The 144179-nt window shown below is 40.6% G+C and overlaps 1 protein-coding gene and 1 long non-coding RNA gene across 2 annotated transcripts in view; one reads left to right on the top strand and one right to left on the bottom strand.

Annotated features, from left to right (window-relative positions):
• Nucleotides 1-31849, top strand: part of LOC126215126 (corticotropin-releasing factor-binding protein) — a 1136034-nt gene extending 1104185 nt beyond the window's left edge. The window contains exons 7-9 of the mRNA XM_049941787.1: nucleotides 1674-1782; nucleotides 16449-16661; nucleotides 31195-31849. Coding sequence (XP_049797744.1) covers nucleotides 1674-1782; nucleotides 16449-16591 — 252 coding nt within the window. The 3' untranslated portion in view covers nucleotides 16592-16661; nucleotides 31195-31849. The remainder of the gene's footprint in view (nucleotides 1-1673; nucleotides 1783-16448; nucleotides 16662-31194) is intronic.
• A 7965-nt stretch (nucleotides 31850-39814) lies between these two features.
• Nucleotides 39815-122098, bottom strand: LOC126215216 (uncharacterized). Its single transcript, XR_007542105.1, has 3 exons — nucleotides 121901-122098; nucleotides 120760-120903; nucleotides 39815-40154 (listed from the first exon to the last, which is right to left on the bottom strand). It is a non-coding gene; the product is annotated as an uncharacterized LOC126215216 (long non-coding RNA).
• Nucleotides 122099-144179: the final 22081 nt, after the last annotated feature.

Genomic DNA, 144179 nt, shown 5'->3' with positions numbered 1-144179 from the left:
ACCGAGTAAAACTGAAGTGATATCAGGTGTTCCCCAGGGAAGCGTCGTGGGACCTCTGCCGTTCCTGATCTATATAAATGACCTGGGTGACAATCTGAGCAGTTCTCTTAGGTTGTTCGCAGATGATGCTGTAATTTACCGTCTAGTAAGGTCATCCGAAGACCAGTATCAGTTGCAAAGCGATTTAGAAAAGATTGCTGTATGGTGTGGCAGGTGGCAATTGACGCTAAATAACGAAAAGTGTGAGGTGATCCACATGAGTTCCAAAAGAAATCCGCTGGAATTCGATTACTCGATAAATAGTAAAATTCTCAAGGCTGTCAATTCAACTAAGTACCTGGGTGTTAAAATTACGAACAACTTCAGTTGGAAAGACCACATAGATAATATTGTGGGGAAGGCGAGCCGAAGGTTGCGTTTCATTGGCAGGACACTTAGAAGATGCAACAAGTCCACTAAAGAGACAGCTTACACTACACTCGTTCGTCCTCTGTTAGAATATTGCTGCGCGGTGTGGGATCCTTACCAGGTGGGATTGACGGAGGACATCGAAAGGGTGCAAAAAAGGGCAGCTCGTTTTGTATTATCACGTAATAGCGGAGAGAGTGTGACAGATATGATACGCGTGTTGGGATGGAAGTCATTAAAGCAAAGACGTTTTTCGTCGCGGCGAGATCTACTTGAAACGTCCCCTTAGAAAAATTAATGAATGACTGTGCTTAAACTGACACACAGTATTTTTAGCGCAACGCAATCTGACTTTCAATAATCCCTACAAAAGAATGGCCCTGACTAACATTAACCTATACCTCACAAAAATCTTCGTTACTCGAACTACTGCAATACAGCGAGCGCCACTACTGCCAGCTAAATAAAAGATTCAAACTACGGAAAGCACTAACTACTGATAGGCATAGTTAGCAAATGAAAGATTTTAATAGAGAACAAACAATGTATTTACCTTAATAGTGTTGAAAAATCATAATATACATAGCAGTTCATGACATCCAGTCTTACAAATTTCAAAACTCCGCCATTTCTCTCCCCACATCCACCACTGCTGGCGGCTCACCTCCAACTGCGCAACGCTACGCGCTGTTAACAGCCGACAGCCCAACACTACAATAGCGAATATTACAACAATGCCACCCAGCCACAGACTGCACACAGCATAGCCAGTGATTTTCATACAGAGCGCTACGTGGCGTTACCAATATAAAAGCCTAAACAGCGTACTTACATACTTACGAAATTTCAGTCACCAACTTTCTCTTCCGAATGCGAAAATATTTTGTTGAGCCCAACCTACATAGGTAGGAATGGTCATCAAAATAAAATAAGAGAAATCAGAGCTCGAACAGAAAGGTTTTGGTGTTCGTTTTTCCCGCGCGGTGTTCGGGAGTGGAATGGTAGAGAGATAGTATGATTGTGGTTCGATGAACCCTCTGCCAAGCACTTAAATGTGAATTGCGGAGTAATCATGTAGATGGAGATGTTGCAAGAACATCGACACTCTGCAGTAACTTATGTGACTCACTAAATGACAGCAGGAATAATTTAAGTCTGCGGTTCAAATCGCGTCCTACAGAGCAGTCGAGAGATGGCCTAGGATATCAGTTGGCTGTCCTGGGAGCGTGGTGTAATGTGTAACACGGCGATGTGTCGTGTTTCAGTGTGAGAACCGCGGCATGCCGGACTACGTGCAGTTGGGCGGCTCAGAGGGACTGGACACGGCCGCCCTCAACGTGGCCGACTCCATCTGCGGAATGGACTCCAAGCCAGGTACGTGGCGTACACGTTCTGCCATAGACACGCTGCGTGGATGAGGGCGCTAGCGCACAGTAGAGAGCCTGTATAGAGGCCGATACGGCGGCCATTTTTCTGCCAAACTGCGGGCGGGACGTTTGAATGGCCAGTAGTGGAGTACACACTCACCGAATCAAAAGTACAAGACAATATGGCGAAATCATTCGTTAAATGCCTTTCTTTACAGCTATAATATACTCATAGCAGCCTACTACGTATAGCACAGGAAAATTTGATACGGTGGCTGTAAAAATTATTCGTTACTTGCATTTATCTCCTTTAAAGTTCGTTTACTATACATATTGCAATGAAAGTAACATAAATAAAAAAATATAGTGTATAGTACTTGTTTTGTATCGGAAGTGCATAACGCTAAAGATTTAACGTACCTATATTACGTCAGATGAATGAAAGTCGTAAGCAGTTGTTTACTTGTGGCATGCAAAAAGTGTAAGACGTATTAGTACTTCTTGTCACGTCTTCAAACTTTTTGCGTGTCACAAGTAAACAACTGCTTAAGACTTCCTTTCAGACCCCTACCCAAACTTGAAATGAAAATTTTGAAATAAATGCATTTTTGCAACTAAAAAATTATAGAATCGTGTACCAATTGCTTAGAAAATTTTATTTTTTAATTTTGATACAAATTTTGAACCCACACAGTCGTGTGGGTCGGGATTATCTTACATATTTATGTCATTTCTTGCAGTGATATTCACGAAAGCAATTATTGTCTTTTGAGGAGGAGGAGGAGGAGGAGATTACTGTTTAACGTCCCGTCGACAACGTGGTCATTAGAGACGGAGCACAAGCTCGGATTACGGAAGGATGGGGAAGGAAATCGGCCGTGCCCTTTTTAAGGAACCATCCCGGCATTTGCCTGAAGCGATTTAGGGAAATCACGGAAAACCTAAATCAGGACGGCCGGACGCGGGATTGAACCGTCGTCCTCCCGAATGCGAGTCCAGTGTGCTAACCACTGCGCCACCTCGCTCGGTATTGTCTTTTTACAAACACAAATAAATATTACACTTCAGACATCTTGTTCTGTCCTCTTCTCGTCCTCTTCTTGCAATTTTTTTGCCTGCAGCAACGAGCTGAAGGATCAACAGTTCTCCAGTGATGATATTCGTCTAGCTGCTTCTCATCACATGGTGTGTGTGCTGGTTTGTACATTTTATTTGGTGGCTCTTAGTCGGATTCACTTTCATGTTCCTGTCCTGAAGAAGAAGAAATTAGCGTTTCCCCAATTACTTGTCGGAATCCAAGAAGATCTAAAGTGTTTTTATTTTAACTTTATTGGCTTCGCATTCAACTTTGTATTGTAACCAGGAATTGACGCAAGCCAAATCAGGTAAATGAATCAAAACTTTGAAAGTCCACTTTTTTGTCTTCAAGAAAGTCCTGTAGGTCTCCATCATTTGATCGCAGAGGTCCACTCCTCCCATACACATGTTGTACTTCACTACGACTGCAGGACATGGCACTAAGATGTACTTCTTTTCTGGTTTACTCCGTCTGTCAACATTGCTTACAGGTTCACATCCTCTACAAGTAGAGGCAAGGGTCACAGCTTTTGAATCTTTCCACTGGACAATGACTATTTTATCATCGTCCCTGCAGAATTCTTCCATATCTCCTCTCCTCAGTCTTTTTTCTTCTGTCAGGTGAACTGGTTTCACTCTGTTTTTCATTATGGTTCCTGTTCCTTCCAGCCCTAGGTCAAGTAACTGTTGCAATAATGGCAAAGCTGTAAAATATCTGTCAAAATATAGTCTTGCACCTTGAGGTAATGTTTGAGCAGGGCGAAGTATTACAGATGGCCCAAGACCAAGGCCAACATCTGGCAGAGGAGCTCATTTACCTTGATAAAATTCAAAATCTAGTACTAAATCTTTCGTTGTTGCCAAAACAAAGATTTTAATTCCCAAAGGGCGCGGTTTGTTTGGAACATACTGAGACAATGTGCAGCGTCCAGTAAATGGTACCATTTGCTCATCAATGGAATAATCATTTTCAGAGGGGCGTGGAAGTCTCAAACAAACACTGCGTATAACATTAATTGCAGGTTGTACTTTCCACAATCTATTAGTTTCTGATCCACGTGGAATGTAGTTAGTGTCCACAACATGCAGTGCTGTTCTGAGAGTGAAGAACCTGTCTCCAGGCATACAATCTGCAATAGTTGGCATACGCAATGACTTCTGCCAGTACATACGTGTACGAGGATATCTAATGCATCCCATAAGTACATGCATGCCATACAGCTTTTTTATCTCTTGAGGATTTGTATGAAGCAACTTCCCTTTCTTCGAAAAGTAGTAACTGTTAGTGCAGTCAGATGCTAACTGAAAAAAATCTTCTGGGTAGTACTCGCTGAGATAGCTCATTGGAGTTTTAATTTCCTGTCCTACCTCACTCTCTGAGTGCGCAAAAATTTTGGAGGTGAATGGTCTTTTTCTCCAAGTGGACAAACGGCAATGTGTGTTTCCACTGGTTTTTTAGAATTCTTTCGACTGTGTTGACTGGGAAAATTGTCCTGAACTTCTGGAGCAACTGGTAGCATTGTTGCAGAAGCATTGTTACAATTTTCCTCCTCGTCAGAGAAGATTCAGAGCTTTCTCCAAGTCTAGGTTTGATCGTTGGAAGAGTCCAAGTTGTATCTAATAATTCGTCATCACTACTGCAGACTTCCACTTCATAGTCATCTAATATGGCTGGAATTTCCTCGTCAGTAAGCCCTAAAACAAAACAAACAAAGGAACTGTGAAAATAATGCGTAAATACAATAGTAAAATGACTTATCTATTCCGTAATCTGTTCCGAATCGTAACCACAAACATCGACCGAAAACGACTTTATGCCGGTAAAATAGTCCCAACACGCACAATTGTGCGTGTGGATGTTACAGTCATTGTAGCTATGAAAGTATTCAAATAATTGTGGCGGACATATTTTTATTTACTTTTGTACACCTTTCGGAATCTCAAACACATTTTTCCAAATGTCAAAACGCAATAAACAAAGCACAATAAACGTTTACCTCGACAGACATGTTTCCGACCAGGCATCTTGAAAATTACCAAAGGTTAAGACACAATATCTCGCGTCTGTAACGAGATATCGATATAAATCGTGATGTATACGAAACAGCGATTCCTGTACATCGTGTGACTTGGGACTCAACTGCATAGCGGAATAATATGATGCTCAACGCAAATAAACCGCACCCACACAATTGTGCATGTCGGGTCTGAAAGGTATATATATATATATATATATATATATATATATATATATATATATATATATATATATATATATATATATATATATAACGTAGGTTTGTGTTAAAAAACGTACTTCTGTGCATTTTTGTATGGTTTGTATTAAACAGTTACACTAGCCCCTCTCCTCACGTTCGGTCTGTGGAATCGGTTTACGAAATATATCCATCGTTAACGTTAGGTGACTCACCATATATATATATATATGTGGTGAGTCACCTAACGTTAACGATGGATATATTTCGTAAACCGATTCCACAGACCGAACGTGAGGAGAGGGGCTAGTGTAACTGTTTAATACAAACCATACAAAAATGCACAGAAGTACGTTTTTTAACACAAACCTACGTTTTTTTTAAAGAGAACCACGTAAGTTTTGTTACCACATCTGAACATATAAGCAAATACGTAATCAGTGCCGTTTGTTCCATTGTAAAATGTTAATTACATCCGGAGGTATTGTAACCTAAAGTTGACGCTTGAAACCTCCGACGTTCAGTTGCGTGTTGTAACAAACACAGGCCACGGTCGGTGAGCAGCATCTGCAGGGACATGTTTACGATGACGACCGTGTTTACGAGTGTGGCTGTAGTGCACTGTTGTGGTTTGGTCTAGCTGTCGCAGTGTCCGCATGTAGCGCTTGCTGCTATTGTTATTCTGCATTCGTCTCCGCACGCAGACGTCTGTGATGGTGTAGTGTTGTAGGAACTGTGACCATGGTGTATTCGAACTCTGAAAAGGCGGAGATGATACTCATCTATGGCGAGTGTCGACGAAATGCAGTTGAAGCCTGCAGGGTGTATGCAGAACGGTACCCGGACAGAGAGCATCCAACGTGCCGCACATTGCAAAACATCTACCGCCAACTGTATGCAACAGGTATGGTCGTAGCGCGCAAACGGGTTCGTAACAGGCATGTCACAGGAGAAGCGGGTGCAGTTGGTGTGTTAGCTGCTGTTGCCATGAACGCACACATGAGTACACGGGACATTGCGAGAGCCGGTGGACTGAGTCAAAGTAGTGTCATGCGCATACTGCATCGTCACCGCTTTCACCCGTTTCATGTGTCGCTACATCATCAATTACATGGTGATGACTTTAATCATCGAGTGCAATTCTGTCAATGGGCATTAACAGAGAATGCGTTGCAGTTATACCTGTTTACCGATGAAGCGGGTTTCACAAACCACAGGGCAGTGAATCTACGGAACATGCATTACTGGTCCGTGGACAATCCTCGCTGGCTCAGACAGGTAGAGCGACAGTGACCGTGGACTGTAAATGTATGGTGCGGAATCATTGGCGACCACCTCATTGGTCCTCACTTCATTGCAGGGGCCCAGACAGCTGCAACATACGTCGCGTTTCTACAGAATGCCCCACTGGAAACGCGTCGACGTATGTGGTATCAGCATGATGGTGCACCTGCACATTCCGCAATTAACACTAGGCTGACCCTTGACAGGTTGTTCGACGGGCGTTTCATAGGACGTGGAGGACGCATAAATTGGCCAGCCCGTTCTCCTGATCTTACACCTCTGGACTTCTTTCTGTGGGGTACGTTAAAGGAGAATGTGTACCGTGATGTGCCTACAACCCCAGAGGATATGAAACAACGTATTGTGGCAGCCTGCGGCGACATTACACCAGATGTACTGCGGCGTGTACGACATTCATTACGCCAGAGATTGCAATTGTGGGCAGCAAATGATGGCCACCACATTGAACATCTATTGGCCTGACATGTCGGGACACACTCTATTCCACTCCGTAATTGAAAACGGAAACCACGTGTGTACGTGTACCTCACCCCTCATGGTAATGTACATGTGCGTCAGTGAAAAAGACCAATAAAAAGGTGTTAGCATGTGGACGTAATGTGCTGTTCCAGTCTCTTCTGTACCTAAGGTCCATCACCGTTCCCTTTGGATCCCTACGTAATTCGGTGCTCTCCGATACACACGATCGAACAGCGGAGGAGTGGTACTCAAGCGTCAACTTTAGGTTACAATATCTCCGGATGTAATTAACATTTTACAATGCAACAAACGGCACTGATTACGTATTTGTTTATATGTTCAGATGTGCTAACAAAACTAACGAGGTTCCATTTAAAAAAAACGTAGGTTTGTGTTAAAAAACATACTTCCGTGCATTTTTTATGGTTTGTATTAACCAATTACACTAGCCCCTCTCCTCACGTTCGGTCTGTGGAATCGATTCGTCAGTATTTGATGTGGTTTACGAAATACATCCGGCGGCAATGTTAGGTGACTCACCCTGTATACTGAATATCTCTCGTAGATAACAAACAAAAAAGATTACAAAAATCAGGTAAAGTTAAATGTAGGCTACTGTAATAACGAACAAATATAACAATAAAACTACAGTATCCCTTCTACCCCACAGTAAGTAGGCCTATTAAAAACTGTCTTCAAGAGTACCTACAATTCTTTACTACGAATAATGTTTCAGCAACCACGACAACTGCGGAAAACGTGCTTACAACTTGCCTGCGTTAACAGTCGGGCAATAATATTGAAACCAAAATAATGCCTAGTGTTCTGATTCGGAACAAAATAAAGTTTGACGCTATAAAGTCGAATGAGCAAGGCACAACAATTACAGGAACTTTCCGTTTCCAGCAAGGACTGTCAGAAAGCTTGTGATGCTACCAGTATGCACGAACTGTTAAAGAAATAAGAGCTTTAAAAACGATATACAATTAAATCGAACATGCATGCACAACGCATAACAAGTCTCTCAATAATTCAAATACCTTTTAATCGTTTCCAAAAGTCCTCTGAACTTCAATTCAACTCAAAAGCAGGCGTACATAGGATGCGCGAAAGACGTTTGGCAGAAAAATGGCGCCAAAGCTAGTCAACCAATCACGGACAACTTCACCTATGGCCACTCTCTCTGTATACAGGCTTTCTAGCGTACAGTAGCGCCGCTTTGCACTTACCCTTCGGTCAAAGTGTCACCGATATCGGTGGATTCCGCCGACGACCGACATCGTCCGAAGAAGGCCGTTCTTTTCAAATCAGTACGCCACGACGTGCAAAGTCACAATGTAGCGATCTCATCAGCCGAACGTACAGATTTCGGACGACAGTCGGTGAAATTAAAAACAAGTTTGTATAATTTTTTGTCATGATGGCCGACAAGAAACGAAACGTGGACTGTGGGAAATTGATGAGCTTAGTCACAGGAGTAGTTTGTGGCATCCTGAGGATTAAAAATATCATAATCGGGATATAGTTCGGACTCTGTAGACTGAAATCCCAGGTTTATTGGAAACCACAAGCAAGTAAAATATTTATTGTAAATTTTAGGTGCAGATTATAACCTCGAAAATAATTTGTTCAGGTGACAAGGATGATGTATCTTACGATTAAAGTCACGGTAGTGGATCTTCTGGTAGATGGGCGTTAGCTGTCTACAAATTACTGTTCGTGCTTACTAACGTTTTTATGCCAGTAGTCTGGTTGTTCCATTCCATGATATAGTTCACATACGTTTTTCCACTTCACAGTGTTTTATGTTCTCAGAGTATCTTAGTCTGGGCTTTGTGTTTGTCTTCACATGTCCGCTGAATTACAGTCACTCGAGGTTAACTGATGTACTTCTGCACAACTTCAAATAAATTGATTTCTAGTGCTTGCCTTGAGGTGTGACTTGAGCTGTATTAAAACATCCGATGCTGTCATTAAAGATGCAATTCTGGCTCAAGTAAAACTAGAAGTCACACATTGATATTTGACAGCTGGCAATTACGTATTTCCAATGATTAGGCCTATACCGCATTCTGAAAATACAGTTTCAAAGTTTTTGTGTAATACGTTGGATGTTATTTACGATGCCCTGAATACTAATTTAAAAGCAAATATTTTCACTCTTGCACCACAAGTACAACGAAGTTTGTAATTTATTCTACCTCGAATTTTGGAGCTATGCTTCATGCAAATGCCCTAAATGACACTGTAATATAAACTTATTTCCTTTATTAAAAGCTATACTCAATCTGAAGTAGTACTGCCACCAGATTTTGTTATGTTCTTTTTCAAATCCATTGGCCAAGTGTTCAAACAGCAGCAAAGTTTCCAGTACTATAATCTGATTATCTCACTATATCTACTGCCAGGATTGCACTTAGAGGACATTGTATGTCCTATGCCGTCAATGCTAAACTATCGAATTTTGTGGCCAATTATCTTGGAAACTGTTTAAAACACCAACTTACAGTTCCCATAATTAGTGAATGCACCTTTGCAGATACACTGAACTACAATTATTACTAAAATTGTATTGTTGGGCGTGTTATCTTTTTTTCACTCAATTTTTGACAGAATTTTGTAAATAAATAAATGTAGAAACAAAACAACTCAGGATATTTTAATTATTCTAGTTCCATATGTGCTGAATCTCTCATCTCTCTACCATCAGTACTTTTTTAGAAACGGGTCATTTATTGTAAAAAATGTAGTTCAGAGATATTGAGGTATAAAACTTTATTACAAATTCTTATACAGACTTAGATTTCTGCATCTTCTATGCACTAGAATTCCCCTGACCCATAGTCGGTTTTTTTATTATTTTTTTATTTATTTTATTATCCATCTTTAGGCATTAAAAATGCAATTGATGTCATTTGTGTACATATACAGTTTACATAACTAACAGAAATGGTGTAATATATTGTAGATCATTATTGTCTAATAAGATACAAAAATTTGTCCTTGATGCTGCACAAGGTATTTGCATTATATTTACATGTATAAGTTTAATCTAAGTGAAACTATATTAGTACTGGTACTTAAGATCATCTTTAGTACACATTATATAAACTCTTCTATTGTATAGAAAGCTTTTTCTCTAAGCCATTTCTTTGTGACACTTTTAAACTCATTCAGTGACACATTATGTGCCTCTATTGGCGACATGTTAAATAGTTTTACTCCCATGTACCTGCAACTATCTTGAGTTTTTTTAGTCTAGCAACTGGGATGTCAATTTGCTGTTTTATACGTGTGTCATTGTGATGGATAGATTGTCGTAGTTTGTGACTGTGTTGGTTTTCTTTTGTGTGTATCAGACAACTTAGTATAAAGAGGGCTGCAGCTGTTAGTATTTTTACATTTTTGAAATATGGTCTACAAGACTCGTTACTTCTGACTCCATGGCTGCATCTGACTGCCTTCTTTTGCCAAATGAAAACTTGTTTTGCTCTAGGTGAGTTTCCCCACAACAAAGTGGCATATGTTAAATGGGTGTGGAAAAAGGCATAGTATGCATTGAGTAATAACTTACCACTAACACATGACCTTAGTTTACCTAACAAATATGTCACACGTGCTAACTTAGAACAAATATAATCGGTATGACTCTTCCACGTTAATTTTGAGTCAAGATGGATCCCAAGCAGTTTAGCTGGGACACAATCAATCTTATTACTCTTAACACACAAGCTAAAGAGAATATTTACAGTTTCATCATGATTTATATGCAAGTCATTGAGTTGGAACCACTTGATGGCTGCTCTGAGATGAGCCTCACTTTCCTCGTTTAATTTTCCTAAATCTTTCCCTGCTGTAACAAAAGTTGTATCATCTGCATAGAGTGTGGATTTACATATCATGGTGCCGGGCAAGTCATTTACATATATTATAAAAAGTAAAGGTCCAAACACAGAGCCTTGTGGTACACCCTGCACCCTGTGTCTTCTTCAGTGTCACAACAGCCCAGTGCTTGCCTCCTCCTTTTCTTTCTTGCTTCTTTCTTGCTTCTTTTGTCATTTGCTGAGCAGATAACTCTGCTTTACATACGCAAAGCTCATCCAGTTCCCGCAGTCCTTTAGCTGTGTTCTGTCCAAACCATACGCCTAACTTCTCCAGAACCTTACGTCTTTCATAGTTTCCACCATTAAAAGATATTACAGCATCAGACACTGCTAACTTTAGAGTCATAAGGCCAACAAATACATTTTTGGGCATATGGCACCACACAACATTATTGAAGGACTCATTCACAAAAAATGGTTCAAATGGCTCTAAGCACTATGGGACTTAACATCTGAGGTTATCAGTCCCCTAGACTTAGAACTATTTTAAGCTAACTAACCTAAGGACATCACACACATCCATGCCCGAGGCAGGATTCGAACCTGCGACTGTAGCAGCATCTCGGTTTCGGACTGAAGCGCCTAGAACCGCTCGGCCACAACGGCCGACTGACTCATTCACGTTCTGGGTCTTCCCATGTAAACACTTCTTTAGTAATTCAGAATTGACCAAATCTCTGTAAATAAGTTTGATTGCCTCCATTACTGCCAAAGGAAGGGAATGATCATGCGTAAATTCATGCAGGGTTCCAGAAAATTCAGCTTGCCTGTATTTACACCAAGTGTTTGGTAGAGGTGCACACAAAGCATGACATGGCTTTTCGTCAGTTGGTATTCGATGAAAGAAAGTGCTCCACACAGTTATCTCTAATGACCTATAGTTAGTCATTTTATTTACATATAAAAAGAAACGTAAGTTAGCTTACTACAAAAGTAGCCGATGATCACACTACTTTCAACGAAAACTAGTATCGGAAACAAAGGACTGGTTTGTTTATTCGTAATACCAACTTCTGAGACGTAGCAGTAGATACAAAACAAAGCAATTCACAGCCTTCCAGACTGTGTAGTTCTCTAGATATGACTGCTCAACACTGGCAGTATATGCGTAGCCGCGAAATTTGACAGTCACATGTCAACATTCAAAATATTATTTGAAGGTCTCACAATTGTCTGATTTCAATGTTCAGGAAAGCCCAAAGTACATTATGGAGTAGAAAACAGACAATGTCAAATTTCAACAAATTTCACGTATAATGTCTCCTTAATATATACCATTTTTAGAACAAAGAGAGGTGCTGTGAAACCACAAATCTACTTTCCATTAAGTAAATAATACTTGCTTACTCACTTGAGTAAGAATTATGTAATTCATGAAAGCTAGATTTTTAGTTTCACAGCAGCTCATTTTATCCCAAAAACAGTGAATATTAATGCAATGCTGGCAGAAGGTATATCATATAATAAGATTCTAGTACTGGAAACTTTGCTGATCTTTGAACACTTGGCCAATGAATTTGGAAAAGAATGTAACAAAAATTGTGGTGGCACATTGAATGTAGCGTTAAATAAAGAAAATCAGCTACATTACAGTGTGTTTTAGTGCACTTGCACCAAGCATTGCTCTAAAATTGGATACAGAATAAATTAAAAATTTGGGATGCAAGAGAGAAAATGTTAACTTTTGAATTAGTATTCAGGGCATCGTAAATAGTATCCAACGTATTACACACAAACTTTGAAACTGTATTTTCAGAATGTGGTAGAGGCCCAATTATTGGAAAGATGTAAATGCCAGATGCCAAATATCAGTGTGTCACTTTTAGTTTTACTTGAAGCAGAATTGCATCTTTACTGAGTACTGGAGTTTTTAATAGACCTCGAATTAACCTCTACAAGTAGGAGCCTACTCGAAAGTAGTGCAGACACGTCACTTAACCTTCAATGAATTTCAGTCAGCATGCGTGTGAAAGACAAAACAATATCTGGTGTAAGATACTCTGAACACCTAAAGCACTGTAAAGTGGAAAGACACACATGCACAACATTTGCAAAACCACTTCATGTAACATAATCACCGGCCTACTGGAATAAAAACGCCGGTAAGCGAAATAAGAACATGTAGACAGCTGATGTCCATCTACCACAACCCAAAAAGATCCAGTACAGTAACTTTAAACATAAAATACATATGCCTTGTCGCTTGAACAAATTATTTTTGAAGGTTACAATCTATGCCTAAAATTTCCGATAAAGATTTTCCGTGATTGTAGTTTATAGTAAACCTGTGATTTTCGTCCATGTTTGTTTTTGTTGTTGTTGTTGTTTTGTTGTTGTGGTTTTCAGTCCTGAGACTGGTTTGATGCAGCTCTCCATGCTACTCTATCCTGTGCAAGCTTCTTCATCTCCCAGTACCTACTGCAACCTACATCCTTCTGAATCTGCTTAGTGTATTCATCTCTTGGTCTCCCCCTACGATTTTTACCCTCCACGCTGCCCTCCAATGCTAAATTTGTGATCCCTTGATGCCTCAAAACATGTCCTACCAACCGATCCCTTCTTCTAGTCAAGTTGTGCCACAAACTCCTATTCTGCCCAGTTCTGTTCAATACATCATTAGTTATGTGATCTACCCATCTAATCTTCAGCATTCTTCTGTAGCACCACATTTCAAAAGCTTCTATTCTCTTCTTGTCTAACCTTTTTATCGTCCATGTTTCACTTCCATACATGGCTACACTCCATACCAATACTTTCAGAAACGACTTCCTGACACTTAAATCTATACTCGATGTTAACAAATTTCTCTTCTTCAGAAACGCTTTCCTTGCCATTGCCAGTCTACATTTTATATCCTCTCTGCTTCGACCATCATCAGTTATTTTGCTCCCCAAATAGCAAAACTCCTTTACTACTTTAGGTGTCTCATTTCCCAATCTAATTCCCTCAGCATCACCCAACTTAATTCGACTACATTCCATTATCCTCGTTTTGCTTTTGTTGATGTTCATATTATATCCTCCTTTCAAGACACTATCCATTCCGTTCAACTGTTCTTCCAAGTCCTTTGCTGTCTCTGACAGAATTACAATGTCATCGGCGAACGTCAAAGTTTTTACTTCTTCTCCATGAATTTTAATACCTACTCCGAATTTTTCTTTTGTTTCCTTCACTGCTTGCTCAATATACAGATTGAATAACATCGGGGAAAGCCTACAACCCTGTCTCACTCCATTCCCAACCACTGCTTCCCTTTCATGCCCCTTGTCTCTTATAACTGCTATCTGTACAAATTGTAAATAGCCTTTCGCTCCCTGTATTTTACCCCTGCCACCTTCAGAATTTGATGGAGTGTATTCCAGTCAACATTGTCAAAAGCTTGTCTAAAAATGCTAGAAACATAGGTTTGCCTTTCCTTAATCTTTCTTTTAAGATAAGTTGTAGGGTCAGTATTGCCTCACGCGTTCCAACATTTCTACAGAATCCAAACTGATCTTCCACGAGGTCGGCTTCTACTAGTTTTTCCATTCGTCTGTAAAGAAATCGCATCAGTATTTTGCAGCTGTGACTTATTAAACCGATAGTTCGGTAATTTTCACATCTGTCAACACCTGCTTTCTTTGGGATTGGAATTATTATATTCTTCTTGAAGTCTGAAGTTATGTCGCCTGTCCCATACATCTTGCTCACCAGATGGTAGAGTTTTGTCAGGAATGGCTCTCCCAAGGCTGTCAGTAGTTCTAATGGAATGTTGTCTACTCCCGGGGCCTTATTTCGACTCTGGTCTTTCAGTGCTCTGTCAAACTCTTCACGCAGAATCATATCTCCCATTTCATCTTCATCTACATCCTCTTCCATTTCCATAATATTGTCCTCAAGTACATCACCATTGTATAGACCCTCTATATACTCCTTCCACCTTTCTGCTTTCCCTTCTTTGCTTAGAACTAGGTTTCCATCTGAGCTTTTGATATTCATGCAAGTTGTTCTCTTTCCTCCAAAGATCTCTTTAATTTTCCTGTAGGCAGTCTATCTTACCGCTAGTGGGATAAGCCTCTACATCCTTACATTTGTGTCTACCCATCCCTGCTTAGCCTTTTTACATTTCCTGTCGATCCCATTTTTGAGACGTTTGTATTCCTTTTTGCCTGCTTCATTTACCGCATTTTTATATTTTCTCCTTTCATCAATTAAATTCAGTGTTTCTTCTGTTACCCAAGGATTTCTACTACCCCTAGTCTTTTTACCTACTTGATCCTCTGCTGCCTTCATTACTTCATCCCTCAGAGCTACCCATTCTTCTTCTACTGTATTTCTTTCCCCATTCCTGTCAATTGTTCCCTTATGCTCTCCTTGAAACTCTGTACAACCTCTGGTTTAGTCAGTTTATCCAGGTACCATCTCCTTAAATTCCCACCTTTTTGCAATTTCTTCAGTTTTAGTCTACAGTTCAGAACCAATAGATTGTGGTCAGAGTCCCCATCTGCCCCTGGAAATGTCTTACAATTTAAAACCTGGTTCCTAAATCTCTGTCTTACCATTATATAATCTATCTGAAACCTTCTAGTACCTCCAGGGTTCTTCCATGTATACAGCCTTCTTTCATGATTCTTGAACCAAGTGTTACCTATGATTAAGTTATGCTCTGTGCAAAATTCTACCAGGTGGCTTCCTCTTTCATTTCTTAGCCCCAATCCATATTCACCTACCACGTTTCCCTCCCTCCCTCCCTCCCTCCCTCCCTTTTCCTACTCCTACTATCAAATTCCAGTCACCAATGACTATCAAATTTTCATCTCCCTTCACTACCTGAATAATTTCTTTTATCTCATCGTACATTTCATCAGTTTCTTCATCATCTGCAGAACTAGTTGGCATATAAACTTGTACTACTGTAGTAGGTGTGGGCTTCGTGTTTATCTTGGCCACAATAATGCGTTCACTGTGCTGTTTGTAGTAGCTTACCCGCACTCCTATTTTTTTATTCATTATTAAACCTACTCCTGCATTACCCCTATTTGATTTTGTATTTATAACCCTGTATTCGCCTGACCAAAAGTCTTGTTCCTCCTGCCACCGAAATTCACTAATTCCCACTATATCTAACTTTAACCTATCAATTTCCCTTTTTAAATTTTCTAACCTAACCTACCTGCCCGATTAAGGGATCTGACATTCCACGCTCCGATCCGTAGAACGCCAGTTTGCTTTCTCCTGATAACGACGCCCTCCTGAGTTGTCCCCGCCCGGAGATCCGAATGGGGGACTATTTTACCTCCGGAATATTTTACCTAAGAGGACGTCATCATGATTTATCCGTACAGTAAAGCTGCATGCCCTCGGGAAAAATTACGGCTGTAGTTTCCCACTTGCTTTCAGCCGTTCACAGTACCAGAAAAGCAAGGCTGTTTTTGTTAGTGTTACAAGGCCAGGTCAGTCAATCATCCAGACTGTTGCCCCTGCAACTACTGAAAAGGCTGCTGCCCCTCTTCAGGAACCACGTTTGTCTGGCCTCTCAACAGATACCCCTCCGTTGTGGTTGCATCTACGGTACGGTCATCTGTATTGTTGAGGCACGCAAGCCTCCCCACCAATGGCAAGGTCCATGGTTCATTTAGTTTATAACGTGAAAATGTGTGTGTTCTATGTATCATTTATTGATGGACTTAGAACTACACCTTTCTATGCAACCCAGGCCACCAGCATTGCACACTGTATTTATGTCTGTACAGGAAGCACTGAGGAGACAATCTTTTGTGGCGTGACAGCAGTGCGCCTCGTGTCGAGTGGTGACTTTGACAATGCAGTGACAGTGTCGGTGCGCCAGGCGGCAGAGGACGATATCCCGGCCGCAACACTAGTGTGTGGCCTGTAGAGAGCGACCGCCCCTTTTGCAACCCCTGCACGACCCCGCAACTCCAGCCTCCGCAGCTGCACGACTGCTGGTAAGCTGGTCTACCTTCTTCAACAACATTGTCTCTGATGCTGTATTACCTTTAAATGTCACTTCCCTGCTAAAATTAGTAATTTCATATTGGTGATTGAGCAGGTGCAGGTTATTCTCTGTAAAGATGATCCATTAAGTTGCAGACAGGTAGAAGTTAAATACTGTTGCTTACAAGCATTTGAGTAAAGCCTTCTTCAGGCATTTGACTTGTTTCCAGCTGCTCCTGCCTGAGTGACAGGAGATAATGGTTGCGCGCGCGCGCGTGTGTGTGTGTGTGTGTGTGTGTGTGTGTGTGTGTGTGACCTACGCTTGCTTCTGTGAATGTGTGTGGTTTTTCTTTTCTGATGAAGGCTTTGGCTGAAAGCTTGTATTTTGTCGTGCCTGTCTCCAACTCAATGTGCCATCTTTATGGTGAGTAGCAATCTGTCCTTTTCATAATACTGTTGATATTCTGACCAGGACTTTCCATTGCTAAACATTGATGAATGGAAGTTTAGTTGTGGTAATGCTAGTTCCAGTCTTAATAACAGGATTTGATGGTCCGGATTTTAATAGTAAATAATTTTATACATCTGGTAAATACCATTTTATTAAACACACTCAAGACAAAAACATGGTCTGATCATCTACAGAATACAGCTCCAAACAGACATAGGGTGGCCAAGTGGTCTCCATAGCATATTATTATACAAGTTTATAACAATCGAATTCCAGTTCCTAACTATAAAATCTGTCAATTAATTTCGTAAGACTGGAGTGTTCGTACAGTCTTTCATATAATAAATTAGTCACTGCTTCCATTTATAGTCTGTAATATTACAATCTTATATGAAATTCATATTCTCATGACAAATATTTGGTTTGTTATATGTACTCCTGCATATATTGGGCTTTAACAGTTACCATATTTGTACATTATTTATTGAACAATTTTTATCTATATACAGCTTAGATTTGCTAAAGAAAGGCCCACTTTTTATTAACAATAGACTTATATCATAAAACGATGAACTATACAATACCAGAGTAATATTGTTACTGACCATGTGTGGCACAGAAAGCGTTTTGGATTTTTAAAAAAAATTACTCTCATTTGTATCGACATTCATGAAAAACCTACCAAATTAATACCCTGAGCTGCAGAATCATCCCTTAGTCTAGAAAAACAATGTTTTTAATCTCACACATGGGTGTCAACCAACACATTTTGTGTTGGTATTGGGCTGTTCATTGATTAAGAACTGCATTCCCTATCATGTCACATTCAAGAAAGTGAACTGTGGATCATGCCAGAGTATGAACTTACTTAATGTTAATAGGTACAGCCATTTCCCAGACCAAAGTAGTGTTGCTATGTCATAATGTAGGTGTGGAGAGAGATTGTACAAAATGACTTTCCAAGCAGCTGCTACAGTTTGCTGCAAATGTAAATAAATTTACTAATTATAATGAGAAAGGAGTGATAGTGCAGACAGAAAAGTTGACAGGCTATACAGGCAAAACATTAAACTGTGTAAGTCAACAGTGTGAAAATTATGGGGGGGGGGGGGGGGGGGGAGAGAGGAGGAGGGGGCAGGCAAAGTGATATTAGAGTACCTACCACAGAGAAGAAAACAAATTCCCATCCTTAATATTCAACTGATGATGTGGATAAATGTCTTATTAGGCAGCAGTTTCTTCAGCTTTGTGAACAATACAGTGAAATATTAACTTTGTCTGAGCAGCACAGGCTTTGTGTACAGAATTGCACCGCAAGGCTAGCAAAGGAAAAGTTGTCTTTTGGATTTGTCTGCAGAATTTGCCAAAACAGATGCTAGCCATCATACAAATGAGAAATTAGTTTTAAAAAAAAAGACATAACATTAGTTTTGTGAAAAATTAAGTACCAGAATCTATATGTACATGTATACTCCGCAAGCCCTACCACAGTGTGTTGTGGAGGGTACGTAGTTTACCGGGGTATTTTCCTTTTCCAGTTGCGCACGGTTTTGCGGGAAGAACAATTGCCCTAGGTGTGGGCTCAAATCTCTGTAAATCAATCTTCATGTTCTTTTCACAAGGTATATGCAGGAGGAAGCAACATCTTGATTGACTCTTCTAGGAATGTATGGTCTCAGAACTTTCAATAGCAGACCGTAATGTTACGAACTCTTTACAGTGTCTGCCACTGCAGGTGCTTGAACACCTTTGTGCTGGTTTCACATTTACTAAATGAACCTGTATTTACAAGCACCGCTCGTCTTTGGATCTTCCCAATTTTGTCTGTCGGTCCTCTGGTACAGATCCCATACTGATGAGTGATATCAAAGTGTTGGTCATACAAGAATTCTTTTTAAGCTACTACATTTCCTGAGGATTCTTCCAATCCATCTGTCTTACTCATAATTAATTTTATACGATCATTCTGCTTCGAGTCATTGCATGTGCTTTACTCCCTATTGGCTACTTTCAGAACCTGTGTCGATTCTGACAAAATGTTTTAATATTTCCAAAGTGTCACAATACATGAGCATAATTCTACACGAAGCTGAAATGGCCACTGTTGTCTCCAGGCACTTAGGCTAACTGGCAAATGGATGAAATACTTTGTTATGTACTCGTGTCACATTGCCAAGGAATGCTCAGTTGGGAGAAATGTAGACAACTAATACAGAGCCGACATCTGCATCCCCTGCTCAACAAACTTCACTCCTAAAAACTCCCGCGCAAAGCTGAGAACATTGTGGGAACATTATCTGGCACAAAGCATTAGAAATCTCCATTCTGTAGAAACTTATCAATGGTTCTCATTTTGATGTGTCCCTAAACACAGAATCATCACTGCAAAATTTACTCACAACATAAACATTTGTTTTGCAAGCTCAATTTGCAATGAAGGGCAAGATTCAAGCTAGAAAAAAAATGCTAACGTAGTTTGAAACTTCCTTTTTTGTGCTCAAATTGTCATTCACATCCATTATGAATAACACAGGACCTTATCCAAAGTTTATACTTCCTTTGTGAGGTTAAATATTGCTGATACTGAAATTGGTCTTCTACACGGTCCTAAATATTTTAATAAAATTGGAGCTATGCTTTCGATAAAAAAACAAAACAAAACGTTTCTGGAAATAAAATTAAGAACAGCAATCTCTCACCTATTGCTGATTAATATTTTTTTTATGTGCCAGTCATCGAAGTATCATGAGAAATAAAGTTGCTACACACCATATAGCTGAGATGCCGAGTCATGATAAGCACAACAAAAGACACACACACACACACACACACACAGTCTCAGAGAACTGAAACCACACTGCGAGCAGCAGCACTAGTGCACGATGGGAGTGGCGAATGGGGCAGGGAAGGGGGACGGATAGTATGATGGAAGTGGCAGACAGTTAAGTGTTGTACTTTAGACGGAGGCAAGAGAGAAGGTGCGGAGGGGGCAGGGGTAAGGAGCAGAAAGGAGAGAAATAAAAAGAAATCAAAAGACTGGGTGTGGCAGTGAAATGACGGCTGGGGGGCTGGCTGGATGGGTGAGGACAGCGACTAACAAAGGTTGAGGCCCGGAGGGTTACGGGAACGTGGGATGTATTGCAGGGAAAGTTCCCACCTGCGCAATTCAGGAAAGCTGGTGTTGGTGGGAAGGATCCATATGGCACAGACTGAAGCAGTCATTGAGATGAGGGATATCATGTTTGGCAGCATGTTCAGCAACAGGGTGGTACACTTGTCTTTTAGCCACAGTTTGTCGATGGGCATACCTGCGGACAGACAGCTTGTTGGTTGTCATGCCTACATAGAATGCAGCACAGTGGTTGCAGCTTAGCTTGTAAATCACATGACTGGTTTCACAGGTAGCCCTTCCTTTGATGGGATACGTGATGTTAGTGACTGGACTGGAGTAGGTGGTGGTAGAAGGATGTATGGGACATGTCTTGCATCTAGGTTTATTACAAGGGTATGAGCAATGAGGTAGAGGATTGGGAGCAGGGGTTGTGTAAGGATGGACGAGTATATTATGTACGTTTGGTGGATGGCGGAATACCACAGTAAAGGACATTTCTCATTTCAGGGCATGGCAAGATGTAACTGAAACCATGGCAGAGAATGTAATTCAGCTGCAGGGTTTCAACTACCTCTCGTCCTGCCCACTATCCTTACTACCCCTCACAGCAGTATTCTGCCGTCCACTGAACCTACACAATATACTACTCGTCCATCCCTACATAACCACTGCTCCCAACCCCTTACTTCATGGCTCATACCCCTGTAATAGTCCTAGATGCAAGACCCGTCCCATACATCCTCCTACCACCACCCTTTCCTTCAGTCCAGTCACTAACATCACCTATCCCGCCAAAGGCAGGAATACCTCTGAAACCAGTCGTGATCTGAAAGCTCAGCTGCAACCACCGTGCTGCATTCTCTATGGACATGACAACCAGCAAGCTGTCTGTCCCCATGAACGGCCACTGACAAACTGTGGCCAAAAATAAAGCGGACCACCCTGTTGCTGAACACACTGCCAAACATGATATCCTTCATCTCAATGACTGCTTCACAGCCAGTGCCATATGGATCCTTCCAACCAACACCAGTGTTTCTGAATTGTACAGGTGCAAACATCCCCTGCAATATATCCTATGCTCCTGTAACCCTCCCCACCTCAACCTTTCTTAGTCACCCATCTCTCCAGACCCTCCCTGTTCCCATTCCAGCACTACACAGCTATCATTTATCTGCCATACCCCCTCATTTAATTTCTTTTTCTTTCTCTCCTTTCCCTCTCCACAGCGTCTCTCCTGTCTCTCCTGTCCTCCATGTAACTGCAACACTGCACTGCCTGCCACTCCCATCATGCACTGGTGAGGCTGCAGTTCTGAGACTGCAGATGTGTGTGCAAGGTGTCTACTACTGACAAAGGCCTCACTGTCCAAAATTTATGTGTGTGAATCTTTTTTGTACCTAAAATGACTCAGGCTATATGATGAGTAGCAACTTTCCTTTTCTGATATTGTTACATTCCATACGGAGTAAGTGAAATTGTCTTGTATGTAGACATGGGGGGGGGTTTCAAGTTTGTTTTCTCCACAGGGAGAGTGGAGGAAATGACAGGGATGGCCTGGACAGTGATTATGGGGACAGATCTGGTAGGAAAGAGTAGGGGTAAACAGAACATGCACTTGTGTGTGTACTTTTAATGTTATAGTAAGTGGCCAATCAGTTTAAAGGGTGTGTGGTTTACCCAGTTGATCTGATCATTTATAAGTTGTTTCTTTTCTGGTGTGGTTCTTTTATTGTAAGGTGAGTAGTTTTTTGTTGTTTACCCTTATGATTTCCATGTCTGTGTCGTTGGTTGTAATTTAATGTTGGTGTTGGTGTAAGTGCTCTGCAAAAATTGAATGATTTGTCCTATGCTTCCATGTTCTTTGTATCTGGTGTCAAATGTCCTGCTGGTTTGACCTGTGTATCTTCCCTCACATGTATTGCATTTCAGTTGGTATGATGCAGATCAGTTTTTTCTATTTTTTGGAAGTATTCCTGAATTGAGTTGTTGGTTTGGTGTGCTATTTTTATGCCTCTTTTTTTTTGAAAAAGTGTGTGTGTGTGTGTGTGTGTGTGTGTGTGTGTGTGTGTGTGTGTGTGTGTGTGTGTGTGTGTGTGTGTGTGTTTTACTTTCTTTCACACTTTGTGCTGCATATATTCTTGTATTTTGTGTATGATTTAGACCTTGTGTTGGTGACAGTTCGGTGTTTGTCCTTTTCTGTTTCTTGTTAAGCTTTATTACTAAGTTATTTTTGTATCCATTGTTTGTATCTATTTGTATTATAGTAGTAATTTCTTTTTTGTAATTGTATCTAATGGTACTCTATTTAGTCTGTGGAGCATGTATCTAAGTGCTGCCTGCTTTTTAGAATTGGGGTGTTGTGATGTCTCATGTATAATTGTTCGTTTTTGGTATATGGCAAATTTGTGTTTTGAATCTTAATGGTGATGTCCAAGAAATTTAACTGTTTTGCTTATTCTCTATTACAAAATGTATCTTATCATGAACAGAATTATGTCTGTGTGTAACTGGTCAATTTTATTGTTTGGTTCATCTGCACAAGATATCATCCATATATCTAATCTAGTATAGGATGTTGTACCTATTTGGCACTATTTTGTTAAATATAATCTGTTCTACATGGTTCATAAATATGTTTGCTATGGTTCCAGACAGTGGGGATCCTATTGGAAATCCTTTACTTTGTAAATATAATTAATTATTAAACTGACAATTCTGGTCTGTTGTTAGCTCTAGAAGCCTGATTGTTTCTTTGATGTATTCATGTGGAAGTGTACTGTGTGTCCTAAGATTTTGTTCTATAATGTTTGTTTCAGTTATTGGTATACATATACATCAAATGACTGGAGGGTTTCCATGTCTGGAATTTGTATGTCTTTTATGTACTGAATCAATTGTGTGGTGTTTCTTATAGTCCTGTCTCCTTGTAATTTGTAGTTTTCTGATAAGATTTTCAACATGTATCTTGCAAGTGGGTAAGTGGGAGCATTTCTATAATTCACAATATCTCAGACTGGGAGATCTTTTTTGTGTAACTTTGGTTGGCATTGTAGGGAAGGTGCACCTGTATTTGCTTGTATCAGTTTTCCTTTTGCGCTGTTTTCAGTTTTATGTTCAACATCTTTTAGTGTATCTCAGCTTCATTTGGAATCTGTCTGCCTTTGATTTTAATTGTATAATTTTATTTTTGTGATGGACTCTTGTGTCTTACTGATGTATTGCTCTTTATCCATGAGAACCACTGTGTGTCCTTTATCTGCCTTCATGATGATAGGGTTGTCTTGCTGTAGTTTCTAAGTTTTGTCAGTGTTTTAGAATCTGTATTGCTACTGTTTCTTCTGATTTCTTTCATCTGTGTTATGTTTTTGATTTCATTACTGACTAGCTATCTAGTCAGACCAATTTTTTACCTCACTTATTTTGTTTCTGTTTTCCTGTGTGAGAATGCTTTCTGATTCAACTATGAGATTTTTCTATGTAACAAAATCAAAAACGTAACACAGATGAAAGAAAGCAGAAGAAACTGAAGCAATACAGATTCTATAACACTGACAAAACTTAGAAACTACAGCAAGACAACCCCATCATCACGAAGGCAGATAAAGGACACACAGTGGTTCTCATGGATAAAGAGCGATACATCAGTAAGACACAAGAGTCCATCACAAAAATAAAACTATACAATTAAAATCAAAGGCAGACAGATTCCAAATGAAGCTGAGATACACTAAAAGATGTTGAACATAAAACTGAAAACAGCGCAAAAGGAAAACTGATACAAGCAAATACAGGTGCACCTTCCCTACAATGCCAACCAAAGTTACACAAAAAAGATCTCCCAGTCTGAGATATTGTGAATTATAGAAATGCTCCCACTTACCCACTTGCAAGATACATGTTGAAAATCTTATCAGAAAACTACAAATTACAAGGAGACATGACTATAAGAAACACCACACAATTGATTCAGTACATAAAAGACATACAAATTCCAGACATGGAAACCCTCCAGTCATTTGATGTATATGTATACCAATAACTGAAACAAACATTATAGAACAAAATCTTAGGACACACAGTACACTTCCACATGAATACATCAAAGAAACAATCAGGCTTCTAGAGCTAACAACAGACCAGAATTGTCAGTTTAATAATTAATTATATTTACAAAGTAAAGGATTTCCAATAGGATCCCCACTGTCTGGAACCATAGCAAACATATTTATGAACCATGTAGAACAGATTATATTTAACAAAATAGTGCCAAATAGGTACAACATCCTATACTAGATTAGATATATGGATGATATCTTGTGCAGATGAACCAAACAATAAAATTGACCAGTTACACACAGACATAATTCTGTTCATGATAAGATACATTTTGTAATAGAGAATAAGCAAAACAGTTAAATTTCTTGGACATCACCATTAAGATTCAAAACACAAATTTGCCATATACCAAAAACGAACAATTATACATGAGACATCACAACACCCCAATTCTAAAAAGCAGGCAGCACTTAGATACATGCTCCACAGATTAAATAGAGTACCATTAGATACAATTACAAAAAAGAAATTACTACTATAATACAAATAGCTACAAACAATGGATACAAAAATAACTTAGTAACAAAGCTTAACAAGAAACAGAAAAGGACAAACACCAAACTGTCACCAACACAAGGTCAAAATCATACACAAAATACAAGAATATATGCAGCACAAAGTGTGAAAGAAAGTAAAAAAAAACACACACACACACACACACACACACACACACACACACACACACACACACACACACACACACACACACACTTTAAAAAAAAAAAAAAAAAAGAGGCATAAAAATAGCACACCAAACCAACAACTCAATTCAGGAATACTTCCAAAAAATAGAAAAACTGATCTGCATCATACCAACTGAAATGCAATACATGTGAGGGAAGATACACAGGTCAAACCGGCAGGACATTTGACACCAGATACAAAGAACATGGAAGCATAGGACAAATCATTCAATTTTTGCAGAGCACTTACACCAACACCAACATTAAATTACAACCAACGACACAGACATGGAAATCATAAGGGTAAACAACAAAAAACTACTCACCTTACAAGAAAACTACCACATCTAAAAAACCATAACAGAAAAGAAACAACTCATAAATGATCAGATTAACTTGGTAAACCACACACTCTTTAAACTGATTGGCCACTTAATATAACAAAAGTACACACACAAGTGCATGTTCTATTTGCCACTACCATTTCCTCACCGCTCTGTCCCCGTAATCACTGTCCAGGCTATTCCTGTCATTCAGGAGAGAGTGGTGTTCATGAATAAAAAAGGGTAGCCAATCTCGGAACCCCCAAGAGAACAGTGTGTGGAGGATGCCTGTCCTCCAACGGTACCGTATACTTCCTCCCAATCAAAAAATATTGCTACAGTTTGTCGTTTCCTGAGAAAATTGTTCATGATATAAGTGGAGAGAGCAACAAGATGGTCAACTGCAGAACAATGCTTTTGGAAACCGCATTGGGCAGGTGCTAAAAGGCTTTGGGACTCCAGCCATCAGGCTAAACAGCAATTCACCATACGCTCCAAAACCTTACATGCACTACTCGTGAGAGAAATGGGGTGACAGCTAGAGGGGAGATGTTTGTCCTTTCCAGATTTTGGAACAGGAATAATGATAGCTCCCCGCCATCATCTGGGAAAGGTACTGTCGCTCCAAATTCGGTTACAAAGGCAAAGGAGGTAACGCACACTACGGTATGCAACAACATTTGGACGAGGGTGCTATTGGGTCCTGGGGCAGAAGAGCAAGAGGATGAAAGTGTGTGTTGGAGTTTCCACATAGAGAGAACACTGTTATAGCTTTTGTGATTTTGAGAGGAGAAAGCAAGAGGTCACACTTCAACTGCTCGTTTCTTTGTGAGAAAGGCTGGTTGGTAATTTGAAGAGCTCAAAATCACAGCAAAGTGTTGACCCAATGAGTTAGAAATGGCAACTGGGTCCACTAAGGTACCCAGAGATCGGGGAGAAACTATCAGTGCCGGATAAGTGTTGAATTTGACTCCAAACTACAGATGGAGGGAGTGAAGGTGTTAAAGGAGATGGTAAAGAAGTCCCAGCTTGCATTCTGGCTATCATGGATGGTAACATCATTGCGCATGTAATTACTTATAACAGACACAGTTGGCCAATGTAGGGGGAAATGGGAAGTACGAGGTATTGTACATTCTGTGGCTGTAAGAATAACTTCCGTAACGCGAGTGTCCTGATCGTCAATGCTAGGAAATTGACGGTCATCAAATGTGATTAGAGGGGACAAAAAAGGGTCCAATCAGCTTGGGAAAACTTCCAGCGTCTTGGGCGCATAGATGGCAGTTGTGGCTGTAATCAAATGACACACGGAAAATGGTCACTCAAGTGTGTATCACCAAGAACAAACCATTCAAAACGCCAAGCTAGATGAACAGTACAGAGCAAAAGGTCCAAATGAGAGAAGTTTGACATGGAGGCAGACAAAAATGTGTGTTGAGGAAAACAAGATCCGCTTGGTGGGAGAGGTCAATCAATAAAGAGCCTTACGGGCAAGGACGTAGAGATCCCACAAAGCGGGTAGTGGGCATTAGAGGAGATTGGCTGTTGCAATTGGTGTGGATGATGGAATGTATATGGTACAAAGAGAGAAGGTGAATCTAGAAAGAGAAAGATGTACAGCAACAGCTTCAAAGGAACTGTTGATGGGGACTGGGTGACAATGGACTGTATCAGGGAGAAGAACTGAAAGTCACCTGGAGTGCTATCAACAGAGGGGAGATCAAACCTGACTGATTGGAAATGGGGGCAAAACAAAGCGATCGTGGGTACATAGCTTTGTTTCCTGAAGACATAGGATGACCGGGGAGTAGAATCATAAGAGCCTCAACAACTCATCCCAATTGGAGTCAATTCCGTGGAGGTTGCAATGGATAATTGACATAGGGTGGACAGAAAATGGAAAATCTCGCCATGGTTGCTGTCAAATCAACAACCTCCGAGAGCTGGCAGCTGATGGCGTGGTACGGCATTCAACCGAAGGCAGAAGATCCTGATCCATAGGTCGCACACGAGGCAGCTCCTGCCGCCAGTGATCGGCTGGTTGATAGGCCGCCAGCGGTGCATCTCAGCGACACAGAAGACAGACAAGTTCGGCTACCGTTAGGTGGTGCTGTGGATGAGACATGCTGTGGCAGAGAAGGAGAGTAACTGTTTCTTTTGAGCCTTCTTGGAAGCAGGACGTTGAGAGGGAGGAATTGACGGTTGGCAGGACAGTGCACGTAAAAAATCTTTGCAAGTAGGCTCTTTGTTTTTTGAAATCTGGGTGTCCGATTTTGGGGCCCATGATTTAGCAAGATCTGATGAAGGGTGAGCCTTAGAGTGGAGAGGTTGAACGGGTGATCTTTTGGCTAGCCAACCTGATGACTGTGGCGCTAAAGGTAAGATCACAAGTCTGTGTGGCAACCTGCTTAGTAGGCCAAGGAGATGAAAGGACAGTGCTATATTTATCCACTGAGATGACAATGGGCTTTCTAGTGACGAACAACTTACGAGCAGCAAATGTAGACACCTTTTCCTTCACTCTAATTTCCTATATAATTTGTTCATCTTTGAAAATAGGGCAATCTCTGGAGGAAGCAGCGTGGTCACCCATACAGTTGGTGCATCGAGGGGATGGAGGTGGACAAGCACCCTCATGGGCACCCCTGCCACATGTAATGTATTTGGCCGGATTGGAACAAGTCTGGCTGGTGTGATTAAACTGCTGACACTGATAGCAATGTGTAGGGTTGGAGATGTAAGGGCGAACTGAAATGATCTCACATCCCACTTTAATGTTCGATGTAAATTTAACTCTGTCAAATGTCAAGAAGATAGTATAGGTCGGTCTCAAGCCCCTGTCAATCCTTTTCATGACTATGTACGGCCATTATGCCCAGTCCAGACAGATAATTTTGAATGTCCTCATTGGATAACCCATCATGGGAGTGGGTATAAACCACCCTGTGTTATGAATTTAAAGCACAGGGTGCTTCCACCTGGACTTGGAAGTTGTGTAGCAGTGAAGTTCACAGCAATTTTTGTGCCTGGAGAGCACTGACTGTTTCTGACAACAAGGTGCAAATTTTTTAATCGGGAACAAGACTTTACAGAACCTGCAATTGCATCGACACCTTTCTGATTAATGAAAGGGTTGACTAGAGAAGTCTTGACCTTCATACCTTCATCGGACCAAGAACCAACTAGGAACTGTGACACTGATGGAAGAAGGGTCTGTGACTAAGTCGTCTAGCTTTCTGTTGTGCGCAGAAGCTGCAGAAGTAGAGGAAACCATTGTGAAAGTATCCCCCATGAATAGCGGCATCTCCGATGGCACACTCCTTCCTCATAGGGACCCCTCTCTGAGGGCACTCACGCCTTAGGTGATTGTCCACACCTCAGGTCACACCTTCCAAGAAACAGACGGAGGGACTAATTGGCACATTGGGAAGGTACCAGTTCGGGTAATCACCCATCACTGGGCCTGGCCTTTACCAGGGGGTACATACAGGTTCTACTAGTCTATCTGGGGCGGGGAATTACACGTTACCCTGTCACCAGCTACACGTGGGAACGAATAGGTCAGCCTTCAGACACACAGAGAGGAAAGAAAGAGAAATGGAGGAACAAAGAAAGGAAAGAAGAGGTCTCAAGTGCTGCAGAGGAGAAGAGGGTAAAGAGAAGAGGCAAGGAAAAGAGGACAAAGTGAGGACAGAGACTTTCCAAGAAGAGAAACGTCATCTTACAATCACAAGCGTCCGTCTCCAGATGTAGACACAAAACATACTCCCAAAATGAGGGGGGTGGGGGTGGAAAAGGAAGGTATGCAGCCCGGAAAGGAAAGAGAGCTGCACTAGCTCGGGGTCCCGTGCTCGCCACGCACGTATCCACAAAAGATATGTGGACCCCCTGGGGGGACAGACTACATAAAGAAACACCCCAAGTAGCTTGCAGACCAACTTCATAAGGTTTTTAATCTAAAAGAATCAAAAAATAAATGTACAAACCTGTGTATCTAATACCACAGAAGATGGTTTGAAAATAAAAGTGAAATGTGTCTGGTAATTCTTTTTAATTACATTGCAGTCAACTGAAGAGAAACAATATTTAATAACAGATGTTAACAGCTGCTGCAGAAGATAGCAACACAAACAAAATAAATTATGTTTCAACAAGATGGTGCTACTGTGCACACAACTGACACTATGCATCTTGCAGAAGGGTTTTCTTGGGAAACATGTCATCTCAAAAAACATTTGGTCTGCTCACTCACTGGACCTTACTCCACTGGCCTTTTTACTTTGGGGAGCAGCAAAATCTTAAGTGCATTGGAGTCACTTTTGCATACTTTGTGAGTTATAGGGTGTTGTGCGATCATTTTCAAATTCCAGGTTTTTTGGAGCAAATTTTTTCCTCTTTACTTTTTTATTAAATTGTGACAAACATCTTTTTCTCAAAACTTTATATTTATTAGAATATGTATTACAAATTATTTCTTTATATATTTAAAAACAAAGATGATTTGACTTACCATACGAAAGCGCTGGCAGGTCGATAGAAACACAAACAAACACATACACACAAAATTCTAGCCTTCGCAACCAATGGTTGCTTCGTCAGGAAAGAGGGAAGGAGAGGGAAAGACAAAAGGATGTGGGTTTTAAGGGAGAGGGTAAGGAGTCATTCCAATCCTGGGAGCGGAAAGACTTACCTTAGGGGGAAAGGGAAAAAGGACAGGTGTACACACACACACACACACACACACACACACACACACACACACACACACACACACACTTGTAAAGGCAAAGAGTATCTTAGTAGTATAAATCACACCACAAATTATTTTATTTTTAAAATAATAACTGCTATATTTTGATTTGCAGCCAATAAAAAAAATTTCTGGTTTTACAAAGTTATATACACTGTAACTTGCTGACTAAAGGGAACTAACTGTAGAAATTTGTCATGGTAAGAATGAATAAATCATTTCCTTACATTTTTTATTTCTGCCAAAATTTTGAGGTTTCACTCAACATGTGCTCTTTTTGTTTCTAATTCTTTGATTTCAGCTAGCTTTCATTTTTTCAATAATCATTCCTCCTCTTTCATCTTCCTTCACCTTATGTTTCATTTTGTGTTTATACAAAGAATGTGCATTGCGAAAAGAGCATATGATACTTTTGTTGATGTTGAAATTGTCAGCCCCAACTCACGATACGGCTCGACAAGTATGAAACAGTGCTGGTATATTGTGTAAACATTGTATCACCAACAGGTATTGTTGTTGGTTGGTTTCGGGGGAGGGGACCAAACAGTGAGGTGATTGGTCCCCTTGGATTATGGAAGGTTGGGGAGGGAAGTCGGCCGCATTTCAAAGAAGCCATCCAAGCATTTGCTTGGAGTGATTTACGGAAATCATAGAAAATGTAAATCGTGATGGCTGGATGCAGATTTGAACTGCTGTCCTCCCAAATCAGGCACTGTGTGTATAGCACGTAGATTCCCCTTTAAATATTAAAATGCTATTTGAAATCACAGATGGTGATATATCGACATGGATATGGAACAGAAAACATTTTGAAAATGCTTGGCTTTTTCCAGGTTCACAGGAAACACTGTAGTTAAAACTGAAATACTTTTACTTGTGAGAACCATATCACTATCAGATCTGCAGAAAGTATTTTCAAAAAGTGGGTTCAGGCTTGTATAGCCACCCATGGAAATCATTTCCAGCCTATGTCTGTCATAACTGCATAGCAACTTTCCGAACTGTAGTATCCTATGTGCGTATGATTTTGACTTGAGTAAATAACCTGTCTTGGCAAGTGCCTGACACAGCTCCCAGAGATCGTTTGGTTTTCTTGATTGTTGCAGGTCCTCATGTAAGCCGCCATCCCTGTAGAGAGTGAATGACCCTACAACGAGAAGAAGCGCATCCCGTGTCCTAGAATATGCAAGGAAGCTGTCAGAGAAAACCTGCTACTCAGATGTCAAATTAAGATACATTTTGTTTTACAGTAACCACTGCTGCAATATGATAAGGTGTATGTCATTGTTAGAGAGTGTAGCATTGTGTCCAGTTCCTGTAGTAATACAAATTAATATAGGACATTACATTTATCTTCTGTAAGTCATTTTTCTTTGGAAATTTTTCCATTCAGAAACAAAATTATTAGTTTCACAAATAGTTTATGAGACCTCAGTGATTTCAGTGTGTTGTCCACTAAAATGTGTTTACTACTTTTCAGTTGGTACTGCTTTCTCCAAGTTTTACTTTATTTACTGATTTATCAGATTTTTGTGACTGTCCAATATTTTGATATTTTTCCCTGTATATCTTTAGTTTTAAAACCAATAAACACTATTAGAGCATAGCTCCTGGAGTTTCCATGTTGAAACTTCCATTTGTTTTAGAAAGGTAATTCCATCACTAAATGTAATAAGACTGAACGTTACCTCACTACCAATTCTGCTATGTTGCTTTCTTAGGATCACACGGCAGTCTCTCTTGCAATTGTACATTTCAGTATTAAAATAAATAAACTTATTGCTCTCTTTTATGCTTAACTTTTCAATAATGACATCTGTTTTAAGTTGCTCTGATACAAACTAATGAATCCACAAACAAATACAGTAGCAGCGAAGAGACATTTGCAGATGGAAAGGAGATGAAGAAAGTATGAAGAAATAAGAATAAATACTCATTATGGAAGATGATTTTATAAAGAGGGTAATTAAATTAAAAAAATGTTAATTCAAGGAAATGTAGGTAAGTGGCTGGAGAAAAAGCCATCAGAGCATTGAAAATCAATCGTAATAAAGTATCATCAAATACAGGCATTTTGTAATCAAGTTCAAAACAAAGACAATAGTTATTTTACATAAAAATGGTTTGTTCACTGCATACGTACCTTCACCAAGTGTAACTTCCGATACTGCAGCAATAAACACACTGAGATAGATCTCAGCACTTTTAGTTTATAGAACATTACTTTTCTTCATGAGGGAGCAAACAGGAGTGTCATGATGGTAATTCTGAGTATCCTGTGCTTTCACTTTAATTTCTTTATTGATCAGTTCCTTATTAAACAACAGAAAGTCCATATTGGAGTACCAACATTATTATGAAAATGATAGGTTGGCACTCACCATAAAAATGACATGTGGAGCCCCAGACAGGCACATTGAAAAGGCTGAGCTTTTGGCCAAGGTTTTCTTCAGAAAAGAAAAAAAAATACATTCATACAAGCAAGCACACTTCACACACAAATGACCACTGTCTCCAGCCAGAATGCAATGGCGTTGCATCGAATGCAAGTAGCAGTCCTGACTGTGTTGGGGAAGGCAAAAAGTCCCAGGTTATGGGTGGGGGAGAGTACTGCAGGGACTAGATGGTAGCCAGACAAGGCTGCCCTACAGAGAATCAGGACACTGGGAGAGGGGAAAATGGGAGAGGGGAAAATTGGGAGTGGTGAAAGGTAGGCACAGAGAAGGAGAAAGACCAGTGGGCGCATTGGCAGAGAGCGGAGCACAATGAGGGTGAGGGGATGTGAAAAGACACAGTGAGCAGAAATGGTTGCGTGGATGATGTGCGGACAGTATGTTACTGTAGGCTGAGGCTGGGATGATTTTGGGAGTGTGATAAGTCCTATCAGTACAGTTCAAAAAGTTGGTGGTAGAGATGGCCTGGGTTGTGAGACAGCCATTGAAATCAACCGTGGTATGTTCAGCTGGATGTTATGCCAGAGAATGATCCACTTTGCTCTTGGCCACAGTTTGGCGGTGGCCGTTCATCCTGGTGGACAGCTGGTTGGGAGTCCTATCAATATGAAAAGCTGCATAATGATTGCAGCAGAGTAGTTACAAGATGCAGCTGCTTTCACAGGTAGTATGGCCTCTGATGCGATAGGATAAGCTTGTGGAAGGACTGGAATAGGAAGTGCTGGGTGGATGGATGGATGGATGGATGGATTGGGCAGGTCTTTCATCTTTGTCTTCCACAGGGATATGATTCCTGTGACAAGAGGCTGGGACTGAGAGTGGCATAGGGATGGACTAGGATGTTGTGGGGGTTGCCACTTTAGAAGAGGTGAGGAAGGCCATGAGTAAAATGTTCCAAATTTCAGGGCATGATATAATCAGATCCCTGACAAAGAATGTGGTTCAACTGTTCCAGTCCCGGGTGGTACTGGATGGCAAAGGGGGCATTCCTTTGTAGCTGGTTTTTGGAGGTGGTGGGAAGAGGACACAAGAGATCTGTTTGAGGACTAGATCTAGGGGACAGTGCCCATCTCCCAAAGACCTATGTGATCAGCACACTCATCACTGCAAATATACTGACCCGAGGTGGGCACATTTTGTAGGAGACTTTTTTGTTGTTTATTATTATACGGCTATGCCTAATGATTTCTTTTCATGCAGGTTTCTAAAACATACGTACGCATATAATATTACATCATTGCTGTTGTACCGGGTGACAATACTTATGTTGATAGGATAATGGACCCTTTACTTTTCTCAGTATAACAAGTAAACCATCAGTTCACTTTATCACAACATAGATAAGAAGAATTACTCAACTTTGTACAACCCACTCCCATAAGAATGTCATGAGTATTAGAACTGTGTCTGAACATTAACACATCGCTTGATGCAGGAAAATTATGCGTTTTTCACTCAGGATACATCCAACAACAATTTTCACATAGTGGTCTGCCTAATACATTGATCACACAACTTGACTACTGGAAGACAATACTGTTGTCGTAAGGATCATAAACGGAGCTGGCAATACTGTGAGACCGTAAGTAGATCTGTTGTGGTGGCACAGTGAAACTTCCCTGCCAGTGTTGCTCATTTGTTGATGTTGCTTGCAGTGACTGTGCTTTCTTTTGGTTGTGTTGTATGGTACTAACCTTGCTTTGGCACCTCACCCTTTGGCTGACTTCACACTTTCCTAATGATGTAATCCCACTGCAAACCTGGAATCAACGTTGTTTTATCTCCAGTCAACCTTTAGAGTTTTAGAATTACTCATGTGTTATTTTTGTTCTAAAGGTATGCCACCAATTATTGTCATTTGTTCCTTACCTGTGATGGTCCTTTTTCTTTATGAGGCCTGTGGAATACAATTGGGTCAGATTCTGATTATCTTACACCAACATGAATATATCTACAGTTCAGCGGTGTAGACAGTGAACAATGAAATTACTTTTCGATGACTTATGTTCCCAACCACATAATCCTCAGACTTGATGGCCTGACTTAAGCCCTGGGCGAAGTTCAGTACCATGCTGTTCAAGTTGTCACAAGCTCCCTCTTACCCTTGCATCACACACTGAATGGTTCACTATCATATTCTGTCATGAAATAAGTCACTACACACTAAATGTCAATTTTAAAAAAAAAAAAATAAAAACATAAATGCAAATATTTGCAATATTATATGCAGACAAGGAACACAAAATGAAACGTTCAAAACTACTATGAGTAATGAAAGTATTGTACAAGAAGAAAGCACTTAAATTTATATGCAAAAGTATGTGATATATCGCTATTTCTACACTATGGTGAAGTAAATATGTCTAAAAACAAAGATGATGCGACTTACCAAACGAAAGTGCTGGCAGGTCGATAGAAACACAAACACACACATACACACAAAATTCTAGCCTTCGCAACCAATGGTTGCTTCGTCAGGAAAGAGGGAAGGAGAGGGAAAGACAAAAGGATGTGGGTTTTAAGGGAGAGGGTAAGGAGTCATTCCAATCCCGGGAGCGGAAAGACTTACCTTAGTAAATTTTGTAAGTACAAATAGTTCTCCTGTTCTGTTTCATTGACATTTAATATATAATGCAGTTACACACACACACACACACACACACACACACACACAAAATAAAGGAGATGATCCACAAAACATTTTGATATATGGATAGGCAGGAGAGTGAAATAAAGATTGTATCAGCTGTAAACTATCTTTTCACATAACTGTGAAGAAGTAATGCACATAGCATTCTTACAGCTGCATTTTTGTTTCATCCACTCTCCTATGAATCTTCTGTTTCCAAGTGATGTGTATGTCAATGGCCTTCATCAGTGACTAATTACCTTTTTTGTTTCCATGATGGCATTTTGTTTCACACTTTGTCCGTAAGATATTCTTTGTTTATGGAGCAGATCATAATAGGAATCGAGATGTTAATCAGGTACAGTTTGTCCACATGGCACAGTCCTATCAGTACAATTTGCAGAGCTTGTGGACATTGATCTTGTGAACGGGGAAATTCAAGATGATGATCTCACTGCTCAAGGTGGTTGTTTGCAACCAGAGACCAGCAACTGCGGGCAGCTGGGAAAGTAGGGGAATCCACTAACTGCATAAAGTAGGTTTTGAAATGTGTAGTGAGATTCTCATGATTCACACAGCCACTGTTTCTTTATGTTGTCTATGTGCATTTATCTATTACCTTTCAACTGTAATTCATGGTTCTCAGCATAATCAAGTATAAACATTAGCTTGTCATGTTAATCTCACAAGGAGAGGACCCCCCCCCCCCCCAGCAATGGGACTGACTTTTTGAAACCATTTCTACTGTGATGTAGGTTAAGATCCCAAGTATCACACACTATAGCCACTCAGCCTAGTGGGCTCTCACTTGCGAGTAATTGACAAAAAAAAAGGTTGATTTTGTGTGACTCAAAAGTGTAAAAAGTTGTTACACAGACTCGCTGTGTGATGTAATTAATACTGTAAGGGTTTCACATGCAGGAGATTGTGGGTTCTCATCTTGTCTTGTGCTATCAATTGTTTTATTTTTAAATCTTTATCAAAATGACTTAGATCAATTAACTGACTAAAAATTATCATCAATGTAATTTTTAATTCCATTCCTTTGTCCCATTATTTTAATCATCATATAAACTTCTGCATTTGCTCTCCTTTTTATTCCTGTCCTCTTTCCACTTGAAATCCTTGTTTACATGTGTCCAGTTAATTTCAACATATTAAATTCAATTTTGTTTTGTTTTTATCGTCACATTTTTTTGTCCTGTTTTTGTATTCATTATATCTATTCCTCATTTTTCTTGAATTTCATTTTACTTAGTAGTCCTTTCATGTAACTCTTCATCTGCACTATTTTGTCCATAGTGCAATAGGAATTTAGGCTGTATTTTATATGTATGTTTGATGATTACCAAGCAAAAAAACTGCACATCTTGAAATGAAAAATACATTTTCATGCCATGGCACAGGGAGTGTAAACAGATTATTTCATCCTTTGTTTTTTAACTGAATTTTCAATTAACTGAATATTATAATAGATAAATATAATTAAATGAACATTCACAAAATTTCCAAATGGAAAGAAGTGATATAAAGAAAACAAATGGAAAAGTTCATACAGTGATTAAAATGATGTGACAAAGGACTAGAAATAAAAACCCACACTTAAACCAGTTAATTGAATAAAATAATGATCAAAGTTATTTTGATAAAGATTTAAAAACAAAAAATTCAAGGCATCAGAAAGGATTTGAATCCACAACCTCCTGCACGTGAAGCGCTTACTCTATCTATTACATCATGCAAGCACTCTCTCTGATACAGTATTGAGTGCCACCCAGAATCACAAAATTCTTTTTTTCATCAGTTACTCACAAATGAGGGCCCACCAGTGTGAATGACTGCAGAGTGTGATACCCGAGATCTTGATGTACTTCATTCTATATTTGGTTTCAAGAAGTCGACCCCCACCACTGGGGAGCTCTCATTGTTAGGTTGGTAAATGGGTGGGATACAAGTAGCAGAAGGTGAAAACAGGAAAACAGTGATGGTGCAGGGAGCAGTGGGAGCATCACAAAGTAACATGTAGCGAGTGCTCTACAAAGGATGTTTTTATCCGTATCATCCACAGTAGGTCCATGTTCTTTAAACAGATTGCTCCACGAGTCCAAACCTGCCAACGGTTACTGTGGAAACTTGTTTCTCGGCAATATTTCGTGAACTTCTATTTTTGGATGAGGCCTCAGACTCTTGATCCCAACATTAAGGGGGGGGGGGGGGGGGTATAATGGATTTTGGTCCCAAAAAATTCAATTTTTTGAAAATATTTTCTTGATCTACACAGTTTAATCTATGTTGTGTGTGAATTTTATAATGATAGCAGCTTTAGAAATGCCTTTAAATTGTTAAACTGATTAACTCTGCACTGGCGGCCACTATCACCTTTTCCAACATTTGAGAAACTGCTTGCTTCTGGAATTTGTGTCAGTGTGAAGGCTATTTTCTTTCAATATCTTTGGCTGACATATGTATCTTTGGCTTAAAACTTTCTTGCACGTGGTTTATGTTTTGACAATACTAACACATATTAGTAGGTAGAAAGTTGAATTTGCAAACCCTTACGTGGAAGTCAAGATTCATGCATTAAGGGTGGTGGAAAAACTGTGTTTAGGAAATGGAGGTTTCATGGAAATCTTCAGCAATGAAACTTGGGACAGGATAATTGGGCATGTGCGTGAATGATGGTGATATGGATTTTACTGGATTCAGACGTATTGATTTACAGCTCCTCTGCCAGGTTACAAAGCTTTCATGTTCACATGTTAGTTGTACAAATACAGAATGCATGATTGTTGTTGTTGTTGTTGAAGAAAGAAGAGTGGGAATAGCTTGTGATTTTAAATTAATTTGTAATTTGTGTGGCTATGAATTTTCATTTTTCTCCCACAAAAAATGTGACACTGGTACCTATGAAAGCAATCTTAGGTTAGCATATGCTCCAAGATGTCTTGGGCAGGGCAGGGAAGGAGGTAATTTATTGTGCGGTTTTCTCATCATGCCTCCACCTTGCGCAAGGTTTGAAAAAAAAAATGAATGATTCTGTATGCGATACTGCCAAAGTTTCTACGAAGAAACAAATCAAAAAGAAATAGATCCTGGGGTAGATATTCATGACAGTGTATCTCCTACAGATATTACTGACCTGTGTGTGTCTGTAGATGGGACCTGGATGAAAAGGGGTCACACATCTCTGTGGAGAGTTGCAGCTGTTATTGGTATTGACTCAGGTAAAGTTTTAGATGTAGAAATTATATCTAAATACTGCCACCAGTGTGCAACAAGGAAAATGTGCAACAATGAAGACAGTGAGAAACTGTGGCAAGAAAAGCATGTAGTAGTATGCACCAAAAATTATAGTGGCTTAAGTGAGGGCATGGAGGCTGCTGCAGTTGTGAGGATGTTCTCCATATCTGATGATACACTAAATACCTTGGTTATGGGGACTCCTCTTCATTTGAAGCTGTAACAGACAAAAATCTATACAATACAACAATGTAAAAGTTGGAACATGTGGCCACATCCAATAGAGGCTTGTTTGTAGGCTTCACCACTTGCTGAAAGAGAAGAAAGGTAAAGTACTTGATGGAAAACCACTAGGTGGAAACTGATGGCTTACTCTGAAAGAAACTGATTCTCTTCAGGTGTTTTGTGGCAGAGCTATCAGGAAAGACACACACAATTTAGAAGCAATGAGGCGTGCTGTGTGGGCAATTTTTTTTTTTGCCAAAAACTATCTACTGACCAAACACCAATGCACAATCTGTGTCCAAAAGATAATTGGTGTAAGTTCAGCAACAGAAATGAGACATATTCACATAAACCTTCATTACGAGAACCTGTTATGAATGCAATTATGCCCACATTCCAGTTTCTTGCAAACCCTGATTTATTGAGGAAGTGTCTTCACGAAAGAGAGACAAAATGCAAATGAAAGCCTCAATAATTGAACTTTGATTAGATGGTCAGAAAGTACATTCTGTGGACTTTTAAGTTCTCAAAATAGGTGTCTATAATGCAGTTTTATGTTACAATAATGGAAATAATGGCAGAATTGAAGTGTTGAGGACAGTTGGTATAGATTCTGGAGTGTTTACAACAAAAGCATTTTACACCATCGACGAGAGCAAGGTCAAGGAAGTTAACAGATCAGTGTCTTACGTGCAAATACAGGCCAGGCAGATTTGAAGAGGAGAGAAGAGAAACCTGGAGAATGAGTATCAGTATAGAGGATTTTAAAATTGAGGTGAGCTTATTACTTTTAGAAGTATGAGTCTTTGAACCTCATTTTCTTTGTTTTACATTATTAGAAGACTTTTCTCAAAAAGTATTGTGCTAATGTTGTGAAATTTTCCAGAACTGTTCACAACTTGTATCTGTCTCCCTGGAATTGAGAAGTATGAGATCCTGCAATTATATTCTGATTTTTAAATGACTGTATGTAGAAAAAAGTTTATTCTGGATTTGCAAAATTAAAAACTCTGTCAATGACACAGTTTGTACCATACATTAATAACTGTAGGTCAATGGTCTCTCACCCTTCTCAGGACACTACAATAAAATTTTCAGATTAACTACATGATTAGAATTTGAGTTATGGCTTTTTTATGAAAAAAAAACAAATTAAAAAGTCAAATTTCTGGCAAAATATTAATCCTGCATATTTTTATTATATTTTTCCATTAAAACACAGCTCTTTTGCTTTACACATGCAAAATTTTATATTTGTACAATAATAAATGTGGCTGAAATTATTTTTTAAATAAATGTTTACATTTTCTATTACATCCGCCCCTTAAAGCTGCTTCTTTAAGCTTCGTCAGTAGACTTTCTCAGTAGAGTTTACATCTATCTTGACGAGTCTTCCAGATCAGTTCCTTCAGTATCTTTGTGACACGCTCCCATGGGTTAAACAAACCTGTGACCATTGTGCTGCCCTTCTCTGTATACGTTCAATGTACTCTCTCAGTCCTATCTGGTATGGGTCCCACTGAAAAGAGAAAAAAGAACTCTTCAGTTACAAAGTAGTTTCATCTTTTGAATTTACATATAAGCTCATAAGATGCTCCCTATGCATAATGTATGAAATTTTGTAATTGCAATAACTTTTGATTCCAACATTTTTAATGAAACTAATTATCTCATTGCGACCAGAACAACAAACTGAATGATCGGAATAATAATGTGTGTGGAGGGGATTTGTTTCTGCAATTTTGGTAATTAGCACAACATATGCTTAATGTAGGAACTTACATATCAAAATTTTGAGAAGAAAATTAGTAAAAATTTTGCATATATCTTGACACATGAAATAGGAGGGCATACGAAGTCATCACACCGTGCCTCTGCTGTTAGAAGATTTTTCTCTGATGGGATTCAGAGAGTGATGCAGCTACTGAATAACTGTTCTCCAGTTCACAGCCCTCTAGCATGTGAGCTGGTACACTAGTACACAAAGAACATTCTCACTTGTGTGGCATGTTCTATGTGGGCTTACAATCACTGAAACCCACTAATCCTCTCACTAGGGATCATCATCAACCTGACCTCATATTTTAAAGATACAAAAGCACACTTGCAAGGCATCAGTCCCAACAATTGGTCCCATGCAAAAATTTGGGCCATAATTCTGATGGTACTCAACAATGACCTCCTGAACATACAGCTTTTAAAGATACGTGCACATGCCACTTGTCACTTGGTCAACCCACTGCAGCTGCCTAATACCCGAGTGTGAAGTTCTATACAATGGAATGAGGAAGAACTTTGTACAATACCATTCTGACATCAGCAATATGTTTTGATCAAGGCAATGTGTGCACTGTACCTAGTGCCAGAGAGCTCTTTGTTTTGAACATTTTTATGTTGTGATTCATAAATGCAGTGTAAATGAATGGAATGAATTAGTCTGCCATTAAAGAGGTACCATACTGTAGGGACTATAATAAGCAATTTTTCCTTTGAAAAATTGCCTCTAATTCAGGTGAATATATACTCTAAATTAATATAAAAATGCCTGGTGTTAGATTTAAAATTACCTCCAGTCTTGAAAATGGCCATATATTCAATGCCGCAGGAAACCTATCTATCTATCTATCTATCTATCTATCAACACTGGAGTCAACTGGCAGCAGCAGTGCACCGACGCAATGACCATAAGTTGCGTGGATTCACAAGCTTGCTAACACTGTACTTCCTGCCCAACCATCACAAACCCAGAACACTGTCTAACCTGTAACACAGCATTGCCATCTGCAGTGCCAGTGGACTCGAACTGAAAGTGATTTGTGTTATCAGTAAGAGTACAATACTTTTGTTAGTACAGTACATGACAAGGGAGGGTGGATGAGGATGGTATGAGATTATGGAGTAACAGTGAGTGGGAGAGAAGGAAAGGTGCTTTATTGAAGAAGAGTTTTCTTGTGATGTATTAGTTTAGTAGTCATTTGAAAAATTCTGTGAAAGAGAAAATAGACAAAAATACAGAGCTTGCTGTTATTCTGGGAGAACAGCATCACAATTGCAACCTCTTGATGACATGGTAAATAAATCATTTAAAGTGTGTACGAGAGAGGAATGGAACAAATGGATGATCAATGAAACCCAACATGTATTCACATTGAAGGGAGGTTTAAGACTACCTACAATTAAATGCGTGTACGTGGATAAAACAGTCGTAATCTTGATGGAGGGTAGACAACGTTAAATCTTTCAAGAAGTGCGGTATAAGTAACACTATCTATGGCAGTGAAGATGATCTTATGTACGAAGAGGATAACAATGATAAAGAGGGAGAAGAAGAACCTTTAAGTTCAGATGATGGTTTCCAGTCATTTTAATGGTCAGTTCAGTTTTATAAACTAAGAATTTATAGTCTGGCTTTGCAATCTAATAAATAGGAGAATGTAATTTTTTAAAAAGGTGTTTAAAAATTAAGACTTATCCAACAGTCTGCAGCATCTTGTAGTACTTAAAATACAGTAGCACAATGCTGTTTCATTATCAATATCATCCTGTGTCATTCCCTCTGGATTTTAAAGCTGACACTATTAAAATACAGTAAAGTTGAAGGTATACCATTCTTCAATGTAACTGGCATGAGTAATCCGTGAAGTGAAAACCATTAACTTTGTTTCATAATAGTTCTTCAGTTGCTTACGTTTATTCATTTTGATTTTGATGTGTGTTCAGGGTGATCCAAAAATCCAGTCAAAATGAACTTTTAAGTGCTAACAACTACAAGAATTGTGATAAGAAAGTGTTAAAATTCATCCAGTGTAGCAACTGTCATTTTTTTTAATTCGATAGACAAAAAAATCTACACACACACACACACACACACACACACACACACACACACACACACACACACACAGAGAGAGAGAGAGAGAGAGAGAGAGAGAGAGAGAGAGAGAGAGAGAGAGAGAGAGCGCACAGTTGTGATTGGTGAGCTTTCAGAGCCATCAGCTCCTTCATCCAGATGGTTTGAAGGGGAAGGAAGAAGGTTGAAGGAAAAGGACTGGAGATGTCTAAGAAAAAGGGGTAGACTTTGGAAAAGTCGTCCAGAACTGCAAGTCAGGGAGATTTACTGTATGGTATGAGAAGGAAAGAGACCATTGGGACTGCATTCAACGAGATTTGAAAACTTGAGAGCTCAAAGGTGGAAGACAGGGCAATATGCAAGGCAGAGATTACTACTGAAACATCATGCGTTAGTTAATAGGAGTGAGAAGCTAACTGCTTTGTACATAACAGAACAGTTAAAAATAGATGGGAAAGACAATGAAAGACGTAGAAAACTAAAATGGAGTGAAGCAAAGATTAGTTACAGTGAAGAAAAGCTGAGACTGAAGAAATTAATGTAAATTGAGACCAGGTGGGTGGTGATAACTAAGGACATGTAGTGCTACTTCCCACCTGCAGAGCTCTGGGAAACTGGTGACTGGGGGAAGAATCCAGATGACATGTGGTGAAACAGGTACCGGGGTTACGAATGTCATGTTGTAGGGGATGCTTTGCAATAGGATATTGCAAGTTGCCAGTATATACCCTCTGCCTATGCCCATTCATCCTAATTGATAATTTGGTGGTAGTCATGGTGCTGTAGAAGGCTGGTATATGACGTGTCATTTCGCAGTTGACTCTCCCTTGAATAGTACATGCTTTGCCAGGTACAGGTCTATTGTAGATGGTGGTAGGAGGGTGAATATGGCAAGTCTTATAGTGGGGACAGTCACAGGGTAGGAGCCATAGGGTAGGAAGATGGATGCAGAAGGAGCATAGGGTCTGACAAGAATACGGCAGAGATTGGGAGGGCGACAAAGCTATTCTAGGTGTAGTGGGCAAAATTTCAGACAGAATGGATCTCATTTCAGGGCATGATTTTATGAAATCATGGCCCTGTTGAAATAGCTGATTAACACATTCCAGACCAATATAATACTGAGTCACCAATGGTGTGCTTCGAAGCAGTTTTGTGAAGGAATCAATTTGAGGATTGGATGTGATGGCCTGGGAAATCTGCTACTTAACTAGGCTGGCAGGGTAATTACTTGCAGTGAAAGCTGAGGTGCGAATGGTGGTGTATTGCTATAAAGAGTCTGCATCTGAACAAGCATGTGGGCCTCTGATGCCAAGGCTACATGGGAGGGAATGTTTGACATGTAAAGGATGGCACTTTCAAAATGTAAGTACTGTTGTTTGTTGGTAGGTTTATTGTGGACAGCAGTGTGTAGCTGTCCTTCAGTGAGGATGAGTTCAACATCAAGGAAAGTGGCATGGGATTCAGAACAGGACCATGTGAAATTTAATTGGGCAAAGGGTTTCAGAGATTCCAGGAATTTTAGCAGGTCAGTCTCACTGTGAGTCCATATGGTGAAGACATCATCAATGTATCTAAACCAAACCAGGACTAAAGACTTACGGGTCCCAGGAAAGCTCCTTGCAAGCAACCCATGGAAAGGTTGGCATAGGCAGGTGCCATCCTCGTTTCCATGGCTGTACCCCTGATCTGTTCATGTATCTGCCCCTCAAAGGTGAAATAGTTGTTGGTAAGTAAAGTTGAATAAGGTGAGTAGGAACGATGTCTTAGGTTAGGAATTAGGTGGGCTCGACAAGGGAAATTTCCTGCAGTAGACAGACCATGTAAACCAACAACTACTTCACCTTTGAGGGGCAGACACATGAACAGATTGAGAGTACAGCCATGGGAACCAGAATGGCATCTTCCTACACCAACCTTTTCATGGGTCACTTGCAAGGGGCTTTCCCGGGATCCATAAGTCTTCAGCCCCTGGTTTGGTTTGGATACATTGATGACATCTTACCATATGGACTCATGGTGAGGCTGACCTAAAATTCCTGGAATCTCTTAATACCTTCTCCCAATTAAATTTCACATGGTCCTATTCCGAATCACATGCCACTTTTCTTGATGGTTATCTCATCCACCCCAAAGGCCAGCTACAAACTTCCCTCCACATTAAACCTACCAACAAGCAACAGCAGTTACATTTTGACAGCTGCCATCCTTCACATGTCAAATGGTCCCCTCCCTTACAGCATTGGCATCCGAGGCAAACTTATTTGTTCGAATCCAGACCCTCTACAGCAATACACCACCATTCTCACCTCAGCTTTCACACCCAATTACCCCACCAGCCTAGTTAAAAAGCAGATTTTCTGGGCCATCACTTCCAGTCCTGGCACTGCTGATACCTCCACAAAACAGCTTCGGAGCATGCCATTGATAACTCAGTATTATCCTGGTCTGGAATGTGTTAACTACTTTGACCTTGCCATGATTTCCTAAACCATGCCCTGAAATGAGATGCATTCTTTCTGAAATTTTGCCCATCACACCTGCAATAGCTTTCTGTTGCCCTCCCAATCTCTGCAATATTCTTGTCAGACCCTGTGCTCCTCCTGGACCCATTCCCCTACCCTATGGCTCCTACCCCTGTGACCGTCCCCACTGCAAACCTTGCCATATGCACCATCCAACCACAACCTATAATAGCCCTGTACCAGGCAAAACATATTCTATCAAAGGGAGAGCCACATGGAAAACACACATACCAGCTATTACGTAAACACTGTTCAGCCTTCTACATTGGCATGACTACCACCAAATTATCGATTAGGATGAAAGGGCATAGGTAGAGGGTATATACAGACAACTCACAATATCCTGTTGCAGAGCATCCCCTACAACATGACATTCGAGACCTAGACACCTGTTTCACCACATGTGCCATATGGATTCTTCCCCAGATGCCAGTTCCTCAGAACTCTGCAGGTGGGAACTAGCACTACTGCATGTCCCTGGTTCTCACCACCTACCTGGCCTTAATTTACGTTAATTTCTTCTGTCTCAGCTTCTCTTCACTAACTACTCTTTGCTTCACTCTGTTTTAGTTTTCTACATCTTTCACTGTCTTTCCCATCTATTTTTCACTGCCCCATCCCACTTCCATCACATACAATGCACTTACCTTCTCACTCTTATTAACTCATGTACGATGTTTTAGTAGTAATCTCTGTCTTCCATATTACCCTGCCTTCCACCTGTAAGCTCTCTGATTTTTCATATCTTGTCCGATGCAGTTCCCAACAATCTGTCTTTCCTTCTCATCCCGTACGTTAAGTCTCCCTCGACCCATGGTTCTGGATGACTTTCCCAAAATCTACCCCTTTTCGTAGACCTCAACAGTCCTTTTCCTTCACCTTTCCCCTTAAAACTTCTGCCTGAAGAAGTAGCCACTGGCTCTTAAAGCTTACCAAGCACAACAGTCTTACGTGTGTGCTCTGCTGCCACTTGGTGAGTAGATTTTTTATCTATCCAATGAAAAACATTATCAATAATTAATTGTCAACACTGGTTTCATGAGAAATGTTCCAAAGTAAGCATAAAATTTGTAACTGACAATTATTTACTGTCCTCTCTTAAGTGCGTTTCTGATGCATATGAAAGCTAATTTAGAAACATAATCAGAAGAAAGGAGCACTTCAAAATGATATGTTTACTCTAAACAAAAAGTATACTGCTCTGGAGAATAAGAGTATTTAGGGAAAAGAAAATACACCACTCTCCATCACTAGATGATCACAGCAAAGAATGTAATGTAAACAAGACGGACATGTTGATTCACCTCACAAAGTATACTTGATCAAAAGACAGCCGTAAATACCAGGAAAGTGTGGACATCTCAGCTTCGTGTAACAATGGTTTTTTCAAAGGCATACACGAAATTTACATCTAACAACAGCTCAGCAGTGGAAAAATGGTTAAAGAAGAAGAAAGTTATACTATTTGGCAATAGTCATGCACACAAAACTCAAATAATTGATGAACAATGAATGATAGTGTTCAAGTTTCTGGCTTCAAAAAACATGGAGCAAGTTTTGACAATATAACGATGAGTATTAACAAAGAATGTTCTGATCTCCCAAGGACTGATTGTGTTGTGTTCATAGGGGGTTCTAATAACATCTACAGAAATATATTAATTATTAAGAAGCTGTTTACAGTACTGTGGTTCTTGGATTTCACCAATGTAATCTTAACAAGTTGGCCACTAAGGTATGACCTACCAGACTGGTCATGTGTTAAAACAGAAGTTACACCAACTAATTTGAAGCTGTCAAGATACTGCACCATGTTTGTGAATGTTACGGTGACAGACATTACTACTATGAAAGAAACTGTTTCACACACAATAGAATACACCCCAACTAATATGGTAAATAGATGCTAGCTTTGAATGTAAATAATGCTCTAGAAGAGATCTCTCCCGTCAATGAAAGTAGAGATAAGTCTTATTGTGCTGGGTGCTCTCAGGGAAACAGTGAAACAATTCCCTTTGATTTTGGTTCACAAGAAACAAAAGAACAGGAAGGGCACCCATGCAGATGCCACATTTAATGAGTAATTAAATGACACACTGTTTGAGGCAGTCCATCAGTAAGAAAGATGAAATCTTAAAAGTTAAAATATAAACTTGATAAATTATATTCACTTTCAGGTTATAATTTAGCAATGACCTTTCCGGGGGGGGGGGGGGGGGGGGGGAGAACAGTTTTGGAGGATCATGCATTCAAGTAGAGGACTCACTAAGCTTTGAAATCAAACTTAATTGCTTGAATGAACCTGACTAGTCAGCTACACGTTCGTTTTTAGACAAATTTGAAACCTTGCTGAGTAGGTTGCAGGTAGAAAGTTAAGTAACATATGAGTAAGAGCTGATGACAGGTTGGCAAAGTCTCTGCAGAACTTGCTATCTACAAGTGGCCTAATATTGAACTTTAGCAAGTACACTAGAGTGACAGTATCTTCTGCAACATGTATAGATAATATAGTGAGTAGTATGAACTATGGTGCTAGAGAAAAGTTCATGTTGTGCTTAAGGATATCTGACCAACTATTTTTATGTCATTGCCAAATGCAGTTAAAACTGCAACAGTGAAACAAGTCAGGAATTTCTAATACATCTGTCTCAAGACTAAATGCAACTTCCTGGTCATTCAACAACCAGCGATCAGTAAACTCAAACTACACTGCTTTTTTTATAAGAATTCACAAGTATCTTCAATGAATTTTTACCCTTTATAACAGCACATGACAAAAACTGTAAACACTCTTAGATAGCTGAAGGCATAAGGGCTTCTCGTATTAGAAAGAGGAAACTGCAGATGGAAGCAAAGAACTGTGATGCAGAGTTTGTGAGGTATGTAAACAAAACCGAAGAATATTTGGCAGAATAGTCAAACAGGCAAAACAAAAGACAAACAGTAAATATATATATATATCAAATGTCACAAATAAATCAAAAGCTGTATGGCAGATTAAGACAGAAAGAGGTACTGGAAAATCAAAAAGTTTTAATCCTAAATTAGAAATTAAAACTGATATACATGTGAAGAGTTCACTAGTTATTTTATAGCTTCAAACGAAACTGATGATCTCCCTCCAACACACATGCATCCCAATATGTAATTCAGTTCAGGAGAATTCAAATTTCTTATGTATCCTGCTATGATGTGGTCAACATTAAAAATTCCTCAAAACCTAAAGTCTGTGTGATGGGATGACATTCCAGCAAAAATAACAAAGCCAAAATGTGATAATATTGCACCCCAACTCTGTCACATAACAACTCAATCATTTGATGAGGGCTGCTTTCTGGACAGGCAGAAATATGCAGCAGTTAGACCTATTTACAAAAGGAGGAGACAAAAGAGATAGGAAATTTTTGCTCATTATCAATACTACCAATTTTTTCTAAAATATTTGAGTGGTTAGTGTATAACCAGTTATATTTTTCTAACAAAAGACATAACATTGTTAATAATCAGTATGGATTTAGGAAGGGCAAAGCAATGTGCACATTATTAATGAACTAATCACTAAATTAAGCCAATGTCTTGATAACAGTTTTCATCTGGTATCTGTGATCTCACTAAAGCATTTGATACGGTGAGCCATAAGCAGCTGCTCCTTAAAGTAGCTTCTTATGGCTTCCACATAAAAGCTTTAAATTGGTTCTCATCTTATCTCAAAAATAGGAAACTGAGTAGATGTACATCAAAATGTTGAAAAGCCCTGTTCTGATTGGAAGGAAATAAAAGCATGCGTACCCCAGGGGTCCAAACTAGGCCATTTGTTTCCATATTATATAAATGACAAGACATGTCAGGTAAGGTAACTTCAAACAATTCCTTATGCAGATGACTCAACAGCAGTATACTGTAAGAACATTGAAGAATTAGCACAGAAAATTAAAAACTCTTCAAGAACTAGAAAAGTTGGGTAAATAATAATTCTGTGAAACTAAACCTAACAAAAACACACATTGTACACGTAAGGCCCAAACAAACTGTTTAATATATCACACAGTTAAGTTGTTATGGCAGAGAACTGATCACTGAAGAATCTCTTAGTTCTTGAAATGACTATAAACAAAAACTTGTGATGGACTGATCTTTCAGACGCTTACTGATGCTGTTAAATAGCTTTTATTATGCAATGGGGGTTCTAAATGAAGTAACTGACTTAGCTGTTAAGAAAATTGCGTACCATGCATATTTTATATCAGTCATAAGATACAGCATAATTTTTTGGGGTGTTGAAAAAGGAAACCACCTCAGAGTATTCAAGCAACAGAAAAAATTTCAGAGCTATCACTGAAACAAACTGTAGACAGTCATGCAAACCATTGTTTGCAAGCCTTGAAGTCTTGACAATTCCTTTTATTTTATGTATGAGACACTTCTCTTTGCACTAAAAATCTCATATCTTTATTAAGGAATTCTGTTTTCACATGCTTATGAAACAACAGACTGACATTGTTTGAAAATACTCTATATTACATGCCTTTGAAGCTTGACAAAAAGTAGTCCAAGATCAAAGACTGCAAGCTAGAACGAACAGGAGCAAACACTGAAAAATATCTGAAAGGTAAATGTTACTACAGTGTGGATGACTTTTTAAAAAGGAAGATAAGCAGGAAGGATTAAATTTGGTTTGGTTTTCTACTTTTTCCGCATTAGTTCTATACGTAAGTTTACATTCTCTTCTTAACAAAGGTATATATTCTTTTGTGTGTGTACATACTTATATTTATGTGAACTACATATCTAAGTATGTACATGTGTAGACATGTGCCCTTTTTATGGAGGGGTGTGTTCTTTGTGTATGTAAATAACAGAAACATGAAAAATACTTTTCAAAAAATATTTAAACTGTTGCGGAAAATTTTATGACAAAGAAGAAATGTAATACGTATTTCTTTTTATGTTGTAATGTGCTTCTAGGTGCATGCACATGCTTTCTTTTAATGTATCTTTTTTGGTGTATACCAATGTAGGCATAAAATTATTTGAAAAGTCACCAATGTTTGACACACCTCCATACCTCCATAAAAAGGGAACTTGTCTACACGTGTAGATACTTAGATATGTAGTTCACATAAATAAAGTATGTACACACACAAAAGAATATATACCTTTGTTTAGAAGAGAATGTAAACTTACGTATAGAACTAATGCGGAAAAAGTAGAAAACCAAACCAAATTTAATCCTTCCTGCTTATCTTCCTTTTTAAAAAATCATCCACACTGTAGTAACATTTACCTTTCAGATATTTTTCAGTGTTTGCTCCTGTTCGTTCTAGCTTGCAGTCCTTGATCTTGGACTACTTTTTGTCAAGCTTCAAAGGCATGTAATATAGAGTATTTTCAAACAATGGCAGTCTGTTGTTTCATAAGCATGTGAAAACAGAATTCCTTAATAAAGATATGAGATTTTTAGTGCAAAGAGAAGTGTCTCATACATAAAATAAAAGGAATTGTCAAGACTTCAAGGCTTGCAAACAATGGTTTGCATGACTGTCTACAGTTTGTTTCAGTGATAGCTCTGAAATTTTTTCTGTTGCTTGAATACTCTGAGGTGGTTTCCTTTTTCAACACCCCAAAAAATTATGCTGTATCTTATGACTGATATAAAATATGCATGGTACGCAATTTTCTTAACAGCTAAGTCAGTTACTTCATTTAGAACCCCCATTGCATAATAAAAGCTATTTAACAGCATCAGTAAGCGTCTGAAAGATCAGTCCATCACAAGTTTTTGTTTATAGTCATTTCAAGAACTAAGAGATTCTTCAGTGATCAGTTCTCTGCCATAACAACTTAACTGTGTGATATATTAAACAGTTTGTTTGGGCCTTACGTGTACAATGTGTGTTTTTGTTAGGTTTAGTTTCACAGAATTATTATTTGCCCAACTTTTCTAGTTCTTGAAGAGTTTTTAATTTTCTGTGCTAATTCTTCAATGTTCTTACAGTATACTGCTGTTGAGTCATCTGCATAAGGAATTGTTTGAAGTTACCTTACCTGACATGTCTTGTCATTTATATAATATGGAAACAAATGGCCTAGTTTGGACCCCTGGGGTACGCATGCTTTAATTTCCTTCCAATCAGAACAGGGCTTTTCAACATTTTGATGTACATCTACTCAGTTTTCTATTTTTGAGATAAGATGAGAACCAATTTAAAGCTTTTACGTGGAAGCCATAAGAAGCTACTTTAAGGAGCAGCTGCTTATGGCTCACCATATCAAATGCTTTAGTGAGATCACAGATACCAGATGAACACTCTGTTATCAAGACATTGGCTTATTTTAGTGATTAGTTCATTAATAATGTGCACATTGCTTTGCCCTTCCTAAATCCATACTGATTATTAACAATATTATGTCTTTTGTTAGAAAAATATAACTGGTTATACACTAACCACTCAAATATTTTAGAAAAAATTGGTAGTATTGATAATGAGCAAAAATTTCCTATCTCTTTTGTCTCCTCCTTTTGTAAATAGGTCTAACTGCTGCATATTTCTGCCTGTCCAGAAAGCAGCCCTCATCAAATGATTGAGTTGTTATGTGACAGAGTTGGGGTGCAATATTATCACATTTTGGCTTTGTTATTTTTGCTGGAATGTCATCCCATCACACAGACTTTAGGTTTTGAGGAATTTTTAATGTTGACCACATCATAGCAGGATACATAAGAAATTTGAATTCTCCTGAACTGAATTACATATTGGGATGCATGTGTGTTGGAGGGAGATCATCAGTTTCGTTTGAAGCTATAAAATAACTAGTGAACTCTTCACATGTATATCAGTTTTAATTTCTAATTTAGGATTAAAACTTTTTGATTTTCCAGTACCTCTTTCTGTCTTAATCTGCCTTACAGCTTTTGATTTATTTGTGACATTTGATATATATATATATTTACTGTTTGTCTTTTGTTTTGCCTGTTTGACTATTCTGCCAAATATTCTTCGGTTTTGTTTACATACCTCACAAACTCTGCATCACAGTTCTTTGCTTCCATCTGCAGTTTCCTCTTTCTAATACGAGAAGCCCTGATGCCTTCAGCTATCTAAGAGTGTTTACAGTTTTTGTCATGTGCTGTTATAAAGGGTAAAAATTCATTGAAGATACTTGTGAATTCTTATAAAAAAAGCAGTGTAGTTTGAGTTTACTGATCGCTGGTTGTTGAATGACCAGGAAGTTGCATTTAGTCTTGAGACAGATGTATTAGAAATTCCTGACTTGTTTCACTGTTGCAGTTTTAACTGCATTTGGCAATGACATAAAAATAGTTGGTCAGATATCCTTAAGCACAACATGAACTTTTCTCTAGCACCATAGTTCATACTACTCACTATATTATCTATACATGTTGCAGAAGATACTGTCACTCTAGTGTACTTGCTAAAGTTCAATATTAGGCCACTTGTAGATAGCAAATTCTGCAGAGACTTTGCCAACCTGTCATCAGCTCTTACTCATATGTTACTTAACTTTCTACCTGCAACCTACTCAGCAAGGTTTCAAATTTGTCTAGAAACGGACGTGTAGCTGACTAGTCAGAGATATGATAGATTCTAATAATTAATATGCTGTACTCCAGAACTTCAGTTCAGCAGCTTTCAAATAATAGCTCTTCATTCAAGCAATTAAAAGTTTGATTTCAAAGCTTAGTCAGTCCTCTACTTGAATGCATGATCCTGCAAAACTGTTCTCCTTTCCCCTCCCCCCCCCACCCCCTTTGAAAACCTCATTGCTAAATTATAACCTGAAAGTGAATATAATTTATCAAGTTTATATTTTAACTTTTAAGATTTCATCTTTCTTACTGATGGACTGCCTATATTAAGGTACATTATGAAGTTAATCAAACTGTGTTATTTAATTACTCATTAAATGTGGAACCTGCATGGGAGCCCTTCCTGTTGTTTTGTTTCTTGTGAATCAAAATCCAAGGGAATCGATAAAACAAGGGAGCTCTTAATAGAGAAGGCAAATTAAACCGTCAGTAATGTTTTCAATTGGGTAACATGAAATACTGGACATGAAGAAAACAAACAGCGTGCACTTCAGCATGCAGAGGGAAAACAATTCTGTCATACTGAGCATAGATGATAAACTTGCGGATTGCATATCAAACACAAAGTTTTAGGAATGAATATCACCTACCCCCATGAACCATGCACCTTGCCATTGGTGGGGAGGCTTGCGTGCCTCAGCAACACAGATAGCCGTACCGTAGGTGCAACCACAACGGAGGGGTATCTGTTGAGAGGCCAGACAAACGTGTGGTTCCTGAAGAGGGGCAGCAGCCTTTTCAGTAGTTGCAGGGGCAACAGTCTGGATTATTGACTGATCTGGCCTTGCAACAGTAACCAAAACGGCCTTGCTGTGCTGGTACTGCGAACGGCTGAAAGCAAGGGGAAACTACGGCCGTAATTTTTCCCGGGGGCATGCAGCTTTACTGTATGGTTAAATGATTATGGCGTCCTCTTGGGTAAAACATTCCGGAGGTAAAATAGTCCCCCATTCGGATCTCCAGGCGGTGACTACTCGAGAGGATGTCGTTATCAGGTGAAAGAAAACTGGCGTTCTACAGATCGGAGCGTGGAATGTCAGATCCCTTAATCGGGCAGGTAGGTTAGAAAATTTAAAAAGGGAAATAGATAGGTTAAAGTTAGATATAGTGGGAATTAGTGAATTTCGGTGGCAGGAGGAACAAGACTTTTGGTCAGGCGAATACAGGGTTATAAATACAAAATCAAATAGGGGTAATGCAGGAGTAGGTTCAATAATGAATAGGAAAACAGGAATGTGGGTAAGCTACTACAAACAGCATAGTGAACGCATTATTGTGGCCGAGATAGATACGAAGCCCATGCCTACAACAATAGTACAAGTTTATATGCCAACTAGCTCTGCAGATGCCAAAAAAATTGAAGAAATTTATGATGTAATAAGAGAAATTGTTCAGATAGTGAAGGGAGATGAAAATTTAATAGTCATGGGTGACGAATTGGTCAGTAGGAAAAGGGAGAGAAGGAAACGTAGTAGGTGAATGTGGATTGGGGGTAATAAACGAAAGAGGAAGCCGCCTGGTAGAATTTTGCACAGAGCACAACCTTATCATAGCTAACACTTGGTTCAAGAATCATAAAGGAATATTGTATACATGGAAGAAGCCTGGAGATACTAGAAGGTATCAGATAGATTATATAATGGTAAGACAGATTTCGGAACCAGATTTTAAATTGTAAGACATTTCCAGTGGCAGATGTGGACTGACCACAATCTATTGGTTATGAACTGTAGATTAAAACTGAAGAAACTGCAAAAAGGTGGGAATTTAACGAGATGGGACCTGGATAAACAAAGAACCAGAGGTTGTACAGAGTTTCAGGGACAGCACAAGGGAACAATTGACAAGATTGGGGGAAAGAAATACAGTAGGAGAAGAATGGGTAGCTTTGAGGGATGAAATGGTGAAGGCAGCAGAGGGTCAAGTAGTAGGTAAAAAGATGAGGGCTAGTAGAAATCCTTGGGTAACAGAAGAAATACTGAATTTAATTGATGAAAGGAGAAAATATAAAAATGCAGTAAACGAAGCAGGCAAAAAGGAATACAAACATCTCAAAAATGAGATCGACAGGAAGTGCAGAATGGCTAAGTAGGGATGGGTAGAGGACAAATGTAAGTATGTAGATACTTATCTCACTAGGGTAAGATAGGTACTGCCTACAGGAAAATTAAAGAGACCTTTGGAGAAAAGAACCACTTGCATGGATATCAAGAGCTCAGATGGAAACCCAGTTCTAAGCAAAGAAGGGACAGCAGAAAGGTGGAAGGAGTATATAGAGGGTCTATATAAGAGCGATGTTCTTGAAGACAGTATTATGGAAATGGAATAGGATGTGGATGAAATGGGAGATACGATACTGCGTGAAGAGTTTGACAGAGCACTGAAAGACCTGAATCGCAACGAAGCTCCGGGAGTACAGAACATTCCATTAGAACTGCTGATAGCCTTGGGAGAGCCAGTACTGACAAAACTATCATCTGGTGAGCAAGATGTATGAGACAGGCGAAATACCCACAAACTTCAAGAAGAATATAATAATTCCAATCCCAAAGAAAGCGGGTGTTGACAGATGTGAAAATTACCAAACTATCAGTTTAATAAGTCACAGCTGCAAAATACTAACGCGAATTCTTTACAGACGAATGGAAAAACTAGTAGAAGCCGACCTCGGGGAAGTTCAGTTTGGATTCCGTAGAAATATTGGAACACGTGAGGCAATACTGGCCCTACGACTTATCTTAGAAGCTAGATTAAGGAAAGGCAAACCTACATTCCTAGCATTTGTAGACTTAGAGAAAACTTTTGACAATGTTGACTGGAATACTCTTTCAAATTCTGAAGGTGGCAGGGGTAAAATACAGGGAGCGAAAAACTATTTACAATTTGTACAGAAAGCAGATTGCAGTTATAAGAGTCTAGGGACACGAAAGGGAAGCAGTGGTTGGGAGGGGAGTGAGACAGGGTTGTAGCCTCTCCCCGATGTTGTTCAATCTGTATATTGAGCAAGCAGTAAAGGAAACAAAAGAAAACAAAAGTAGGTATTAAAATTCATGGAGAAGAAATAAAAACTTTGAGGTTCGCCGATGACATTGTAATTCTGTCAGAGACAGCAAAGGACTTGGAAGAGCAGTTGAACGGAATCGTCAGTGTCTTGAAGGGAGGATAGAAGATGAACGTCAACAAAAGCTAAATGAGGATAATGGAATGTAGTCGAATTAAGTCGGGTGATGCTGAGGGAATTAGATTAGGAAATGAGACACCTAAAGTAGTAAAGGAGTTTTGCTATTTGGGGAGCAAAATAACTGATGATGGTCGAAGTAGAGAGGACACAATATGTAGACTAGCAATGGCAGAGAAAGCATTTCTGAAGAAGAGAAATTTGTTAACATCGAGTATTGATTTGTCAGGAAGTCGTTTGTGAAAGTATTTGTATGGAGTGTAGCCATGTATGGAAGTGAAACATGGACAATAAATAGTTTGGACAAGAAGAGAATAGAAGCTTTCGAAATGTGGTGCTACAAAAGAATGCTGAAGATTAGATGGGTAGATCACATAACTAATGAGCAAGTACTGAATAGGATTGGGGAGAAGTAGTTTGTGGTACAACTTGACTAGAAGAAGGGATCGGTTGGTAGGGTATGTTCTGAGGTATCAAGGGATCACCAGTTTAGTATTGGAGGGCAGCGTGGAGGGTAAAAATCGTAGAGGGAGACTAAGGGATGAATATACTAAGCGGATTCAGAAGGATTTGGGTTGCAGTAGGTACTGGGAGATGAAGCTTGCACAGGATAGAGTAGCATGGAGAGCTGCATCAAACCACTCTCAGGACTGAAGACCACAACAACATCAACTTCCAAGTAACATGGAAAGAATATACATATATATTAGCAAAAATAATGTGATCAAGTTGGTATGCTCTTAAGAGTTCTGTCAGCAGTTTGTTACAAACATTTTATGGTGACATACTGCTCCTACCTATTGTCAATTCTTAGCCCTGGGACACACTTCTAACAATCAAAACACACAATATGGATAATTCTCAAAAATACCAAAAAGGACTATAATAACTGAAAAGTAGTAGCTGAGCTCGTCAAAGAAATATTGAAAAATTTAGTAAGTTTAATACACCTACTAGTCATCTGCCAATTTGTTCTGCAAATCAGAATAAACTTTAGTAAATATTTTATTAACAAGTTCTGTACATAATCATGGAATAAGAGTCTATTTCGAGATACATTCACAAAGGAAAAAACAAAAACTAAATGAAAATTTTCTATCAGGGGATGAAACTATATTATGAACTGCCCAACGACATGACAAAGTCTACTAATATATATGTCTATTTAACAAGGTAGCAAGGACATACTTAGCAAGTAATGCACACAGCATGATTAAGGATTATATAACCTTCATTGCAGATCCTAGCCCTGATAGAAAATGTTCATTTAGTTTTTGATTATTTTTCTTTGTAAATGTATGTCAAAATAGACTCTCATGCCTTCAGCTGCCATTCTCCTTATTTGATGTACTAATGAAGAGATTGGCAGCTGAAGGCACCACAAATCATTCAAAAAATTAAAGATTACTTAGGTAACATGGAGCAGTAGTTAATAAAGGAAAGGGACAACTACAATGTCATGTCCCATTACAATACATGATCACGATGTAGTGCTTCTACAAGAGAATCATCTGCCAAGATCTACAGCATACAGCAGCAATGTCTCTTCATTCTCCTGAGCTGAACGTCTCACTCATCACGGTGGTGACTAACTCAGTTGTCCATTAGGGCTGAAGGGAGGGAATGGAGGTCTGTTTGAGCCAGCATAGCAAGAGTATGGTCCTACGGTCAGTTTCCTGACTAGACTGAACAGACTACAAAGGACACAGCATCATCTCCACAGTCCAGCATACATCCATAGTGCATGCAGTGAAGCAGTGCAGAACTATCTTTATGTTAGCTGGAAAAAACTGTGTGATCAGAAGAATAATGTATAATAGGGACCAACTTTAGAAGGCAGTGCAGTTGATTTGACACTGACATATTCTGGAGGTTGGTAACAGGAAAGTGCCAGATGGTCCCTTCATCAAGTTGTATGATATTTGCTCTATCTATTTTCACTGTATCCTATAGCATTGGAGATGATCCATGGATGAACAAATAAATACTGGATTATGATTTTATGAATGATCTAAACACGTAGAGACACTGTACCTTTACATTTCCAACAAAAGATTAAATTACTTTACTCAGTGAAGGGTTTCCTTCCTCCCCTTTCTCTGAAGTTGTGAAATTTTTGAGACAAGCGATTCAATCAAATTAAATTGAATGACATGTACGTAATAGATCCAGACAACAATCACCACAAGAGGGCAACTCTTCATTTGAAGACTGTAAGCGATTCTACAATTGCACAGAATTCGTGCTTTTTAAAAAAGTTCTTATGAAGTGTGATCAAGAAGTAACAAGAAATTAACTTCGTAAGCTGTATACGTATTATTTTCAATTTTTTTTTCCTGTTGGTATCCATGTTCCTGGTGTATGTCTACATTTCTAGCTATTTTGAATATTTAGTTTATTGTTAACATCAAAAATGTTGCATGTATGTTCAAAATCTAATTTTTACTATCAAAAAAGATGGATCAAAGAATTTGCACTAAATTTTGCATGAAAAATAGAATAGAATGAAGTGCAGCACTGGATTCAAAATGTTGACTGTGGATTTTGGCAATTCTATGAGCAAGACAAAAGTTTACAAGTAGTATAAACGTTTCGAAGAGGGCCGACAAGACATTGAAAACGATGACTGCTCTGGACATGAAAATGTGGAAGAAGTAAAGAAAATGATTTTGGAAAATCGCCAAATCATCACCAAAGACCTTGCTTACAATTTCAGCATATCCCCTGGCTCATGTCAAGCAATTTTCTCAAATTTTTTGAGTGTGAAAGAGGCAGCAGCAAAGTCTGTTCTGGAATTGTTGAATTCTGACCAAACACAATGTCACATAGACATCCCTCCAGAATTGCTGAATTAAATCAACAATTAACCACAACTTCTAAAGGAGGTTATCACAGTTAATGAAACATGGGTATGAATCAAAACCAAGGTCCAATCATCCCAATGAAAACTGCCTGGAGAGCAAAGACAAAAAAGAAAGAAAAGAGATGACAAGTTTGTTCACATGTGAAGGCGGTTCTCACCATTTTCTTAGACCACAGTGGAATAGTGCATCACCTGCCTGATGGCTGTATGCTCAATAAGGAATACTACCAAAAAGATATGCACCATTTGTGTGTAGCAACCTAAGAAAATGACCAGAATTGTGGAAAAATCAGTTGTGGAAACTGCATTACAATAATGCTCCCTCTCACCTCTCAACGCCTGTCCATGATTTTTGCCACCAAATAAACTATTCTGTTGTCTCAGCCACGATATTCACTGGACATGGCCCCCGTGATTTCTTTCTATTCCTGGGGCTGAAGAGAACTACGAAACGACGTCACTTTGCCACCACCGATGAGAAACAGAATTGCCTAAGGAGCTAAACACTAACAAAAAATGGGTTCCAGAAGTACTTCCAACATGGGAAAAATGCTGGCAAAATTGTATTAAATCTGAGGGGGATTACTCCAAATGGTAAAAAGTAGTTGATGATGATGATGAATACAGATTCCTTAAGAAAACCAAAAATTTCCATTACTTTTTTATCACACCTTTATGCCCAGCATAAAGTGCTGTATGAGAATGCTAGACCTGTTTTCTACCACCAAAAAATTAAAATAGTATACAAAGGCCTGTGACACTAGTAATGAAGATTGATAACATCCTTGTATGTAGACCAATGACCAAATTATTCTCATCATAGCTTGCACAAAAATTACTGCAAGCTATTTTAAATAACTGGCTATCCATCCCAGGGCCACTCTGTATTTTGTTGAAAAACAAATGAACATGATACATGTTCAATAATTATGCCTCCCAACAGTTTGTTACTGACTGCACTGTTCCAGCTTTTGAATATTCCAAAAATTGTGAATAAATACCTACACATGCCACAATTTGACAAAAGGTAAGTATTCTTTAAATGATGACAATAGTATGTGCTACATATGCAAGTTTAATCTTATGTACTTAAAGCCAGCGAAAAATATGTACACAGAGAGAAACTTACAGAATAACTCAACTCTGCAGCACAGAAGGTGGAATACAAGAGAGAAGTTAGCTATCACTCACAAAACAGTGAAAGTCTATTTACATTTTCTTGTTTTACCAAAAGAATGGTGCTGGTCTCAGAGTGACTAGAAAATTCTGATTTGAAACACAGGTCACTGGTATTTTTCATAGGACATCTGTGTTTTGTAATGTTGACCTGAACAAAAATTTTTATATATGTCATTGAAGAAGGAAAGGTTGCAAGCACAAAACATCTCATTGTCCCCTAAAAGGGCTTGAAATATTCTACAAAGTGAATACACTTCAAGGCTTCAATCACACTTGTGCAACATTTTGTTTGTTGGAAGACTATCAGAATGTTAATTTTATATTACAGGATATAACATCAAATGTGAGAACTATGTTAGTTGTTTACATCAATGAGAACTCAGGAAATAGCTGCAAGAAAGAACCCTATATGATTTTATGCAGGTAGATTAGTATCGTATCTTACAATTACTCTGACTGACGTGCTTAAAGAAATTCCAATTATTCATATAAACAAATGCCAAGAGTAGTTAGCCTAGTTGATCCCTTTTCATTAATCATTCATACAAGGCATCACAAAAGATTATTAGTAATTTGATTTTCATTTGAAACTGACTGACTGATGGAGTATCTAATTAATGTTACAAATAGAATTCGAGACCCAAGTTTTCAATAATCTTTTCCTTTTTCCACAGCAAAGTAGATTCAAGGTATTCTTGTGGTTGGTTGATGTATTAAAAATGTTTACTTGACACACTGCTATGCAGCAAGACATCGTCATAGTGTGGATGGGGGTGAACGTATTGCAAAATTCTGATTCGACAATGCAACATAGGCTCCATTTCTTAATGTTGCAGGTGATGGTGAATGAATAATATAATTTTGATATCAGTGGTGTGTGTTCTTTTGGACATGACCTAAAGAACGGACACCACTTTGATCCTGCAGCCACTATAAATCAAGACACAAAGGAATTAAAGACATTTATATCAATGGGGCAAGTTGAAATTTGTGCCAGTCCAGAATTCGAACCTGTGTCTCCTGCCTACTAGGCAGATGTGCTGAACACTACATGATCTGGACACAATGATGACCACAATTACATGGACATGTCCAAAAGAAAAGACACCATTTTGATTCTGCAGTCACTATGAATCTAGACACAAAGGAATTCAAGACTTTGGCAACCAGTGGGCAGTGATTTATATCACTGGGGCAAGTTGTGTTAGGTGTGCTAGGATAGTCCTTGCAGTTTCAGTGACCACTTTGTCTGGATGGCATAGTTGTCAGCACATCTGCCTAATAAGCGAAAGACCCACGTTAAAGTCCCAGTATGGCACAAATTTTCAACTCGCCCCACTGATATAAATCAGTGTCTACTGACAGCTTATGTCTATGATTCTTTTGTGTCTTGACATAATTTTGACTCAACACTGCTATGTAGACTACGGTTTCAGTTGTGGATGATCAACAATGGGAAGTGGTGTGCTGGTTACAGTGGGTAGTTGACCTCACCTGAGTTCCACAGCAAGATCCATCTAGTTACAGCAGGCTGTGTAAATAGTTGGTTATCAAGTGTGCACCAGCTCAGAGCTGCAACAATGTTGCCAACTCCTCATCAGCACATGACAGTTGTCATGGGACAAGTGAGAAGGCAGCATCAGTGTTATACTGAAATGTACATTAATGTGATTGAGTAGGAAGAATAAATCTGTGATGTGTGCTTACAGTATTACTAGTGTCCTGTTCGAAACAGTCAAGTCATTTAAAAGTCTGGGCATAATGTTGCAACACGATATGAAATGGATCGAGCATGTGAGAAGTATGGTACAGAAGGTGAATGGTCAACTTTGGTCTATTGGGAGAATTTTGGGAAAAAGTGGTTCACCTTTAAAGGAGGCCACGTATATGATGCTGGTGCAAACTATTCTTGAGTGTTGTTCGAGTTTTTGGGATCCATACCAAGTCAGATTGGAGGAGGACATCGAAGCAATTCTGAGGTGGGCTGCTAGATCTGTTACTGGTAGATTCAAACAACTAACAAGTGTTAAGGAGATGTTTTGGGAACTCAAATGGGAATCCCTGGAGGGAAGGTGATATTCTTTTTGAGAAACACTATTGAGAAAATTTAGAGAACCAGCATCAAAAGCTGACTGTCAAATGATTCTAGCGTCGCCAACATACACTGCACGTAAGGACCATAAAAATAAGATCTGTGATACTGGGGCTCCTATGGAAGCATGTAGACATTTTCCCCTTGCTCTATTTGCAAGTGCAACAGGAAAGGAATCGATTAGTAGCAGTAAGCGGTACCCTCTTCCATGTTCTGTACGGTGGTTTGCGGAGTATCATGTTGATGTAGAGATAAAGGCACTCAAGACATTTGGAGCTGCCAATAACATGAGCCCTGAATCAGTTGTCTATCTTGTTAACATGTGCCACAATCCACAACCATGGGAACTTTCATTTCTCACCATTTCTTAGGTTGGAATTGGTACTTGTGTATCCGCTGGCTATTAAAGCAACTGGTATTTCAAAGTAAATAGACTTGTGTTGCTCTTAGCAGACTTTATAGTTTATGAGTCCTATGTTTATACTAATAATGTTTTCCTAAATGGCTCCACACAAATGCCAAAATGGTTCCTTTTAAATTTCTTCTTTCATTTTCATTGGGGTAGGGAAACAACCAAGGAAACTGCATATACCAGCTGTGTTACAATCATTGCACAGCTTTTTATGTGTATATTTGTACAACTACCAACCAGCTGTCCACCAGGATCAACGGCCACCTTCAAACTGTGGCCAAGAGCAGGAAATTGCAGCAACTGAACCATTTAAAGAGTTCTCCCAGATCAAAGCAAAATTTGACTACATGTATCCACAAAAGACAAACAAAGGTGCTGCTATCATGTCACAACATGACCACAGAGTGAAAGAATAAACATGGTACACTGATGAACTGAAAAAATTAAAATGCATAGTACTGCTATTAACAAAACAGCAACAGATCCCAGTGCACATGAAGTGTTCTACAGCAGATATTTGCAAGCAAAAAGACATTATAAAAAGGTGTATGAAGCCAAAAAGAAAAGCACCAATAGGTTCAGAGAAGGAGCTCACAACCTATGCAATGCAGCCTATGTCGTGATAAGTGAACACAGGAAAAACCCACCTCTCCATGAAGTTGTGTAGTCCAGATGACTTCATAAGTTGTTTTATTGTCATTGTGGAAAACACTAAGTACAATCTCAGACTTCAATATATATTTTGTAATAAATTACAAAATGAGCATGATGAAATGGAAGGAATAACAAAAAATGAAATAATAAAGATTGTAAAATATTATGAATCTTCTGATAGTCTGGATGTATATGGGATGTGTGTTAATGTACCCAAGAAAATTATCCATGAAATTGCTGAGCAGTAAGATGTGCTTCATTGCTTCCAGACTGCCAAAACTTACACGGACAGTGTCAGTTTATGGGAAGGGTGACACAGCCATGGCAGCAAGCTTCAGATCAATCCCATTAACTCCAATCTTCATTAAAATCGTTGAGACTGCAATGAACAGCCTAATACCAAATTACTTTGCAGTTAATGAACTCTTCACAGATGCACAGCATGGTTTCCGGAAAGGCAATTCTATAACAGTAGCAGCATTAGGTCTAGTTACTAGAGAAAAGCACAGTTTTGAGAAAAAATAATCTGTAGCATTGACACTTTGTTACACTAGTAAGGTAATGCATTTGACTGCATTCCTCACAATGTATTCCTGAACAAGTTCAGCAAATATGAAATTGGAGGCACTGTTCTGGCAACCCTCAAATCTTATTTGGAAAACAGATGGCATATTGTTTCCATCCAAGGAGAAGTATCACGTGAAGGAAGTCAGAATACGGTGTGCCACAGGGTTTGGCAATGGGCCCCCTCCTCTTCCTAGTTTTGTAAATGACAAGCTCTCATGGGTAGTACTTGGAGTTAGCAGATGAAAACTCTGTACTCAAAAGGCATTGATGCCAGCAACGCTCAAGAAGTAGTAGATTCTTTGTTTGACACTACAAGGAACGGTTTGTTACAAACAACATGAAAATAAGTGAAGAAAGAATGGAAACATTGGTATGCAGCCTCAGTGACAAAGGATAACTTAATAGTGGATAGTAAACTCACTTGGCAGGAACACACCACACATGTGCGACAGACCATCATGAGAGACACCTCCTGAGGAAACTGAAGCATGTGATAACTGATAAGTATACACTGATGGTATATTCTTTACTGCTCCACACCCATATCAGCTATGGCCTGTGACTATGGGGTCACTACAGGCTGAAGAAAATAATGCTGCTGCTGCTGCTGCTGCTAACTACTACTTACTGCTACTACTAATGAAGGTGAAAAAACAGAAGAAAAAAACAACAAGTATCATAACATCAAGTAGAAAATTGGACTATTGAAAACTGTTATTTCTCTGAGTGATGACAATTCTCAGTGAATGTGTCTTCACCTGTTTCATGTATGTGAAAACATTCACCAATAGGAGTGATGTCCACAATCTTAATGCATGCAGTAAGGAAAACAGACATCCCAAACTGTCACTCTCCGTGACAATGGACAGCTTTCCAAAAGTAGCGATTAAAATGTTCAACCACCAAGAACTAAACCCAATCCTTGGAAATGGTGAAATTTTGAAGAAAGATGTAACAAAACCTATGTCAAGAACCACTATATGGTTTAAATGAGTTCTTTCACAGTGAAACAGAAAACTGGATTGCCTAAACTATGCACTACTATATAACATGTTCTCACTATGTCATTAAGTGTTATGCTACACATGCGCAAATTTGTTCTTTTATTATTATGGACGCTTCTGCTAATTTGGTCTTGTATTATAATGCTTGTGTAGTCTTAACCTTGTACCACTGACACCATCTAATATTGACTGGTGTACAATGTAGCTACAGTAATAAATGGTAAAGTGGACCACACGGTGGCACAACATGCAGCTGAACACACCACGCTTGATTTGGATGGCATTTTCACAAATCGGGCCACCTGGGTCCTCCCCTCTACCGTCAGCTTTTCTGAACTGCACAGATGGTAGTTACCCTTCCAAATTTTCTCCATTTCCAGCATTACCCTGGCTTCAATATATGGTAATCTGTGGTCCCCACACCCTCCAACTACCAAGTTTCCATCCCCTCCCCTCCTCCTGTCCCACATCTGCTCAAATTCATGTCCTCCCACCCTCATTCTGCACTGCCCTCTGCCAATTCATCAACCAGTCTTCTCCCCTTCTTTGTTCCTGTCCTTTCCTGCTCCCAATACCCCCCCCCCCCCAACCACCGGATACTGCACCTTGCAGCCTCGTCATCCTAGCTTCTGGACCTTGCATGCTCTATCAGACAAATTTTATGTCTCAACCCATACCCTGATCGCCCCCCCCCCCCTCTTCTGGCCCCTTCTGGCCCATTCCAGATTGCTGATTTGTTCAATGCAACAGTTTCAGTCTAACCAAAGTGGCCAGAGATAGCAGACATGTACATGTGATGCATGCCTGCTTGTGCGTGTGTATATTTACTCAGGCTTGTCTGACATTTGGCATTACCCCCAAAGGCCTCACACTTAAAGTTCCCATCTCTGGCTGTAGCCCTTCTTTCCATCAGTCCCTATACCAGTTCCAAACTGAACAATCCATTGCCCTCACCCACCTAATCCTTCACCTACACGTCAACCCAACCAATGAACACACCCGTCAACTCCTATCCTTAATAAAAGTCCTCAATCTTTCCTCTCACACATCCACATCGGCTGTTCAGAGCATCCTCCTACAGGCCAACAGCAAATTAGAACAGCATGCCACACTCCACCTCAAAAAACTATCCAATCTCCTGGTTTCCCACCTCCGGAAAATCAACTCACTCACCCTCCACAACCTTTCCAGCAAACCTCAACCTCCTCTCATTGCACACAGACCCAGTCTCTCCCATCTACTCTATCTCCCACTTCCAGCTCCACTCCCCCCGAAACCTCAAAATTCTGATCAACACGATCTGGAACCACAACACCCTAATTCAATAGTTAACCTTTCCTCCAAACCTCTCCCCCAATCCGAAACCTCTGTCCTATCCAAAGGCCTCACCTTCAGCCCTACTCCCAGATTCAACCAAACAGCCCTCGTCAAAGATTTACTGTCCTACACTCTTACACTCTGCTGGAAATATCATTTTGCCACAAAGAAAAGTAATCCTAATTCTACTCCTAATGATCCAACTCCCCAAGACACTATCCAAATTGAACCCTGCCTGGAACAGTTCCGTCCTCCGTCACAGCGGGACCCACCTCCTCTTCCTCAAAACCACCCTCTCCAAACCTTCCAGGAATTTCTCACTTCCAGCCTTGCCTCTCAATCCTCCTTAAAAAACCTTAATCCTACTCCCAACATCATCACTGCTGAAGCCCAGGCTATCCGTGATCTGAAGGCTGACCGATCCATCGTCACTCTTCCAGTGGACTAGGGTTCCACGACCGTGGTACTTGATCGTCTGGAGTATGTGGATGAGGGACTGTGTCAGCTTTCAGACAACACTACATACAAAGTTTGCCAAGGTAATCTCAGACCTGATGTCCAGGCAGAGCTTCAAGGAATCCTCAGAACCTTAGGCCCCTTACAAAACCTTTCACCTGACCATCAACCTCCTAACCCCACCGACACCCCGCACCCCTACCTTCTATCTACTTCCTAAAATTCACAAACCCAATCAACACGGCCACCCCATTGTAGCTTGTTACCAAGCCCCCACAGAACGTATCTCTGCCTAAGTAAATCAACACCTTCAACCCATTACATGCAGTCTCCCATCCTTCAAAGACACCAACCACTTTCTCGAACGCCTGGAATCCTTACCCAGTCTGTTACCCCCAGAAACCATCCTTGTAACCATTGATGCCACTTATACACAAATATACCACACGTCCAGGGTCTCGCTGCGATGGAGCACTTCCTTTCACGCCGATCACCTGCCACCCTACCTAAAACCTCTTTCCTCATTACCTTAGCCAGCTTCATCCTTCATCCTGACACTCAATTTCTTCACTTTCGAAGGCCAGCCATACCAACAATTAAAGGGAACAGCCATGGGTACCAGGATGGCCCCCTCGTACGCCAACCTATCTATGGGTTGCTTAGAGGAAGCCTTCTTGGTTGCCCAGGCCTGCCAACCAAAATTTTGGTACAGATTTATTGATGACATCATGATCTGGACCCACAGTGAAGAACTACTCCAGAATTTCCTCTCCAACCTCAACGCCTTTGGTTCCATCATATTCACCTGGTCCTATTACAAATCCCATGCCACTTTCCTTGACATTGACCTCCATCTGTCCAATGGCCAGCTTCACACGTCCGTCCACATCAAACCCACTAACAAGCAACATTACCTCCATTATGACAACTGCCACCCATTCCACATCAAACAGTCCCTTCCCTACAGCCTAGGTCTTCGTGGCAAACGAATCTGCTCCAGTCCGGAATCCCTGAACTATTACACCAACAACCTGAAAACAACTTTCGCATCCCGCAACTACCCTCCCGACCTGGTACAGAAGCCAATTACCAGAGCCACTTCCTCATCCCCTCAAACCCAGAACCTCCCACAGAAGAACCACAAAAGTGCCCCACTTGTGACAGGATACTTTCCAGGACTGGATCAGACTCTGAATGTGGCTCTCCAGCAGGGATACGACTTCCTCAAATCCTACCCTGAAATGAGATCCATCCTTCATGAAATCCTCCCCACTCCACCAAGAGTGTCTTTCCACCATCCACCTAACCTTCGTAACCTCTTAGTTCATCCCTATGAAATCCCCAAACCACCTTCTCTACCCTCTGGCTCCTACCCTTGTAACCGCCCCCTGTGTAAAACCTGTCCCATGCACCCTCCCACCACCACCTACTCCAGTCCTGTAACCCAGAAGGTGTACACGATCAAAGGCAGAGCCACGTGTGAAAGCACCCACGTGATTTACCAACTGACCTGCCTACACTGTGAAGCTTTCTATGTGGGAAAGACCAGCAACAAACTGTCCATTCGCATGAATGGACACAGGCAGAGTGTGTTTGTTGGTAATGAGGATCGCCCTGTGGTGAAACATGCCTTGGTGCACGGCCAGCACATCTTGGCACAGCGTTACACTGTCCGGGTTATCTGGATACTTCCCACTAACACCAACCTGTGAGAACTCTGGAGATGGGAACTTGCCCTTCAGTATATCCTCTCTTCTCGTTACCCATCACACCTCAACCTCCGCTAATTTCAAGTTGCCACCGCTCATACCTCACCTGTCATTCAACAACATCTTTGCCTCTTTACTTCTGCCTCGACTGACATCTCTGCCCAAACTCTTTGCCTTTACACATGTCTGCTTGTGCCTGTATATGTGCAGGTGTGTGTGTGTGTGTGTGTGTGTGTGTGTGTGTGTGTGTGTGTGTGTGTGTGTGTGTGTGTGTGTGTGTGTGTGTGTGCGTGTGTGTGTGCGCACGCACGCTCCTTTTCTGAAGAAGGCTTTGGACAAAAGCTCAGTGTGTAACTGTTTTCACTGCACCTGTCTGCAACTTGTCATCCTTGTGGTAAGTAGCAATATATTCTTTTTATAATACTGTCACACTGAAACTGAATTACTATGCATTACGAGGAAGATGTGAGAAACTGGAGAAGCGCGTGAAGCATGCAAAACAAAATCTCAATAAAGAAGAAGCAAAATTCTAATCTAAGATACTGATAAATTAGAATTTCCAGTGACAGCTCAAAATCTACAGGAAAATTTCCCACCTACAGAGTCAGAAATTCATGAAGCCATCAAAACACTCCAAAACAATAAAGCAAGAGATGAAGACTCCATTACAGCAAAATTATTGAAGCAGTCAGAACCAAAAATCATAAATGATCTACCACTGCTTTTTGGAAACATTTGGAAAACTGAAGAGATTCCAGTTGAATGGGAAACACCATTAATCCACCTACTACATAAAAAGGGAGACAGATAAAATGTCAATAATTAGAGGAGTGTCACTTCTGCCAGTGGCACACAAAATATTATCAAAAATTCTCCTGAACAGAGTGGTAGATCCCCCAGGCTGTGGCTAAGCCATGTCTACACAATATCCTTTCTTTCAGGAGTGCTAGTTCTGCAAGGTTCGTAGGAGAGCTTCTGTAAAGTTTGGAAGGTAGGAGACGAGGTACTGGCAGAAGTAAAGCTGTGAGTACCGGGCGTGAGTCATGCTTCAGTAGCTCAGATGGTAGAGCATTTTCCCGCGAAAGGCAAAGGTCCCGAGTTCGAGTCTCAGTCGGGCACAGTTTTAATCTGCCAGGAAGTTTCAGAGTGGTAGATACTTTAGACAAACACTGGGAGAATATCAGGGTGCTTTTCAAAAGGGAAGATCCTGTGCAGAACAAATTTTTAATGTAAAGTCAATAATTTGGCATAGAATGTTAACAAGCAAACCAATAATGTTGTCATTTATCGATTTCAAGAAAGCATTTGATTGAATAGACAGAGAAACGATAGGTAAGGTCATTAGAGAATTTGGTGTTAAATCAAAATTAGCAAATATAATTCATGAAACACTAACAGGTACAATATCTAAAGTCAAGTTTATGGGAGAAGTATCTCAGCCATTTGAAATAAAAACTGGTGTTAGACAAGGCGATTGTGAATCACCTTTACTGTTTAATTGTGTTCTACAAAAAAATTTTAAGGATCTGGAATTTGGAGCTAAATAGTCACAAAATTGAACCACTAACTCTGGGAAGGAAAACAAATGGAATTAAGGTAAACTGCATGGCTTTTGCAGACGATTTTGCAATACTTTTAAAAACCTGACAGATGCAGTTCTTCAAATAAACCTTCTGGAAAAAATTGCAAACAGAACTGGTTACGAAATTTCAGCTGAAAAAACAAAATTCATGACAAATATTAAAAAATGTACCAAAATTCAATAGAATGAGTAAATAAATGTCTTTGAGAAACTATACAACAGAATGGACTAGAAAAATCTGCAATAGATATACGAATTAACAAAATGGAGAGAGCATATGGTCTGACCAAAAATATTTACAACAAGAAATGTATATGTAGAAAAACCAAACTAAAAAACTACACCACAGTGGTACAACCATAATGTTTATATGGATCTGAATGCCTAATGATGAACTATAAGATGGACAAACTAGAGGTACAGAAAAGAAGGATTATGGGTGCAATAAAAACTGCATATGGTTGGAAAATAAGAAGTAATGAGGAGATCTACAAAAATAGAGAGTAAATGACATGGTGTCATGGCGGCTGCAGTGTAACACGTGTTAAGTTCGGCTCGCGAAATTTAGTTGAATTCGAAGGTGTTCTCGCAGGTGGTGTTGTCTAGTACAAGTGGAATTCGTGTAAACAACAGTGTTCTGTGCAGCAGTGCTATTTTTTTTCTGTGCTCCGCCAATATCTTCGAGAAAATGGTAAACAGAAGAGTGAACAGCAGCGCGTCCAGCAGCGGGGGAGCAGCAGGTGCGGCGGGCCCGCTCTTGGCGGAAGGTGCGGCCGCGGCTCCCGGTATAGCGGAGCTGGTCCGCTCTGAGGTAAACGCTGCGCTTCGCGATAAAAACAATCTCGATCTGATAGCAGGCACTATATCAGATACTGTAACGGCAGCAGTATTGGCCAAAATGCGTGAAACTGTTGAGGCCAATACTGCCGAAATTACAGCACTAAAAAAGTCTGTGTCTGAATACGAGAAAAAGGCACGAGAGTTGGAAATGAAACTATCTGCCGCAACAGACGAACTAGAACAGTACCAAAGGCGAAATAGTCTACGACTGTTTGGAGTAGTAGAAAATAAGGAAGAAGACACGGACACCCTGCTTATACAGGTTGCGCGTGAAAAATTAGGCGTTGAAGTGACCAAGGCAGACATTGACAGGAGCCATCGGGTGGGACGAAAACTACCAGGTGCCACCAAACCTCGTCCAATAATAATTAAATTTATCTCGTACCGGAAAAGGGCAGAGATCTTTACCCAGAAGGAGAAGTTAGCAAGGACAGGGCTTACAATAAGGGAAGATCTGACACACGAACGGCTAAAGATTTTAAACAGTGCCATATCCCATTTCGGTCTTCAGAATGTGTGGACTCAGGATGGCAGAGTAATCATTAAGACAGCAGCTGGAAAGAAGACAGTCACAAACATGACAGAACTGAATAGTATTAAGTGAAGCTACTCGAGCCAAAAGTGCAAACTTAACACCATTTGCAAATTGTAATAGCCCTATACTCAGATATAGTCTTGTAATTTTATTAATTTTTTAATAATACCCATATTTGTACCTTCAACTAATTGTTTTTGTAACTGTATTAACTTTTCACTATATTTTTTGTGTCTGTAGCTCTAACCATTACTTAATTTTAGTTACTGCTAACACTTTTTTCATTTTCTCAGTTTATTCTCTTCCGTTCTGAATTAGTTCTATTGCAATTATTAGTCTCTCCTTTAGTTCATTAATCACCCATCTCTTCGGTTTAAATTGTTCATAACAAAAATCACTATCAGTATCACTTTAGCAAATCTCAATCTAATTGTAGCTTCCTACGATAATCACTACCAGTATCACTCTAGTAAATTTCAATTTAATTCTAGCTTCCTACGATAATCTATTAATTATTAAGCTTACTTCTCTCTGCTGGCAGCATCGGCCTCTTAAATCACTCCCTTTTCCCTTATTTCCACCCTAAGCTGTTTCAAATACGCTAATTACATTTCTCCTCTTGCGACAGAGGATACACAGTGACACACAGCCGTCACTATTTTGGGTATTCTCCTAGCACCGAATACCACTAATCCATTTTCTATACTCCCGCAACCTCAGGAAATCTCTAGCAGTCGCCTTTCTTTCGGCACTCGCGGTGTCACACACAGGGCGCGCAAAATCTCGGACACCCCTGTGTTATGTCACTTGGCGGAAGCAGCGGCCAGTGCCCCTCGCGGCAGGTAGTGCCTAACAAAGGGACAAACCAGTCTGCCACCCTACTCCAGGCTGCTCAGCGGAACGCATCAGAGCTTTTAGCAGCTCACTGCAACATCCAGTCTTTACCTGCACATTACGAAGAACTTAGCCTCCTCTTCAACCAACTAAACTACCACGTAATCCTCTTATCCGAAACGTGGTTGAAACCACACATATCCTCTGCATCTATTCATCTCCCAGGGTACACATTTCTTAGGGCAGACAGATCAAAAAAGCGAGGTGGCGGGGTCGGCGCATATATACGAGCAGATCTCAAAGCGAAAGTCTTATGTACGTCAAATCCTGTTGAGGAAAAAGAGGCTGAATTCATGTTCATTGAAATAAATATACACAGTCGGAAATTCTTGACTGGCGTCGTGTACAAGCCGCCAAAAATAAGCTCAATGAGTTCCTTCCAGTCGGAATTACATTCACTTCAGTGTCAATACGAACATGTAATCGTAATGGGTGACTTGAACATAGACCTGCTAAGAGACACTCCCTCCGCAATAAACCTAAGAAGACTGTTTAGTTGCAATAGCATGAACATTCTTCCATTACAACCTACACACCATACGGCGCACAGTCATACTCTTATAGACGTAATCGCAACGAAACAGACTGACAAAGTAAGAGATGTTGGTCAAACATCGGCCCCTGGCCTCTCAGCACATGATGTAATATTCCTGGCCTACTCTGTGCAGCCCCCAAGGATCAAATCGCGTTACATAACTTGTAGGAACATGAAACGTATTGACCTTGACGCTCTAACAGCCGATTGCTCAGAAATCTCATGGCATCAAATAATCAGAAAACCCACAATCGACGGCAAACTTAATGAACTTGGTGATAAACTCACTGCCCTCTATGACAAACATGCACCTGTGCGCACAATCCGTGTAAGAAAATCTCCTGCTCCATGGCTGACAGCTGAATTACGTCAAATGATGACTAATAGGGATGCTGCCCACAGGCGTTTCAAGGCAGATCCGAAACCCGAGCGTTTCGAAGAATATAGAAAGCTACGGAACAGAGTGAAACAATACATTCGCAATGCTAAAATCAGGCACGCTCGCTCCCTTGTATGCAGCGATCTGACGCCCACGACTCTATGGAAGAATCTCCGTAGCTTGGGGGTCGGAAAGGCAAAATCGGAAACTACTTTTCATGTGTCAGCTAACGAATTAAATGAATTCTTCTCTGCACCTCTGAATACCAGCACGGCTGATAATTACCGTCCACAAGAATCCCCAAACAGGATAACTAACAACGATACCTTCCATCTAAAACACGTAACAACAAATACGGCAAGAAAAGCAATAATGAGAATCTCTTCTGATGCAATAGGCAACGACAGTATCGGTATAACCATGATTAAGAATGTTGCCGATATCTTAGTGCCTGTCTTAACTGACATATTTAATTTTTCCCTCGTAAACGGAATATATCCCACTGCATGGAAAAGAAGCCTAATTCGACCCATCCCTAAGATCGAAAACCCGCAACTGCCTAGTGATTACCGACCAATTAGCATACTGCCTGCTGTTTCCAAAGCACTTTAATATATTGTTCATGACCAAATCACTGAACACTTGCATGAATTCAGCCTATATGACAAATTTCAATCCGGTTTCCGTAAACATCACAGCACAAACACTGCTCTAATTAAAGTAACTGATGACCTGAAATATGCCATCGACAATCGAAAGGCAACAATATTGACGCTACTGGACTTCAGCAAAGCTTTTGACACTGTTAACTTTGACATATTGCTCAGAAAAATGCAACAGCTTAATTTCTCTGATAGTGCAATGAGATGGTTTGAAAGCTACTTAAAAGACAGACAGCAATGTGTTGTCTGCGTAAATGAAAAATCTTCCTGGAAACATGTTTCCTCGGGAGTGCCACAAGGATCAGTCTTAGGACCACTTTTGTTTTCTTTATATGTCAACGATATTTCGTCGGTTCTGTCCTCCTGTAAATATCATTTCTATGCCGACGACCTCCAGCTCTACCTAAGCGTCAGACCTGAAGATGTAAACACTGCAATCGCTCAGATGAATGATGACCTGTCTTCAGTAGTGACATGGGCGAAAAACCTGGGGCTTAAATTAAATGCAAAAAAGACGCAAGTAATCTTAATAGCCCATCAGAAATTAATAAGTTCAGATTTCCGCGAACGGCTACCTCCTATTCTGCTCGACGGTACTCCAATACCATATCAGAAAACAGTGAAGAATTTGGGTGTAACTTTGGATGAGCATCTCAACTGGGCGGAGAATACAGTCGCAGTGTGCCGAAAGACGTCTGCTTGTCTCTATGCTCTCAAAAAGTTTCGGAACGTATTTCCACAGGACTTGAAACGCCAGCTCGTGCAAGCACTCGTTCTACCGAACCTCCACTATTGTGATGTGATTCAACAAGGCATGAGTAGTGAAAACAAAAGACTGCTAGAGCTAACCATGAATGCCTGTGTGCGTTACACCTGCAACATTCGCCGATACGATCATGTTAGTGCTTCATACTCCGAGCTAGGGTGGCTGCGGCCGGACAAATTGCGTGACTACCACACTCTATGTCTACTCCACCGACTCCTCGTCGCGCAAGCACCCCAGTACCTTGCTTCAGAGATTAAAAACCTGTCATGTCATCATAATCGAAACACGAGGTCACTCTTATTTGGTATCCTAACTGTGCCCACTCACAAAACAAAAACTTTTGCAAACTCCTTCTCAGTTGCCGCTGTCCGCCTCTGGAACAAACTGCCCCTTACCTTGCGCAAAATTCAATCTCCTGCTGCTTTTAAGAAGAAGTTGAAGCATTTCCTACTATCATCCTCATAAAGTTCTCCACAAAATTAATGTACAAGGGCAATCCCTTCATCTGTCAAATAGCAAAGCTAGCGTCTCCTATCTTGCTCCTGAGATGCCTTCCTTTTCATCTATATCTATTAGCCACGCAATATTCTTTTCCTTTATATTTCCTTAATTATGTTTCATCATGTCTCTTTATTCTTCTCCTCCCTTCACCATGAGTCTCCCTCATACTCCCTGCTGCCAGCACTCCTACCTCAAATCTGTCTGTTCAATAATGTCTAATTATAACAGTACTTGTGATCTAAGAATATAAACTCTATATGTATGTATTTTTCCAGGTGTACCCTTCAAATTGTTTATTTCACTTTTTGTACTAGATGTAGTTTAACATGCCTACTAAAACATATGAATGTAAAATAAGTAGAATGCCTGGTTAGATGTAAGAGGGCCTGATGGCCCTAATCTTGCCAGGTTAAATAAATAAATAAATAAAATAAATAAATAAATAAATATCTGAAGTAATGGCCAAACAAAGATTAACCTTTTCCGGACAGACTAACAAAACAAATACTATGTTTCTGGAAGAAGAAATCGACAATAGCATTACAGAAGTAAGGAAAGATCTAAAAAGGAACAGCATCAAAGAATCAGAAACAGCAGAAAGAAACTATTTAAAAAATAAAATACAAAATTGCAAAGGCTTTCAAACCAAAGAAATAAAAAAATTGGGAACAATATGGACATAAGGAAGGGAGAGACTTCAGGGGGAGAAAATGAGGGAATACTGGAAAAATAGGAAACAACAACAAAGGAAGAAGAGGAACTGAAGTTGCCAACATGATCCTAGTTGATCAATACGATTGTAGAAAAAAACTAAGAAACAACAGTTGCAGGTTTATGTAGGAGACTTCAAGCGTCTGCATCCAAAGTGGAGTGGGAGCATCAGAAACAGTGACACTTTGTAACAATGTTTATCACTGCAAGGAAAATGTTCCATTCTTGAGTATCCAAGAGAAGTAAGCTAAGTTTTCCTTACACTTTATTTTTATTCTGCTGAAGTGTATAGTTATTTCAGGATGTTTGTAAAATTACCCCATCCTCTAAGACTTAATAGATGGGTGACAATTTACTGGAAAGCTTTAAATAGATAGTAAGTAAATTAGATGCAAAGTATCTCTAGTCTTATTCTTGCTACTCTTGTATTTGAAAAGGTTGCTAAAAAACTGCATGGAATGGGATTAAGGTTTTGTGTTCTGTTGATTTCGGACATGGATGTGAAATGATTGATGACAGTCAAGTAGCAAGAGAGGCACTAGTGTTCATGGTGACTGCACTCAACAGAAACTGGAAAGTTCGTGTTGGATATGGTATGCTGAATAGTTTTCAGCAAGTGTTAAATCTACAACAACAGCACTTGTGTAAAGCGAAGGAGGTGGGGAATATGCACAGTTGCTGTAGTGTGAGACTGTGCTGCGACAGACAGGCCAGAAAGGGATAAGGTGAGTGTTAAGATAGGTATATTAAAAGTCCCAGTGTTGGTTTCGCCATTCCTCAAATACAGAAAAAAAAGAGTATTTTATTTGAGTCATTTATACATTTTATATGTTGAGAAATACACTGTCTGAAAAGAAAATACTGGTAGATTGTGATGGTCACATGATTAAGTGGGAATATACTAGCAGTTTAGTTAATATACAAGAAGGTGGTTTGCACACAGCAAATAAAACCAGGTCACAAATTCACACACAAAATAAAGTTAGCACTGGTTGCCTAGACATTGTAGTTCCATAGCCAGTGCGATGATTTATTGTGGAGATTTAGGGTTATCAAAGTTTGTGGATTGTGAGGGCATTGTAATAATCTGTGAACAGTTGATAGTGTAAAATATTTATTGAAGCCATGCAATGTAATGAACAAGGCTATAAAACACCAATGTTTAGTAGTACTAAAATAATTTGTAACACTATAACAATGCACCAAGTAGTTAATGAATTTAAAGTTGCATGATGGGAATATACTCCGTTTACTTTACAGTGAGAAACATAGGTGAAGGTTGGATCATTTTGACACTCTTCAGTTAGAGGCAACTGGCTGAAATGTACATGTCTAAAGATTGTCCAGTACCAGTACTTATATTTACGTTAACAAGGAAATGAGGGTTTCTTAATTCATTGAAGTGGAAAAACAGAAAGAATGCAAATGATTTAAAATTCAGAGTAGCAAGCAGGAAGTGTTTAATTACACAAATACAGACCTGAAAAAATGTTAACAGCCCGGGTGGGGGGACTTGGAGATGCTTATCTACTCCAAATCATGTCTAATTTGCATGATAATGAGAGTTTTGATTAGGATCAAATCCTAGAATATGAATTGCTGACTTGGAATTCAGAAAATATTACAGAATACATTTTTGGAAGTGTTATTATGTAAGTGAGTGAAAAAACTTAAGTGTTCAGGTTGTTTTAAATACTTCTGTCTTCCCAGACAGACAAAAACAGGGTTGATTGCAAAATTCAAATGGCTCTGAGCACTATGGGACTTAACATCTGAGGTCATCAGTCCCCTGGTTGACTGTAGTAAAAGATGGAAAAGATGGTCTACACAAATCTTTCTTATTAGATTTTATTTTTATGTATTCAGAATGTTGTGACATAGACCAAGTCCATATACTGGATTTTATCACCTAATGGTTGCTCCTGAATTTGGATAAGAAATACATCAGTGTATTCTGGTAAAACTCTTGTTAAACATTACCTCACTTGTAGGTTATAACATATCATTTGTGCACAACTAAATCAATAGAACACAGAGGCAAACAGATCAGCCATGTTAATACTGCCACTGACACCCATGGAAGAGCCAGCCATGTCAAAATCCTTCCACCTCGTGAACAAGATATATGAGACAGGTGAAATACCCTCAGACTTCAAGAAGAAGTTAGTAACTCCAATTTCAAAGAAAGCAGGTGCTGACAGTCGTGAATACTACCAAACTATCTGTTTAATAAGTCATGGCTGCAAAATGCTAACATGCATTCTTTACAGAAGAAGAATGGAAAAACTGGTAGAAGCCGATCTCGGGGAAGATTAGTTTGGATTCTGGAGAAATGTGGGCACATGCGAGGCAATATGGTCTACTCTTTCCAATTCCGAGGGTAGCAGGGATCAAATACAGATAGCGAAAGGCTATTTACAACTTCTACAGAATCCAGATGGCTGTTGTAAGAGTCAAGAGGTATGAAATGGAAGCAGTGATTGAGAAGAGAGTGAGACAGGGTTGTAGCCTATCCCCGATATTATTCACTCTGTACATTGAGCAAGCAGTAGAGGAAATCAAAGAAAATTTTGGAGAAGCAATTAAAGTTCGGGGAAAAGAAATAAAAACTTTGAGGTTTGCTGATGACATTGTAAATATTTCAGACACAGTACAGGACTCTGAAGAGCAGTTGAATGGAATTGACAGTGTCTTGAAAGGTGCATATAAGATTGAACACCAACAAAAGCAAAACAACCGTTATGGAATTAGTCAAATCAGGCAATGCCAAGGGAATCAGATTAGGAAATGAGACACTTATATTAGTAGATGAGTATTGTTATTTGTACGGCAAACTAAATGATGGAAGTCAAAGTAAAGAGGATATAATATGTAGGCTGACAATGGCAAGAAAAGCATTTCTGAATAAGAGAAATTTGTTCACATCGAACACAGATGTAAGTGCTAGGAAATGTTTTCTAAAAGTATTTGTATGGAATTTAATCACGTATGGGAGTGAAACATGGGACAAACAGTTTAGACAAGAAGAGAACAGAAGCTATTGACATGTGGTGCTACAGAAGAATGCTCAAGATTAGATGGACAGATCAGGTAACTGATTGTTGAGGTACTGAACAGAACTGGGGATAAAAGAAATTTGCAGAAAAACTTTACCAAAAGAAGGGCTTTGTAGACAGGATGCATTCCGAGTCATCAACGTATCACCAAGTCAGTACTGGAGGGAAGTGTGGCGGTAAAAATGGCAGAGGGAGACAGAGATGAATATAGTAACCATATCCAGAAGGATGTAGGTTGCAGTAGTTGTTCAGAGATGAGGCTGGCACAGGATAGAGTAGCACAGAGAGCTGCATCAAGACAGTCTTCAGACTGATGGTCAAAAAACAACAACACTGCTTAAAGGTACTTACAGATCTTTCAGGTAAATTGGCCTATTTCATATAGAAATACAGTCTTACTTGCATTTTGAAATCAAATAACTGTAGACCTAGTAAACAGAACACTATAGTTCAACCTATCAATTTCTATATACACTGAAGCAACTAACTGGTATAGGCATGTGTATTCAAATACAGAGAGGTATGTAAACAGGCGGAATACCACATTGCAGTCAGCAACACCTATATAAGACAGTAAGTATCTGGTGCAGTTGTTACGTAAGTTACTGTTGCTACAATGGCAGGTTATCAAGATTTAAGTGAGTTTGAACGTGGTGTTATAGTCGGTGCATGAGCGATGGGACACAGCATCTCAGAGGTAGCGAAGAAGTGAGGATTTTCCTGTACGACCATTTCACAATGTACCATGAATATCAGATATCCGGTAAAACATCGAATCTCCAACATCGCTGTAGCCGGAAAAACATCCTGCAACAACAGTACCAACGACAACTGAAGAGAATCGTTCAACGTGACAGAAGTGCAGCCCTTCCACAAATTGATGCAGATTTCAATGGTGGGCCATTATCAAGTTTCAACGTGTGAACCATTCAACAAAACATCATTGATATGGCAACAGACAGCAAAATGTCACTATTCCCAATGTTGAGAATGGCTGTGATGTGGGGTTTGAGTGGGGTATGGTGAAGGGGGGGGGGGGGGGGAGGGATCAGTGTTAGAACCACTCCTCCACTGCTCTTTATTTATATAAATGAATAAATGATACTCCCTCTAGAATTATGGGTAACTCTAAAATATTTCTGTTTGCTGATGACACTTAGGTTGGCAGTAAAGGATGTGTGCAACATTGACCAAGTTTCAAACAGTGCAATTCATAACCTAAGTTCATGGCGTGTAGAAAATAAACTAACACTAAATCACAGTAAGACTCAGTTTTTACAGTTTGTAACACACAATTGAACAAAACCTGACCTTTTAATTTCACAGTATGAGCATACTATTAGTGAAACTGAACAGTTCAAATTTCTAGGTGTTCAGATAGATGGTAAACTGTTGTGGAAAGATCATGTTTAGGATCTCGTTCAAAGACGAAATGCCATTTTTACTATTCAAAAGGCGTCTGAAGTGAGTGATCATTCGACAAAAATTAGTCTACTTTGCTTATTTTCATTTGCTTATGTCGTATGGTATCATACTTTAAAGTAACTCTTCCCATTCTAAAAGGGTATATTTAACTCAGAAATGGGCAGTTCAGGCAATAAGTAGTGTAAGTTCATGAACCCCTCATTGACCCCTGTTCATGAGTATGGATATTCTGACATTGGTCTCAAATTATATATTGCTTACCGTCTTTCCTTGTTAACAATATTAGCTTATTCCCAAGAATAAGCAACTTTCATTCAGTTAATACTCGGCAGAAATCAAACCTGCATTTGGATCGGACTTCCTTAACTCTTGTGCAGAAAGGTATGCAATATACTGCTGCATCCATTTTCAATAAGCTACCAGTCTAATTCAAAAATCTTAGCCGTAATCCCAACACTTTCAAATCGAAACTGAAGATTTTCGTCATGGGTCACTTCTATTCTGTCTAAGAGTTCCTTGAAAAATTAAGCTGATTCTTGTTGTATTGTTGATTGCGTTTACTTAAACTTATGGCTTCACTTTTTGGGTTCATAAATATTTTATTTTTATCTGTTATTACTTTTTTGTTGTAATTTCTTGTACTGACACATTCTCTGACCTTTGAGATTTGCTTCTCAGTTTGCTCCTTTGGAACTTGACATTTAAGTAAATAAATAAATGGGCTTTCGGAGCTGAAGGTCCACTCGTGTGGCCTTGACTGCCTGACATAACACTTTATGCCTCGCCTGGACCCGTCAACATCATTGGACTGTTGATGACTGGAAACATGTTGCCTGGTCGGACAAGTCTCGTTACAAATTTTACGAAGTAGATGGCCATGTATGGGTATGGGGACTACCTCGTGAATCCATGGACCCTGCATGCCAGCAGGGGACTGTTCAAGCTGGTAGAGGCTCTATAATGGTGAGGGGCATGTGCAGTTGGGGTGACATGGGACCCCTTATACACCTAGATATGACTGACATGCATGTAAGCACCCTATCCAATCACATGTATCCACTGATTTCCATTGTGCATTCCATCGGAATTGGACATTTTCAGCATGACAATGTGACACCCCACACACCCAGAATTACTACAGAATGGCTCCAGGCTTCCGAGTTTAAACACTTTCGCTGGTCAACAAACTCCCCAGACATGAACATTGAGCATATCTGAGATGCCTTGCAACGTGCTGTTCACAAGAGATCTCCACCCCCTTGTACTCTTACAGATATATGGACAGCTCTTCAGGATTCATGGTGTCAGTTCCTTTCAGCACTACAACAGACATTAGTCTAGTCCATTCCATGTTGCGTTGCGACACTTCTGCATGCTCACGGGGGCCCTACACAATATTTGCAGGTATACGAGTGTGACTCTTCAGAGTACCATAAATGTGTGTTATTTCAACATGATAATATATTATTTTTGAAATCAACATCCCTCTTTCCCGAGTGGGTGGATGAGGCAGGTCTGCCCTATCCACCCACCCAGTACCTCCTACTCCAGTCCTGTCACAGGCTTATCCTACCCCATCAGATTCCGGAACACTTGAGGAAGCAGCCGTGTTATATTCCAGCTTTGCTGCAGCCACTGCACAGGATTTTACATTGGTATGACAACCAACCAGCTGTCAACCAGAACGAATGGCCACCTCACGCTCTAGTCTGTGAAATTGCGTGCCCAGCTGTCTGTCACCTTGCACCTCCAACTAGCCAACCGACAGCTCCCCACTCTCCTAAGAGCCGCTAGACGTAGGGCTCTGAATAGCATTTTTAAATATTTCTTTACTCGACTTATTTGCTGTGTCTATAAAAGACCAATTACCTGCATGAACACACTTCTGACAAATAACTATTTAAGACAATACTTCACAACATGAAATGTTGTGAGTCAGATCGTATAACCATAAGAAAAAGGTATAAACAAATTTGTTAATATATGTAGGGTAAGATTAAGATGGCCACCTCACGCTCTAGTCTGTGAAATTGCGTGCCCAGCTGTCTGTCACCTTGCACCTCCAACAAGATCCCCCCCATGAACCATGGACCTTGCCGTTGGTGGGGAGGCTTGCGTGCCTCAGCGATACAGATGGCCATACCGTAGGTGCAACCACAACGGAGGGGCATCTGTTGAGAGGCCAGACAAACATGTGGTTCCTGAAGAGGGGCAGCAGCCTTTTCAGTAGTTGCAGGGGCAACAGTCTGGATGATTGACTGATCTGGCCTTGTAACATTAACAAAAACGGCCTTGCTGTGCTGGTACTGCGAACGGCTGAAAGCAAGGGGAAACTACAGCCGTAATTTTTCCCGAGGGCATGCAGCTTTACTGTATGGTTAAATGATGATGGCGTCCTCTTGGGTAAAATATTCCGGAGGTAAAATAGTCCCCCATTCGGATCTACGGGCGGGGACTACTCAAGAGGATGTCGTTATCAGGAGAAAGAAAACTGGCGTTCTACGGATCGGAGCGTGGAATGTCAGATCACTTAATCGGGCAGGTAGGTTAGAAAATTTAAAAAGGGAAATGGATAGGTTAAAGTTAGATATAGTGGGAATTAGTGAAGTTCGGTGGCAGGAGGAACAAGACTTTTGGTCAGGTGATTACAGGGTTATAAATACAAAATCAAATAGGGGTAATGCAGGAGTAGGTTTAATAATGAATAAAAGAATAGGAGTGCGGGTTAGCTACTACAAACAGCATAGTGAACGCATTATTGTGGCCAAGATAGACACAAAGCCCATGCCTACTACAGTAGTACAAGTTTATATGCCAACTAGCTCTGCAGATGATGAAGAAATAGATGAAATGTATGACGAGATAAAAGAAATTATTCAGGTAGTGAAGGGAGACGAAAATTTAATAGTCATGGGTGACTGGAATTCGTCAGTAGGAAAAGGGAGAGAAGGAAACATAGTAGGTGAATATGGATTGGGGGGAAGGAATGAAAGAGGAAGCCGTCTGGTAGAATTTTGCACAGAGCATAACTTAATCATAGCTAACACTTGGTTCAAGAATCATGAAAGGAGGCTGTATACATGGAAGAAGCCTGGAGATACTGACAGGTTTCAGATAGATTATATAATGGTAAGACAGAGATTCAGGAACCAGGTTTTAAATTGTAAGACATTTCCAGGGGCAGATGTGGATTCTGACCACAATCTATTGGTTATGAACTGCAGATTGAAACTGAAGAAACTGCAAAAAGGTGGGAATTTAAGGAGATGGGATCTGGATAAACTGAAAGAACCAGAGGTTGTAGAGAGTTTCAGGGAGAGCATAAGGGAACAATTGACAGGAATGGGGGAAAGAAATACAGTAGAAGAAGAATGGGTAGCTCTGAGGGATGAAGTGGTGAAGGCAGCAGACGATCAAGTAGGTAAAAAGACGAGGGCTAATAGAAATCCTTGGGTAACAGAAGAAATATTGAATTTAATTGATGAAAGGAGAAAATATAAAAATGCAGTAAATGAAGCAGGCAAAAAGGAATACAAACGTCTCAAAAATGAAATCGACAGGAAGTGCAAAATGGCTAAGCAGGGATGGCTAGAGGACAAATGTAAGGATGTAGAGGCTTGTCTCACTAGGGGTAAGATAGATACTGCCTACAGGAAAATTAAAGAGACCTTTGGAGAGAAAAGAACCACTTGTATGAATATCAAGAGCTCAGATGGAAACCCAGTTCTAAGCAAAGAAGGGAAGGCAGAAAGGTGGAAGGAGTATATAGAGGGTTTATACAAGGGAGATGTACTTGAGGAAAAAATTATGGAAATGGAAGAGGATGTAGATGAAGATGAAATGGGAGATAAGATACTGCATGAAGAGTTTGACAGAGCACTGAAAGACCCGAGTCGAAACAAGGCCCCGGGAGTAGACAACATTCCATTAGAACTACTGATGGCCTCGGGAGAGCCAGTCATGACAAAACTCTACCATCTGGTGAGCAAGATGTATGAGACAGGCGAAATACCCTCAGACTTCAAGAAGAATATAATAATTCCAATCCCAAAGAAAGCAGGTGTTGACAGATGTGAAAATTACCGAACTATCAGTTTAATAAGTCACAGCTGCAAAATACTAACGCGAATTCTTTACAGACGAATGGAAAAACTGGTAGAAGCCGACCTCGGGGATGATCAGTTTGGATTCCGTAGAAATGTTGGAACACGCGAGGCAATACTGACCTTACGACTTATCTTGGAAGAAAGATTAAGAAAAGGCAAATCTACGTTTCTAGCATTTGTAGACTTAGAGAAAGCTTTTGACAATGTTGACTGGAATACTCTCTTTCAAATTCTGAAGGTGGCAGGGGTAAAATACAGGGAGCGAAAGGCTATTTACAATTTGTACAGAAACCAGATGGCAGTTATAAGAGTCGAGGGGCATGAAAGGGAAGCAGTGGTTGGGAAGGGAGTGAGACAGGGTTGTAGCCTCTCCCCGATGTTATTCAATCTGTATATTGAGCAAGCAGTAAAGGAAACAAAAGAAAAATTCGGAGTAGGTATTAAAATTCATGGAGAAGAAGTAAAAACTTTGAGGTTCGCCGATGACATTGTAATTCTGTCAGAGACAGCAAAGGACTTGGAAGAGCAGTTGAACGGAATGGACAGTGTCTTGAAAGGAGGATATAAGATGAACATCAACAAAAGCAAAACGAGGATAATGGAATGTAGTCAAATTAAGTCGGGTGATGCTGAGGGAATTAGATTAGGAAATGAGACACTTAAAGTAGTAAAGTAGTTTTGCTATTTAGGGAGTAAAATAACCGATGATGGTCGAAATAGAGAGGATATAAAATGTAGACTGGCAATGGCAAGGAAAGCGTTTCTCAAGAAGAGAAATTTGTTAACATCGAGTATAGATTTAGGTGTCAGGAAGTCGTTTCTGAAAGTATTTGTATGGAGTGTAGCCATGTATGGAAGTGAAACATGGACGATAACCAGTTTGGACAAGAAGAGAATAGAAGCTTTCGAAATGTGGTGCTACAGAAGAATGCTGAAGATAAGGTGGGTAGATCACGTAACTAATGAGGAGGTATTGAATAGGATTGGGGAGAAGAGAAGTTTGTGGCACAACTTGACTAGAAGAAGGGATCGGTTGGTAGGACATGTTTTGAGGCATCAAGGGATCACAAATTTAGCATTGGAGGGCAGCGTGGAGGGTAAAAATCGTAGAGGGAGACCAAGAGATGAATACACTAAGCAGATTCAGAAGGATGTAGGTTGCAGTAGGTACTGGGAGATGAAGAAGCTTGCACAGGATAGAGTAGCATGGAGAGCTGCATCAAACCAGTCTCAGGACTGAAGACCACAACAACAACAACAAGATTAAGATATGCTGGTATCTACAAAAATACACTTATTTTGACTATTAAAAAAGTCACCAGAATAATCATACCTGTCAGTTTTAAGATGCCATAGTACATGACAAATGCACTTCATATTGCAGGTCCATTTCATCTACACTTTTCTAAGCAACAACAAATGAGATGTCCTGCCCACTATCCTTCCCACCCCCTCCCACAGTGGTATTCCGCTGTCCACCGAACCTGCACAATATACTCATCCATCCCTACACAACCCCTGCTACCAACCACTTACCTCATGGCTCTTACCCCTATAATGGACCTATATGCAATACCTGTCCTATGCATCTTCCCACCACCTACTCCAGTCCAGTCACAAACATCACCTAACCCATCAAAGGCAGGGCTACCTGTGAAACCAGTCATGTGATCTATAAGCTGAACTGCAACCACTGTGCTGTATTCTATGTGGGCATGACAACCAACAACCTGTCTGTCCACACAAGTGGCCACCTACAAACTGTGCCCAATAAACAAGTGGACCACCCCGTTGCTAACATGACATCCTTCATTTCAATGACTGCTTCACAACCTGTGCCTTATGGATCCTTCCCACCAACACCAGCTTCTCTGAATTGTGCAGGCAAGAACTTTCCCTGCAATATATCCTATGTCCTCATAGCCCTCCTGGCCTCTAACTTTGTTAGTCATCATCCTCTCCCATTCAGTCTTTTCTTTGTTCCCATTCCAGCACTACACAGCCCTCATTCCTCCATCACACCGTCTTTTTACTTCTCTCCTCTCCCTTTCCACTATTCCCCCACCCTCCCCACCTCTCCACTCCCTCTGTCTAACCTCCCAACTGCACATAGCTGCCCTACCCTTTTTTTCCACCTCGTCCCTCCATGCTCCCAACAGCAGATCACTGTCCACCACACCTACCCTACCATCCCTACCCCTTCCTGCCCCCACCCAGCTCCCCCTCCCATCAGGCACCAGTGCTGCTGGTCACAGTGTGGCCTCAGTTGCCTGAGACTGCAGTCGTGTGTGTGTGTTTGTGTGTGTGTGTGTGTGTGTGTGTGTGTGTGTGTGTGTGTGTGTGTGTGTGAGAGAGAGAGAGAGAGAGAGAGAGATTCTGACGAAGGCCTTACTGGCAAAAAGCTATATTTGTGACAATCTTTTTGCTGTGCCTATCTGCGACTCAGCATCTCTGCTATATGGTGAGTACCAACTTCCCTTTTCACACTGTTACATTCCATCCTGGATATTCCATTGATTTTTACACAACTGACATACCACATTTGGCAGTCCCCTTCCCCCCCACCTCCCCTCCCTCTATCCTGCAACCACAGTGCCCCACCCCACTTCCAGCCCCGAGACGTAAAATTCCTTTTCTTGAGCTCTTGGTAACACCTTTAAAAATAAATGTAAATCTGATAGTTATGGAAATGGGCTGGTTTTTCTTCTTTTAAAAAAGTACTACATACACATTCCTATGCAACACAAATTTCCCGACCTTACTCCACTGCTAAATATTAAAAAGGGAAAAAAATTATATTCATTTTAGGTTATTCCTGAGAACTTTAAAAGGCTTTTATAGTCCAGTCAACAAAGACCAAAAAAAGTCAAATAGGGGAAAAATTTTTGTAGCTGCAATTTTTTTTTCTTCAGCAATAAGAGAGGGTGTCATGAACAACATACTAAAAATCCCCACCAGTAGCGTGTGAGCATAGGGGTGGAGTGGCATTTAAAGGTCACTTATTTTTTCTTGGATAGCTCTATAACCACAGCTTCTAGCAAAAATGTTTACCAGTGCAAAATAAACCTGCACTAAATTTGCTACAAAAAAGGTCGTATTCATTTTTTTCTAGGATTAACAGTGTACTAACTTGTAGGTCATCCATTAATTCACCGCCCAGTGACTCCAACAATTAGTTTTACAGTCACAGATTATTAAAAATGATGTATTAATGATATGAAATTAAGTATGATAAATATTAAATGTGTATTCAACATCCAAGCACAGTAGATAATGGATAAATTGTGTTTTAGGGGTGTAACAGGCTGGAGGGGGAGGGGTAGAGGGTAGAAGTGGGACGGAATGTAGGTCACTGGATTCTGGTCATGCACTTTCCCTCCTTCATAGGTCCACAAACTGAAGAGCGAGCAGGTCCCTCCCCACTGTATCTACCCCACTACATCACAAGAAGCGAGCACAGGATGATTCACAAAGTCACACCAGCACTCCACTGCATACCTCACAAATCACTGGTGATGCAGTGAACAGCAGACATTCTTGGTGAGTGGGTGGTTATTTTCCTCGAAGTGAGTTAATACTAGCTGAAATACAGATTTGAGTTACTAATAATACTAACGCAAGAAACAAATATGGAGAGAATTTATGTAAATCTCTTTACACTGTTCTACAGTGATAGAGGGGAACTCAATTTTAAGTCATGCTGTATGGTGTTCTTCCAGCAAAGGCAACTTCTGCTACTGTGAGTGCTGCTTGCTTTTCATTTTGCAGACAGACTATACGTCTCCAGCATTTCCTGTCCAGCTCTGGTATGTGGATAGACAAAAGAAACTCAGTGAGGAGGTGTTTATATAATGGAGGTATTTTTAGTTTATTAACTTAGTGTTTATCATATTTCAGAATTAAGAAATCTTTTTCTTCCAAAAATTGCCTCAAAAATTCTGGTGCATCATACTTGAAATTAATATAGAAATGTCCATTGTTTGAATTAAAATTCCCACCAGTCTTAAAAATGGCCATATATTCGATGCTGAGGGAAACTTTTATCTGCTAACCTTGGATTCAGCTGGCAGCAGCAGTGCACCAATGTAATCAACATGAGTTGCAGGGATTCACAAGCTTGCTAACACACTCTCCCGACCCACCGTCACAAACCCAGAACACTCTCTAGCCTATGTGAAACACTGCATTCTACTTTAATTGTAAGTGATTTTTGTTATCTGTAACAGTACAATATTTTTGTTAGTAGCTAGTTTTGTAACGGATGCATGCTATAACGTGAAAGTGATAGCATATGCAGAAGAACATAGAAACAGGGGCAGCTGAGAGGCATTTCGGTCCTCCACAAACAGAAAAAAAACTGTTCGCAATTGGTGGGTTATTAAGGAAGAACTGAAAAAATGAGGAAGACTAAATGTCCAAATAGAGGACAGAATGCAAAATGGCGAACACTAGAAGATGATTATTTTCTGGGATTTTAAATGTCAGTCTGGTTTTATAAACTAAAATTTTTTTTTAGTCTGTCTTTGCAATCTACTAATAAGAATGGTGAAACTTATTTTTTAAAGAAACTGCATTAAAATTATGATGTGTCTCATAGCTCATAGTGTCTTATAGTCCATAAAGTACAGTATTCGCAGTTAAGTGTGCTACCTGTATTACGTAAAAAGGGTCCAGAGTTGGAGCCGTCAACTGTCTACCACCCTAAAGATCCTCTCCCAGGTGTAGTATGTTGTCAGTATGTATTTGGCAATACCGATTTCATTGCCTCGATTATCAGTGGTCGGAATACTTTTCACGACACGAGGAGTATCAAATGCGTCACCCCAGCTTCTGAGCTGTCCCAGCTTCTGAAGAGGCCCAGAGCCTTAAACTCACCCTCTGCAAAAGAAGTAGTTCACCAAGGTGTCATGAAACTTCAGATATTTCAATGCAAGTCAAGCATTGCATTACAGCAGGTAGACTTTAACACAATCAGTCTCATACCATCATACACACACCCATGTTGGAACATATACTGTGGCTGTGAGGTAAATGGGTCCACTGGTGGCAGCAGTTCCTGGATGGGAGATTTATGCAACCTACCAGTAACACATTTAACGGTGACAGAAGTGTACTAACTTTTTGGTCGTCCATTAATTCACAGCCAAGTGACTCCAACATAATTACAGTTTTACAATACACTGTCAACAACAGAAAGCAGCGAGATGCCATATTTACCAATCCTGCACTACAGAGGTGAATAACAACATCACACAACTGTACTCCTCAGCCATTGTTTGCAGTAACCTATGTTAGATAAATACTTACTTGACAACTGCAAGTAAGTAATTATTTAATAAACTGAAAATAACTTCTCTCTATAAACAGAAGCTCAGATATTTTGTCTATTCACATACGACAGTGGTTTGAGAAGTTCGTGGAACGGAATAGAAAAACGTACTTACATCACTGAATTATTTTTATTTTTCAATGTAGTCACCTTGTAGATTAATGCACACGGTCCAACAACATTCTAGTGCCTTGATCCCATCTCAAAAACTAGTTCCTCCAGGCCTGAAAAACAGTTGTCAACTCCGGCTATCTATTCTTCATTTGAAGTGAATTTTCGTCCACCAAGAAAAATTTTCAGTTTTTGGAAGAGATGGCAGTCTGGTGGAGCCATATCAGGTGAATAAGGTGGGTGTGGCAGCAATTCATACCTCAGTTCATGTAATTCTGCCATGGCGACAGCACATGTGCGCGATCCAGCATAAATAGTTGCGGCACCTATCTTCCAGATAATTTTTTCACTTCTAATTCTTCAGTTTATATGTGACATACACTTTCAGATGACATCTGGCAAGTGTGAGCAACTTCATGCACTTTCAATCCACGATCCTCCGTTACCATTTCGTGCACTTTTGCAGTCATTTCTGGAGTAGTGACATCTTGGCCCACCACTGCGCAGATCATCATCTAAGCTCTTCCGACCAAATTTAAATTCATTTGTGTGCTTGGCAACAGTTTAATACAAACGAGCAGAGTCCCAATGTATTCTGGAAATAGGCATGAATGTCCTTTGTTTTCATACCTTTCTTTACGAAGTACTTAATCACTGCTCGAATCTCAATTTTTCGATTTTCGCAAATCACTACATGGGAACAACAGAGCCACGTCACCACCACAGCTCTCTTCTAGGAGCACTGACGTGGCATGTGTTTACAGGCAATAGTCCAATGAATAACACATGACCAACTCTTTGTGCTAACACTGACCTTCAGCAAACTTTTCAAACGACCCTCATATGCGAACTGGACAGAAAATTCTGGGGAGAAAACATCTGTCCACAAAACAAAAAGTAAGCAGCACTCAGAGGGAGTTGCCTTTGCCGAGACAACACCACAGCTGCCACACACGATAACTAAGAATCAATTTCCCCTCTAGCAGTGTAGGTCAGTGTGCAGAGATTTATGTAGACTCTGTCAATGTGTGTTTCTTGCATTAGTGTTGCAGTAACTCAGACTTTTATTCCATGTAATGTTAATGCACTCTGAAGAAAATAAATACCCCCCAGCATGTCTGCTGCGGACTGCGTTGCCAGTCATTCATGAGGCATGGTGTAGAGACTGTACCTTTGTGAAACCTTCTATAGTCGCATCTTGTGACACAGTGGGGGTAGACGGAATTGGGAATCACTTGCTCTCTCTTCAGTCTGCAGACTTATGAAAGAAGGAAGTGCATAATAACAATCTGATGACCTTCTACCCTACATTCCCATCCCCTCCACACTGTTACACCTCCAGAGTGCAGTTTATCACTGAATGCAGATATATTGCTCTTAGATGTGGAAAACACATTTAATATTTGTATTCCATTCTATACCATCAAAATACTATTTTTTAATAATCTGCAATTTTTCCATCCCCTACAATGCAGAAATTATTGTAGAGAAGAAATGAATAGGAGTTTACAGTCAGATCCGATACTTTCTTCTCCAACATGCCCTGTCGATAGCTAGGTGCAACAAAGAAACTTAAGACTTCTTAAACTGCACTGAAAAAGTTGACAGCAAAAGGACATGACTACGCTGCTTTGTTCACAACAAGTTTTAACAAAAGAGCCCCACGGGGGGCAAAAAATATTCAAACCATTATGATATACTTAGTCTTGCATATTTTTCAAAGGCATCTGCCATCTTAAGAAAGTGGTTGTCAGACACTCAACAGTAATGTCATGACTGGAATAAAGCTAGGGATTGATGGTTATTGGGTTGGGTTGATTTGGTGGAAGAAACCAAACAGCAAGGCCATCAGTCTCATCGGATTAGGGAAGGCTGTGCCCTTTCACAGGAACCATCCCGGCATTTGCCTGAACTGATTTAGGAAAATCACGGAAAACCTACATCAGGAAGGCCAGATGCGGGATTGAACCATCGCCCTCCCGAATGCGAGTTCAGTGTGCTAAACAACGCACCACCTCACTCAGCTGGATGATTATTTTGTAAATAAATAAAAATAAAAATCTGTAGGAAGAATGTGGTGCTACAGAAGAATGCTGAAGATTAGATGGGTATATCACATAACTAATGAGGGGGTACGGAATAGAATTGGGAAGAAGAGATGTGGCACAACTTGACAAGAAGAAGGGACCGGTTGGTAGGACATGTTCTGAGGCATCAAGGAATCTCACATTTAGCATTGGAGGGCAGCGTGGAGGGTAAAAATCGTAGAGGGAGACCAAGAGATGAATACACTAAACAGATTCAGAAGGATGTAGGTTGCAGTAGGTACTGGGAGATGAAGCTTGCACAGGATAGAGTAGCATGGAGAACTGCATCAAACCAGTCTCAGGACTGAGGACCACAACAACAACAGGAAGAATCACTGCCATTTGATCTTTAGGACTCACGCCTGGAGTACAGATAAGCAATCTACTGGAATATCAACAATATTAGGAAAAGGATAGATTGCTGGTCACTGTGAAGATGACATGTAGAGTTAAAGAAAGGCACAATGAAAAGACGGAATATCTGTCATTCCTCAAAATCTCAATTCCTGTGTCCCCAGGAACTGTGATATGCTAAGTAATCTTTTTGATAGCTCACACCAATGTTCAATCTCAGCCTGAATGAGGCTCTGATTTTCTTCATCAAGCTTTTCACCTAGGTGTAAACACAAGTTTAATTCTTTTCGTGAACATATTTTTTCCAGCACTGAGAAGTATGCAATACAAACAAAAAGTCAAATTTTTTTAAATGGAATAAATGAGCCACTTTCTGCAAATTTCTTCAGCATTAGACAACTTTATTTTGTAATTTACCAGAGCAAATCTTCAACTTCTATCTATCAACAGGAGAGCCACTATCCATTAGTTTAAAAGGGGCTCTTCTATGGCTGTTGCTCATATTCAGCTGATAACTTTAAGACAGGTGGTCAATCCTGCAATATAAAATGCTATTTTTAAAATAAACTGATAAATAGCTCATATACCTATCAAGCTGGGGAAAAAAAATAATATTCATCTTAACTATACTCCGCAAGCCACCTTACAGTGTGTCGCAAAGGATACTCTGTCTGACACTGTCTCTTCCCCCTTTTCCTGTTCCTGTCGCGAATGATTCACAAAAAGAAGAATTGCTTGTAAGCCTTCAAGTGGGCTTTAATCTCTCAAATTTTATCTTTGTGGCATTTTCACAAGATATATGTGAGAGGAAGCAATACATTGGTTGAGCACTTTAATACAAATACAACTGTGGCAAGAAAAAAAATATTGAGATGATATTGGAAAATGGCCAACTCTTAAGCAAACTGACAAAAATGGCCAAAGGCTGATTAGCATTTGCAGGAACCACTACTTATCTCAAAATCAAAACACTCATATTAAAAACCTGGAAACACTGACTTCAGAAAAGGTTAATGGCAGCTGGACTATGTATGCACGTATAAATTGCACCATAGAGAAATCTGCAGCATTAAATTTCTAAGGCCAGTAGACACACTGATTACTACAATGTGAAGAACAAAGTAAGATTTAACCATATGGTAGCAATGAAATGGCCATATAAAAATTGGAGAAAATTTGACCCGAGAGAACCACAGGAAATTTGGGAAAGAGTAAATCTAAAGAGGAAATATTATTGGTGGAATAAAGAATGTGATGAGCCAGCAGAGGGAAGACAACAACCTTCCACAAACCGTCAAGCTCAAAAGTCAGAAGAATCAAATTTAGAATTAATAAAACAAAGGATGTCCCCCCCCCATAAAATCATCACACAAAATGTACACATCTTAAAAACACCCTACAAGCGATGGTAAAACTTTCAAGATAAAGCAATCATGAGATTACAAAGCTTTTGGCAGATATCTTACAAATTGTGATTCCCAGCGTTAATTCTGAGAAAAAAAAGGAAAGTTAGCACATATTAACCACGAAAATGCAGAGTTCCTTACAGAGATATTCAACAAGCTTCTACAAGTAATTTCAATCACCCACTTAAAGACAAGACATTCATTTTAACCACCCCTCATTTGATGAACTGTCAATGAGGTTGCAATCACAAATCTCCAACACCTAGTCAGAGTGTGGATCTCTCAGAAAATTCTGAAGCACTGGACCACAGGAATAATCCATCCACTATTAAAAATGGAGATAAAACCGTCCCAGATAATTGCCATTCTGGACTGCACCTATAAATTTTTCCCCTATAATTTATAACAAGATCGAAAACACACATGTGAATGCCAATGAAGATTTTTCCCACACACAAGCTGACAAAATCAAACTGTCAGCCTGAAACTAAGACTGGAGTATTACAAGTGCAGAAATGAACAGCTCTATTTCATAGAGAGATTTCAAAACAAGCACGATACTATCCACAGAACCACACACTTCTAAAACATCCTTAGGTCACAAGGTCTTCATCTTATCTCAGAGTAATAAAAATCATAAACTTTAACCTACACGAATTCCTAGATAAAATTCAGTGAAGAAGTATACAAAGCTTTCACAATTAATTCCTACCTTAGACAAGGTGATGGATTATCCCCATTGCTTTCCAGTACAGCCCTCAATTGTACCACAAAGATCTAAAGGAAAAAAAACCAACCCAAAATCAAAATTGTGGCAAAATCCCAATATAAAAAAACTGCCTGGGGTCATGAATGATTTAGCTCTCTTAGTTCTCGATATGGATGAACTTCATGCCCAGGTCACCAGTCTCTAAAAATTACCCATGGAATCTCTGGGTATAAGTACAGTATTCATAAACAAACGAAAGTTAACATGTTCTATGGATTAAGTATCTTTGAGAAATCATCAAGTACAGCTTAAGTGAGACAGAAACATGATTAATGAGAACCAACAAAACGAAAAACATTCCATTTGCATTTTTCCATGTATAATAATGAATGCTTGTCAACATATGCTAAGATATAAAACCATTAAATCTTAACCATCCAGGAATCCACTTGTGCTTGCAAAAAGTCTGTTCCAACCTAAAAATACATGAGCTCATAACCTGCTCAAAAACTAAAAAGAGAAGAATCTCTCATTTCTTTCACATCTTGCAAATGCAAGGAAACGAGATTTTATAACAACCTGTGGCGACAATGGACTCGAGGTAACAGTTGCAAAGAACAAAGAAAAATATTACTCTTCTTAAGATTCACAAATTTTCAACAGAAAGTCTATAGAGATTTTAAGCCAATTGAGAAAATTATGATTCAAAAGAATCTACAGTTACACAACTACTCTGCAGTTCACACTTGTGTACCCGGCAGAGGGTTCATGATCCCTTTTACACTATTTTCCTACTGTTCCATGCTCTAACACTGCACAGGAAAAAACAAACACTTCAATTTTCTGTACGAGCTCTAAGTTCTTATTTTATTACAATGATATTTTCTCTCTACGTAGGTGGGTATCAACAAAATATTTTTACACTCTGAGGAGAACATGGGAGAAATATCATGAATACATCTTGCTGCAACAAAAAATACATTTGTTTTAATTACTGCCACTCAAACTCTTATCATATGTGTGACACACACTCCCCTGCTTTGTGATAATACGAAATGAGCTGCCCTTCTCTGAACTTTGACGTACTCCATCAATCATATATGATGCGGATCCCACACCACAAAGCAGTACTCCAAAAGTGGGTGGACAAGCACAATGTAGGCAGTCTTCAGTGGACGCGTTGCATTTTCTATATGTTTGGCCAACAAAACACAGTGTCTGGTTAGCTTTCCCCACAACATTATCTATATGAACATTGCAATTTAAGTTGTTCACAATTTTAATTCCTTGGTATTTAGTTGAATTTACAGCCTTCAGATTTGTGCATTTTATCATGTAACCAAAATTTTCCTTTTACGAGGGCGAGTCAAATGAAAACCTTAAACTTAATAACAAATCTAAATTTCGCGCCATCATCCTGCAAGTTGGTAAGCATGCTACAAACAGCGTGCAGAATGGCCTGTAGGTGGCAGCATAGTGCATATGCACATATACCGTCACAACATCGGTATAAAGATGACCGCCCCACTTGCAGCTTGCACGAAGGAAGAACAGCATTCTGTTATTCGGTTTTTGTGTAGTGAAGGTGTGAAACCTATTTAAATGCATCGATGACTGAAGATTCAGTACGGTGATGCATGTTTGTCACAGCAGCAAGTCTACGAATGGAGTAGGAAGTTCACAGATGGTATGACTTCAGTGGAAGATGCTCCTCTTCCTGTTCAGGCACGAGTTGTGACTCCACAGAACATTGCAGCAGTTGAAGCCATAGTGAAGGAAAACTGCAAGTGACACTGAATTACACTGCAACATGTTTACAGATTAGTCATGGATCAGCACACCGCATTGCTCCAGTTTCACAAAGTGTCAAAGATGGGTGCCACAGCAGCTGACTCCTGAGAGAACGATGTGTTGATGCTTGTGAAGAAATTCTTCAGCACTTTGAACGAGAAGGTGATGGCTTGCTTCCAAGAACCGTTACTGGGGACGAAACCTGGGTTCACTTCGACCAACCAGCGACGAAGAGAGCGAGCAAGGAATGGCACCATTCCTCTCATCACCAAGACCAAAGAAGTTTCGGACAGAACTATCAGTAGGGAAGGTTATGCTGACTCTTGTGACAAAAAAGGCGTCATTTTGGAGCATTACATGCCTACAGGGACCACACTGTCATCAGTGCATCATATATAGATCTCTTAAAAAATCATCTGCAGCCTGCAATCAAATCAAACTGACGTGGATTGCTGTCAGCAGGTGTCTTTTTGCAACATGACAATGCAAGGCTCCACACTGCCTGTACAACAATCACAGACTCACATTTTGAGTGTCTTCCTCATCCACTATACTCACCAGACCTTGCCCTAAGTGATTTCCATATGTTTGTACCACTCAAAGACGCAATGGGAGGAAAGAAGTTCCGTTATGATGGAGAGGTACGCCAAGCGGTACATGAATGGTTGCGCGGACTACCAAAAGAATTTTTTTACTAAAGGAATTTATGCACTTTGTAAGCACTGGAGGACTTGCACTGAGCGTGGCAGAGATTATGTTTAGAAGCGATACGGCTTTGTACCATTTCTGCACAATAAATAATATTTAAAAAAATATTTAAGGTCTTCATTTTACTCACCCTCTTAGTACTCAAATGGATGACCCCACACTCCCATTATTAGCAGTCAACTGCCACTTTTTGTACCATACAGGTATCTTGTCTAAATCATTTTGCAATTGGTTTTGATATTCTATCTTCTGATTACTTTAACAGACAGTAAATGCCACCATCATCTGCTAGCAATCCAAGATGACTGCTCAGATAGTCTCCTAAATCTTTCATAGAGATTAGGAGCAGCAGAGGGCCTACAAGAGTTTCCTGGGGGAATACCAGGTATCACTTCTGGTTTACTCAATGAATTTTCATCAGTTACTAAAAGGTGTGACCTCTCTGACAGGAAACCTTGTATACAGTCCCACAGCTGAGATGATACTCCATAGATGTGCAATTTGATTAAGAAATGGCATTAAAAGCTTTTTGGAATACTAGAAATATGGAATCAATCTGTGATCCCCTGCCAGTAGGACTTGTTGCTTCAGGAGAATAAGGAGCTAGTTGTCTTTCACGAGAAAGATATGCTCTGAATCTGTACTGACTATGTAAACAGATCACTTTCCTCAAGGTAATTCATAACACAATAAAAAACCAGTCCGAAGTTGCAATATTTACTTCTTTTTTCACTCAATGACTAGTTTCAGACCAAGATCCCTTTTCATATCACTGTAACATTGTCAAAACTTATTTCCAAGGATGTGATTACCGTGTAAAAAACAAAGTTACAACATATATAGATGGTACTGTCATTGGTAACAGTTATCAATATGTGCAATAACTGTTCACTGCACACTTTTTGACATGGTTTTCACATTCTTAGAAACCCCATTTTTTACTATGTTATGACGATTTGAAAATGGATCTCTGCCCAAAACCAGTCATCGAGTGAAAAAGAAAAGTAAAATTTGCAACTTTGGACTGGTTTTTCATTGTACCTAACAGAAGTTGCTGACCCGCAGCTACTCCAACATGCAGGAACTTCGTAATTCATAATGTTCAAATGCATTATATGTTCCAAAATCCTACTGCAAATCAACATCAGTGATATGGGTCTGTAACTCCTTGCTTGAGTATCAGTGTGACCAGTGGAACTTTCTAGCCTTTAGACAGGGATCTCTAGTCAAACAAGTGGCAGTATATAATTGTTAAGTTTGAAGCTATTTTATCAGCAAACTCTTAAAAGAACAGGTACACAATCTGTAGCAGGAGACTTGCCCTATGTTATTTAAGCTGTTTCGCTACACCGAGGATATCTATTTCTAAGTTCCTCACATTGGTTGCAGTTCTTGGTTCGAATTATTGACTATTTACATCAACTTTGGTGAAGGAATTTCAGAAAACCGTATTTATTAATTCCAAATCAGTGGCACTGTCATTGACAACACTGCCACTGGCAGACTTCACATAAAACCAAAATGTGTCTGGATTTTCTGAAAAGTTGAGGCAGAGTTTCATTGTAGGAACTATTAAAAGCATATCACATCGAAGTTCACGCTAAATTTTAAGCTTTGGTAAAACTTTGCCAAACTTGGGGATTTTGCATTCTTTCAAATTTGGTATGCTTTTTCAGTGCTTGTGCAATGGTGTTCTGACTTGTTTTGTGCATCAAGCAGTGGGTGGCTCGCAAGAACCGAACAGTACAACTTTCAAAGAAAAACTGAATGTGGGGTAACTCAAGTGGTCCAATTTGGCCAATAAAGTTAACAACAACAACATTCTGTCTTATTTTCAAAAATTGCCATTTAACATCAACCCATCTGCATTCAACCAAGCATGGACATACTTTATAAGACTTCATCAGTAGCCACACGCATCAACTGTTTTGTTGCACTCTTAAGTGATTTATATGGCTAAGAACTTGCAGTATATGGGACCCATGATCCTGCCTTAAGGTATTTCAATATCCACTTTTTTGCGTCTGATAATAAACTGTTTTGTGATTGGAGTAAGCTGACATCAATCCTATAATCTGCATATTGTGTCAGACATGACTGCAACCACTTTTTGCCAGTCCCTTGAATACCCAGTGCTCTCAATTTTTCTGAAAGGATGCCGTGAATTCACTCATTTTCCCTTCCCTTCAAAGCTTCTGCTAGGAGGAGGATCCACTGGCTCCAAAAGCTTGCAAATTTCAATACCTTCATATGTCTCCTTTTGCTGGCATTTTGTGAGTAGATTTTTTATCTGTCCATTTACATTGACTCCAACTATATTATTTTTTCTAGATTTCTGATTATTTCTTTAGTGTAACCCATTACGGCTGTTCAAGTGTTTTTATCTGCCTGAAAACCGCACTTGTTACTGTTTTGTAAGTTTTGGTCAGTTACATATTTGTTGATTCAGTGCTTTGTCAATAATTCTAATATTTTGGAGAGTGCCAGGAGGAGTGACACTGGCTGATATTTATCTTTTATGATGCCACTAGACCTTTTCCTAATGGTCCTTGCTGACTGGAGAGGAAAAACAGAACTAACATTTAAAAAGCTTATTTTCACAAATAGATTTGGTTTTCCATTTTCATATACAGCAACATTTAAACCTTTCTAAAAACTAATGTTTCACTCAACTATTTTTATGGCAGTAATGAACTTAACAACTGTTCACTCTGTTAGCATCTGGCATATCATGTCTCCAGCAATACAAAACCAATTTTTGAATAGGGCAACTGCATAAGTTTTGCAAAACTTCTCTACCGAAATTTCATTCACACATGAAGTGCAGTTTTATTTCTTTCAATGGCATTGAGGGAATTTTGAGGACAAAAGCTTTGTCATCTGACAGTCCCAAATCGTATTTGTACCTTTTATTTCAGCAAGTGCTAGATTTGAAAATTTATTTTCTATAAGGCTCACGTACATGAGGGAATAGGTTACAGCTACACGAGAGATTTAAGAACTGATCTTTCAGAGCACTTTCGTACACAAGATATTTATATTCTGGTGTGAAAGCCTATCAACAGTCACCAGCAGACATCACATAGTGAACTTAAAATCCCCCAATACTTAATAAAAGCTCCTTGTTAGCCACTCTCTACAGTTCATCAATGTATTTGATCTCACACATGTAAATTCTGTGTTACGTTTAATATTTTCTGTTAAACGGATCTGGCGTCTGCCAGTGTACAAAGTACTTGCAGTGCTCCATTTAAAGTTACATAAATTCTTCATTTGACGTATTTGATCAAACTGCAAGCAAGTAATGTAAGGAAAGGAGGAAGCTAACGGTGAGTGAAATGTGAGAGGGGCACAGCAATACTATTTACTACAAGCTTGTAATATTACTGTGAGAAAAATATTAACTGCTGATGCTACTTTAGCAAGTGTGAATAATTGAAAAGTATTCAGGATTCTGTGATTGGAATTTACTGAGAGTCAGAATTTCAAGTAATGTTAGTTTTTGCCTTTATTTCCTCTTTGGACAACATCACATTTAATACCGTAAGAATGACATTAATTCAGAACACGTTCAGCAAATGTGGAGTATTTTTTTTTTCAGTCACAAACCCCTTTCAAACTAAGTCTTATTTTCAGCCATAATAGCTTGCTTTGTGGACTGTGACTGTGTGGGATAATTATTTTAAGTTTCTGCTACCAGTCACTTTTTATTTTATGCTTAATCTAACTTAATGCAACGCATTTTGAACATGTTCTGATCATTTTCAAGCGTTAATACATACATACATACATACATACATAACATACAAGAAATGTTACTTAAAAATAAACAGTCAAACTAGATTCGTCTAGAACACTTTGTCCATTGTTTTTTAATTTTTTAATGTAGCTGCTGGTGGGGCATTTGGGGGCAGGGGGGGGGGGGGGGAAGTGTATATCTAGAAATCTAAATCCGTTATGTCTTCTGCTGGTTTTCTTCTTTGTTGTTGACTATGTGTATCACAGTCTGTATTGGATGTAGATAGATTTGCTTCAGTTGTGTGTTACGAAAATAATGTGAAAGCTTTTATACGACAGTTGATTACTTAAATTTAATCGTCTTTCACACTATTTTTGTAACACATAACTGAAGCAAATCTATCTACATCCAATACAGGATGTAATACACATAGTCAACAACAAAGAAGAAAACCAGCAGAAGACATCACTTATTTCGGTTTCTAGATATACACTGCCCCCCCCCCCCCTTTCCCCCCAAATGCCACACCAGCAGCTACATTAAAAAATTAAACAATGGACAAAGTGTTCTAGACTAATCTAGTTTAAGACTTTATTTTTAAGTAACATTTCTCTATGTATGTATTAACGCTTGAAAATGAACAGAACATGTTCGAAATGCATTGCATTATGTTAGATTAAACATAAGATAAATAAAGTCAATCTAGTGGTTACAGCCCTATGCAATTAGTTTAAGTGTAATTTGCCACACAAATTGCGGGAAACCCTATATTCGATTCTGTTGTAAGGGTGGACTATTGTATTTACTTTTTAACAGAATCTGAACAACAGTATTGCTACTACAGAGTGCTGGTGTGTATTTCTTGGATTTTTTTGTTGGAAGTATCTGAATTCCTATCTGCACATAAATATGGGGGCCCATCTGATAGTGTAATTATTGTGCAACATCAATATTGTTTATTTCAGCTTTTGAAGTGTGTCTTCCTCCACATACCAATGGAATATTCTGTGAAAGCAAAGATATGTTATTTTTAACAGTGTCTGACAATACAGACATTGGTGATCTTGCAGCTGTACAAAATATGAAATTTATTCACAGTTTTAGAATCTTTCTGATATTACCTGTGTACATTATTAAGATATTACCTACTGGTGACACGAAAATTTGTACCAGACTGGGATCCAAACCAAGATTTCCTGCTTGTTGCAAGCAGTTGCCTTAACAACTTTGACTATCTGAGTGCACTTCTGGACCACCCCAAACTTCCGTTACCTGTGTCACCAATACTTAATATCTTCATACCTACTGCAGCTAGTGTCAGATTCTGCAATTATGGATAGATTTCATAAATTTAGTACAGCTGCAAGATGGTCACTAATGTCTGTTTCTTCATACACTATTAAAAGCAAGTACTGCAAACCTCGATGGGCAAAATGAAGATCTTAATACTTAAGGGGAGAAATGTATTCACTGTAAAACCCTGTGGTAATAATATAAATAATGTTGCCAGCAATGGATTGTAAATGGTATGACATATGAAAGTTTAGGTCAGCCCTAAAAGCGTGCTCTGATAGCCAGAGTGATTAAGGCGACCACTTGCAAACAAACAGGAAATCCTGGTTCGAGTCCTGGGTCGGTGCAGATTTTTGCGTCACCAATAGGTAATATCTTCATGGCCAATACGGCTAACATCAGAAGGATTCCATAATTGTAAACAAATTTAATAAAACTACATTAATCTTTCTATCACCTACATGGTAATGACCGCACGCTATGTCTGCCCACTGTAGTGCACTGGTAAATTATGTACCATATGTAAGTGGGAAAGTCGATCTGAATAGATTTTTCCCTACATTGTAACTGGTAAAGAATGGCGTGCTATAATAAACGCTATCAGGAACAAAATGTTCAGCTTCCGAACTTGGCTCATGCTCCCATAGTGGAAACGAAACTTGAGTGGACTAATGACATCCCTGTGAACAACTATTGTGCAAATAAACTGACCTCAAAGTGCCGTTCAGACAAACATCAATAATAGAGCATTAAAGAAAGCACACAAACATCTTGCTACACATTCTTACACTAATAAAATGGAAATAATGTTCTTCGCTGATGATTCAACTATCAATCAAGTGCAGCAGGGCTGCAATTAAAGGAGCAATAGTAAGTGAGGTATTAAAAGTGTTACTGATTGGTCTTCGGCGCATGATCTTAACTCAGAAAAAATTGGCCAGGAGCGAGTAGGACTCACATACTGAGAGTTCCATACAAAATTATGTATATAGACAGTTTATCCATCTTTATTTCTACCTATTATCGACACTGGTACTGGTAACATATCACCCCCATGGAATTTCAAGACTTTCAAGAATGTTTTTTTGCTCCATGTTTGAAGCCTGATTAGAAATGACAAAATTCTAAATTCTTTTTTATGATATAATCACAAATTAACACTTTTGGATTTTTCTTTTGTTTTTTGTGAAACCTTTCTTCCCACATTTCATGATTCTAGGTCAACAGGATGTACCCTGTAGGTTTTGATGAGTGAGTTTGTAAGTATGAAAATATGTTGCATAAATGTGTCAAACAATGGAAACTCCAGGTAGGACTTTCAACAATGTAGAAACATGAAAAGACAGATTGCTACAACCATAAAAAATACATATAAAGTTACAGATAGGAAAAGGTTCAAAGACACTCACACATAGCTTTCGTCAGTAGAACAGGGGGGAGGGGGGGGGGACGCACACGCGTGCGAAACAAGAATCACAATTTGAATTCAGGATATAGATCTTTTCCAATGTTTCAGTATAGCAACATCTGCTCTGTGTGTAACTGCTGCTTTGGCATCAGGAAATTAGCTTACACAGTACACTTCCATTCATTCATTCATTAATGTCACATAATTTACTGCAGCAATCCCCTGCACAATCACAGTATTCATGGCACAGAAACCCACTGTAAGGATGTTATCTTAAGTCCATCCACTAATGACTGTACTGATGGAACATGGTAGGTCAAATTATCTCAACAGCAAACTAGATAGTTAGTAGCCACAAAATGTCACAACAAAGACTAGCCCATCACTAAAACAGAATAAGGCAGTGTTGGAGAAAGTTGAGGAAGGAGGGAGGCAAGTCAGGAGAATAAGGAAGCATGGAGCACTGGCATAGAGATATTGAAATACACCATATTATGGTGCTGTCATCATATAAATGTGCAGGATACCACTGTAGAATTACCTCAAAGGCTGGGGGTCGTGTATTTATATCAGAGGTGGCACACATTTTAAAAGTAGAGAAAATCTGATCATAATTAGTGTAATAAACAATTTGAATAGGTGCCACTGAATTGGCAAAGCTAGACATCCAACATAATCATTTTGAGCATGTGCCACTCACGTAGTGGTAATGAGGACATATTGTTCAACAAATTAAAATATGTGCTGGAGAGTCACAGCCCCCAAAATTAATGTAAGAATATGTGGAGACAAGAATACTAACAGGTGTTGAGGGTGAATTAAGTAATAACTTTGTAAACATTTTTAACACTTCTGGTGTGACAAATCAAGAAGATGAGCATCAGTCTTAGGTCACATTCTTACAGATATCGACAGGGAAAATCATTAAGCATTTATAAAAGATTTTGGTCTTTCTGATCATTGCTGCCATATAACAAAGCCACAGACAGGCTTGATTAAACTCACAGAAGTGCAGGCCTACAGGAAGATCTCAGAATGCAAAATCTACATAATTTTATACGACTCTGGCCAATCAAACCTAGGATGCAATGTGTATGGAAAAGAATATAAATGACAATTTCTCTAAATACTGCATATTGTTTAGAAGAGAGATTTTCAAAAGTAGCTATTTCAACAGGAGCAGGTAAGGAAAACGATGGATAGCTGTAGGCATTAGAAAGTTCTCACAAATACTTAAATTTCTCAAATGTTTACAAGAGCACTATATAAGCCCACACTTCCTAGATTACTATCAGAGGAATGAAAAATGCTGTGTGCCGTAAAAAATATTCATCAATTATAAAATAATATGCATTTAAAAAATAAAAGAAAGTAGTACGGCACGTGAAAATATAACACTGGAAAATCCAGACAAATGTCAAACATACAAATCAAAGATGGGAGTACAGTAACAAAAAATCCTCAGGAACTGATGTTTTATAAATGACTATGACTCTGGCATTGAGGAGAAATTGCAACAAAATCTTCCTGAAACACATATAGTATCCACAATGAATTACACAGCATGCACACCATTGTTTCCCATGACAGAGCTTGAAGCCAGGAAGACAATATGGACATGAAATAAAATAAAATGGGAAGTCAGCAAATATAGATGAGGTTCCAGTGTCTGGTCTGATGGCATTCATAGGCACCATAGAGACCCCACTAACAAATATAATAAAGGCGTTCTTTTGTTCACTATTTTTCCAGAGTACCTAAAGCATCTGTAAGTTGTACTCTTAAAGAAAGAGCATGTGGAGAGTACAGAAAACTACCCCACCCCCAGCTTCACTAACGAGAGTGCTCCAACAATAACTGAATCATCTTGAACGATAACCTAGTGAGTTACATGAATAAATACAACCTTTCTAAAGTTTGCTTTCTGAAGTGGGAGAAGTACAATATTAGGAATCAAGGAGTTCACAAAAGTGGTACTTAAGACTCTTGACAAGGATGACTATGTTACAGGCATATTATTAGATTTGTCCAAGGCTTTTGACACTGTTGACCACAAAATACTACTAAAACTAGAAGCACTAAGTGTAAGAGGAACAGCAAACAGGTGGTTCCAGTCTTACCTAAAAAAGAAGGTGCATAAGGTACACAGAGTTCACATGTGTGCTGATGACAAATTTTTAGTAAAACAATTGTCATATATGAAATAAATATAGGTGTGCCTTAGAGTGGTGTATTGAACCCAATTCTGTTAATATATATCAATGACTCTCCAGGTAGTATAAGGCATGGAGTAAAATTTCCCTTTGCTGATGACAATGTTATAGTTGCTGAATAAAATACCAGGACTCCTATTATTACAGAAAGCAAATGAAACCCTCAATAGTGAATATACAAATAGGCAGCATGTAATAAATTGACATTGAACTTAAAGGAAACAAACAACACGCACTTCAGCATAAAAATGGAAAACTACACTGTCACATCAAGGACTGTTGAAAAATCTACATACAGCATAAAAAACACAAAGTTTTTGTGGATGAATATGGGACTGCCAATTAACATGGAATGAACACACACAGACACTGGCAAAAAGAATGTCATTAGTAATCAGTAATCTTTCTGTACTAAGAGTCCTGGTGTTTTATCAGCAACTATAACATTGCTGTCATCAGCAGAGGGAAACTTTACTCCGTGTGTTATACTACCAAGAAAGCCGAATTGGGTTCAATACACTACTCTAAAGCAAACCTATATTTATATGCTTCATATTTGACAATTTTTTTACTAAAAATTTATCATCAGCACACATGCAAACTATGTACCTTATGCACCTTTTCCAGGGAAGACTGGTTATGCTCTCAGAATTCTATCATCAGTTCGTAACAGACAATGTCTTGCAGTGATATACTGTTCCTAAATACATATAATTTTTAGCTACGTGATTCTTTCCTAAAGATAAAAGGTATGAAACGTGGGCACAGTTTCCAAATTGCAGAAAAAGGTCACATGAATAAAAACTAGATGTAACAGGCAGCCTCCCTGTAAAGAACTATTTGAAGTACTGGATATCCTTACTCACTAAGAGAATGTGCCAAACAATCTGTTGTGCACACCAGGGAAAACGTTACTAAGTATGTCATTCAATAAAAGTTCTATACATAAATGCAGAACAAAACAGTTTGGATTTACATTTACCAAAGAAAAAACTAGAAACAGCGTTTCCCATTGGGGAGTAAAACTGCATAATGAACTATGCAAGGAAATGTTAAAAACGGCTAAAAATATTTCATAAGAAACATACACTACACAGTTAAAGACTTAGTGGACTCAGTAGAGATTAATAATGTAAAGTGTCAACAACATGTCACATTACAATACATAACAATGTAATGCTTTTATTACAAGATAATGTGCCAAATTTTACAGTGCGCAATAGTAGTGCCTTCTTGTTCTCCCGAACTCAGCAGTTCACTCACCAGAGAATGATGCTCACTTGGTTTTTTCAGATAGACAAAGGAGAACATGAAGACATGCAAGGAGCACAGTAGCATCTTTACAAGCTGGGGTCACAGTTTTCTGAACTGTCTGGCAGAAGTGCAAGGGGAAGCATGTTTATGGTCCAGGGTTCAACAGTGGGTGTCCATAGTGCCTAAGTGAAACTACTTTTATATTATTTGTTACCTGGTGCAAACTATATATTATCAAAATAATGAGGTAGCACAGCATTTACGGACTGACCTCATATTCAGTAGAATGAAGTTTTTGAGCTACCATAGAGCAGGGTTACTTTGCTGACTTTTGGACAGTTTTCCACACAAAATAATGTAATACACAGCAGTTTTCTAAGATGACTTTTGAAAATGATGCTACCCTGATCAGCCAGAACATTATTAACACCTTCCTAATAGCAAGTATGTTCACTTTTGGCACAGATAACAGAAGCAATGCATTATGGCATGCAAGCAGTGAGGCCTTGGTAGGTCACTGGAGGGAGCCGGCATCACATCTGCTCCCGTAAATTCCAGGGAGGGAGGCACTGAGCTCTGATGCCACATTCAATCACATCCCAGACGTGTTCAATCGGGTTCAGATCCGGCAAGTTGGAACTCGCCACTGTGTTCCTTGAACCACTCCATCACACTCCTAGCCTTATGACATGGTGCATTATCTTGTCGAAAAATGCCACTACAATCGGGAAATACGATCGCCATGAACCAACCAGTGTACGATACTCCTAGGACAACGTGAGGCCTTGCACGAGCTCCAGTGGACCTGTCGATCCCAAGTGAATGTTCCCCAGAGCTTTTAATGGAGCTGCTGTCAGCTTGTCTCCAGCCTGCAGTATAGGTGCCAAGGAGCTGTTCCCCTGGAAGATGATGGATTCGTGCCCTCCCATCAACATGATGAAGAAGGTATTGAGATTCATCAGACCATGCAACACTCTGCCATTGCACCGAAGTCCAGCGCTGATAGTCAGGTGCCCATTTCAGTCATAGTTGCCGATGTCATGGTTCTAACATTGGCACATGCATGGATCATCAGCTGTGGAGGCCCATGTTAGGAGTGTTCAGTGCACTTGTAATCAGTCCAGCATTAAAGTCTGACATTAGTTCTGCCACAGTTCGCTGCCTGTCCTGTTTTACCAGTCTGTCCAGCCTACCAGGTCTAACACCTGTAACGAGGGGTCGCTACCTAACCTCACGATGTTGGATGTGGTTTCAACTTGGTTTCACCACATGTTGAAGACACTCACCCAAGTACTCCTTGAACACCTGACAAGATGTGCAGTTTCCCAAATGCTTGTCCTGAATCTCCAGGCCATCACAGTCTGTTCTCAGTCAATCTCAGATCACATGCCTTCCCCGTTCTACACACAGCACGCTCACTGATACTACATGCACCATGCGCTTGTCTGATCAGAAGTCATTCCTTGCCAGGTGAAGCTCCTATCGCCAGGACGGGTTTATATCAATAGTAGGTCAGTCGTCATAATGTTTTAGCTGATCAGTGTAGTCTGTTTTAAAACAATGTGAAAACCAGCTAGTAGCATACAATTTTTGAAATTTTATAATGTTTTAAAAATTGGAGCAAAGTAGCCCCTGGAGCAGGTAGCTTTGCTCTACTAAACTTAAACACTACCTTATGAGAGAATGACAGCTTGACACAATACTCCCCCTTTAAAATTTATTGAGCTGCCTTATATGACTATCGTAAAACAATATTTGTGTACTTTTTAGCATTAAAGAGAACTTTAAGCAAGATGTAAAAAAGTATGAAACACGAATAAAATTTAATGTCATTTTGCTATCAAAGAAAAGGCCAATGTTTTTATTAGGTGTGTTATTGTGTCAAAATGTCAGTGACGATACTAGCAAAATATTTTGCACACATTCATCAGTATCGAGCAACTCCAGGACTGACAAAATTACTCTTTTGCTTTTCAACTGTATCATCCCATTTGCGAGAAAGTAGATCTTTATCTACGGGCCATGAACAGTTATTAAGAGATGGGATCATGGTATTTATGCTTGCTCCATCTTCAATAAGACTACCGATGCCAGGAATACCAGTGTAGTGTTTATTTTCATACATGTAACCACAAACACACCAGTTTCCTTGCCGATTGGTTTTGGTTTTTCCTGTGGTTCTGACAGGCTCTCTTCATTTGCTGCAGATGCTCTTAGCACTTCAGTTTGATTTCTCCTGTATTATTTACAATATTTGTCCACACTTTCATCAGGAATTTGTTCTGCTGTAGGTCTTCATCACTACATTAATCAAGCACTGTTTACTAGTGCCTGTCACTGGTTAAGAAGCACTTTTGTGACATGTCAAGCAAGTGTTTCATTTTGTATGGATTCCAGGCACTCTTTCAGATTTTCAGTGCTATAAACTGCATATTGGTAAGGTTCTAGCTCCCGTTTATCCTTTACTATAGCAACCTAAATCTTGTAGCAGTAATCATTTACAATGTAACAAGATTCATCCCAAGCTGAATCAGGTCTAAAAGTAATGAAACTACTGTGAAACTACTCTGGTCCACTTCGTAGATGGTGCAAAGTTGTCCCGTTTTCCCCAGAAAATAACCATCATGGCTGCTTTCAATCACACAATGATAATATGTTGATTATAAGTTTGCAGGGATGATTTAGACCAGTGGTAGCCAACCTTGTCCCTACCACCCACTGCTGAGTATTCCTTCTTTCACAATGGGCAGTGGGTTGGTAGAAGTTTTAAAAAATTTTCATTAGATTTTCATAAATTTTGACAAATTATTAACATACTTTAACTTGCTGTAACGTTGCTTTATAAACTTTACTTTATAAAGTTTCTTCCTACTTTATAAATCATCATTACTGTGGAACCAGAGAGCAGTTAGAAAATTTTACTACCTACAGATATACAATAGTAGATGGGACGTAAAAGAAAAAGATTGACTACCCTATTCAGACAATTTCCACATATAAATTAATGTCTTTTTACTTCTGTTTAGGTAGTTTTCTGGCAGCAAAATACCCCTTTTCCTTGACAAAAAACTCCTCAAAAATACAATAGTACAGATTTTGTTATACCAGAAAATACCCAACATAGTGAGTGGCAGATTAACTCAAACATGTGAGGTAGTAGAAATTGTCAATCGTTGGACAGAATCTGAACTGTTCCAAAATTTTCATAAGAACAGGTGTTAGGCAGAATTTAAACCTTTTACTGAGTTGGAGTAAAGCTACCTCCTGCTCTCTCCCCCCCCCCCCCCAATCAAACCTGCCACCCTCTAAGGGCAAAGTTGCCCCACTTTACAGTATATTTTCATTGTATTATGATGACAAATTCTCTACATTAGTTGCTGCATAAGTTTGTACCATTTTTTTTTCCTATATTGGAATTCCTGTAACTAGGGGTTTATTTATCAATTGCATTTTTTTCATTTGTAGTTCACTGTGGCTATATGAGTTTACATATTGTCTTTTTGTTGTTTCAAGATACTGAGTGGAGCTGTGGACATGACAAAATCGAGTACCAAGTGGAGAAATCTGAACATTTCCTACTTATTCTTCTGTTTGACACCATTTCTGTCTTTATCACTACTGGTGACAAGAAATGGTGTGTCTAAGCAAACATAAGGAAAAGCAAGGGTGACCCCAAACAAAGTAGCAACTCCACGTATAAAGACCAGCGTGCACCCACAAAACATAACATTACGCATCTGGTGGAACAGCAACAATGTGGTATAATTTGACTTGCTTCCCCAATGTGTAATCACCACTGCTGACATTTAATGTCAACAGCTGAGACTACTTTCAGATGCAATCCAAGAACAATGACCAGGAATAGTTCATGAAGCAATGTATTAAACAATAACACTTGCCCACATTCTGCTATACTGACAAAATACACTATACAAGAGTTGGACTGAGATGTCATTCCCCACCTACCTAATTCACCTGCTCTTGCCCCATTACATTTTCACCTTTACCCCTCTATCGACCAACCTCCAAGGAACTTCCTTTCCAGAGAAAAATGAACTCCAAACATTGCTTGACGAGTGCTTCACCTCAAAACAATGTGGCTTCCACTGTCGCAGAAAGAAAAAGTTTCCCAATGTTGGCAGACTGTTGTAAATAGAGAAGAATATATTATTGGTAACTCAAGTCTGTTATGTGTATCTGTTGTGTTTGTTTAAATTATGGGAACATGCTATGAACTTATGATCCAACCCAATAAAATTGTGGGATGATCCCTGAATGAATGAATGAATGAATGAATGAATGAATAAATAATACTGTAGTTTAAATTTTCATGTTTAACTAGCATATTGACGCAGCACAAGTACCAACTGGGCAAGGATGGAGCATGTGATTTCTTCAAGACAATGTTCCCAACATGGAAACTGGGAAACTTAGAACTGTAGTAGAAATTTTAAACAGTTCAGTTTAACATGGATGAAGTGTTCTGATCACATCCCTCCTTAGCTGGGCAAGAGGGAAAGCTTATGGAAGGGAAGGGAGAAATTCAGCATGATACTGCATTAGTATGTCTCAGGTAATTTAGTAAAGTAATGCCTTTTTTTCATATATTACCTTTAGCTTAGCTATATAGCTCAAAGGTGTAGAATGCAATCAGCATTTTCATTTTTGTTGTACTTTTATCAACTATAACTGAAGGGAGTGTACCTTCCCACCACAACTAAAACAAAGTGTTGAACAATGCTGAATGTCTCCATGTCAGTTATTGTTTATACATATTTACCTTATTTAGTTTCACAAGACTGGCCAATTACAACCTAACAGGTAATTCTGAATTTCTGTTGGTGCCAGCACCAAAATGTCTTACTGCACCTGTTATGACATAGAACACTTGTAGAAACTGACTGTTGTGAATCAAAGGTAAACAAACCATGCAATAATTTAAACAAAGGATCATCAAAAAGTGTTAGTACAGTTTTTCCTTCTGACATCCAGGGCTGAGGATCAACAGGAATTTTTCAAGATCTCAATACTGCTTGTGCTGTGAACCTGGAGCAGATGTGCAAGAAATTCCTAACAACTATATAAACAGAAACTGTCACACAGAATCAATGTATTGTGATAGTAGACAGCACAAATGCCATATATAAAAATGAATACAAAATAGCAAGCAGAGTATTAAGAGAGACATTGTGTATATTAGGTGATCAGAAACTGATTGTGGTAGGCATACCACACATTTATGACCTTATCAAATCTTCCTGTGTAAAGAATGAGATCCACAAAGCCACCAGGACTTACTAAAAGATCTAGCAGTCCACTTTAAAAGTGGTTTTTTCTCACTTTAGATCTGGAAAGAAAGCACTTTACAATACCAGGAATGCATATCATTATTCAGGCACATGATCAAAATGTTTGTTGTAAGTGTTTTCTCTAGAAGTGAGAAATATGAAAATGTTACCAACAGCAAAGGATATCTGCAAAGTATCTTGTACAACCAAAGCCATTAAGGTCCTGGAAAACTTTTCCCTACTAACAAATCCAGCAGCGATAATAGAACATGCACAAACACCAGTTACAGAACTAAGTGCTCACAGAAAAACAACAGCAGCAGCAGCAATAAAAGACCTAGAAACAATATCTGAAGATAGAAAGTAAATGGCCAAAGCATGTACATCCACACCAATAACAGCAGCAGCAACAGATAACACAAGAGAAACATTACCAGAAGAGGAAACAACAGCAACCGAAATCCCCATTTGAATGACTTTTTAATTTTGAACAGGAGGAGGTAGAGGAGGCCACCACAATAAGTGTAACTAAATGTTTAACAGCCTTCCACCAAAATATACAAATTATTAAAAAAATTTCAGCAACTAGAAGTTAATTTGCAAACACTACACAGCTCATAAGAACTTCCTTGTTTCTATAGTAGACACTATGAAAGGTGGTTCAATGTATTTATGTGAAAAGAGGTACTGATATTTCATTTAGAGTCAGAAATGATGTTTTGCATCTACTGTTGATAAACATGTTGAACCGTCAGCTACTGAAATACAAGAACACAGCATGTTGCAAAGAATTGTATTTTGTTTGTGCCAATGCCCCAGTGATACCATGGGTACTTTTCCCCCCTCAAAAATAAACCAAACACCAGGTAAGGGATTTAAATATCAGTATAATGGAGTCAGATGATAGAAATGCCTACCAAAATATTCTGTACATTTATGGCATGTCTTCACTAGTACATTCTTCCACTAGAGTATCAAACAAACTACATTTATAGATCATGTAACAACAGATACAGCCATGTTCAAAATCTAGGCCCATCAGATCATGTTTCATATATTAAAAGTTAATAACTATGTAGAAAAGCCATCTAAATTAAAAGTATACAGAAGGGTGTTCTCAAAGTCAAACCTGCGTGAATTTTCACCCCAGTTACAATATGAAGAGTCTGTAGGTGTGTATGCTGAAGTAAATGCCAACAAAATGTTTAGCTTTCATGTCCACATTTAAACAATTAGAAGAAGTATTCCCCTGCATCATTGTGCTCTATCGCGACTTCAGAAATAAATATACAGGATGACAATAATAAAACCAACAAACTGCAGGTATGGTTTCCTGACTGCAAATGCAGAAAAAGATGTCCATTGAACATGGGTCCAGAAATGGACAGTGTGCACTATGGAATGGGGTGTTGTGGTGGGGAGGGGGGGGGGAGGGGAGATCCAAGAACACAGCACAGAGCTGCATCACATCTACATCACAGATTAGATTAGTACTTGTTCCATACATCATGAATATGACACTTCGTAATGTGGAACATCTCAGGTTAATAAAAGGTGTCTATCCAAGATATTACGTTACACAAAATATTACACGACACTCGATATTATTAATTTTTTTGGGGTGGGGGTGGGAAAATTACCCACTTACTATATCCACAAATTCATCTAATGAGTAGAACGAGTTGCCATTCAGAAATTCTTTTAATTTCCTTTTAAATGCTATATGGCACATCTGTCAGACTTTTGATGCTATTAGGTAAGTGGCCAAAGACTTTTGTGGCAGCATAATTTATCCCCTTCTGAGTCAAAAGCTAGATTTAACCTCGAGTAGTGAAGATCATCCTTTCTCTTAATTTTGTCGCCATGTACACTGCTATTACTTTTGAATTCATTTGGATTGTTATTAACAAATTTCATAAGTGAATATATATAAATATTGTGAGACTACAGTGAAGATCCCTAGCTCTTTAAATAAGTGACTGCAGGATGATCTTGGATGAACTCCAGCAATTATTCTGATTACATGCTTTTGTGCAATGAACACTTTTACTCAATGATGAGTTACCCCAGAATATGATTCCATACAAAAGCAGAAAATGAAAATAGATGTGGTAAGCTAATTTACTGATGTGTATATCACCAAAATTTGCAATGACCCAGATAGCATAAGTAGCTGAACTCAAAATGTTTCAGATGATCTTCAGTGTGTTTTTCCAGTTCAACCCCTCATCAATGCATACACCTAGAAATTTTGAATATTCTACCTTGTTGTTGTTGTGGTCCTCAGTCCCGAGACTGGTTTGATGCAGCTCTCCATGCTACTCTATCCTGTGCAAGCTTCATCTCCCAGAACCTACTGCAACCTACATCCTTCTGAATCTGCTTAGTGTATTCATCTCTTGGTCTCCCCCTACGATTTTTACCCTCCAAGCTGCCATCCAATGCTGAATTTCTGATCCCTTGATGCCTCAAAACATGTCCTACCAACCGATCCCTTCTAGTCAAGTTGTGCCACAAACTCCTATTCTCCCCAATCCTATTCAGTACCTCCTCATTAGTTACGTGATCTTCCCATCTCATCTTCAGCATTCTTCTGTAGCACCACATTTCGAAAGCTTCTATTCTCTTCTTGTCCAAACTATTTATCGTCCATGTTTCACTTCCATACATGGCTACACTCCATACAAATACTTTCAGAAACGACTTCCTGACACTTAAATCTATACTCGATGTTAACAAATTTCTCTTCTTCAGAAAATTTCGTTGCCATTGCCAGTCTACATTTTATATCCTCTCTACTTCGACCATCATCAGTTATTTTACTCCCTAAATAGCAAAACTACTTTACTACTTTTAAGTTTCTCATTTCCTAATCTAATCCCCTCAGCATCACCCAATTTAATTTGACTACATTCCATTATCCTCGTTTTGCTTTGTTGATGTTCATCTTATATCCTCCTTTCAAGACACTGTCCATTCCGTTCAACTGCTCTTCCAAGTCCTTTGCTGTCTCTGACAGAATTACAAAGTCATCGGCAAACCTCAAAGTTTTTACTTCTCCATGAATTTTAATACCTACTCCGAACTTTTCTTTTGTTTCCTTTACTGTTTGCTCAATATACAGATTGAATAACATCGGGGAGAGGCTACAACCCTGTCTCACTCCTTTCCCAACCACTGCTTCCCTTTCATGCCCCTCGACTCATAACTGCCATCTGGTTTCTGTACAAATTTTAAATAGCCTTTCGCTCCCTGTGTTTTACCCCTGCCACCTTCAGAATCTGAAAGAGAGTATTCCAGTTAACGTTGTCAAAAGCTTTCTCCAAGTCTACAAATGCTAGAAACGTAGGTTTGCCTTTTCTTAACCTTTCTTCTAAGATAAGTCGTAAGGTTAGTATTGCCTCACGTGTTCCAACATTTCTACGGAATCCAAACTGATCTTCCCCAAGGTCCGCTTCTACCACTTTTTCCATTCGTCTGTAAAGAATTCGCAGTAGTATTTTGCAGCTGTGACTTATTAAACTGATAGTTCGGTAATTTTCACATCTGTCAACACCTGCTTTCTTTGGGATTGGAATTATTATATTCTTCTTGAAGTCTGTGGGTATTTCGCCTGTCTCATACATCTTGCTCACCAGATGGTAGAGTTTTGTCATGACTGGTTCTCCCAAGGCCATCAGTAGTTCTAATGGAATGTTGTCTACTCCCGGGGCCTTGTTTCGACTCAGGTCTTTCAGTGCTCTGTCAAACTCTTCACGCAGTATCTTATCTCCCATTTCATCTTCATCTACATCCTCTTCCATTTCCATAATATTGTCCTGAAGTACATCGCCCTTGTATAAACCCTCTATATACTCCTTCCACCTTTCTGCCTTCCCTTCTTTGCTTAGAACTGGGTTGCCATCTGAGCTCTTGATATTCATACAAGTGGTTCTCTTCTCTCCAAAGGTCTCTAATTTTCCTGTAGGCAGTATCTATCTTACCCCTAGTGAGACAAGCCTCTACATCCTTACATTTGTCCTCTAGCCATCCCTGCTTAGCCATTTTGCACTTCCTGTCGATCTCATTTTTGAGACGTTTGTATTCCCTTTTGCCTGCTTCATTTACTGCATTTTTATATTTTCTCCTTTCATCAATTAAATTCAATATTTCTTCTGTTACCCAAGGATTTCTACTAGCCCTCGTCTTTTTACCTTCTTGATCCTCTGCTGCCTTCACTACTTCATCCCTCAGAGCTACCCATTCTTCTTCTACTGTATTTCTTTCCCCCATTCCTGTCAATTGTTCCCTTACGCTCTCCCTGAAACTCTCTACAACCTCTGGTTCTTTCAGTTTATCCAGGTCCCATCTCCTTAAATTCCCACCTTTTTGCAGTTTCTTCAGTTTCAATCTGCAGTTCATAACCAATAGATTGTGGTCAGAATCCACATCTGCCCCTGGAAATGTCTTACAATTTAAAACCTGGTTCCTAAATCTGTCTTACCATTATATAATCTATCTGATACCTTTTAGTATCTCCAGGATTCTTCCAGGTATACAACCTTCTTTTATGATTCTTGAACCAAGTGTTAGCTATGATTAAGTTATGCTCTGCGCAAAATTCTACAAGGCGGCTTCCTCTTTCATTTCTTCCCCCCAATCCATATTCACCGACTATGTTTTCTTCTCTCCCTTTTCCTACTGACGAATTCCAGTCACCCATTCTACCTTAGCTACCAATTTCTGATCAAAGTCTATTTATTGATGGTGTCATTCCATTTACTGTGTGGAACTGTATATACTGTGTTTTGCCCAAGTTTAATGAGAGCCCATTTGCAGAGAACCACTTAATGATTTTCTGAAAAAACATCATTTACAATTTCATCAGTTAATTCTTGTCTGTTGGGTGTGATAGCTATACTTTTATCATCGGCAAAAAGTACCACCTTTGCATCTTCGTGACTATAGAATGGGAAGTCATTAATATATATTAAGAACAGCAGAGGATTTTAGACTGAATTCTTGATTGTTCCCCATATTGAGAAATCTGCCAGGTTTTTTGCATATTATGTGAATTGCTTATTTCAACTTTCTGCACTCTTCCAGTTAGGTAAGATTTAAACCATTTGAGCACTGTCCCATTCATATCACAGTACTTGAGCTTATCTAGAAGTATTCCACTATCAAAAGCCTTTGAGAGATCACAAAAAATCCCAACGGGTGACTTCCGGTTACTCAGAGCATTTAATATTTCATTAGTGAAAGTATACATAGCATTTTCCGTTGGAAAACGTTTCTGGAAACCAATCTGACATTTTGTTAAAGCTTTATTTTCATGAAGGTGTGAAGCTACTGCACAATACATTACTTTCTCAATAATTTTGGATGTTCAAAGTGGTCTCCATGAGATTGAGATGATAGGGATAGTACCAGTTGTCATGCAGGATGCACACAATTGTACTTTGGTTTACACTATGCTGGGTGGCCAAATGTTTGTCTCAATATCCTGTAGAACCCAGTGTTCTAAATCTGGTGTACGCACAGTCCACCACTTTCCTGCATGTTAAGTCACTCTGAAAGGACTCGTGATCAAATAAACACCCAAAAAGGGCTTGAAATGATGGGTTATGTTGTTGCCTATGAGGGCTCTTGTTTTGGTATAGCTGTGCTGCCTCTCAACCATTTCCCTATGCTTGGCCATACACAAACACCATCTCGGCTTGTTGCCAACATGAATATCAGACCATTCTGCTGCTTACAGTATGCAGTGTCTGTCACACAGCCTACAACACACAAGGAACACACAGCACGTGGTGAGAGGAACTGTCATTCACCAGCACCATGTACCACGGCAAAAACTCATTTCTGTACACTTGTTCATATGATCTTTTTTTCCTCAACTTCCAGTCAGTAATCTGTCCCTGCAGTTGGTCAGTTTCATTATTGTTAACCCTGTATAGGCAACCAGAGATTAAAAATGCATCTGAAACTCTTAGAAATACTATAGTAGAATTTAGAGGAAGGTCCTGGTAGCTGATAAAAGACTTACAAACCATAACATACTATCACAGGCACAGAACAAAAGAAAAGCAGCCTAGAACATTATCAAACAGAAGACAGCAACATTGTGCAAAAACACTAATTCACAAATTGAAAACAAAGGCAGTCAAATAAGCCACCTAAAAGAAATCACAAACTTTGAGTGTTTACTTAAACAGCATTTATTTAAAAATTGTACAAGTAAAAAATAAAATCTCAATTGGTCCAGATGAAATCAAGCTGTGTCCTTAAAGAATGTGCAAATACCAAAGAGCCATACTGACAAATAGTCAACAGATCATTCCAATCTGTTTTCCTGAGTACCTAATGCAAGAAAAAGTAATACCCATACTTAAAATTGGTGGAATGGAAAATTTAGAAAACTACACACTAATCTCTTTACTGTCCATTTCCAAAATTGTTGAAAAACTAATGAAAATACATTAATGCAATATTTAAATAAATTTAACCTTTTTAATGAATAATATGATTCCAGGACGAGGAGAGGTACATAACATGCTATTGCACAGTTTACAAAAGTCATTCTTGAAGCATTGAATGATGATCAAGTGAATGGAGTTTTGTGCTTAGCTTTTATCTCATATTAACTTGCTTGTTTCTACAGCACACTCCATGAAAGGTAAGGGTTATGTATTGACATATGTGAAAGCATTCGAAACAGCACAGAATTTCTTTGCATAAATTAGAGTTATTAGGAACAAGGGGTGTGGTTAAAAACTGGTTTAAGTCACGCCTAGAAAACTTGGTGCCGCGAGTTGAGATCCATCATACTTTTAGTAGAAATCCTTCCAAACACCTATCAGATCCAAAATATATCAACACAGGTGCCCCACTGGGGAGTGTATTAGGCCCTATCTTTTTTCTTACTTATATTACCAATTGCCCACAGTGAGTCAGATGTGGAGAAAAAATACTGTTTGCTGATGACAGCAACATAGTGAGAAGAGCTAGAACTCCAAACACCTGACAGTAAAAGTTTATGCAGCCTTCCACAATGTTCATAACTGGTCATTGAAAAAAAGTAACTTTAACCGTGTGTACTTCAGTTGAATAAAAAACAATGGAGTTAAAAATTAATGATAATGCATCAGAATGTATAACTGACACCACAGTCTTGGGGTTGAATGTAGGTTCAGCTGAAAAGGATAGAACATGTCAAAAAACTGACAATCTGTTCACAGCATGTTACACTTTGTGAGCACCATGTCTCAAAGTGAGTGACTTTGGACATATGCATCCAATCCTCATTTATGGAATCATTCTGGGGAAGAAGTGATGTAAACATGCTAAGTGTCTTCAAAATACAGAAAATAACACAGAAAATAATAGTAGCAATAGGGCCCATTGTACCGACTTTTACAAAAAGCCGGAAATTCTGACCATCCATCTGAATACATTTTCTAGACTCTTAACATACATACAAAAATATTCGTCTGCTGCCTGCAAACAGCTCAATACATGACCATGAAACTAGATCCAGTCACTACTTCCACCTAAACTGGAAAACAAGTCAAAAACACACAAAAAAGTGCTATACACTAGCCTAGAACTGTACAGACTGCCAAGGAAATTAAAGGTGTAATTTAGTTTCACGCATTTTGTATTGTTCTACACACGATAATCAATAAATCAGATTATTTTGCAGCGGATATGGTACATATACGTCCAATCGTCAAACTTAAAAAGAATATTACTGAATACAGTGGTAACAGTGATCATAGAAACTATGCTCATGTCTCCGACACAACGCTTGGTTATCTGAAGCCGAAATTGGCCAGTCGAGTGAACTTTAAGTAAATACTGTACTTGTCAACAGTAGCCGAGATGGGTCCATTGCAATGTACTTCAACAAATACACCGCACGGCTATTAAACTACAATATTTGTTTTTCAGAACGCGCGCAAGTATGACGTCATAGTCGCCATGTTGAATGGTCGCACTCAACATAACGGATCGGAATCTTTTTCCTTTTTTTCTAAAGTATTAGATGATGGTCGAAGTAGAGAGGATATAAAATGTAGACTGGCAATGGCAAGGAAATCGTTTCTGAAGAAGAGAAATTTGTTAACATCGAGTATAGATTTAAGTGTCAGGAAGTCGTTTCTGAAAGTATTTGTATGGAGTGTCGCCATGTATGGAAGTGAAACATGGACGATAAATAGTTTGGACAAGAAGAGAATAGAAGCTTTCGAAATGTGGTGCTACAGAAGAATGCTGAAGATAAGGTGGGTAGATCACGTAACTAATGAGGAGGTATTGAATTGGATTGGGGAGAAGAGAAGTTTGTGGCACAACTTGACTAGAAGAAGGGATCGGTTGGTAGGACATGTTTTGAGGCATCAAGGGATCACAAATTTAGCATTGGAGGGCAGCGTGGAGGGTAAAAATCGTAGAGGGAGACCAAGAGATCAATACACTAAGCAGATTCAGAAGGATGTAGGTTGTAGTAGGTACTGGGAGATGAAGAAGCTTGCACAGGATAGAGTAGCATGGAGAGCTGCATCAAACCAGTCTCAGGACTGAAGACCACAACAACAACAACATTAGATCCCACTGCTTTGTGAGTTTTCGCTAGATCCATTGCGAAAAAAAGACCTTTGTCACTTTCACTGCCGAGCTTTTGATCGCATTTCGCCGTCTTAATCATTCTTATTTCCCCGTTTCTATCCCCGACTAATGTAGCACTCTCTCTTCAGACTGCACCAGTTTTTGAATGTTGTTACGTTTAATGTTCTGAATATTTAAGTTCTTTGAGTGCCCTTCTCCCCCTTTCCGGCCGATATTACACAATTAGCGTATTTTCGGATGCTGATAATACATTGTTGATTAACAAACTCAGTATCCTCATGCACTATAGAAAATATCGTAGTGTGATCCAGAATTCTAGTCCTCGTTTCAGTGTACCTGGTCAATCTATTAATATAGGCCTACAACACCCAAATTCTCTCTTGAGCCCCGAAACAAGATTTGATCTTTCTATATACTTACGGGTCTGTGGTCCTTCTCGGTGCAAGTCACCACCTGTTAATTCACCATTTAAACATGCTTGCTGGGGAATGTTCCGATTTTGTGAATTCGGAAAGTCTATCGTCAGCCAATCCTGCTGATCGTATCATCGGCGCCTTCATTTGCCTGAAAGAGGAAAAAAAAAATACAGGAGGAGAAATTTAAAACAATTCCTTGGAAACGCACTCCGTTATTCTAAATGCCGCCGCATGCACACATACATGAACTGCGCTGCTCATTTACTTCATTCCACCTACCTACTGGACATTCCATAGACTGCAAGCAGGAGTCGCTCACGAGAGAAATGGGAAATAGGGCTTTACAAAGTACAGGTAGCTATACAGTATAATAATCTCCCTAAGACGAGTAACTAAAATAAGTATGGCCTAACTAGCGTTAGGCTGAAATCTACCCATAAAATATGGCGCGAACGTAAACATTAGCCTACGCTGGGGTCAATCACTTACCACAGCTTTTATTTGGCATTCAAGTTAATTGGTTTCGCCAACATTCAGCCAAATGATCACCTTTCAACTCATCTTAGACCTTAGGCTGCACTACAAATCAAATATGCAAGCACAACCAAACCAACAGAGTTCAGCTGAAAGCATTCTACCGTACACATTTTTTTGCGACACACCTCGTTACGATGCAGTGATTATTAAATAATTTGTTCAGCTTTACACCCACAAACTTTATATAACTTCAGAGCATGTTAATTTCCTCTTGTGACTGAAAATTTTATTGGTTGCAACTGAAATTTCGCGTAATTGTTGTCAGAGTACCTGCAAATCTATATTGCAACCAATAAAAGAAATTGTCAAGAACATGCTAAAATGATCTTGGAAATTACAGATTCATTCCTCTTTCAATTTGATTCATTTTCTACTAACGTATTAACGGTTGAAAGACATCTGACAGAACATTCATAATATGCAAGACGTACCGATTGCACTGCACGCTTTCTTCAACAAAGATAAATACGCACACTTCCTTCAGCTAAGACGAACTGTAACAGGTTTTACGAAAGGCACACACGCAAAGCATTATTTCGTTTTTAAAAGGGATGTTTTATAACAAACAAATTGAGCACAAAAAAGTTAGTCTTAGCAATTGTACTTACCATTCACGAAATCTATACAAACATAAGTTGAGAGCATGACAATCGTGGTGACAATATCATAAGCAGATTTAGATATCTGACACCCCCAAATCTAAGAAAAACTTTCAGTCTCTTCGGGAGTACTAAGACGGCCGCACAGAAATCCATACTCTCGATTTTTCTAATGTATACAACTCCTTGCTACAGAACATGTGAACAGTTGACAGCCACAGTCAAAAGTAGCCAATGCGCATGGCGAGCACTCTCGATTGTTTCCTCGGTGGGCGTTGCGCTTTTGTCATTGGGCCAATGGGCCTGCCGTGACGTCACGCACAGCTGAGGCTCGCGTAAGCCGTATGCCGGCTGTGGCGTAGTGTAGGAAGCGAGGAGAATGAGCAGTCAGTCACCGAAGTGTATCATCCCGAGCACTGAACGTCAAAGAAAGACACAGCCCACGTTATATAGCAGGCCTGCGGCCGGGCACGGCGCTTCTCGCCACAGAAACAAAGTTTCGCGGAACGAGGTCTGATGGGTTATCACACCGTGTGACAACCTATTTTAGTTGCCATTTTTGTTTGGTTCGTGCAAAAAAAAGTGACAACCGTGCGCGTTCTGTCACCAGTGTCGCCGGAGTTCGCACGTGTGATCTTTTCGCACTGGCGAACGTCGAATAATTGAATTGCACCCATATCGGCGAGGAAAGAACAGCGCTGAAGGAAAACAAGATGCTGGAATTGCAACAGGTAAGACAACATGTGTCCATAATACGCAGTATGTTTGCAGTAGTCTTAAATCGTAATGCTGGCTTGTATCAACAAGAGATGTACAGAGTGTAACTCACTTATCGCAATTCCGAATGTGTCCTTCGTGCTGCTTCGCTGGAATGTAATTTTTTAGTTTCAGTATCCATTACTCCACGCTGCGCAACTGTCACAGTGGCATGACGGAGCTACGCCCACATGTGGCTTGGTGGTAAAAGTCGATAAGAGCAGTAGACCTCGACTGTTACGTCTTTGCCTTTCCCCTTTTAACTTCTCGATTCGCCAAGACTAAGATTTCCGTAACACAGTTTAAAGAAACAGGGCGTTTTTCCAGCTATAAACAGAGCGGTAACTTTTTGGATCATGGACACGTTTGTTTATAGTTTGTATTTGGCATTAGCAGACAACGATGCTTGAAGCGTTATGTTGGTTACGGAGGTGCTGTCAAAACTAGGCGAAATTTTTGGCTCTTTAAGTACTTTCGCCCCTGTTTCCTAATCTTTCCAGTTAACGCCGCGGACCATGTTGGGATTCATATTGATAATCTCGTATAACGCGTTTAACATTCTACAGTGTAAGATGCCAGGCTTGTTAAGCTGGTTAGTGTCTGTTCTACGTAAACTAATGGAGGAATAGTAGGAGACTGATGGCGGAATGTTCAATATTCATTAAAGTTACGTTATAGGTTGAAACGTGTGCTTGGAAGTCAGGTTAGACACACAGGTGGAGCACGTGGCTGAGATTGGCTTCACACACACACACACACACACACACACACACACACACACACAACTTGCCGGCTAGCGGATCGATCTTTGCCAGACCGGCGTACGCCCTCTCGGGGTTTAACCTGTTGCGTCATGGCCGTGGCGAAGCGTGGAGAGGGGAGAGGCTTTGGGGAGGGAAATCGTAGTAACCTTCATCCCTGCACGCGAAACGCGCTCCAGCTACCCCCGGGGATCCGCCAGTAATCTGGGGCCGTGCGAGCTCCGCAAACAAAATACAGCCCGCTCGCCGGCATACGAGTAGCTTATCCCCGGCATTGCATTGCAGTGGGCTTGGTCGCCACATGAGAAATAAGCTGTGCGTACTTGAAAATGATTGTATACTGGCGTTCAGATTCGTTTTCAGACTTCGTAGTTTCCAATAGCTGCGGAAAAGTCCCATTTGTTCGTAGCAATATATTTTTTCGTATTCAATAGACTGTTCGGCATTTCTGAACGGTTTACTGATGCCATACCTTCATCGATTTAATTTTCAGTGGTGCTATATTGAGAGAACCTCTAGTTTTATTTATCCATAGTGAAGTTTAGTGCTTTCGAACAAAAAAGCCAACATCAAATTACTGACAAAACTGAAGAAAATTCAAAATATTCATTAAAATATGAACAATGGGAGAAAGGTCTGTTATTTTTAACGTTGCACAAATAAGATGGGAACGGAAAACTGGGAAAATTGAAAATTACAATCGGTAATTGTCACTTGTTTCCCATCGAGTCGTACCGATAAAACAGCTTGTCAGAGCAGATTTAACCCTGGAACACTAAAAGTGGAAACTGTTCATTTCTACTAAACCATCGTGAAGTTTACTATTCCATATATATTCAAAGGAAGCCCTAATTTACAATTTAAGCATTGATACCAGATCTTTAATGGTATGTTACATACCAAATAACGTACAAAATGGCCTGTTTCATGCCTTTGTCTAAATGCATACTCTGCAAACCACAGTCAGGTGCATCGCAGAGGGTACGTCCCATTTACCAGTTATTAGGGTTTCTTCCTGTTCCATTCACACATGCAGCGTGGGAAGAATGATTGTCTGAATGCCTGTGTGTGTGTGTGTGTGTGTGTGTGTGTGTGTGTGTGTGTGTGTGTAATTCTAATATTTTCACGAAGTAATTAAAAGAGCACTTGCCCGCGAAAGGCAAAGGTCCCGAGTCAGAGTCTCGGTCCGGCAAGCAGGTTTAATCTTCCAGGAAGTTTCACATCAGCGCACAATCCGCTGCAGAGTGAAAATCTCATTCGGGAAACATCCCCGAGGCTGTGGCTGAGCCATGTCTCCGCAATATCCTTTCAGGAGTGCTAGTTCTGCGAGGTTCGCAGGAGAGCTTCTGTAAACTGGAAGGTAGGAGACAAGGTATTGTCAGAAGTAAAGCTGTGAGTACGGGGCGTGAGTCGTGCTTGGGTAGCTCAGTTGGTAGAGCACTTGCCCGCGAAAGGCAAAGGTCCCGAGCTCGCGTCTCGGTCCGACACACAGTTTTAATCTACCGGGAAGTTTTATATGCAAGCCCTCTCCTATGAAGAGCAAAGTGTGGAATGTTCTACAGTTCAGTTTCTAAAGGCTTAATTTTTTACATGTTTCTTATAGTTACTAGATGTGCACCACCGTCATGTGTAGTGTTTCTTCTTCGAATTTAAAATGCGTTTCTTAAACTTACAGGTCAACTTTTATACTGCATATATAGACTGATAAAGTTTACATGAACATAATTTTTCTGTTGCTTTTCTGTGGTGTATTTACTCAGTCAACTGCAAATACGTCGCAGTTTTCAGGGATCATTTTAGTTAATAATATAGGACACAACAGCACTGAGTTTGAGGTCCAGTTAACTTCTGCCAGTGACTAGAAACTGTAATGCAACTAACAGCCTCTCATGGTTGTATTCTTTTTCGTTAGGAATGATTTGATCAGCAGTTCCGAAATTGACGATTCGTACTTTCTTAGGTAATTACGAAAATCGTCGGCTTCCAACTGCACGTGGGTGAAAATCTTTCCTTGCATCAGCAGCGTCAGTTACATCTATGCTTTTTTGGCCTTGTTACCTCTAAAATAACTAAGGCAAACCCCGTTTTATGTTTGCGTAAAACCAAGCGGTATCTCGTTGAACATAAACTCGGTGAACTTAAGATAAACGTATCACAACAGGGCAGCGTCATAATGACTGAGAGCAGTCGTTCGGGACGCGTGTGGGCTTGACACGAGATTGGTTGGTCGGTCGGTCGTTCGGGCGATAAATTGGTGCGTGTCCAGTTAAGACAAAGAAGAGTGGCCCTTAGCGTTTGACAGCTATGATAGTACACACACAACCTGTGTATCACGGGGAGATCTGTATCATTTTTAGGATTCATACCACACACTCAGCTAACATTCTTACATGCAAACCATGGTGCATAGTAAGATTATTTTGTATTTTACGGCAGTATTTGGCCACAGTAGCCGTAAACACTGCTGCAATTTTTGGTATGGCCAGGAAAAATTACTGATGTTGCAGTTAGTTGCCGGCGTATTGCCAAGGTGCTGCCTGTGTTCTTCACTAAGGGTGAATGTTTCGAATTCCAAGGCAATCGCTCTGTCCTTGTCTGTAAATGCTCCCCTCTTGCTCGCACTTTTTCCAGACACCGCTGCAGTCACGTGTCCGAGAAAAAACGTCAGTATGCTTTGTTTCGGAAGTCTGTGCCCGTACCTACAGCCACGTGGTTTTTATAGTTGTTTGTTGTTGAGAGTTTGTTGTGTACAGCAATGGAAAAGTGAACAAACAAGAGAACTACGTATTTTATAAGTGAGATTCATATACGGCTACATCTGTGGCATGTCGAACGTAATGTATACAAAGATCTGTCATGGAGGAAAACTGTTGCTGAGGTCGAAATCACGCATGATTTGAGTTTCATACTGTCTGTAGACATAGTGACACGGAAGCAAAAATTGTTAATGCTGGTAAATAAAAATTCTTTCTTAACGAAATCTTTCAGTCCTCCTGCCAAAGCACTGATAGTTCTTGTGCCATGAGGTATATTCATAACTAATGAGCTTAAGAGATGCATCAAACTTCTGCGAATCACCAGAAGCCAAAACCTGAAGAGTGATCGCCAGTCGGGTCATAAGTGGTATGCATTCTCTAATATTTGTATTGGTTGTAGCAGTTATCGGACCAGCTCCTTGTACGACGTATTAGAAATAATGTTCAGACATTCTGGAAAAATTCTGGGTAGGTTTGTATCCAGCACATCACTCTACTAAATAAATTTTAGCGGGTATTCCACTTAATTGAAAAAGAACGCATTCACAAAGTCCACTTCCTCATATTCTATCTTTATTCCTTGTTATGTAAAGGCTGTGTAGCCCAACTTACTCCATCCGTTTTGTGGCGGTAGTGTGGCCCCTTGCAAACACTTCCGGCCCGAAAATAATTTTGAAAAGAAATAAATTGGTATCGGCCGCAACTGAGCCGCTGAAATGAACCCAAAGGCGAGAAACAATTTGTGCCAGACCGGGACTCGAACCCAGATTTCCCCCTTTGCGCGAGTGACAGCCTTCCCTCCGACCCAAATACCCCTCTTGTCGCACAGTACTTACGTAGCTCCCCCTATCCATCGTAGCCATTGCTCGCAGTGTCACGGCGGAGTCCTGCAAGAGTTCGGGAGGGAGACGAGAGATGGGAGCGCGCATCCGCACAGAAATGATCGTAATGGACGTCACCCGCATACATATATATACACTACCGTAGCGCGCTTCGCTCGCGTAACTGTATGGCCCGCAGAGAATTATTTCATCGAATTTTTATGTTCATAAATTGCATCAGCTAATGAGCTTTTCACGCTAATGAAGGCCATGTCTTTTCCAAATCTACTTCCAGCCATAAAGCGATTCTCGTTGGGACCATGCCTTTTGCGTTCTTGTGGAGATGTTTCCATAGCAACTTTCATCCTCTGTCAAATACTTCTTTATATCTAACAGTCCAACATGAACCATGGACCTTGCCGTTGGTGGGGAGGCATGCGTGCCTCAGCGATACAGATAGCCGTACCGTAGGTGCTACAACAGAGGGGTATCTGTTGAGAGGCCAGACAAACGTGTGGCTCCTGAAGAGGGGCAGCAGCCTTTTCAGTAGTTGCAGGGGCAACAGTCTGGATGACTGACTGATCTGGCCTTGTAACACTAACCAAAACGGCCTTTCTGTGCTGGAACTGCAAACAATAAGACTGGAATAGAAGGGAGAACCGATAGAGGTACTCAAAGTACTCTCCGCCACACACCGTCAGGTGGCTTGCGGAGTGAAACTACAGCCGCAATTTTTCCCGAGCGCATGCAGCTTTACCGTTTGGTTAAATGATGGCGTCCTCTTAGGTAAAATATTCCGGAGGTAAAGTAGTCCCTCATTCGGATCTCTGGGCAAGACTACTCAGGAAATGTTAGAACGCCCGAGGCAATACTGAACCTTCAATTTATTTTAGAAAATAAAGGAAAGGCAAACCTATGTTTCTGGCATTTGTTGACTTAGAGAAAGCTTTTGACAATGTTGACTGGAATACTCTTTTAAATTACGAAGGTGGCAGGGGTAAAATACAGGGAGTTTGAGGCTATTTACAGTTTGTACAGAAACCAGATGGCAGTTTTGAGTCCAGGAGCACGAAAGGGAAAAAGTGGTTGGGAGGGGAGTGAGACAGGGTTGTATCCTATTCCCGACGTTATTCAATCTGTATATTGAGCAAGAAGTAAAGGAAACAAAAGAATAATTTGGAATAGGAATTAAATCCCTTGGAGGAGAAAAAATTTGAGGTTTGCCGATGACATTGTAATTTTGTCAGACAGAGCAAATGATCTGGAAGAGCAGTTGAATGGAATGGATGGTGTCTTGAAAGGAGGATATAAGATGAACAACAAAAGCAAAACGAGGATAGTGGAATGTAGTCAAAATGAATCAGGTGTTGGTGAGGGAATTAGATTAGGAAATGACAAAGTAGTAGACGACTTTTGCTATTTGGGAAGCAAAGTAACTGATGGTCAAAGTAGAGACAATACAAACTGTAGACTGGCTATAGCAAGGAAAGCATGTCCGAAAAGGAGAAATTTAACATAGAAAATAGGTTTGTCAGGAAGTTTTTCAGAAAGTATTTCTATAGAGTGTAATCATGTATAGAAGTGAAACCTGGACGATAAATAGTTTTGACAAGAAAAGAACAGAAGCTTTCGAAATGTGGCGCTACAGAAGAATGCTGAAAATTAGATGGGTAGATCACGTCAGTAATGAGCAGATATTGAATAAAGTTGGGGAGAAGAGGAATTTGTTGGACAACCTGACTAAAAGAAGGGATCGGTTGGTAGAACATGTTCTGAGGCATCAACGATCACCAGTTTTGTGTTGGAGGGAAGAGTGGAGGGTAAAAATCGTAGAGGGAGACAAATATATGAGTACAATACGCAAATTCAGAAGGATGTAGGTTGCAGCTTGCACAGGATAGAGCACCGTGGAGAACTGCATCAAACCAGTCTTTTGACTGAAGATCACATCACCACCTAACAAAGGAGTCAGTTACAAATTTTCACAGATTTAGCGTCAGAAAATGCAATGAAATAGTTCCATAAACTTTTATCCCCCTTTTATCCCCAAAGGCGTTGAATTTCGAAAAACAGTGAAACACATATTTTTATTTATAACTGAAGCCAAATTAGATTTAAATTTTCTCGGATTTAACTTTAAAAATGCTTTTCTAATGATATATTTTCATGAAAATCTCGTTCCCTATTTCACCCTTTTAGGGGTTAAATTTCCAAAAAGACAGAAACACGTATTTTTTGCGTCAGAGAATCAGATACGAATGTACATAGATGTAGCTTTTAAAAATACTTCAGTAGTTATTTGATAAGTTTTCAAAAAGTCTTTCACCTGTTTCACCCCCATAGGGTTAATTTTCCAAGAATGATAGCGACCTTTAAAAAAACCTTCATCCCGTATTTCTCCCCTATAGGGTTTGAATTCTGAAAAGGCCATTATTAAACGACGCCTACAGTTTATCAACATCTTCTCCAAACTTCAAGTTTGTGTTAAGGGGTTGTGGGCTTGGCGATGACAGGTTTCTGCCTTTATTGATAAAGTTTCCCTGTTCACATGAAAGTAGTGGACAGATAAATACTATTATCTTTTCTTTCACACTCCCGTAGCGGCGATGCAAGCAATATCACATCGTCCGTGATGTGACCTTGCAGTTTCTTACTGTGCACGCTTGGGCGTAACGTGACTATACAGCTTACCCAAATTTTCTTCGGGCAATGCCGCCCTATACTGCTCGGAATTCAATAAAATTCGGAAGTTTTCGTGACTAGTGACCGCGCTTGCCATTGTACAAGAGCGGACACTAGGAGGTGCTGCAATAGCCACTATACAGCGAACTGCTTGACAATGAACTGTCTACCTCCGTAGCGCAGCTGTAGCGTTACCGCCTACCGCACAAGGGGGCGTGGGTTCGATTCCGGCAGTCCATTTTCTCCGTCATTGGCACGCAAGTAGCCTAAACGGCTTCAACTAAAAGATTCTAAATACGGCGGCAGAACCCAGAAGGGGATATCCCGGCCAGTAAGTGCCATACAACCGTTTTATTTTTCATTGAACTGTCATTAATTCCATTTCATCAAATAAGTACCACGCGTGAACATGAACACAGCTGTATCGTTCTTTCACAAAACATTGTTAACATCGTTAGGTCGTTTCCGTAACGGCAAATGACCAGATCGTAAGGCGAACTGCGGGAGATTTCCCATTGAATAAGCTACGAGGGTTGGTACTTTAATAGTGGCAACTATTTATTTACAGATCGTACAAAATAGGTACGTGTTTCAAAGTTTTACTGATCTTCAGAGTAGTCACCAGCATTGTGTTGCCAGCGATGTGGAAGTCGTAGGATACTCTCAGCAGTGCCAGTTGTTGACAGCTCGAGCTGCGCGGTCTATTGTCCGACGAATTTGTAGCAGTTCTGAGGCGAATGCCGTGAAGTTTTTCCTTCAGTTTAGAAAAAGAGTTGAACTCACGTGGGCTTAAGTCATGTCGTAGGTAGTGTTCCAAAAATGAACAGCATAGACAGAAGTGATTCTCCCTGCAGGACCTGACAATCGTTTTGCACGACGATGTTAAAGCACGTACATTGCAAGCTGTTGTTACTGGTTTGACTGATGCGCCTGCTAAGTGCTATACCACCTACTGCACTCCCCTGACTTGAGCCCTGTTTTCCGGATGATCATATTTTTTTTCTTTTCACGGCATAATTTGTAGATAAGGCATATCATGGAACGGTCGGTAGTCCTTTGGAACTGTTACCAAAATGAAATATGAATAGAACGCAAAGTTAAACTCCTGTATTCATGTATACAAATCTACGAGGGTAAGTCAGTTATTATCCGCAAAGTAGTTATAAAATTTTATTGTAATCAAATACGAAACTTACAGGAACACCATTTTTTCGACATAGTCTCCTTGCGTTTCAACGCACTTGGTCCATCGTACAAGTTTCCTGATGCTCTCATAAAAGGTTCTCGGTTGAGCTGCTAGCCAGTAATCCACCACTTCTTTCACTACTTCCCCCGAGGCAAATCGACGGCCACTTATTGCCTGTTTGAGTGGACCAAACAAGTGAGTCAGAAGGGGGCAAGATCGGGTGTATATGGAGGATGGAGTTTCTGGTGTCTCACAGCAGAGTGGTCAGCAGTATGCGGACGGGCATTGTCGTGCAACAACACAGCACCTTTTGACAACAGTCCTCGACGTTTCTCGAATTGCATCTCACTGTTAATACACACTGTTCATTGTTGTGCCCCTTTCCCCATAATGTTTCAGTACTGGACCTTGTGCGTCCGAAAAAACAATAAGCGGCCGGTTGGGTCTTGAACTTTTTCTTGCATGGCGAATTTGAATGTTTCCATTCCACACACTACAGTTTACTCTCCGGCTCGTAATGATGGATCCGTGTTTCATCACAAGTATTAATCCAGTCTAAGAAGTTGTCACCTTCGTTAACACAGCGACCCAAATGTTTTTTGCAGATATCCAAGCGCGTTTGTTTATGCAACTGTGTGAATTGTTTTCGTACCCATCATACACAAACTTTACGAAACCCAAGTCTGTTGTGGATGATTTCGAAGGCAGATCCGTGACTTACTTGCAGACCCCCCCTGCGGGTCCGGGGATTAGAATAGGCCCGAGGTATTCCTGCCTGTCGTAAGAGGCGACTAAAAGGAGACCATCCCCCTCACGGGGGTAGTTCGCGCCTGCGTCCGGAGACGGACGGTTTCCCGACCTATAATCGTGGTCTTTTTGGTTTTTCACTTCTCGTTTCTTCATTCCTTTTGTTGGTTCCTTTTTTTGCTCTTCTCCACTTCACTGTCTTCCTTACTCTTTCCCTTGACTTCTCCTTGCCTTCTCATTGCCTTTTTCTCCTTGCCTTCTCATTGCCTTTTTCTCCTTGCCTTCTCATTGCCTTTTTCTCCTTGCCTTCTCATTGCCTTCTTCTCCTTGCCTTCTCCTTGCCTCCTTCTCCTTGCTTTCTCATTGCCTTCTTCTCCTTGCCTTCTCTGGTCTCCGCCTCGGCGTTTGAGACAGTCTGTCCTCTTTCTCCCTCTCTCTTCTTTTTCCTCTTCTTCCTTCCTCCCTGTGCGTGTCTGAAGGCCGACCCACGCGTTCGCACGCGTAGCCGGTGACGGGGTAACGCGTAAGTCCCCGCCCTGGGTAGACATGTAAGGCACGCGCGTACCCCCTGGTAAAGGCCAGGCCCGGGGAGGGGTGATTGCCTGAGCTGATACCTTCTGACCATGCCGATTGGTCCCTCCGTCTGTTTCTCGGGAGGTGTGACCTGAGGTGTAAACATTCACCTAAGGCGGGAGTGCCCTCTGAGAGGGTCCCCACAAGGAAGGAGCGCGCCATCGGAGACGCTGGCAATCATGGGGGATTCCTCCGCAATGGATTCTACTCCATCGCTTTCGACTTCGACCCACAAACGGAAACGTGACCAGCCAACAGTGACAAAAATACTACCGCCTGCCCCACAGTTCCTCGTCGTTTCTCGATCTGAGGAAGGAAAGGATTTTTCCTCTGTCAACCCTTTCGTTATCCAGAAGGGCGTCGATGCCATAGCTGGATCTGTCAAATCTTGTACCAGATTGCGTAACGGTACCCTATTACTCGAAACTGAGAGCGCCTTTCAGGCACAAAAACTGCTTCGGGCCACACTCCTTTACACATTCCCTGTCCGGGTGGAGGCTCACCGAACTTTGAATTCGTCTCGTGGTGTGGTCTATACTAGATCCCTCGACGGCTTGACTGACGAGGAGATTCAATCTTTCCTCGCTGAGCAGGGCGTGACGGCTGTCCATAGGGTCATGAAAAAGGTCAACAATGACCTTGTACCGACCCGGACACTTTTCTTAACCTTCGATAGTGTTAAGCTGCCATCGCGCATCAAGGCGGGCTACGAGGTCATTTCAGTTCGCCCCTATGTCCCGACACCTACGCGCTGCTACCAGTGTCAGCGTTTCAATCACACTCGACAGTCTTGTTCCAATGCGGCTAAATGTGTCACTTGTGGCAGGGATGCCCATGAGGGTGACTGTCCACCTCCGTCTCCACGTTGTGTGAACTGTCAGGGTGACCATGCCGCATCCTCCCGCGACTGTCCTGTCTATAAGGAAGAACGCTGTATCCAAGAAATTCGGGTCAAAGAGAAAGTGTCCACCTCGGCTGCTCGCAAGCTATTGGCTAGTAGGAAGCCCACGCTGCTCCCAGCGGGGAAATACAGTACTGTCCTCGCCTCTCCTCGGACTACCAGGGAGGTGGCAACCCAGACATGCGATCTGACCTTCAGCACCACGGTCGTCCGTTCGGCCAGTGCTAAGATCGCGCGGTCGACGTCTCCTCTTCGTCCCATCACCCCACAGACACCAGCCCCTTCATCGGCTTCTGCTAAGACGAAGACCCAGAAGTCAGATGCACGGGCCTTCAAGAAGGAACCGTCCCGTGCAGACTTCCTACGTACCTCGACCTCCCAGCCTTCGACCGGTACTTCCACCAAACGTCCTTCTAAAAAGGCGCATAGGAAGCACAGTTCTCCTTCTCCGCCGCGGCGCCTTTCTTCTCCTGCGCCACCCAGCGGTTGCCGCCCCAGGCCGTCATCCGTTTCGCCTGGCCGCACCGCTGGTAGCCGAACATCTGGCCGTTCACCGGCGGAGGAAGCTCCCCCTCCCGGCCATCCTCCTGAGATGGCCGATGACCCTATAGACCCCATGGACGATGACTGTCCGCCTCCTGCTAGCGGCGGCAGTGCTCGCTCGAAGCCAGGCCCTAAGCGGCCTTCGAGGTGACCCCTTCTCTCATCTTCCTTTTCTTACGATGGCACTTATTAACTGGAATATTCGCAGCATTCGCTCCAACCGAGAGGACTTAAAGTTGCTGCTCCGCTTGCACCGTCCGCTCGTCGTAGCCCTCCAGGAAACGAAGCTACGCCCATGCGATCAAATTGCCTTGGCACACTACACCTCTGTGCGTTTTGACCTACCCCCTGTGGTAGGTATCCCAGCTCATGGAGGGGTTATGTTGCTGGTCCGGGATGATATTTACTACGATCCCATCACGTTGCACACCGGCCTGCAGGCAGTAGCCATCCGCATTACTCTCCCCACTTTCACGTTTTCCTTTTGTACCGTTTACGCTCCATCGTCATCTGCCGTTACCAGGGCAGACATGACGCAACTTATTACTCAGCTACCTGCACCATTTTTGTTAACTGGAGACTTCAATGCCCACCATCCTCTTTGGGGCTCTCCAGCATCCTGCCCGAGGGGCTCCTTGTTAGCAGACCTTTTCAACCAGCTCAATCTTGTCTGCCTCAATACTGGCGCCCCTACTTTTCTTTCGGACACATCTCATACCTATTCCCATTTAGACCTCTCTATATGTACTCCCCAACTTGCACGCCGGTTTGAGTGGTATGCACTTGCTGATGCATATTCGAGCGACCACTTCCCGTGTGTTATCCATCTCCTGCAGCATACTCCCTCTCCGTGCTCCTCTCGTTGGACCATCTCCAAGGCAGACTGGGGGCTCTTCTCTTCCAGGGCGACCTTTCAGGATCAAACCTTCACAAGCTGCGATCGTCAGGTCGCACACCTCACGGAAGTCATTCTCGCTGCTGCTGAATATTCCATCCCTCACCCTACTTCTTCTCCACGTCGCGTACCGGTCCCCTGGTGGACCGCAGCATGTAGGGACGCTTTACGTGCTCGTCGACGTGCTTTACGCACCTTTAAACGCCACCCTACAGTGGCGAATTGCATTAATTATAAACGATTACGTGCTCAGTGTCGTCGTATTATTACAGAAAGCAAGAAAGCCAGCTGGGCTGCTTTCACCAGCACCTTCAACAGTTATACTCCTTCTTCTGTTGTCTGGGGTAGCCTGCGCCGGCTATCTGGCACTAAGGTCCACTCCCCAGTTTCTGGCTTGAAGGTCGCGAATGAAGTCCTTGTGGCCCCTGAGGCTGTCTCCAATGCCTTCGGCCGCTTTTTCGCCGAGGTTTCGAGCTCCGCTCATTACCACCCTGCCTTCCTCCCCCGCAAACAGGTAGAGGAGGCGAGGCCACCTAACTTCCGCTCCTCGAATCGTGAAGGTTATAATGCCCCATTCACCATGCGGGAACTGGAAAACGCACTTGGCCGATCACGGTCCTCCGCTCCAGGGCCTGATTCTATTCATATCCAGATGCTGAAGAACCTTTCTCCTGCGGGTAAAGGTTTTCTTCTTCGTACTTACAATCGCATCTGGATTGAGGGACATGTTCCCGCATGCTGGCGCGAGTCTATTGTTGTCCCGATTCCTAAGCCGGGGAAGGACAAGCACTTGCCTTCCAGTTATCGACCTATCTCGCTTACCAGCTGTGTCTGTAAAGTGATGGAGCGAATGGTTAACTCTCGATTGGTTTGGCTGCTCGAGTCTCGACGCCTACTTACCAATGTACAATGTGGATTTCGAAGGCGCCGCTCTGCTGTCGACCATCTGGTTACCTTGTCGACCTTCATCATGAATAACTTCTTGCGGAAGCGCCCGACCGCGGCTGTGTTCTTTGATTTGGAGAAGGCTTACGACACCTGTTGGAGGGCGGGCATTCTCCGCACCATGCATACATGGGGCTTTCGCGGTCGCCTCCCTGTTTTTATTCGTTCCTTTTTAATGGATCGACAGTTTCGGGTACGTGTGGGTTCTGTCCTGTCCGACACCTTTCGCCAGGAGAATGGGGTGCCACAGGGCTCAGTTTTGAGCGTCGCTCTCTTCGCCATCGCGATCAATCCAATAATGGATTGCCTCCCAGCTGATGTATCAGGCTCCCTTTTCGTGGACGATTTTACCATCTATTGCAGCGCGCAGTGTCCACGGTCTTGGAGCGCTGTCTTCAGCGTTCTCTTGACCGTCTTTACTCCTGGAGTGTCGCCAATGGCTTCCGTTTTTCTGCCGAGAAGACGGTCTGTATTAACTTCTGGCGCTACAAAGAGTTTCTCCCACCGTCCTTACGACTCGGTCCCGTTGCTCTCCCACTCGTGGAGACAATCAAATTTTTAGGCCTTACCTTTGACAGGAAACTTAGCTGGTCTCCACATGTGTCATATTTGGCCGCCCGTTGTACCCGTTCTTTAAATGTCCTCCGTGTTCTCAGTGGTATGTCGTGGGGAGCGGATCGAACCGTCCTCCTTCGCCTATATCGGTCGATCGTCCGCTCCAAGCTGGATTATGGGAGCTTCGTATACTCCTCTGCACGGCCATCCATCTTACGCCGCCTCAACTCCATACAACATCGGGGTTTACGACTTGCGATCGGAGCATTTTATACCAGTCCCGTAGAGAGTCTTCATGCTGACGCTGGCGAATTGCCACTCACCTACCGGCGCGATATACTGCTTTGTCGGTATGCCTGTCGGCTACTGTCAATGCCCGACCATCCTTCTTATCGTTCCTTTTTTGACGACTCTCTTGACCTTCAATACGGGTTGTATGTCTCTGCCTTGCTACCCCCTGGAGTTCGCTTTCGTCGCCTCCTTCAACACCTTGATTTTTCACTCCCTGCAACCTTCCGAGTGGGCGAGAGCCGCACGCCACCTTGGCTCCAGGCTCAGGTCCGCGTTCACCTCGACCTCAGCTCGCTCCCAAAAGAGGTCACCTCCGGTTCGGTCTACCACTCCCGTTTTTTGGAACTTCGCTCGAAGTTCAACAACATGACTTTCATTTATACAGATGGCTCTAAGACCAATGACGGGGTCGGGTGTTCCTTTATTGTCGGGGCACAAAGTTTCCAATACCGGCTCCATGGCCATTGTTCGGTCTTCACAGCTGAGCTCTTTGCCCTCTACCAGGCTGTTCTGTACATCTGCCGCCACCGACATTCTGCTTATGTCATCTGCTCAGATTCCCTGAGCGCCATCCAGAGCCTCAGTGATCCGTACCCGGTTCACCCTTTCGTACACCGGATCCAACGCTCTCTTCAGCAGCTGGTGGACGTCGGTACGCCGGTTAGCTTTATGTGGGTTCCTGGCCATGTCGGTATCCCTGGGAACGAAGCTGCAGATGCCGCGGCCAAGGCTGCGGTCCTCCAGCCTCGGACAGCTTCTTGTTGTGTCCCTTCGTCCGATTTTAGCAGGGTCATTTGTCGGCGCGTTGTGTCGCTGTGGCATGCCGATTGGGCTGCACTTACCGACAACAAGCTTCGGGCCTTAAAACCTCTTCCCGTGGCTTGGACGTCCTCCTCACGCCCTTCTCGGCGGGAGGAGGTCGTTTTAGCAAGGTTAAGAATTGGACACTGCCGGTTCAGCCATCGCCATCTGCTGACTGCTGCGCCGGCGCCGTTCTGCCCATGTGGGCACTTGCTGACGGTTCGTCACATTTTAATGTCCTGTCCCGATCTTAAAACACTGCGCCTCGATCTTAACCTGCCTACTACTTTAGATGCCATTTTAGCGGATGACCCACGAGCAGCTGCTCGTGTTCTTTGTTTTATCAATTTGACAAACCTCGCTAAGGACATTTGATGTTTTTTAATCCTATGCCTGTCAGTCTGTCTTTTATTGTGTTTTCCCTTTTAGTTGTTGTTGTCAACTTGTGCCTCGCGGTGCATTCTTAGAGTAGTCAGGGCGCTAATGACCATTGAAGTTGTGCGCCCGAAAACCACAAAAAAAAAAAAAAAAAAATTACTTGCAGACGATGTGCCATTTCATCAATATTTCATCGTCTAAGAGAATCATTTCACGTGAACGCTCAATGGTTTCTTCATTTGTGGCGATAAACGGTCGTCCGGCTCCTTAATCGTGCGTAACACTTGTGCGACCATTTCGGAATTTTTCAATCCCTTCGTAGACACTCCGTTGTGGCAAAACACTGTTCCCGTACTGTACCGAAAGTCTTCGATGAATTTCGGCCCCTGGTACGCCTTCCGACCACAAAAAATGGATCACTGAACGTTGCTTTTCTTTGGTGCAAATAGCGGAGCAGCCATGATTAACAGCACGGCAGCGATAACGAAACTAACCTAGCAGCTTTAAAATTACAAAGATATAACAAACAATATATGCGTCGCCAAAGTAAAACGACAGTACTACCAAAATAAATAAAATATAACTAAATTGCGGGTTATGATCGACTTACCCTCGTATATGTTGGTTTCTTTGTTGCCTCCCCCCTTCTCCACACAGCAGGCCCGGTGGAATGGTAATTATGTTACTGCAAATGAGTAACATTCCTCCGTTCAAGAACATTATTCAATACATTGCATTACATATAAAGTTAAATTTTCACTCTTCGTGTTTTCGCCCAGCGGATGTCTTCTGCAGCTACGTACTCCGAAAGCCAGCGTATGGTGCGTAGTGGAGGGTACCTTGTACCACCATTAGTCATTTCCTAGCAAATAGAGCAATATGCCACCTTACTAGCTCTAATCTCTTCGGAATTTACGTTGGCGGCAGTAGAATCGTTCTACAAATGTCGGGATGGTTCCTTTGAAAGGGCACGGCCGACTTCCTTCCCCATCCTTCGCTAACCCGATGAGACCGATGACCTCGCAGTTCGGTCTCCTACCCCAAATCAACCCAACCCATCTCACCAAGGACAACGCAGTGTCTGACGGCCATCGTTTTGCGACCGAGAGCAGCGGCGTTTACGTATAGTCGTCAGTGCTAGCAGACAAGCAACATTGCGTGAAATTTCCGCAGAAATAAATTTGGAAAATACCACCAACGTAACCGTTAGGACAGCGCGGCGAAATGTGGCGCTGGTTGACTATGGCAGCAGACGACCGCCGCTGGTACCTTTGCTAACAGCACGAGATCGCCTGCAGCGCCTCTCCTGCGATCGTGAGCGTATCGGTTGGGCCGTAGACGACTGGAAAACCGCGGCCGGGTCAGATGTGTCCCGATTTCAGCAGGTAAGGGCTGATGGCAGGGTTCGTGTGTGGTGCAGGACCTACGAAGCCGTGGATCCAAGTTGTCAACGGCACACTGTGTTAGCTGGTGGTGGCTCCATAGTGGTGTGGGCTGTGTTTACATGGACTGGGCTGGGTAATCTGGTCCAACTGAAATGATCATTTGAAATGGTTATTTTCGACTACTTGAAGACTATTTGCAGCCATGGACCTAATGTTCCCAAACGATAGATTTTTTTATTGGTGATATTGCGCCGTGTCACTGGGTCACAATTCGTGTGATGAACATTCTGGACAACTCGAGCGAATTATTTTTGTACCCTCAGTCATAAATTCTATCGAACATCTATGGGACATAATAGAGGGGTCAGTTCGTGCTCAAAATATAGCACCGGCAACACTTTCGAAATCATGAACGGCCATAGAGGCAGGATGTTAAATATTTCCACAGGGGATGTCCAACGACTTCTTGAGTCCATGCCATCCAGAGTTGCTGCACTACGGCGGGCAAAAAGTGATCCGGCTCGATATTAGGAGGTATTCGATGAGTCACCGTAGTGTATAAAAATGAAGAATGAAGATGTAAAATGTAAATAACGTTTTTCATTTAAAGAGCTTTAAAATTTTGCACGTAGGGAATTTAAGAGGCATTACTTTTTAACCAGCCCTCGTACATGATGCGCAAACTACTGTGAAGTGCAAGGCACAGGATACTTCGTACTCTGTCACATGTTATGGCTGTTTCCTGTTCTAGTCGCGTATGGAGTGCACGAGGAATGACTGTGTAAATGACTCTGTGCGTGCGTGGTCATGTGTTCATTCTCTGCGGGAGTGATATTATAGGGCTGATGGCTATATCTAACTCTTCACTGGATAATTGTTCTTAAAATACACGCGAAGAGATGGCCAATCCAGGCTTTCCATTTCCGTGATACCCGTGGGTAAGAAGAAAGCTGTTTGGTTGCTGGGCTCCAGTATTATACGACGGTACAAGTAACTGTCTCCTCGGTTGAATAAATTTTTCCAGTATCCTACGAATGAATCAAACATTGCCATCTGCCTTACCTATAACTGGATACGTGTGATAATTCTGCCGCCTATCACCACAAATTCTTAGACCCATGTATTTCTAAGAATTGCGTGGTTCTAATTGTGACTCTTCGATACTGTAGTCATACGTTACAATTTTTCGTTTCCTAAAATGCATAATTTTACATTTATGTACGTTCAAAGCAACTTGCCAGTCTTTGCACCGCTTTGAAATCTCAAAATACGACTACTCGTGCATCTTCTTCCCATAGGTGCTGCATTAGAGGCAACTGCATTATCTGCACAATCCGAGGTTGCTGTTACGTCTCTAGCATGTCGTCCTCACCAGACTAGAAGTGTCAGACCACACTTCCCTGGGGCACCACTGAAATGTGCGCGTTTGATGACGAATCCATAAAAGATAACGTGCTGGGTCTTAACTAGCAAGAAATCCTCGATCCACTCTGAAATTTGATTTCGAACCCTATATAATACAACGTTAATAATAGGCGCTCGTGCGCCGAATGCTTTCCGGAAGTCAAGAAATACTGCATGTATCTCATTTCCATTATCCATGGCTTCCAGAATGTGAGGTGAGAAAAGCACAAGTTCAATTTTGCATAATCGATGTTTCCGGAATCCATTCTTGATGGTATGGAGATAATTCTATTAGATTCATACTGAAGCGCCAAAAAGCTGGTGTAGGCATGCATATTCAAATATACACTACTGGCCATTAAAACTGCTACACCAATAAGAAATAGAGATGATAAAAGGGTATTCATTGGACAAATATATTATACTAGAACTGACATGTGATTACATTTTCACGCAATTTGGGTGCGTAGATCCTGAGAAATCAGTACCCAGTACAACCACCTCTGCCCGTTATAACGGCCTTGATACGCCTGGGCATTGAGTCAGAGCTTGGATGGTGTGTACAGGTACAGCTGCCCATGCAGCTTCAACACTATACCACAGTTCAAGAGTAGTGACTGGCGTATTGTGACGAGCCAGTTGCTCGGCCAACATTGACCAGACGCTTTCAGTTGGTGAGAGATCTGGAGAATGTGCAGGCCAGGGCAGCAGTCGAACATTTTCTGTGTGCAGAAAGGCCCGTACAGGACCTGCAACATGCGGTCGTGCATTATCCTGCTGAAATGTAGGTTTTTGCAGGGATCGAATGAAGGGTAGAGCCACGGGTCATAACACATCTGAAATGTAACGTCCACTGTTCAAAGTGCCGGCATTGTGAACAAGAGGTGACAATGACGTGTAACCAATGGCACCCCATACCATCACGCCGGGTGATACGCCAGTATGGCGATGACGAATACACGCTTCCAATGTGCGTTCACCGCGATGTCGCCATACACGGATGCGACCATCATGATGCTGTAAACAGAACCAGGATTCATCCGAAAAAATCACGTTTTGCCATTCGTGCACCCAGGTTCGTCGTTGAGTACACCATCGCAGGCGCTCCTGTCTGTGATGCAGCGTCAAGGGTAACCGCAGCCACGGTCTCAGAGCTGATAGTCCGTGCTGCTGCAAACGTCGTCGAACTGTTCGTGCGGATGGTCTTCGTCTTGCAAACGTCCCCATCTTTTGACTCAGGGATCTAGACATGGCTGCACGATTCGTTACAGCCATGCTGATAAGATGCCTGTCGTATCGACTGCTACTGATACGAGGCCATTGTGATCCAGCACGGCGTTCCGTATTACCCTCCTGAACCCACCGATTCCACATTCTGCTAACAGTCATTGGATCTCGACCAACGCGAGCAGCAATGTGGCGATACTGTAAAGCGCAATCGCGATAGGCTACAATCCTACCTTTATCAAAGTCTTAAACGTGATGGTGCGCATTTCTTCTCCTTACACGAGGCATCACAACAACGTTTCACCAGGCAACGCCGGTCAACTGCTGTTTGTGTACGAGAAATCGGTTGGAAACTTTCCTCATGTCTGCACGTTGTAGGTGTGACCCCCGGCGCCAACCTTGTGCGAATGCTCTGAAAAGCTAATCATTTGCATATCACAGCATCATCTTCCTGTCGGTTAAATTTCGCGTCTGTAGCAAGTCATCTTCTTGGTGTCGCAATTTTAATGGCCAGTATTGTATTTTGACGCGGTTCTTAGTTGTCCTGAAACAAAATAAATGGATAAATAAGAGTCTGGCCTCCGTGTATTTTATTGCTGATAACTTCAGAATACAAAAGTTGCTTCCCCGTATACATATTCCATGCTTCTCCCATCGAGAAAAAATATCCACGAATCAGATGCGCAAAGAAGTGACAACTGTGGAAATGCACAGTAGCTGCTCCGTGAGAGCCTCCTGCTTGCTTCTCCACATCGCCGGCCCCTCCTCCTCCCCCCCCCCCCCCGCCCCTACGGTCATCGCCCCCTCCCAACCCTGATTCCCACGCCCACCCCCACACTGTTTACTGTGTAATAGCCAACTTTAATTGCTTTCCTACTCCGTCGGTTTTCGTTTTGCCCTCCCCCTTTCATCCCTGTGACCGTATGACGATGCCATCTAATAGCTCAGCCTCCTACCTGCCGTCTGTTACACGTAGTTGCCTCTTCTTTCACTTCCGCCCGCAGTACGACTGCCCACCGTCTGAAAACGTGGTTCCCAACTTGGGGATAGTAACCCTTAGAGATATATTAAAATTTTCTGACGGGTAACAAAAGTTAAATTGTTTAGTCATCTACATTTATACTCAGTCACCCAAGGGTGTGTGGCGGAGGGCAATTTACGTGCCAGTCATTACCTCCCTTTCCTGTTCCAGTCGCCTATGGTTCGCGGGAAGAACGACTGCCGGAAAGCCTCCGTGCGCGCTCGAATCTCTCTAATTTTACATTCGTGATCTCCTCGGGAGGTATAAGTAGGGGGAAGCAATATATTAGATACCTCATCCAGAAACGCACCCTCTAGAAACCTGGACAGCAAGCTACACCGCGATGCAGAGCGCCTCTTGCAGACTCTGCCACTCGAGTTTGCTAAACATTTCCGTAATGCTATCACGCTTACCAAATAACTCTGTGACGAAACGCGCCGCTCTTCTTTGGATCTTCTCTCTCCCCTCTGTCAACCCGACCTGGTACGGATCCCACACTGATAAGTATAGGTCGAACGAGTGTTTTGTAAGCCACCTCCTTTGTTGATGGACTACATTTTCTAAGGACTCTCCCAGTGGATCTCAACCTGGTGCCCGCCTTACCAACAATTTTATATGACCATTCCACTGCAAATCGTTCCGTACGCATACTCCCAGATATTTTAAAGAAGTAACTGCTACCAGTGTTTGTTCCGCTATCATATAATCGTACAATAAAGGATCCTTCTATGTATTCGCAATACATTTCATTTGTCTATGTTAAGGGACAGTTGCCACTCCCTGCACCAAGTGCCTATCCGCTGCAGATCTTCCTGCATTTCGCTGCAATTTTCTAATGCTGCAACTTCTCTGTATACTACAGCATCATCCGCGAAAATCCGCACGGAACTTTAGACACTATCTACTAGGTCATTTATATATATTGTGAAAAGCAATGGTCCCATAATACTCCCCTGTGGCACGCCGGAGGTTACTTTGTCGGTAGACGTCTCTCCATCGAGAACCACATGCTCTGTTTTGTTTGCTAAAAACGCTTCAATCCAGCAACACAGCTGGTCTGATGTTCCGTAGGCTCTTACTTTGTTTATCAGGCGACAGTGCGGAACTGTATCGAACGCCTTCCGGAAGTCAAGGAAAATGGCATCTACCTGAGAGCCTGTATCTAATATTTTCTGGGTCTCATGAACAAATAACGCAAGTTGGGTCTCACACGATCGCTGTTTCCGGAATCCATGTTGATTCCTACAGAGTAGATTCTGAGTTTCCAGAAATGACATGATACGCGAACAAAAATCATGTTCTAAAATTCCACAACAGATCGATGTCAGAGATATAGGCCTATAGTTCTGCGCATCTGCTCGACGACCCTTCTTGAAAACTGGAACTACCTGTGATCCTTTCCAATCATTTGGAGCCTTCCGCTCCTCTAGAGACTTGCGGTACACGGCTGTTAGAAGGGGAGGAGAGGTGCTGAACCGCCTCTCCATGGATTACCGTTTTGTTTCCATTTGAGTGATGAACCATTCTGTGATCGCCTGTGATGCTTGTCAAAGAACTGTGACGATCAAGCTTGCAACGCGCAAGCAATTCCGTACTCATGGTCCTTCGTTGCTGCTTATGGTCTCCTGTTAGGCGGTGAGGAACCCAACACGCACACACC

This window comes from Schistocerca nitens, chromosome 12 (assembly GCF_023898315.1).
Source record: "Schistocerca nitens isolate TAMUIC-IGC-003100 chromosome 12, iqSchNite1.1, whole genome shotgun sequence".
In the NCBI taxonomy this organism is placed as follows: domain Eukaryota; kingdom Metazoa; phylum Arthropoda; class Insecta; order Orthoptera; family Acrididae; genus Schistocerca; species Schistocerca nitens.
This window is presented reverse-complemented; position numbering and strand designations above follow the sequence as displayed.